This window comes from Stigmatopora nigra, chromosome 14 (genome assembly GCF_051989575.1).
Source record: "Stigmatopora nigra isolate UIUO_SnigA chromosome 14, RoL_Snig_1.1, whole genome shotgun sequence".
Classification (NCBI taxonomy): domain Eukaryota; kingdom Metazoa; phylum Chordata; class Actinopteri; order Syngnathiformes; family Syngnathidae; genus Stigmatopora; species Stigmatopora nigra.
The window spans coordinates 12,177,049-12,318,188 of NC_135521.1; the positions used below are offsets into that span (position 1 = coordinate 12,177,049).

The 141,140-nt window shown below is 39.8% G+C and overlaps 11 protein-coding genes, 2 long non-coding RNA genes, 1 other non-coding gene and 1 pseudogene across 23 annotated transcripts; 9 read left to right on the top strand and 6 right to left on the bottom strand.

Moving 5' to 3' along the window:
* Window positions 1–393: 393 nt before the first annotated feature.
* gpc4 (glypican 4) lies at window positions 394–21,387 on the top strand. The gene is made up of 9 exons (XM_077732954.1): window positions 394–1,124; window positions 12,355–12,513; window positions 17,140–17,537; window positions 18,407–18,572; window positions 18,683–18,813; window positions 18,892–19,038; window positions 19,118–19,242; window positions 19,666–19,838; window positions 19,909–21,387. Exons 1-9 carry the CDS (start codon window positions 968–970, stop codon window positions 20,118–20,120), a joined length of 1,668 nt encoding a protein of 555 aa, XP_077589080.1. The 5' UTR covers window positions 394–967; the 3' UTR covers window positions 20,121–21,387.
* Window positions 21,388–22,915: 1,528 nt separating this feature from the next.
* brd8b (bromodomain containing 8b) lies at window positions 22,916–31,437 on the top strand. Its single transcript, XM_077732733.1, has 19 exons — window positions 22,916–23,066; window positions 23,725–23,821; window positions 23,903–23,972; window positions 24,048–24,097; window positions 24,191–24,313; window positions 24,392–24,472; window positions 24,563–24,627; window positions 24,823–24,986; window positions 25,111–25,302; window positions 25,600–25,696; window positions 25,816–25,958; window positions 26,427–26,865; window positions 26,942–26,979; window positions 27,048–27,247; window positions 27,323–27,415; window positions 27,516–27,584; window positions 28,066–28,351; window positions 29,126–29,170; window positions 30,212–31,437. Exons 1-19 carry the CDS (start codon window positions 23,048–23,050, stop codon window positions 30,269–30,271), a joined length of 2,331 nt encoding a protein of 776 aa, XP_077588859.1. The 5' UTR covers window positions 22,916–23,047; the 3' UTR covers window positions 30,272–31,437.
* Window positions 31,438–32,062: 625 nt separating this feature from the next.
* Window positions 32,063–33,912, bottom strand: LOC144207326 (DNA damage-inducible transcript 4-like protein). Of its 2 annotated transcripts, none has more exons than XM_077732731.1 (2): window positions 33,632–33,912; window positions 32,063–32,941 (listed from the first exon to the last, which is right to left on the bottom strand). In XM_077732731.1, the coding sequence occupies exons 1-2, from the start codon at window positions 33,807–33,809 to the stop codon at window positions 32,496–32,498; spliced, it is 624 nt and encodes a 207-aa protein (XP_077588857.1). In that variant the 5' UTR covers window positions 33,810–33,912; the 3' UTR covers window positions 32,063–32,495. The 2 variants fall into 2 exon arrangements, with proteins under 2 accessions (XP_077588857.1, XP_077588858.1); XM_077732732.1 differs by lacking the exon at window positions 33,632–33,912 and adding an exon at window positions 33,431–33,608.
* Window positions 33,872–37,236, top strand: LOC144207327 (uncharacterized). 3 transcript variants are annotated; one of them, XR_013328632.1, is made up of 4 exons: window positions 33,872–34,025; window positions 35,988–36,073; window positions 36,964–37,034; window positions 37,113–37,236. It is a non-coding gene; the product is annotated as an uncharacterized LOC144207327 (long non-coding RNA). The 3 variants fall into 3 exon arrangements; XR_013328634.1 differs by lacking the exon at window positions 35,988–36,073; XR_013328633.1 differs by lacking the exons at window positions 33,872–34,025; window positions 35,988–36,073 and adding an exon at window positions 36,146–36,236.
* Window positions 37,237–37,929: 693 nt separating this feature from the next.
* LOC144206989 (uncharacterized) lies at window positions 37,930–40,179 on the bottom strand. Of its 2 annotated transcripts, none has more exons than XR_013328535.1 (6): window positions 39,848–40,179; window positions 39,642–39,728; window positions 38,470–38,541; window positions 38,326–38,410; window positions 38,172–38,259; window positions 37,930–38,108 (listed from the first exon to the last, which is right to left on the bottom strand). It is a non-coding gene; the product is annotated as an uncharacterized LOC144206989 (long non-coding RNA). The 2 variants fall into 2 exon arrangements; XR_013328534.1 differs by having other exon boundaries at window positions 39,941–40,029.
* Window positions 40,180–42,104: 1,925 nt separating this feature from the next.
* Window positions 42,105–64,816, bottom strand: LOC144206990 (protein phosphatase 3 catalytic subunit alpha-like). 3 transcript variants are annotated; one of them, XM_077732148.1, is made up of 14 exons: window positions 64,415–64,815; window positions 56,033–56,233; window positions 53,927–54,051; window positions 53,106–53,217; window positions 51,364–51,509; window positions 50,821–50,960; window positions 49,372–49,449; window positions 48,721–48,815; window positions 48,525–48,650; window positions 47,704–47,781; window positions 47,409–47,493; window positions 46,753–46,850; window positions 45,453–45,500; window positions 42,105–42,788 (listed from the first exon to the last, which is right to left on the bottom strand). In XM_077732148.1, exons 1-14 carry the CDS (start codon window positions 64,455–64,457, stop codon window positions 42,610–42,612), a joined length of 1,554 nt encoding a protein of 517 aa, XP_077588274.1. In that variant the 5' UTR covers window positions 64,458–64,815; the 3' UTR covers window positions 42,105–42,609. The 3 variants fall into 3 exon arrangements, with proteins under 3 accessions (XP_077588274.1, XP_077588275.1, XP_077588276.1); XM_077732149.1 differs by lacking the exon at window positions 64,415–64,815 and adding an exon at window positions 63,870–64,132; XM_077732150.1 differs by lacking the exon at window positions 45,453–45,500 and having other exon boundaries at window positions 64,415–64,816.
* A 513-nt stretch (window positions 64,817–65,329) lies between these two features.
* ube2d2 (ubiquitin-conjugating enzyme E2D 2 (UBC4/5 homolog, yeast)) lies at window positions 65,330–70,475 on the top strand. Its single transcript, XM_077732151.1, has 7 exons — window positions 65,330–65,618; window positions 67,513–67,576; window positions 68,509–68,540; window positions 68,671–68,748; window positions 68,873–68,978; window positions 69,258–69,351; window positions 69,438–70,475. The coding sequence occupies exons 1-7, from the start codon at window positions 65,595–65,597 to the stop codon at window positions 69,481–69,483; spliced, it is 444 nt and encodes a 147-aa protein (XP_077588277.1). The 5' UTR covers window positions 65,330–65,594; the 3' UTR covers window positions 69,484–70,475.
* An 838-nt stretch (window positions 70,476–71,313) lies between these two features.
* Window positions 71,314–73,690, top strand: LOC144207898 (CDGSH iron-sulfur domain-containing protein 1). Its single transcript, XM_077733566.1, has 3 exons — window positions 71,314–71,528; window positions 72,431–72,633; window positions 73,083–73,690. The coding sequence occupies exons 1-3, from the start codon at window positions 71,471–71,473 to the stop codon at window positions 73,170–73,172; spliced, it is 351 nt and encodes a 116-aa protein (XP_077589692.1). The 5' UTR covers window positions 71,314–71,470; the 3' UTR covers window positions 73,173–73,690.
* A 1,591-nt stretch (window positions 73,691–75,281) lies between these two features.
* Window positions 75,282–78,201, top strand: LOC144207767 (uncharacterized). 2 transcript variants are annotated; one of them, XM_077733408.1, is made up of 2 exons: window positions 75,282–76,349; window positions 76,474–78,201. In XM_077733408.1, exon 2 carries the CDS (start codon window positions 76,707–76,709, stop codon window positions 77,601–77,603), a length of 897 nt encoding a protein of 298 aa, XP_077589534.1. In that variant the 5' UTR covers window positions 75,282–76,349; window positions 76,474–76,706; the 3' UTR covers window positions 77,604–78,201. The 2 variants fall into 2 exon arrangements, with proteins under 2 accessions (XP_077589534.1, XP_077589533.1); XM_077733407.1 differs by having other exon boundaries at window positions 75,282–75,593.
* A 7,756-nt stretch (window positions 78,202–85,957) lies between these two features.
* On the bottom strand, window positions 85,958–91,069 carry LOC144207063 (uncharacterized; annotated as a pseudogene). Its single transcript, XR_013328551.1, has 7 exons — window positions 91,001–91,069; window positions 89,013–89,396; window positions 88,180–88,289; window positions 87,600–87,726; window positions 87,270–87,315; window positions 86,887–87,119; window positions 85,958–86,375 (listed from the first exon to the last, which is right to left on the bottom strand). The product of XR_013328551.1 is annotated as an uncharacterized LOC144207063 (transcript).
* trnam-cau (transfer RNA methionine (anticodon CAU)) lies at window positions 88,796–88,867 on the bottom strand. Its single transcript has one exon. It is a non-coding gene; the product is annotated as a tRNA-Met (tRNA).
* Window positions 91,070–92,802: 1,733 nt separating the features above from the next.
* Window positions 92,803–101,153, top strand: LOC144206979 (uncharacterized). The gene is made up of 5 exons (XM_077732131.1): window positions 92,803–92,934; window positions 93,825–94,312; window positions 96,979–97,100; window positions 97,170–97,225; window positions 99,776–101,153. Exons 2-5 carry the CDS (start codon window positions 93,833–93,835, stop codon window positions 100,096–100,098), a joined length of 981 nt encoding a protein of 326 aa, XP_077588257.1. The 5' UTR covers window positions 92,803–92,934; window positions 93,825–93,832; the 3' UTR covers window positions 100,099–101,153.
* A 760-nt stretch (window positions 101,154–101,913) lies between these two features.
* On the top strand, window positions 101,914–118,405 carry atl3 (atlastin 3). Of its 2 annotated transcripts, none has more exons than XM_077733433.1 (14): window positions 101,914–102,104; window positions 105,025–105,236; window positions 108,934–109,068; window positions 109,975–110,079; window positions 110,174–110,224; window positions 110,292–110,348; window positions 110,408–110,500; window positions 110,563–110,701; window positions 112,876–113,003; window positions 113,071–113,127; window positions 113,203–113,274; window positions 115,537–115,728; window positions 115,815–116,054; window positions 117,785–118,405. In XM_077733433.1, the coding sequence occupies exons 2-14, from the start codon at window positions 105,033–105,035 to the stop codon at window positions 117,845–117,847; spliced, it is 1,536 nt and encodes a 511-aa protein (XP_077589559.1). In that variant the 5' UTR covers window positions 101,914–102,104; window positions 105,025–105,032; the 3' UTR covers window positions 117,848–118,405. The 2 variants fall into 2 exon arrangements, with proteins under 2 accessions (XP_077589559.1, XP_077589560.1); XM_077733434.1 differs by lacking the exon at window positions 101,914–102,104 and adding an exon at window positions 102,553–103,009.
* A 4,548-nt stretch (window positions 118,406–122,953) lies between these two features.
* Window positions 122,954–132,214, top strand: LOC144207798 (cofilin-2-like). The gene is made up of 4 exons (XM_077733435.1): window positions 122,954–123,118; window positions 128,560–128,870; window positions 128,948–129,024; window positions 130,709–132,214. The coding sequence occupies exons 1-4, from the start codon at window positions 123,116–123,118 to the stop codon at window positions 130,819–130,821; spliced, it is 504 nt and encodes a 167-aa protein (XP_077589561.1). The 5' UTR covers window positions 122,954–123,115; the 3' UTR covers window positions 130,822–132,214.
* Window positions 132,215–133,734: 1,520 nt separating this feature from the next.
* Window positions 133,735–138,394, bottom strand: prss23 (serine protease 23). Its single transcript, XM_077733436.1, has 2 exons — window positions 138,179–138,394; window positions 133,735–135,042 (listed from the first exon to the last, which is right to left on the bottom strand). Exon 2 carries the CDS (start codon window positions 135,010–135,012, stop codon window positions 133,930–133,932), a length of 1,083 nt encoding a protein of 360 aa, XP_077589562.1. The 5' UTR covers window positions 135,013–135,042; window positions 138,179–138,394; the 3' UTR covers window positions 133,735–133,929.
* Between the last annotated feature and the right edge of the window lie 2,746 nt (window positions 138,395–141,140).

The window sequence follows — 141,140 nt, forward strand, 5'->3', positions numbered from 1 at the left end:
TCAAATGCATGATAGATGTCTTTCAACAAAAAACACTGAGAACAATAAATACCCCAAAAAAATCCTGTACTTGAAAAGAGGAGATTCTGAGTCAGAAAAGTCCCTGAAGAAATGATCAGAAAAGAACCACATCTGCCCTGATCTGATCTAGGAAAACCCCTGGTTTATTGTATGTATTTCTAACAGTCATCCATCTGGAACAATAGATATGGAAATCAAAAAGGTCTTCAGTGATGTATGATTTAAGACTTTTGGAGTTGTAAACGGTTTCTTAGTGATAAGTGAAGTGTTTTGTAATGCTGGCGACCAGGATCTTGATTCAAGTCCACCCAAGAAAAATCCAGGCACTCCTGCTCCCAAAATCCATCCCTGGTGTTCCTCCTCTCCACCCTCTTTGTCCCCGGAACTTCTCCACTCTCTCCTGGGTGCCTACCAGCGCCTTCACCCTGCATCTGGATCGCAGTAGGGCGATTTTATACTCCACTGAGCCGATCATCAGAAACTGCGGTAAAAAAACAACAGAAAACAAACAAATTATCAAGACTTTTTTGTCGTCGTCAACTCCCCGATTGTGGTTACTATTGTCGTCGAAGATCAGGACCTAGATTTTTGGGATACTTATCCGAAATCCCCCAAAAAGTTTTAAAACTTCTCAAACGTCATCGTGTTTTTATTTTATAGAGTCGAGTTTTGGAATTTGACAGTTTTATTAAACACGTTGTGTTCCAGGGAATAATTTAGGCTGCGATTTTTCTGTGATTTTTTTTCTTTTCTTTTTTTTGCTCCCTGACTTTTTTGGAGTGAATGAAGTGCCTGTTTTTTTTGCCGAAGGAAAAAGCAACGCGTCTCCATGAGGAACATTGGCTTCACTTCCATTTAGATTGCATTTGTGGACGCTTTTTTACGTTTTGCACTCAGCGAATTGATCACTTGATTTAGTTTTTTTTCAGTTTGAAGTAGATACAAAATGAAGACGCTGCTGTTGCTGTGTGTGTTTAACACGCTGGTCGTGTTTTGTATGTCGGCCACGGCGGAGCAAAAGTCGAAAAACTGCAACGATGTTCGAGCTGCTTACAGTTCCAAAGGCTTCAACGTCAACGATGTTCCCAACAAAGGAGTGAACGGTAAATTTGAAGTGTTTCACTTTCCTGAGCAATGATCTATACATGTTAATTTAGAGAGGGGGTTGTAAACATAGGGCGCGAGGCCCGGTATTGGCCCCCAGAGATCTTCTGGTGGGCCAGTGGGTAAATTATAATGAGCAAAGATAAATGAACAAGGTAAAATCTTCTGTATTTCTTTCAGGTGACAAAAATGATTTTATTCTGGTGCATATACGTAAGACTTCATCATTCATTTAAAAAAATCAACATTTTATAATCCTTCATAGAGCCAGTGATTGATGGTAATAAAAAAAAGCTCAATCCACGAAGACCTTTTGTCCACTTATGTAAATCACATGTTGGGTAACTATTAGGTACTAGCTAATTATTATTATTAACACTAAATATGTACAACAGTACATACACACAGGCCACAATATTAACTTGGAAATGACCCAAAATTTATGTCAACATACTATGTGTTTGCCAGTCAATTATAAATATTTGTCTGTGTATATATATATATATGTACGTATGTATAAATATATAAACATTGTGTCTTTAAATGTCATGTTTATACATTTTCTAATGAATACATTTGTTAAAGAAAATGTATAAAATTAAAATGAATTAAAACAGAAATACAATGATTATGGCCCCCATTAACACTTTAAACTTAATTAATTGATTTTAGATAACGCTTTTCCTCACAAGGATCACAGGGGGGCTGGCCTGCACAGCCTGAATTTGTTGCCAGCCAGTCTCAGACCCTCCGGTACCCAGGGAAAACCCACAGAAAACATAGGCCAATTTTGAGACATTTTGTCCAGGTTGGCAGGTGGCAACACTTTATTGCCGCAAACCAGTAATAGACCATTCATTTAGGAAATACTTGAAAGTTATTCATAACAATGGAAAGGTATAATCAAGTCACACGCTGTGCTCCTCACTGAAAAAATCCAGTCTGTGTTTATTTTCAAGCTTCCTTGTAAAACTCCCAAGTCGGCAGGTAGTGAGGAAAGGTTTTCCGGACTGTCAGTCTTGGTTAAAGAGTGTTTTCAAAGTATAGTATGACGTCTTGGTGTATATTATCTACAAAGCAATGCTGATCAATAATACATTGATAAAGTGAAAAGCCTTGTGCAAAGTTTGATAAACAGCCTTTCCCTTTACTTGTCAAATTTGACAACAGACATTGCTTCTCAGGAACTTCAGATAGCTTTTTTTATCACGTTAGACAAACAATTTAAGCCTGGTAAGAACAAATCCCCTTGGCATAGGTAATTGTGAGTTAAACCATAGTAATGGAAACAAATGGGGGTGACTTTTACAGTGAGGTCTGGGGTGGGGGAGCAAAGTTGGGGTTTGAAATTCCACTGTGCCCCGCATACTTCAAATCCCTCCCTTCTCTCATTTCCTTTTTATGGTCGTTAACTGAATATGCACACATACCCAGACTTGATTTTGTTTCAGTTCAATTTGATTTCCAGTTTTGCAAATTCCTTACTTAGAAAGTTTGTCAACTAAAGAATAGCAGTGTCATTCTGGTGTCAACAATTGATTTGCTAGTGTTTTTCATTAACTGTATCATCTCTTCTTGGCCCTGAACAAAGGGCATCAACATTTACTGTACTTTGCACAATCCCTACGAACAGTGTTATAAACAAATTCCAAAGCAACTGGCAATTTACTTTATTACAAATGAGATCATTATGAAGGGTAAGTACTGTAGATTTTAGTCATTAGGATTAAAATTGGGTGGAATTGTCAAATAAGTGATTGCTGAATTCCATGACATTTCTCAGTGTTGGTCACTTTTAATTTTGTTTCATGCTATTGGAAACAAAAATCCTTACAAAGCCAGATTTATTGGACAGGTTTGTGAGCCATACCCGTGTTTTTCCCTTACAATAGATTTTTGTTGTGTGTACGTCTGGGCCAACAGTCTCAATGAGTTCCCTTTGTCATAGATGGTGACTGAGATAATTCATACATTCATGTCTCAAGGTTCTTAGACGTTAGAGCGAGTTGGGAGTGGCTGCAAACTTCTTCAAAAGAACTACTCTTAAAATCTCTAATATAGTTAAACCTGGGGGCGAAGATCGTCCATGTTTGACATTTGTCCAATCACATTTGCTAAAGGTCACAGTTAACAGTGCAGTATGTTAAGATCCCAACCCAAGTTTAAACCGTTATTCTTGAATAACAGCTTGTATTTATTTGGATAGACTACATGTTTGCCAGGTGCTTGATAAGTACTTCTTGAAATATTTACTGGCACTCCTACACTGATTGTAAATCAAACTGCTGGAATATGACTCTTAAAACAGACACAGAATTCAGAAACCTGCTTGTTACAACTATGGACATCTTGTGTTATTGTTGGCACGACACACCAGTGGGGATGTTTGTTACTGTTAATGTTACTTTAGGGGCTTTGTTGAGTCCCGACGAGGTACAATAAAGATGTTGTAATGCAGTAAAAGTGAAATGGAAACCCCGATTGCTTCAGTGGAGAGCAAATTAAGTGATGGACAGTAACAGCAGGCTGGAATTTTGAATTCCTTGTCGATCACATTGAATCAGTGTCATTCCTCTTTCTCCATCCAAAGCCTAATTTCTTACTAACTACAGAATGTGGTGATTTATTTAAGCCACTTCTCTTAAATTCAAAGTGTGTAAGACTCCTGTCATAAATTTGAAGCCTGTCAGGTTACTCATTAAAAGTGACAAAAGGTCATTACCTTTTCATTTGCCTTGTTTCTTTGAAGTATAAATTGTGGACGACCATGAAACTGTAACTCATGGTACTAATGTGAGGACCCTTTGCTATGTCATGAACAGTTTAGTTTCCTTAAAGCAGTTTTTCTAGTTTGAGCAATATGCTGATATTTTTTTTCTTTGGAATCAACTATAAAGAAAGAAGGAAAACATTATGTTGCCCCAAGGCTTGATGTAATGTTTAAGTTACGCGGCAACAACAGAGGGAGAATCAGTCCTTACTGTTAATCAGTACATTGCATAATGTCTGAAGTTTCTGTACATGGGCTTCAATGTCAAAACCTTGTAATGCAGTGCCTCTAAATACCTGTGAAGGAACTTAGTGTACACAAAGCCTCCCACGACTTTTATTATCTAAAGGTCAGTATATAACTGGCCCACCTCTGAAGGACTGTGGCCTAGTATTTTAACTCCAGTGATAATTAACTATTAAACAACCAGATAAATGTTTTGTATGTGCTCAAGGTCAATCCCATTAAATCCAAACGGCCTTCTGTGTTTTAAGTTGAACCACACTTCATGTTTATTCATGAGTTGTAGGTGCCACACTTGGTTTTGCATTCATATCTAATGCCTTTTCTTATTTATATAGTTTGTTTAGGTCATGTCATTTACATATTTTAAGTGTTGAGCGACCAAATTAACCTTTTTCGCCCATTTATTTTGATTTTAAAGGTTGCACATTCCAAAGAGTGGCTAAAAAAAAGTTGACCTTTTGAGATTTTTCTATAGGGTGTGACTCAAACTGTGACAAAGCACCCCAATAATGAATTTAGAATCTTCATATCCTCCAGGTAACAGTGTCCTAAAAAGGTGTTGACAGACACATCATTAAAAAGATTGTGGTTACTTGCTTGAAGGGCCCCCTCTGGACTGGTCTCCTATTCGCTGGCAGTCATCATGGGATGAATCCTGTCGCGTTTGGCCCTTGAAATTTGACATCTCCCCTGTTACTACTTGCTGAGCCCTAAGGATAATAACTAAGTTTAGATATCATGAGGCCAAGGTCTCACGAACCTAAGGTGCAAAGGGGGGAACCTGGCTTTGACTTCGGCCATCTAAAAGGAGGGTGGGAGTCCTACTACACGTGCCTGTCAGCTCCACTCTGTCTCTCCCCTCTTATCAGCTTCCTGTGAACACAGCAGGGCAGCTCAGACATCAGTGGTTCTCCGGATGCTAGCAAGTACTTATCACTAACCCAGAACAATACAGCAAATCAGTATCCAGGAAAAGTCTTCCCTTGAATTTGTTTGAAAATGCCAACATTTATGTGTCATTGTTATTCCTGGTTTTGAAAAAGTCATCATTTAAGTTTCCCTTCTCAAACTCATTTATTATTCTCTGTGTGGAGTCTCGGTTCAAGAGTAGTTTATCCACTAAAGGCCTGCTATTCCATCCCTGCATCTTTTTGCTTTAGCCAATACCTCTACAAATGGCCAAGTGAGCAAGAGATCAGTGGGGGGTCGATACTGCGTGTGGGAACAATTGAGCACCCCCTTATATTCTAGTCTGCCTACCCCCCACCCCAACACATTCCACACCGGACCACCAAGACCCACACTCTGGGAACCCCAGAGCTGGGAGCACTCGATAACAAAGCGTTCCGGAGGAATTGACCAAGGCATGTGGAGAAAAAGAGTGGGGTATTTGACTGACAGGAAAAAGTTTGGACCAAGGGAAGTTGATCTTAGTGTCCTTGAGACTCGGGAATATAGGCAGCAGACAAAAAGCACATATGCACATACCATATTGTCCCCAGTGTAATATGCACTTGTGTATGTATTAATTGTTGTGGTAGTTTTAGGGGCTGATGTGTCATATTTTTAAACCAGTAAAATGCAAACTGTAATGTAACCAGTAATTGGTAAGTTACTTTGTTTGTATTAAAATGAAGAAGACTTTGTATATGACAGCACACAATCATCTGTTACTGTCATTAGTTGCACCATGGTACAGAAAAAACATGCAACTGCTGGATCGGATCCGACCTTGTGACCAAAAACAATACTCCAAAAATATTCATATCATAACTAATTGTTGACTAATTTAGTTTATAACTTTTTTTTAATATAACATACTTTAATCAATTAAAACGATTATTCGTTGTTTAGCTGAAGTTTTTACAGCGCTTTGTTCTGCTATTAGGCCTACTGTGTACTTTTTTTTACAACTTGCTCAAGCTTTTAATATCAGTTGTTTAGTTGAGAGAATGTAATACCAAGCTGTAATATTATTCAGGTCAGAGTGAGTTGCAGATACGGTGTCCTTGGGGTTTTGTTTTCTCCCGTACTTTACGAATTGCTGGGAAATTAATCTCCAAACCTCATTGCCAGGACTTTAAGATGGCGCTCCTTGCAGTTCCAAAAACCTCTCTTGCACCCCCGTTTGTTGTTGTGAACCCCGCCCCCCATTTCAGACTGTCTCAAAGTCTAAATTTGATCCATGATATTCAAGTGTTTCTTAAAGACTATTGGGCGTTAACCATCTATTTGACTTGTTGTTCTTGAAGCCCTTTTCCCAAATAAAATGCTTGGAATAGAAATAGATCTTGTCTATTGGTGGTTTATGAGCATATCCCTTGTGTAGATCCTTTCACTAGTAGTGATGTTCTGCCAATACTCTATGGTCGGATATGAAATTGTGGGCTAGAGTGAGAACATATTGGTTAGACAATTCCCCTCACGTTTGTCATGTCATTGGTGTAAACTGTATGAGAAGGAACAGATGATAAAAAGTTAAATCTGTTTTAATCAAAGCAGCTCTTGCATTGTTAGGGATTTGTGCATTTGGTCGAGGTCCATAGAAATTGAAAGAAAAGGAGAGTGGAGCCAAGTTCTTGCTTGGGTGTTTGGGTTGAAATCTACTGCTGGTTCGGAGCCAGACAAGCTGTAATCCTTGCTAATTACTCCAAAGTCCTACAAAAAAAATCACTCTCTGATGAGACCGTTGCTTATGTTTGATAACTGAAATTTAAGTCGGTTTCCATGTATTCTCCTCATTCTTCTGTGTAGATGAATTTAAATATACAATTCTAACATTTAAGGAAAGAACAGGAGGTTTTCATTCATTTTAAATTGTCCAAAAAGCAACCGCCCCAAAAAAAAAAAAAAACCTGAGGCGGGTTCTTGGCTGCTTAACATTTTGTGAATTTGACTCATGATGTGATGCCATGTTTAGAGCAAAACTGAAAAGTAAAACATGATGGAAACAATGGCAGGCTTCCTGCTGGCTTCAGGCAAAAGAAGCGCACACATGAAAGATTTTTGTGTTTAACGATGGCTCTGAGGTTGCAAATCATTCGGTCAGTGCATTTTTGGTGTGATATGTGTTGGCAGACAAATGTGTTTAGTGGGAGCTCTAGTTGTCCCGCCAGGACTTGAATTATTATCAACAAGCTTAGATGCAAATAGACAAAATGGACAAAATTCCGAAAATGCTGTACAATTCTTGACTAAAGTCCATAACACCCAATGTATTGTTTAGGGTTAGACTTTCTACTTTCTTTGACTGTCACTTCAACTGGTGTCCAATGTCGTAAAACCCAACAGGTATATTAGAATCTTTGTTGCCTCTTTGTGTTACCCAGCGTACAGAAACCTAATCTTTTACCTGACCCCCTTTTGCCTGGAGCATTTTGCTTGGCCATGTACTACTTTAACATCTGGTAGATAGCACCTTGTTTAGGATATTGTAAATATATTCCACGCATGAGATTTGAAGTATTTTGTATTACGCCTTGTCTAAAAGTTCTTACAATTTAGAAGATTCTGACTCTATATTACATGCCCTTTGGGCACATTGTTCTTGCATGGCCTAAATAGAGTGATAGTGATGTCACCTTGATTTTCTTGATTGCAAAATACCAAGCTGAATCTTTATCTAACAAGGGTTCCATTGTACAGAATCCTGACTCATGCAAACACTTTTTTGTTGTTGCATACATGCCATAAGCATGCTGATAGCCCGAAGGTGATATTGTAGAACAAACATGAAAGACCTCCAAACATACAAACTTATGGCTTAATCAATTTTTAAAAAAAATACATGCACCAGCACCTGCATTAATCATTCATATTTTTGCAAAGCCTGTGTATACAAGTCTCAGATGTGGTACTTATTGCCCAAAGGACAGAAAGTACAGTTTGTTAGGCAATGTTGTCTTATGCATGGAACTCATTGATTCTTTTTTTCAGTGTGGGAGGCATTTATCATGTAACCAGTATAAGGGATGACCTGTAAATCTTTATCTTTTACTAATCATTAACGCATTTGTTTGTTTAGCACTGTCTGTTCAAAAAAAATCAGTTTGAAACCTAGGAATCATATCTACCATATCCATTCATATATAGTATGAGTAAGAATAACATGGAAATGTCAAAGCTTTCAAGTTATAGACAATTCTACACTGAGGAGTTACATTTGTCTCATGCTGTTTGCACATAGAGGTCAGACATCTTCTAAAGAATATTTCAATGGTCAACTGTGGGGCGTTTTTGAGAGTGGCAACACAGAACAGTGGTAGACCTTTTTTTCTTACTGATTTGTAAATGCTCTCAGGCAAATGTGGGAGCAAGTTGAAACCCTGACAAAGCAGTGACCTGGGAAGTGGTGCAGGCAGGGAGCTTTTGTCTCCAGAGACAAAGCTGGAGATGCCGGCTCAGGACAGGAGAGGGAAATGGAATGAGAGGCTGCTGTGATGTTGTGGAATCTCCCCAGGCGCTTCTGGGTAAATGTTCATGGATGACAGCATTTTGGAACACTCACAAGTGGAGAATTTTAATTGGCCAGAGGCCCCAACTGGTTTAGTAATCGGTAATGGACTCTGGTAACAACTTAAGAATGTCTATTTATTTGGGTGAAAGGAAAAATGTCAATAAATAAAAATTGATATTTTCACAGAATGTTTTAGTGGAAGGATTCACAGATGGAATCATTAAAAAAATTGGCACTTGAATGTTTTCAAGGCAGTTGTTAAAAAGTGGTAATCCTCAATTTATATTGTCGCCTCCACAAACCATGTCTTTGGCTTCAATTTTAAATCTATTCTATCCAGACATGTCTACTTAAAGTGAATGCACAACTTCCTGCTTTTTTTTAGTTCATGTAATATGTTTCTTTACAGAGCTTTTCCATCAACACTTATTTCTATTTGGAGTCAAACTATGTCAAAATATCTAAGCCAGTGTCTCTCAAACACTTTTAATTTAATTGTCAATGATCCACTGTGTGAGAGGACAGAGATAAAGTTGTTTACATTTAAGCATGAAATTTAAAGGTTCCCACTTTGCTTGATTGTTGATACGCTTTAACTAATAATGAATAAAGTCATGGGACAGCTGGAAGGGCAAAAGCCACATCTTTGGAATTTCTTGCTCATACAAGTCATCCAGATGATTTAATGTCAGATAAAATATTTTATACCTTAAAATTAAATAAACTACTGTGAGCCAACTATTACAATAGCAGATCGTCAGTATATATTAGTCAGTCCCATAAAATATGGGACAAACATTGACCAGAAAAACTAATTAAGATAGATTGTGGGGCACAGTTCCAACATAGTCTTGTGCTTCTGGACCTCTTCAGGGAGTTGGACTGAAACTCATTATTGGTTTTGACATTTGGCTCTAAAACTTTTCATCACATTATCTTTTTAAGTGGATCATGTGTTGACATTGTAGGTGGATACATTGCCTTGCTCTCATTATCTTCATATGCTCACTGCTGTGTCTAATAAAGCTTATAAAATGTAATCTCCTTTTTGGTGATTCACCCTCGATTCTTATTATACCCATTTAGGAATTAGTATATGGAGGGTGTAAGATAAAAGCCATCTAGGTAAGGGTGTTGCCTGCTTTAGAGCTCAGATGACCACAGTCCGTGAATGTCATCACTGTGGCAGTTGTAACATTTGTTTTTTTAACAATGTTCTGAAAACTCATTTGTGTATATGACACTACTGCAGAAGTGAGTGAGTATAGGTGCACTAATGTGAAAATTCAATGATGTCCACGGAAGTCTGGGACATCTGAAAACCGAGGCTCCACTGTATAAATATGTCACTAGTTGGACCTAGATGTCTGTATATGTGGTGCTAGTGGATATTTTAATAATTAAAATTGAGATCTGGAATGTTTATATCAAGGCTTTGATACGAAGAATCTTGCAGACCTTCACTTCAATATCTGGGGATTATTTACTAAGCAGTCAAGTGTAAACAAGAAAGGAATGTTACGTCTGTAAGGCGTGCAAATTTACAACAATGCGGATACAGTCTGATCTGTTCTTTGCATGTTAAGTGAAGCAGGGTCTTATGTTTGTCTTTGTTTTGCATGTCATGAGAGTGTTTGGTGCTGCCTTTCATTAGTCCTTTTGTAGACGGAGAAAATGAAAATGAATAACGGCACGCTGTAGCATGCCTTAATGGTTTTACATTGCAAAATAGTAGTCATCTGAAGTTTAATCAGTATGTACATAATCTCTGGCCAAAGTTCAGTTCATTATTTACAAATGTTGTCGACTGTGTGGAAGCCCTGACAACCGCAGGGTTCCAATTACAATAGAAGCAAGCAAACAGTCGTGCAATGTGCACTTATCCCATGGTTTCCTTTACAGCTCTGCTAATAGATTTGAGCAATGTCTTGAGTTCAAGAAAGTACAGAAATAATCCCCATGGGTCTTTCATGACTTCAGATAGAGAGAATTGACCACTTGGCCTTTCTATTTATACTTTTTTTGCTTGTGTCTGCGACTTTTACGACTCTTAATTGCCAGTATGTCTGGGTGGATGTGTGTTAGTGGCATTATTATTGGATGACTGAGGTTTAGGCTCTATGTTACTATGTGTGGTGGATGTACCGGCTGGTAGACAAGGGGGTGGTCAGAGGACAGGACCTCTCTCAGAGGAGTGGCTGTTAACCCTTGACCTCGCTGGTTAAGCCTAGAGGGTGATGGTGGCCAAAGGCGTAGGGCATGCAAGCGTTGGGTGGGGGGCTGCATCCTGATGTCTGTCTGGTTCGGGAGCACATGATGGCAGGCAAGGAGGGCGGCAAGGTGTCTAATCTGTTTTTTGTCCGTGAGGCGTTTTCACCTCCCCCGCCATCATTCTTCTGGGGAAAAAGCATTTGGGGCAGAACAATGTCAAAGGGAAGTGTCTTATTTTATGAGCCATTTAAAGGGAATGGTGGTTACCCTACAAAAGGAAGCCAGAAAAGTGGTGGAGTGCTGATGAATGCCATGGCGCGCAGTCACGATTGTTTACAAGGTGCTGTTCTCTTGTTTTGAGCACCATAAATGGCTATTTTCCTCTTCAGAATGACATCCCAACAAGGTTTAGCCTCTGTGTCTTGTTTCATCTTTGAGAGGCCCCTTAAAGGAAGATTCAGTCCACCCAACATGCACACAAAGACTATTCATGTCAAGGAATGTGCAGGAAAATGATTGGCAAAGCTCGCTGGTAAATAAGTAACTCTGATAGTCCAGCCTGTTGTTGACTTTTCTACTGGTACTCAGTGTCTTGTACCTCAATCTTATTTTTTTTGGTGTTTTTAAGACAAGAAAGATACTTTCATAATATGCCCGAACTAAGAACCTTGAGTTTTTTTAAAGATGTGAATCTGTGAGTTAACAATGCAACACTTGTACAGACATTCCTGTGAAATATCGACCATCTCACTTTATTTGTGTACTTTGGTAACTAGGGCTATTTTCCATGTGGATATAGCCCTTCTGAGTGCTGTGCGGTGTGGCTCCTGCTGAAGGGTGGGGGGTGGCCAATTGGATGTCTGTTAGACCTAAAAGTTGAGAGTGTGTGTAGCCCTTGGTCCCAGTGCCTCCAATCATGCTTGTACAAAGAGCCATGTGTTGAGCAGTGATGTGATGTGTTAATATATTTAAGCTGAGGCTGCTCACATGCACGTGTACATGAGCAGGGCCTAGTTGGATGGTCAACGGTTGGAGTACTAGAGACTTGTACTGTATAGACAGAGAAAAGCAGGTCATGGTGCCAGAGTGTATCATTCTGTTCTAAACATTTGATTTATTTATGACTGTGAATAATCTCAAAGTGTTTTTAACCAATTTGGATGGTGCCCCTAGTGTTTAGACTGAGAACTTGGCTGTATGACCTTAGAAAAAAGTTTGCATGCACCTCGACTTAGGGGAAAACTAAACACACCACCATACAAGGCCTGAAAGGATCCATGTTTATTGAAAAGGAAACATTAACCCAGTTGCAAACACAAAATACAGTGGTACCTCTACTTACAAAAATCGAGTGATTCCAGAAGTGAGAGATTTGACAACTATTAGCCCTATTTCGTTCCAATACTACCAATAAAACTCTTTAAAAATCATATATTTACCAAGTATACCAATTTTGTATGAGAAACACACACAAAACCTGAAATGTAACTCCTTTTTTTTCTCACTTAACATCCAACATTTACATTTTCTGTTTTCTCTTTTCCAGGAGCATCACTGAAAGTATGTCCGCAAGGTTTCTCCTGCTGCACTGTAGAAATGGAAGAGAAGCTGAGTCAGCAAAGTCGTTACGATATCAAAGCCCCTGTCTCCAGACTCAGCACCAATCTGCAGTCCACCTTTCGACAGAGGCATGAGCACTTTGACAGTAAGCAAACCAACTAACACAAACACCATCTATTTGGTCATAAAGTTTCGTCACACTATTTGGCACACACCATTTTTGACAGACACTCCCACCTGCCATTACATTACCCCCCTAAGCGGAGACAGTCGGTCTATATCCACTAGCCGGTCAGTCCACCTGTCTCTCAACATCTCAGTGCCCTCTCTCGCCCCCTCTACTGGCTTTCTTTCTCTAGAAAGACCACACACATCTCCAGATTTGTGCTTCCTTTTCCTCAGTGCATGCTCACATGTGTGTACGCCAGTAAATAGTGGGATCAGATTTCACTTATATATTGCGGAAGCACATGGGAACAGGCAATGGAGCGGAATCACAGAGGAAGTGGCATAACTTTTAACTCCTCTGACCTATCATATACTGCCGTTTTCATGGATTTATTCCTGGTAAAAAGATAAGAGAAGGTCATTGGGTTTGTTTGTGCATGTGGGACACCATTCTTGTACGTGCGGGCCTGTGCATATGGAAGTCGCAGACCTTTCTTTACATGTTTTGGGTCTACAAAAGAGAGTCAAGGATTGTCAGTAACAGGGTGAGTGTGTATTGCAGCCAGATGTGAACTGGAATGTGACGTGTCGGAATGTAGTGGCAGCTCACACTATCCCGCCCCTCGCTTTCTCCTTTTTCCTGCCCCTTTGTCCCATCTCATGCCTCTCATGACATTCCCTGTCATCCCACTCAGACCTTTCTTTTCTCTCTACGTATTTGTATTTTTCATTTTTTCTTGACTTTTCAGTGTGTTTTTTTTACTTACACATGTCATTAGATATTCTCTAATCATTCTATAGTACAGGTGTCAAACTCAAGGTTTTAACATCAAATTAAATATGTTGGAATAATAAAATAAACATTCCCATTCTCAAACAAAAATGCTCTGACGGAAAATGTACTAACATATAAAGTACATGCTACTGCAAATGTTTTTAGCAGTCGTGTTAAACACTAAAATCCCATGATTCAAATATGTCTATATATGGTAATCATTACATCATTGTGGAATCCTGCAAGTTATATGATCCGTTTTTCAAGTCATGTAGTTATCTTGGAGGGGTCAGCGCCAGCTCAGAGCTGAGAGTGAAATTGTAACCTGCTTTTCATTCACCTTTTGTGCCCCCTATGACTGCAGGAAGCTTGCGGGCGGCTCAATTCAAACTGTTAGATGTGGGATCTCTTTACAAAGGCCTGCTGTTTTTTTTTCCACTTGCTCCATTTGACACCTCTAACTGCTTATGTTGACATGTTCATGTTGCTGTCCCATTATTTACTTGTTACACACCACGACACTCAGGAGCTGACTAATAAAGTGCTTCTTCTAGTATTAGATCTTTGTCAAAAAGATTAACTCATTGGCTGCCATTTTCAACAGTATTAGTCTAATACATTTTGACCAGGACAAGCTGGCAGTCAATCTTTACCGCCATCCCTCTTACTCAAAATGGGATAGACATTGATAGGTTCATTAATAATGATTACTAGCGCTGTCCATGGTAGACAATGAGTTAGTTGGCCAAAGTGTTCTATTGGAAAATGTGGCAAATTAATGACCTAAACCCTGTTACAGCCTGGTGAGTTTCTAAAAGAGTAATACAGTGGTACCTCTGATTTTGATGAATTGGAATTTTTGTCAGTCATTGAACAGCTCCAGCACCCCAGCGACCCTCGTGGCATCATGAATGAATGAAAATAGAGTACCATTAGAGGGCATCCATGTTCTCCACTTGAAACAAACACCACTGGATTAAACATACATCTTTTGTATTGTAGTCAATGAGTAGTAACTGCTTTGCATAAATGCATAAACACCGTTCAGCCATAAATAATGATTTTAAAAAAAAAAAACACACATGACTACATGCATTTCCAGACTTCCAAACTCAGGAAGTGGAGTATGTGATTAGACACGCTCTCACCCTAGGCCTGGAGCAAGAAGTCACGGCCAATTAGGAGGCAGAAATAGTTCTAGCCGCTTTGCCACGATCTCGGGCCTGTCTGTCTGTCTTAATACGCTGACCCTGTCCAGCAGTGCAGGCTTACATGTGGAATTCAAAAACGTGGATTAAGGCTTCTCATCAGAGACACCCGTCCCTAGAAATCTAGCAGCAGGAGTGGACAAATCGCATCCCATGAGAAAAGAGTGAGGAGCAAGAACTAATTGGCACAAATAGGGGTGCAATTACGACTTGGGTTGGGATTGGGAGGAGCGGTCTTTAAAGTAAAATAGGTGGGGGTGGACTTGGGAGGAAGTTGGAGGGTGGAGTGGGAGGAATTCTGCTTCCTTCATGCTGTAACCAATTCAAATCATGACTTAGAATTTAGGGCTATAAAAACCATGTGTATTGGAATTGTCAAAATAGGCTCGATTTGGACATTTGCTTTCTACATTTTTCAACATTGCTACTTCAAGGCTATGAATTGCAATATGAAATAGTGGAATAAATAAAATATAGAGAATGATAAAAAATATATAGAAGTGAAACTTGAAAAGAAAATCTTTATATAAACAAGACTAAAGTATAATGAAAAATATCTATGTCTCATTATCATTGTGCCTGTTATTTGTTTGTGGTCTTTGGCAAGAACAGCCGCTTGCTTGTCTTTCTCCCTTTTCACATCCATCAATTCTTTTTTGACTGACTTGAAACTTGTTGGTACTATAACATTCCACGGTTGGGGGGTCAATCTTTATTAATGAAGAGTAGCACTTGGTTTCTTGCCGTCTACTATGTGTGCGTGTGATTTGGGGGCTGCGGTGTTTCCGGTATCCTTGGCAACACAGCAGGGATTTGGAGTTAAAAAAGCCCTCAACTTAACCCACCCCATGCTGCCCTCACTCACCCCCCATCCCCATTTTTTTTCTTTTTAGTGTGTCAGTCTGGAGTGGAAGTGACAGCATTACGAGGGGACCTCGTGTGTGTGATTGTGTGTATATGTGTGTGTGCATGTGGCTGTTTGTGTGATTGTGTGTGTGTGTGTGTGTGTGATTGTGTGTGTGTGTGATTGTGTGTGTGGTTGTGTTTGTGTGTGTGTGTGTTTGCTTGTGTTTGTGTCATTGTGTGTGTGTTTGGTTGTGTTTGCGTGATTGTGTGTATATGTGTGTGTGGTTGTGTTTGTGGGATTGTGTGTTTGGTTGTTATTGTGTGATTGTGTGTGTGCTTGGTTGTGTTTGTGGGATTGTGTGTGTGATTGTGTTTGTGAGATTGTGTTTGGTTGTGTTTGTGTGATTGTGTGTGTGCTTGGTTGTGTTTGTGGGATTGTGTGTGTGATCGTGTTTGTGGGATTGTGTGTGTGTGTGTGTGTGTGTGGGGGGGGGGGGTGATTCAATGATTGTGTGTGTGCGTGCGTTGGTACGTGCGCATGCTTGCCGGTGGCAGGGGACGTTTAGTGTCTCCTCCTGTGAGAGCATGGGAATTTTACATTTCAAAGGCAGGCATGGGACACCCAGAGAAACTGCAGTGGGACAGAAGTTTTGTCTGCACGCGGCTAGAGTGATAGAAAAGAGATGAGTGAAAGGGGGCTGAACGCGTACGCCTGCATGCATGCACGACTGAAGGCGACGCATTTTTCAGTGACTCTGGAATTCTCATTTTGTTCAGATTAAGAGAGTCGGGGGTAAGGGGGACTGGATTATTGGGGGGGGGGGGGTGACGGACATTCCTTAGGATGAAGTAGGTCATTGTTCCTTGTCTACTGAAGGGAGATCTCTGAAGAAACTGATGAAGTGAAAGCAGTGCGGCGAGGGAGATTTTGGGATGGGTGAAGGCGCACAGGTCCATATATGGGAGGGGAAACAGTTCTCATTATTCAGTAATCCTATTGAAAAAAATGCCTCTGAAGGACAGTCTAAGAGAAACTAGGAGAAAGAAAATCAGTGGAATGTGACAACAGAGAAAATGCCATTGATGGTCAGTTTGATGTGAGATGTCCCACCCAGTTGACTGGCTTGTGTGCATTACTTGGCAAAACATTTTACAATACTGTGCATTTGACAAACAAGTTTTTGATCCTTTGTGTTAAGGCCAGCAACATTCTTTTACTTTCTCTCCTTTGCTTGTTTGAAAAACTTGGAGTGGACTCACAAAAAATGCACCTATTACACGTACCTGGCTTTTTGTGTAGCACTATAAGGAACAACATTAACCAAGAAGGCTGGGTTAAATGGTTATACACTTAAAAGTTGTTCCTAAACATTTAAAAACAAACAGTTCTTAAACATTAAGTTTGAATCTTTTGTATTTTTAGATGAATAGAGCTGAATTTGATTAAATTCACTCTAAAATGATTTAGAACAATTTATTCAGCCAATCTTTTGCTTACCACTAGAGGGACTCAGTGTATTACATTATGGGAATGTGTTTGCTTTTCGGACAATTTGGTTGATGAAACATTTCAGAATTGTTACTACTGACTCTGTAAAAAAAAAACATCATATCTTAAAGATGTAGAACTCTCTTTTTGTCTTTGGAAGAATTCAATTTCTAGTATCTGCTTAAGATAAAGATATTTTATCAGAATGTCTGTTTCTCCATATTTTTAATGACATAACCTGAAAGTTATTTCATCAATATGCCTCTCTTTCTTTTTCTTCCACAGAGTTTTTCCGGGAACTTTTGAAGAATGCAGAAGTCTCGCTACATAGCATGTTTGTGCGAACCTACGGGATGATGTATGTGGAAAATGCCGAGCTCTTCAAGAACTTCTTCGAGTCCCTGACACGGTACTACGTGTCAGGCAGCGCGGCGGTCAACTTGGAGTCCATGTTGTCAGACTTTTGGGCTGACCTCTTGGAGAGGATGTTCCGGCTTGTCAACGTGCAGTATGAATTCAGTGATGCCTACATGGAGTGCGTGAGCCGTCACACAGAACAGCTGCAGCCATTCGGTGACGTGCCTCGCAAGCTGCGCATCCAGTTGACGCGCGCTTTTGTCGCGGCGCGTACATTTGTGCGTGGCTTAAACCTCATGCCCGAGGTGGTCAACAAAGTCTCTACGGTAAGAGTCCACGCAATGCACCTTTGACAGCAAAAAAAAACATGCGCCTCAAAACCAACAATCAAAAATATGTTTACGGGTGCTCAGACTTTTGGTCGCCGGTCTAAGTACTTTTTAATATCTAAGTACTGTTTAATATCTAAGTACTGTTTAATATCTAAGTACTGTTTAATATCTAAGTACTGTTTAATATCTAAGTACTGTTTAATATCTAAGTACTGTTTAATATCTAAGTACTGTTTAATATCTAAGTACTGTTTAATATCTAAGTACTGTTTAATATCTAAGTACTGTTTAATATCTAAGTACTGTTTAATATCTAAGTACTGTTTAATATCTAAGTACTGTTTAATATCTAAGTACTGTTTAATATCTAAGTACTGTTTAATATCTAAGTACTGTTTAATATCTAAGCACTGTTCAATATTTAAGTACTGTTCAATATCTAAGTACTGTTTAATATCTAAGTACTGTTTAATATCTAAGTACTGTTTAATATTTAAGTACTGTTTAATATCCAAGTACTGTTTAATATCTAAGGACTGTTTAATATCTAAGTACTGTTTATCTAAGTACTGTTTATGATCTAAGTACTGTTGAAAACAGTAGATATTTAGATGATAAACTCTCATGAATATAATTTTGAGAGCTGGTTTCAACAGTACTTAGATATTAAAGTACACTTTTTCACAGTCCGTGCTTAGTGGCAAACATTTATAAATACAGACGTAGGCAAAAACATACACACTATACGAATCACAGTACTTGATTAGTAGATGTCACGGTTCTGTCAAAAAAAAGGTTGTGTAAAAGAGTGTGAAAGTACAGTACATTATTCATTGAATGTTTGTCTTCTAACTGAACTGCAGGTCAGCGCGTCTCCCAACTGTGTGCGGGCGGCCATGAAAATGTTGTACTGTCCCTACTGCTCGGGCCAAGTAGCGCTGAAACCCTGCCAAAATTACTGTCTTAATGTGATGCGAGGATGTTTGGCCAACCAGGCAGACCTTGACGCTGAATGGAACAACTTTCTTGGTAAGTCTGTGATTTTGACCTTGCTTCCCCCTATTGGAAATTATTTGTATAACCAATTATTGCAGTTTTTTTTTCCTGACTTGGAAATTTACCCTTTTTGTCTATTTTAGATGCCATGCTTGGTTTGGCTGAGAGACTCGAGGGTCCTTTTAATTTTGAGTCTGTCATGGATCCCATTGATGTGAAGATTTCTGAGGCCATTATGAACATGCAAGAAAACAGCATGCAAGTCTCGCAGAAAGTCAGTATTTGCCCATGTTTTTGACACACACAAGAAATACAGATTCCTCCGTAATGAACATTTTTCTTTCGCCGACAGGTATTTCACGGATGCGGACAGCCTAAACCAAGCATGGCATTCCGTTCTAAACGTTCCGCCAAGGAGACAGCCTTCACTGGACGTTTCCGCCCTTACAGCCCTGATGCAAGACCTACCACTGCTGCTGGAACAAGCTTAGATAGACTGGTAAGTTGTGAGTGGATAGAAGGAGAACTTGATGTAGTTTTGTGAGGCTGTCCTTGATTTGTTTACTTTTTTTTAATAGACCAACGATGTAAAGAAGAAGTTGAAACATGCTAAGAAGTTCTGGTCAACTTTGCCAGACACTGTTTGTGCTGGGGAGAGAATTGCACCTGGGGATGATTGCTGGAATGGAACAGCAAAAAGCAGGTACAGGATTTCATTAAAATGGGCCCAATGGTTCAGGAAATGTGCATATTTAGGGCATTGGCATATTGGTCCTTGCTAAAATGGAAAACTGACTGATTTAAAGTTGTAACAGTTTGTGTTTTAAACCTGCCTATACCAAATATTTCAAAAAACAATCCTAAAGAGTTTCTGCCTACAATTCAGCCATGTTTTCAACTCTAGTTTTTTAAAACAAATTTCATGTACTTTCTTGTACATTTTAACAAATTTTATTACATTTCACTCTAAAACAATACATTTCAAAGTTTCAAATATTTGAATGGATACCATTATTTTTTTTTAAATAAAATGACGTGAATAAAAGATCACGTTAGGCGTTGTAATTCTGATAAATATAACATTATGCCCTTACTACTTACTAATGTCATTGACTTTATCCCTTAGGTATGAGGCTGTTGTCATTGGCAACGGCTTGGCTAATCAGGGGTCCAACCCAGATGTGGATGTGGACATTACAAAGCCAGACACTGTGATTCGAAGCCAGATTGCAGTTTTGAAGGAAATGACAAGTTGGCTCAAAGCTGCATATAGCGGCAATGATATTTCCATTGAGAACGGTGAGAATTTTAAAAACTCTTACGATGGCCACTGGCAAATATTTGATTTCATTTGTCTTTGTGTTCGTAGACGAGGAAGCCAGCGGAGGTGAGGAAAGCGGAAGCGGCTGCGATTCTCCATCCTGCGAAACGGATCGAGACATCTACTTTTCCACTCCACCCATTCCGGTGGATCCTCGGGTTAATCTGGTCCATGGAGAAGCATCGGCCGGCGTCACTTTGCGGGGAAGCGCCGCATTATTGTTCTGCGGGCTGGCCCTGCTTGCTGCCCACTTGAGATAAAAGTATTTGGGCCGTGAGACGACGAGAATGACTGAGAATGACGGAGCGAAGGGGGAAAACTGTCAGAAAGACTTTTTGAAACAAGGCTTCCTTCAGGACCTCGGACAGTTCTAAATTTGGGGGAAGAGGGGGAGGTCTCTTTTAACATTACAGTGATTTCACTTTTAATTATTTGCATGTTTTGAGGGCAAATGTGTCCTTCAATCGGATTATCATCCCATGAAAGTCACCTTGACTTTGTTATGGCTACGCTAAGGTTCTGTCTGCAACTTCAGGAAAAATATTTTGTCTTATTTCGGCTTATTTCAAATTTCATACTTCGATGTGTGCCTTCTTCAATGTAAAAAAAAAAATAACACATGGTACCTATTGGTGTCCTTCCATTATACAGAGATCAGAGAGTAATATAGATTTTAGTAGTTGTATTTCAACAGTGAAATTGAGTGTTCATTTATGAACATCAATTACCTCTCTGTGTGCAAACTGTGAATCTCTTTTATGCTTTTTTATTCCCCCCTCCCTACAACAGCCAGTATAAAATTCTGGGAATGGAGAGTTTTTTCACATGTATGCACTCTCTTTTTGGTTTTCCTTGGAAAGATAGAATATCTTGTTAGTACTGCAGCATTACTTCATAAACACAAAAAGAAAAGTTACCATATTACAGCCTAACTAAGGTCATAATACCTCATTTCACGCTATTTTAGTGCAATCTAGTTATAATGGAGTTGAAAGTGTTTGTTGGAGCAGAACCCTCCCAGTGTTACCCTTTAAAAAGGCAAAGCAAGTACCCCCCTTATCAAACCTCCCCCCGATTTTTGTACTGTAAGCTTAGTATACGACTGAAGATCTGACTTTGAAAAAGATCACATTCAACTTAGAAAACCAAAAGAGAGTGCTTCAGTCAAAGGAAATCAAGGACAGGTTGTTTTACTACAGGGTTTTTAAATAATGTTGAAGAGGTGCTGTATTTGTATAGCTATTTTTGGTATGAAGATATATATTAGGTACTACAATGGGGTTTCAATGCTAGTTTTAGGCAGTTGAACATATGGCCTTTTTCAGTATAATTGGAATCCTTGTCAACTTTTCAAATCTACTGTTCATGTTTGTTTGGTCACATCATTTCAAATTGTGGTTAAAATGATGACATTTTGTCACAAGTTCAACTCAATTGATGCAATTTATGGCATGGCTTTTTTGATCATTTTCATACATAATTGGAAATTTGTCAAGAAAGAATGTATTGATTTAATTGAATTCTGTTGTGGAAATTTAATCAACGCTGTTGTTATCTAAAAAAGAGGATTAGATATTTTTGAATTTTCTATTTCATCTCCAAGATTGTGGTCAAATAGCCTTTGTACATCAAATAATTCATTACTGGCAAATTTTCAGTTTTCTTTGTCACGTAAAAGTCAGTGTTTGATTCACACTTTTAGGGTTTACGTATGCAATCCTACCATTTTCAAGTGGCTTTCCCCATATATCTTAATGGACCTTCAACATCTGGCAACAAAAAAATGTGCTGTACATCACCATTTTGTCTGTTTTTTGGCTCTAAAATTGACAGGTTGATTGTAAGTTCACATGAAAATGTCTTCAAAACAAGTCTACAGTCCTGTCAATAAGTCACTGAGACATTTCTGTTGAAAATCACACATGGAAGGAATCCCTATGCAATCCGTTTCAAAAACCATGAAGCCTTAATTAAAAATAATGCGTTGCAACTGGATTTGGCAATACTGTACTTCAATATGGCTGACATATGAACATAGTAGTATATCTCTTAACATTTTTCCAAGTTCTTATGGAAGTCTTCATGACTTGCAGAATGGTTGCATTGAGCGAAGAATCCCCCCATCCCCCAAAAAGAAAAAAAAACTTTCAGAGTAAATGTTTTTTTGGGAAATGGTGTATGTCTGTGCTTGCGGGCCGGAGCAGCATTTTTCCAGATGGCAGGAGTCGGTCCCACTGCAGTATGTTGTGTTTTTTTTAACCACAGATCAACTTCAGTCTAGTGACTAAGTTGAGTTGGACAGGTGTTGGTAGTCTTTAGAATGTCTATGGTCCACAAGGAAACTGAATGGACTCAATCATCTCTGAGGAGGGACTGTGTGGATGACTGAAAAGAATAAGAGAAGTGTAAATAAAGAGCAGCCGTTTTAGATGTCTCTAAAAGAGGCCGTAACAGTACAACAGATTTTTACATGTCAGAGTATCTCCTAAATGTTATGGAAACAAGATGACGATAGATGTTGAATTGTAAGAAAAATGTATTTTAAACTACATTTCTTAGTCTTGTTGAAATAAAGCCAATATTTAAATGATTATGTGTCTTCTTTCTCATTGTTAAAATAAAACACTAATTGCATCAAATGTCATTGCTAAAATACAGTTAGGTCTAGCCTGCTGACTGTAATGTATAGTCAGATATTTAATAGGGAGTCTTCGTTGACACATTCTAATGTATGTACAATTTTGCGCAATGAGCGCGTTGCATGTTTTATTTATATACGATGCGCGCACAATAGACAAAATATATATGTGACTAGATATTTGGAGCGCTCGGTGAGCCGACGGAGATATGAGCCCTTTTGCGTCGGGGTCTTTTGAGAGGATTCTCTACTTTGTAATATAAATGAATTGCTCAAGTGTTTTATATTTTATAAATCTCAGAGATCCAGCAAATGTACTGTTAACAGTCTTAATCATTGGCAAGTTAAGATGATGTATAATAAGCCCAATTGTTTGTAAATCAGTTAAGTTTGCAGCGATATGAAAGTATTTTGTTTGAGAAAGTCACTTACGCCGATGACTCCACCTTTATATATCTAGACCCGTAAATAAGATATTGACTATAACTTGTGTACCACTCTAAACCATCCGGCAGAAATTGGGCCCTCGGCCTTGTTGTCACAAAAGGAATGGCGAGCGGCATAGGCAGTGAGTATTATTTTATTTGTTTGGGAGGTTTTTCTAATTACTTTAGAGAACAAAAATGTATCGAATTAATTACAAACCTCTACGACTACCTTGATTTAGTCCAGAATGTGTAATTCGTCATCTTAAATAAACGCTATATCGCCTAGATGGTTGTGTCTCACCATTGTCTTCCCCCGTAATAACAAAGCTAAGCTAACGCAAAATGAATTTTAAACATATCTTCGTTGTGTTATCATCCTAAAATATTGTTCCTTTTTCTGTTTATTGTTTCCAATAATTTCATTCATCTACTGTTGTTATAAATGATTTCAAGATCGGCAATATATAGATATGTATAAATTTGGCGCTTGAAATCATCATGGTAGCAACATAATGCAATCGGGACGAGTATGTATTTCATTAACTCTCCTTATTGGGTTATTATAAATAGTGATTTTTTTTTCAAATGAGAGAATTGCATGCTGAACACTTGAGATTCAAGTGTGCGTTGCTTTTTTTTAACTTGCACAGTAATTTAAGTATAAAATGCCCAAAACCAACAGTTACAACTCAAAATATTGTAAACATATCCTATATTATTGTATCCCTGTGTCAGTTAAATAAACGAATGGGTTTCAAACCTTTTGTCCAATTTAATTGTCCTTCTACATTTTCCCAGAACATAAGATTTTGAATGTGGGACCGACAGAGCCATGGTCAGTCAGAGAGAAACTGTGCCTGGCCTCTTCTGTTATGAGGAGTGGTGACCAAAACTGGTAAATATATATCTCTGTGTTCTTAAAGTATAACATCCCTAACTTTCCTAATTCCAAGTCATTTTAATTCTGATATTGAAGGGTATCTGTAAGTAGAGCCATCAAACCTTTTTCCGAGCCAGGTCGACCGCCTGATTGGTTCTCACAGAAGGTAAAAGTTCCCAATTGCTTATATAATAATATAATTGCGTATCAGGAATAATTTCTTCATATGTGTACATTACAGCACTGTGCCTCACAATACTCTGAGCTACTGGAAGCAACAGAAGCCCCTAAGTCAGTACCAGAAAATACAAATACCCAGTCCAAAATTACAGCCTAACTTTTGGTTTGTAATCCAGATTTATATTCCGTATGTTATTGTTCCAGGCGTAAGCGTGGTGAAAAGGGCGAAGTGGTTGAGACCATTGAAGATGTAATTGTTCGGAGGCTAACTACTGAAAGGATAGAAGAACTGAAAAAACTATTGCGAGACACACAAGAACAATACAGGTAATTATGACTTCTTTAGGATGCTGTCAGATTTTTTAAAACTTTTTAATGTGACATGTACGCATCTCATCTCTGTAGGAAATTGAAAAAAGATGCCGATATGATACAGACCGGTCACATGGACCCCCAGCTAAAAGAAGTGTGGGCAGAGATTACACTGTAAGAACTTTATAGTGTTTTCCTTTATTAAAGTATCTACTTCTTAAAAATGCCCAAATTGCTTAAATATTTGTCATATTTCCATTATAGAAAGAAAACACAGGATGAGGAAGAGGCAGATAAGAAAAAAAGAGCAACAGAAATGGCATATCAAGGTGAGAAATTTACAAAACATTTGGAATTTAGGTTGGAGAAACTATTTTACTGCTCGGCTGCCATTGATGCAGAGAACTGGGACAGGCTGACAGTGTATATGATTGATAAGGCGTTATGATTTATTCTGTTTCATTTCTAAAAACAGGTTTGTTATTTGAATTTATATTTCTGTTTTGACTCTTTCTGTCTTTCAGCTCGTCAGGCTATTAAGAACACGCCCAAGCGTTTCCCCGGTGTCACCGTTCGATCCCCATTGGGAGCCAGTCCCACCAGTGTGGACTCCCAGCCAGACTCCTCTGCCCCCACACCACCTTCGGAACCTGCAGGCATCGCCTCAGATGACACCAGCACACACACCGTAAGAACTTGCTTACAATTTAATTTCTTAAAGTACGAGTTCATTTTCAGGAATGTCCCAACTTGCATTACAGTTGTTCTAATTCTCTGAGCAATGTTGGCTGCTCACTTTTCTTTTTCTGCAGGTCCAAGGTGTCAGTTTTTTACTTCCAGTGTCAGAGGGGCAAGGCTCAGGCATTAAAGATGGAAGCCACGCTGCTCTTGTGGAGGATTCTCCACAGAAGAGACTCCTAGCTCAGAAAACTACGCCTCCACCGTCTCCGCTATTGTCGGAACTGCTGAAAAAAGGCAACCACATCTCGGCCAGCCCCCGCCTTGTGAGAACCAGCATAGCCTGAATTTTGCAACAACAACAAAACATGTTCAAATTCTATTTATTAATATCATATATAGAATTATTGACAGGGTATTTTCCTTTCAAAATATATTTTTTGGGAGTATTCGGTCTTAAAAGAAAATTAGGACAAAATGTCAATGCTTTCAGCTAGTTTAAGTAAATAAGACACAAATACAACATATATAGTATTTATTAAAGGTCCTGATCTTTGACTCATAGTATATAAACTATATTTTTAGTATAATCTGTGTTTCATTTTATACATTTGCTTTTCCAGGTAACTGAAGGAGACTCCGCTGGCAGTCTGAGCAATGGAATACAGACTGCTCCTGTTGTTGCCGCCCCATTGCCGTCTGCGCATGGAGTCATGACAGGTCAATGTGCTCAATTTTATGCAATGCAACTCTTTTGGTTGTCTTAATTTAATTTCACCTGTCTTTGGTGAGTAAGATAGCCATGTTTGTTATTCAATTGGGTTAATTTTTGTTAGTAGAAGGAGAAGTGGAAGCAGCAGTGAAGGCAGAGCTGAGTGAAGAAACGGAGCTAGTAGAAGAAGACCTTGTCGCTGTCTCTTATATGGGGGATGAACTCGATCTGGAGACTGTAGGGGACATCATTGCCATCATTGAGGAGAAGGTCATTTTCTTTTGTATCAACATATACTGCTTTTTATCTCTTGTGTTCGCCCAAAAACTATGGGTTTTGTAGATGTCCACCTGCCTTTTTTATGTTTTCTTTCTTTTGCAGTTTTACATGCATTCTATAAACATTTTGTATGTAATTGACATCTCAAAATGTGATTAGGGATAGGGATCAATTATGTGGGCCTCGGTCGGTGAGATAAATTAATTAGTATGGATTAAAAAAGTGACAATATGCCAAGTCCTCACTAGCCTAGACAATGAAAGATGGAAATTTTAACTTGATTCCCAGAATTTTAAAACAGTGGTTCTTGTTCATTTTTTTTCAATTCTACTTCAAGTTTAGTGCACACTTCTATTTAGGAATGGACAAGTTTGAGGAACCATCAATATTGATTAATGACAATTGTTATTATAGAATTGGAACTTCAATTAGACACCACTTGCTTGCTCTCTTTGCCAGGTGGACGATTCAGTGGAGGCATTAGATGCAGCAGCAGTGGAAGCAGCGCTATCTCTATGTGAAGAAGCTGTCTCTGAAGGACACACCTTACCAGGCCCCTGGGAGACTCAGGAACTAAAAGAATCGGACACAACATCACCCGTCGAAGAGAATGAACACATAGAAGAACCATGTAACAATGCGGCGGTGTCTATCCCAACCTCTGTCGAGCTAGATGACAAAAATCAACCGGAAAATACAAGCACCTCCGAACATGTCAAAGAAAACTGTGAGGCAGCCACGAGTGAAGGCGACATTGCTTTGTGTGAATCTTCGGACGATGTGGCAGCTGAAGGTGATGTCGCAGAACAGGAGAACAACGAGAAGACCGACACAAATGCAGAAGTGAAGACCGAAGTCGAGGAGTGGAATCAGCCTGAGGCAAACCCGCCATGCCTCGGTGAACAAACCAGATACAATGAAAGTATGTGAATACCAATTCCTCCATCATAATAATACATTATTTATGCCCACAGATTCCGAGGACAGTTCTGTATCTGGCAGAGAATCTAAGGTAATAGTGAACATTATTGTCATTTTTTTGGAGACGTCTATAAAATATTGCTATGTTTTTCAACTCAGGAGGTGAAAGAGGAAGAAGCGGGGAGTGAATGTGACCCAGAAGAAGGAATGGAGTTGAAAGAAGAATGCGGTGAAGGCGAGGGTCCGTATTTATCCGAAGTGGAGCGGGCAGCTAGTGAAAGTGAAGACGGTTATGGGCCGCCCTCGCAACGCTATACTGCCGATTCATTGGCCAGCAGCCCTGCTTCTTCTTCCCAGCTGTGAGAATCCTCAAAAGATGCAATTCAGACATATTAAGATATGGATGCATTTAGCCATTCTTTTGTTTATATTAGCTCCACATGTGGTGAAGATCAAGAGGCAGTACAAGCCCAGAAAATCTGGAAGAAAGCCATTATGCTGGTGTGGAGAGCTGCTGCTAACCACAGGTGATGCTTCCTTCACAGTTTAACCTAAAACCGGGAAATTGAGGGCTTCTCTAAAACTCAACTGGCCTTTTTTATTTTTCTTTCTACATTCTTCTCTAAGGTATGCAAGCGTCTTCTTGCAACCAGTGTCAGATGACATCGCCCCTGGTTACCACAGCATTGTCCACAGGTATGAGCATTGTGTCACATGACACCTTGACCAAGGTTTTAGTCATTTGGGATTATTCCATATCATTTTGTTATGTTGAGTTCAATGATTATTTTTCCCTTTAATTCCCCAAATTGCTTTAACAGTTTTAAATCAAATTTGCTAGTTTCTCATTAGTTTTAGTACTATTTTTTTTCTAGAATTAATTGTGATGCAGGATAAAAAAAACTACCCAATAAAAGAAAATAAATGACCTGCTAACAGGAAAATCTTAGCTAAAGCATAGGTTGTTTACTGCAATTCTGTTTGTCTATATACTCGTGTTCAAGAACTCAAGAACAAATAAGGGGATTGTTAAAACATTTGCTTATGTTTGCAAAATGAAAATTTCCTTGGAAGTTATTTCCCCCAGTTTTTTAAAATTATTTCATTGATAAGATACGTTCTTACATACAAACATACATAAGAAACTATCCTCTCTAATGCCTCTTCCCTTTTTCAGACCAATGGACCTCTCCGCAATAAAGAAGAACATCGAATCGGGTGTAATCCGTACCACAGCGGAATTCCAGCGTGACATCATGCTGATGTTTCAGAACGCTGTCATGTACAACTCGTCCGACCACGACGTCTATCACATGGCCCTGGAGATGCAGCGAGATGTACTCGAGCATGTCCAGCAGTTCCTGGCCACGCAGCTCATTATGCAGACCTCGGAGAGCGCCATCTCTGCGAAGAGCCTCCGTGGAAGGGAAGGAAGTCGCAAACCTGGCGAACCAGCTGAGAAGGTGTGTTAAACAACTTAAAATGGCAGAAAAAGGGCTTACTCAAATGTGTGTCAGCATTTGTCTTTTTTTTGCAGTTTTTTTTTAGGTGTGCTAAAAATCCAGACAAATTTAAACAAAACTAAAATGGCAACCACATTGGGCACGCATGTATTTTTTAGTTTCACAGTTTATATTGAGATTTTTCTATGAGTTGGGATTATAAAAGTGGCATATGACTGTCAATCATCTCTCAAAATATGTATAGCAGTGAATGGAGTATTCTCCTTCACCAGCTATGGCACATTACCACAATCAATGGTATGTATAGATGGAAAAAAATATTGATTACATTCCACAATAAGTAATGAAATTTGGTTGTTTTTCTTTTTATCTTGTCTAGTCCATTTAACATTATTTTTTTTAGCTAGACAGACACACCTTGGGATGCACGGAACACTGAAACCTGGTCTTTATTTGCCTGACTGTCTACTTTCTGCTCACCTTTTTAAATGCTTTACTTTTAGTTGCACGCTAACTATACTTCCCTAACTTCTCCGTATGTATGTAAATATTCATGTCTGCTTCAAAGACTCCAATTAATTACAAAAAACAACATTTTGTGATATTACACCTTTGGAGAATGACTTGGTCAAGAAGTTAGTTTGCGTTTTGGTGCTTGTCTTTCCATTGGCTTAGCCAGTTAACGGACTGACACGTACGTAGATGACATTTTCTCACACGATGTCTGTGTGTGTGTGTTCTTTCCTTATCAATCCAATGTGTGTCCGTCTGTAGGACATGGTCCCAATGGCCTCTCCTGCTTTCCTTCTCTCTCTTTTTGTAAGTATGCAGGCTATTGATCTGATTTTTTTTTTTTCCCTCAGAAGCAGGTCATGTTTCCGCGCACGCTTTTGTCATTGCAACCGCTTCATCAGTTCACCCGTCTTCTCTTTTCACTTTGACATTTGTGGCATGAGAAAAGTGGATTGGGTCACAGATCATCATCGCAAACTGTCAATAAGACATTTCTAAATCATTCAAATAAGTAGGTTGCTTTTTTTTGATAGTCCTGAAAGTGGTCGATTTATCTAAATTGTTATTCAAAATAGACTTTTAGATTCAAAGAGAGAGGTAATTGTCCAAAAAACATACTTTTAGGGGACCTTTTAAGGGAATCACAGCAGATTTTAAAGGATATCTATAGACACTTTTGTGCTTGTTGCAACTTAACTTGCCTCACTCATTAACTATTTGATTTGTAGGGTCTATTCTATCTTTATCTATAGTTAGGTTTGTTAAATCTATTGAACTTTCGTTTACAGATTTGTGAACAAATTAAGACAAATAATTTAATCATCTGTGAGGTGTTTCAACACATTGTTGTGTTGTTGACTTAACTATGTTGAAACACTGTCACTTATCAACTAATGTCGCACAAAGAGTGAAACTATCAGTCTGTATACTTAACAGTCTCGTGTACACTCTTAACTAGTTGTTGGGTTGTTTAAAACTGTAAAAAAAATGTAATTCTCTCTTAGCCTGGATTTAATGCAGGCGGATGCACTCAAGTACTGTTTAGTAATGGAAAAATACAATTCAGATATTAAAAGCCCAGTAAATACCAGACACCATCAGGACATTGACCCATAGCTCTTTTTGTTTCTTCTCTGTCTGCATGATATGATTTCTTTTCTTGGATTTATTGTCTTGATCATTTTATTTTCTGTTTTCCATTTGAGTAGGAAGCCCCCCACTCCCATCCCACACAGAGGTGGGCCTTCTGTGTATTATGTGTATGGACAGACTCTCTGTCCAGTTAATCTTTGTCCTTCTCGATTTTAAATTGTCTTTCATTCCTCCTCAACGCTTTCTCTTCTACAGGATGGCGGCACCAGGGGTCGCCGTAGTGCAATGGAAGCTGACCTGAAAATGAAGAAATAGACTTGAGCAAGATGCCTGAAGACCAAAAAGATGGGAAAAGAATAGGTTTGGTCCAGTGGTTCAATAGAAAGAGCTGTTCAGTCTGTGGGCCTAGTGTGTTAGCACACTTCTGCTAGTACATTTGTTCTTTCCTAGAGACGAGCATACGGTACGTGCGGATGGATATGTTGATGTGTTTTTGGTAGAGCTGCATCGATTTTTTTCTCTTTCGTACGTAGTTACCAGCTAGGAGCATGTTCATCTTGTTTGGTGGTGCATTCATGGACATTGGAGATTGCAAAATGGGGTGGAAAAATATACCTGTGTTTCAATTTAAGTTTGAACAAAAATAGTTCATGATTTTTTAGTGTATTGGGTTAAGAAAACATTGACTAGTTTGTGTTTTTGAAGCGTTTACAGGAAAGCACACCTATCTTTGTGATAACAAATATTGGAACTTTATTAACTGTAATTCTTTCACAGTGTTAATCAACTGAAAAAGCTTGAGAACAAATGTAGGATGTGAGGGACTCCCTATTTCTTCATTGAGTGGAGAATAACTATTAAGAAGATAACCATAGTGGTAAGTGCATGCAATTCTTTATTTGCAAAAAAAAAAAAAGTGAAATTTGAAGTAAATGTAAACCTAGAGAACTATCTTCTTTATTTTAATTTAGTCCAAAGTATATTTTGAGTTGCACATTGGAATTTTCTGTTGTGTAATCATTTAGTAATTTTATGTGTTAACTCCCTTTTCTCTATTAATGTCAATGAATGCTCCACCTTAACAATTTTCAGCTGGACAAAAAAAGAAAGAAATATTTTAGTTTCAAAGCAATTAATGAGTCATTTGCAATGATTCCTGCCATTACTTTTTCCCCCCAGTTGCACAAAAGAAATTGAATTGAACCCAGTGATACTTTTCTTAACAACATTGATAAAGAGTGATAGAAAGCCGGTCAAAACTACCATTGATGTATGCCTTAGTTCTAACATATTAGCGTGTTGCCAGGGTGTGTGGCGTGGTCAAGAAGACAGCTTATGTAATGTGTCCTAGATGAAAGTAAGAAAAAAAAAACATGTTTTGTGCTCATGTGATGGACCATTTAGAGTTTGTGTCTGGGTAGCTAATAAATGGATCATAAGTTTTGTTGTACATTTGTTAAATAAAAGATGTTTTAAACTAGCTACTTGGATGTTTTGGAAACAGTTTTTTTGCATGAAAGTTTCTTCAAATTGTTAAAGTTTTATGCTCGGAGTTTATAGAATGGAAATGGAACTTGGTTAAGCAAGTGTTTCAGGATTAGGACATAGTGACCTAATTTGTTTTGCTTATATGAGACGTTGGTGCACTTTGAGAGGGTTCAGTTCAGTATGTTACTGATTACTACAATACTAGGCTAACAAATATCTGGTTTTGTACTTAGTAAGAATCTCTTCTCATTCTTTGGGCCGCTTTATCTTCATTAGGGTCACAGGGGTTAAAGTTTTCATCTTCCAGCTGTTTGAATATACAATATATTTATATATTTGAAGAGAATCCAACACTAAATTAAATTAAAGTTTAAATACTTCACCTTTTTAATGCCATCACAATATGTGCACATTGCATTAATAATTTAATTTCAGAGGTCCCAAAATTATGTAGTTTGCAGTACCGGTTATATATGAATGTAGAAAATACATATTTGGAAAAAAATAAATACAAAAAAATTAGATTTCATTATTGTTTCTAATAAAATTTATTTGGTATTACATAGTTCCCCTCATGGCAAAGTGTCCATAGTTCACCAAATAAAAAAGCAAAAAAAATTGTGACCAAAATGTTTAATCAAAAATAAAAATACAGAATAATACAGTTAGAATGAAACCTGCCCCTTCCAGAGGGGACTTAAACAGTGTATACTCAGAACAATATGTGCAAATTTAACACCACCGACAAGCAGGGTTTTACCATGTGCTCTCACAATCAAAACATTCAACTTCTTATGCCCACAAAACTAGAATATTCACCACAATGCCACATTTGGTTGAGAGTCTATATATTGGTTAAAAACATGAGCTTCATATATATGGAACTCCAGTTGTGTGACTTATATTGCACCATGTTCATCTCAGGATACTCTTCCGCCATCTTGTAATACTTTAGTATGATATATCCAATGGTGTCAATTTAGCCAAACATGCTATCCATTTCTGTCCATTTCACACACCTTGATAAGGAATACTCTTCTGATCATTGGCTTTAGTTGAACTCATGAATGACTGGACTGGCAGAGGAGTATAGCTTCCTTTTGATCAACTTGTACTCTGGCTTCAACTTCAATACGTTATTGCCATCGAATATGCTCTTGAGTGATGGCCAGCAATCGCTCTTGTCTGATTTAAATACGACGGAGAGTTCAAATGTCGGGATGACATTGGAAATGGGGAAAATTTCCCCTAAAGACTTGAGTCCTTCGTCGGTCTCCACGAAGACCCCGATGGAGGCGCCCCGTAGCCCGCAAGGCTCGTCTGAGGACGAGCGAAGGATATCCCGGCTGACTTTGGCGGTCATTTGGCAGGGGAGGAGTAACACTTTGCACTGAAGGACTGATGCCTTGGCCTCACTTAGGCATCTTTCAATGTGGTCCTTCAGATCTTGTTGAAGGATTTTGGCTTCGTCCTCCAAACAAACCTCCATGTTGGGATCTGTAAAGACAAAGACATTAATTAATACAAATACAACCATAGAAGTTTCAAAACTGATCAACCTGGCCCAACACAAATTATTAAAACTATGAATATAGTCCACGCAAGAAGCTTAAATCCAGCATACATTTTCAAATTTATCACTAAGTGGAGCTAGTTAATTAAGAGCTTCAATTAGTGGTATGGGCAAAACCTGTTGAAATCAGTGTAAGTGACAATACATTTAGAATTTTGCTTAACAATTTTCATCTAAAAAGGACTACATTTAACAAATTAAAGTGCAAGTTGGCCTTGGATTTTTGTAACAAAAAGACATTCTGGCTTTTACTATTATATAGTCAGACCTTTGACAATCCTAGTGTAGGATTGTATTGGTAGTTTTCAACTATAGATCCAGAACAAAGTATACACATTTTTTCCCATTAACTATCTATTCAAAATAGTTGACAAAACATAAATGCAGAGAACTATGAGAACAAAAGACATTACATTTAGAAGCCAGGTCAACTGAACAGCTCAGCACGACATCAGCTGATTCTACTGCCGCATTACTTACATCAGAATGAGTTCGCATGGTAAGCTTCCGCTACATAAATTAGTTCAACCAAACCACAGGTGAATCTCGTGATCGCGTTACTTTGCGTAGCCGTTCTGAGTCTAAACTATTCATCCCATTCTGGATATACTTACATTGTAAAGTGCAGTTGGTGTCGTCAAAGCTGTCGACGCTTCCCCGTCGGATCGAACTGTCCTCTTGAGGCAGGGACGCGAGCCTAAAAAAGTAAGTTCCTATCATGTCCGTGACGCTTTCTTCCTCTCCAAATACTGGGAGTTTATTTCCAAATAGAAGAGCCGCGGTATATACCATTTTGATTTGTATTTATAGAACTCCGGTGTCGCGTCCGGGTGTTTAGTTTGTATCTTCTCCATGTACTGCAGGAACTGCGAATGGAAGTAAGGAGATAAACAGATGAGAGCTTTTATAGCGGAGGAGTTTTGTTGCATCAGCTGAGTTTGCTGTCATGTGGGCGGGGCTTCGACGGAAGAAAGTGTCTCACGCAATTTGGCAGAGTATTGCAGACAGGTAACAAAAAACACGCACACAAAAACAGCCTATAATGCGATAAAAGATGCATTTAACTCATTTCTAAGAACAGCTGGACAGCTATTCAAAGATGACTACTCGGTCGTTTAACCCTTTCATGCAGGAATTATTACTTTCTCCTATTTAAAAGAATTGGACGTCCGTCGCCGCCAATGGCACGGAATGATCAGTAGGCACGCCTGGTACTTCGTTTAAATAAATTTGACGTCTAGCACCGTCAATGACATGCAATGAGTTAGATAGTATAGCGAAATAATGGCAATTTCTCAACTACAGCTTGATAACTCCCTATTTTTTAACTTTGTGTTATTCTGCTGAGTTTGAAGTAAATAACAAGCCTTTTTGAGCAAAAGTAGAAAGTGTGCCCCTTTGTTTTGAGTGGTAAATTGATTAGTAATGTGTTATTGTAAAGAACAACAAGATAAAACGTTTCCTTAATTTATCTTTTGTAGAAATTTGTTATAAATGTTCAAATAGAAATAACAACAATTCAATATCTTGTAGATGTATAATGATGCAATCAGGTTTTTCCTTGCATAATAACTAGTAGTATATAGTTTACGATACGCACTCGTGTTATATGATAATCTAACTGTAGTCTTACAAAAGCTGTTGACGTTATTTTTTATGTAACAACTCAGTGGAAAATTGTTGCCTCCCTACTTCGCCTTGTGCTTCCACACAAGATGGTGGCAAGATTGCAATTGTGTGACCCTGGCAGGTCCGGGCTTGTGACGTGAGCTTTGCCTTACTCATGATTGAGTAACACCTGTCTGAAACAAAACCTTACTCATAAATACTACGTATACCTTATGGTGTGGTCCACCAATACTGCAATTTTTGAAAACGTCATCCTATTCTACTGTATTTAAACCCACCCTTTTAATACCACGTCACATTTGAATCATGTCATTGCTTTAAAAAAAACACACAATGAGGAAATCATGGCCTAAAACATTTTTACCCATTCATTCATTCATTCATTGAGTCTTAAGTGGAAAACTTTTGGAACAATATATAAACCACATGTCTGTTGAGTCACAATGACTGTGAACATTTTTCTCCTTCGAGATCAGCAGTCTTCACAATAATGCAGAAAAACTTGTTTGTTTTTCCCTAGGAATTCTAACAAAAAAAGCAATACATGCAAAATATTTAACCAAGATTGTCACAACGTCTGTTAACAACAATAAATATAACATTTGACGTATATTTCTCTTTATTTATTGGTTATATGTTACACTTTTCAGACAAATATTTGGAGAAAAAAAGTGCTTTTCACAATGAATTCACTCTCGCCCACTGATAAAATGATTTATGCAGAAAATGTTTGGAATGAAACAACAAGAACAAGCCGAGACTGCCAGGGGAAACAATGCCATGCGTCATGTTCATCATGAATGTATAGAAGTGACTAAAATGCTTAATCCCTCTTAAAACAATCAAATGAATAGAAAAAAATAGAATACACAATTGGTAAAATATACAATAGTAGTGTATACTTGCCAACATAGTTAACAAAGTAACCTCTGTTGTTCATTGTAACTCGCAAGAACACAACAAAAAACATTATAGACCTCCATGACATTAACTTTAAAAAATATCGAATCTGATTCATATAATATGATTCCACAGCATATCAGAAATGTTTGTAAAACCCCTGAGCAGCATCCAACTCTCAAAGCTCCAACCATCCTATATTGCAAAGAGAATTATAAAACTGTCTTGTTTAGTACAGGCCAGAACACTGCGCCTTATTGTTACAATTGAGTCAACATGTCAGATGATGTCAGCTGCTTACAATCAATGTTCCCTCTCAACTGCGCGCGTGCGCAATTGCGCACAAAATAAAATCCAAACTTTTATTATTAATTATTATTTTTACCCCTTTTCCCCATGATGGCACCGTTTACTGTCTGTGTAATACGTACTGTTTCACAGCATCAGGACCACAGAACTCACGACTATTCTACGTCATCTTCAAAACATAGACAAGTTTTGGAGGACAAACCACCAGTTGGAGCGAGGTAAACAATACCCCCCCAACTTTGCCACTTTCAATGCGACGGAACAATATGGGCGTGGTTGCGCCTAGTGTTGACGTAGGAGAGTTTATTAAGCGCATGCGCAATGACACTTTCTTTTGGAAAGCCATTCCCATGCTGACGCTTCGACGAGCACGCCAACGAGGTAGGGGTTTTTACCTCGTTTTTATCACGCGATCGGGAGATTTTTTTAGCAATCAATTGAGCCCAAAACGCCAACAAATCTCTTAGTTTAATGCCAGGTTTAACACACCGTCGACATTTGAAGTTTGGGCTTCTTTTCCCCACCGGCTCTGTGCTGCATGTTACTATTTAGCATTAGCGTTAGCGTCACGATTTGACTTCGAAAGTATTTTATTTGTTTTCTCTCCATTATGGAGTCGTGTAGCAAGACTTTAAATTTAATCAAACAACGCCGAGATCTCAACTGACAGTTTGCTGGGTAAATGCTAACTCTAGAATTACATCCAGAGGCACGACTTAGTCTGGAATCCTGTTGTTTTGTTTGTGATGCTAGTTTTCATTGGGACTGCTAAACACTCGTTTCCGATTTGTAATGGTTCTATTTTTACAACAACAACAAAAAATCTTATACCAAACTGTTAGGCCAACTTTCTCCTAGCTGTCTGGAAAAGGGAAAATAGCACTTATCACTCTAGCTTATTTTCATTCTTTATCTTGATCGTTTATTAAATTTCTTGTAAGATTTCTATATCCTGTAATTGTTTGGCAACCCCAAATACCTTGGTTAAATACAGTTTTCCCTGTTTAGAATCAAAATAACTCCCCCAAACATAATCATATCTGTTGAATCTCCAGTCTCTATAAATGCTAACTTGTGCTTTTTTTGTGTGCAATTTTTCCCTGTTTAGCACCAAGATGCAGCTCTTGTGTGCCTAGAACACTCTTGAGGTTACAAAAGAGGAGACTGGGCCAGATCAAGGTAAAAGTTGAATCTCCGGTCTCTCTCTCTATATATATATATTCAAACTTTTGCTATTTTTTTTTTTGCACGCAACAGGCCTGAGAGATCTTCCTTGCAGGTTGCCCACTTGAAGATGTCTCTTGCATCATATTGTGGCTATGTACTTCTGAAAATCCAAATTAAATAAAAGCCTACATCATCAATGTGACGTTTCACTGGCCATTCATTTCCACAGCTCTTTCATTAGATCATTTAATGTTGGAGCAGGAATTTCAAGTGAATTTTTTCTCATTTTATTTTCTAGATTAATGCACCCAGGTTTTTTTCTAAGTGTCCACCTGTTTTATTTTCTGTGTACCCCCAATTTTATTTTCCAAGTATTTATTCTCCCAGTTTCTTCAAATTTTATTTTTTAAAGTTATTCCCCCAGATTTTTATAATTCTCAAATCCCCTTTACTCCATTTTAAAAATGGACCTCCATTTCATCCACTGTTTTTTCTAAATTTTCATTCACCTAGCTGCCCCTAATTTTTTGTAATTGTATTCCTCCTTCCAATATTCTATTTATCTATTCCTACATGTGTATTTTTATTTATCAAGTACTTTTTGTTATTTACTAGAAGGTTATTCCCCCTTCTCATGTAATAATAAGTCCATCTTTTCCCAGTATATATTTCCTATGTATTTATTCACTAATTTATCCTAATTTTATTTTCTGTTTGTACACCATTTCTTTATTTTTATTATCTAAGTGTTTATCCCCCTGCATTTTTTAGATTTTATTTTCTAAGTGTTAAGCTGTTTTTTGTTTAACTAAAAATGTTCTAAGTAAGTTGATGTTCAAATGTTTACTTGTAAATAAAAATTTAAATTTTGATTGTGACAATTTTTTGTTAGATAAAGACTAACATGTACATTTCAAAGCTTTTATTTTGAAAAACTTGAATAAGATGAAGTAATTCCTCTTGTCACCAGGTGGAAATCTGGAAACACAGGATATCAGCTTTTATTTTGAAAAAGTTCATAGACTGGTTCCCGTTGGTGCTCCAGCATCGTAAAAAATGGAATCTCCTCCACCCCCTGGTGGAATTCTGGAAAACAAAAAAAAGGGGGTCAGTACAGAGTTAAATAAAAAAGAAATGAGAAGAGCTCACCTTTTATTTTGAAAAACTTCATAGGCTGGTTCCCGTTGGTGCTCCAGCATCGTAAAAAATGGAATCTCCTCCACCCCCTGGTGGAATTCTGGAAAACAAAAAAAAAGGGGGTCAGTACACAGAGTTAAATAAAAAACCAATGGGAAGGGCTCACCCTTTATTTTGAAAAGATGTAGTTCCTCTTGTCACCAGCAGGTAATCCAGAAAATAAAAGCTCCAGCATCATAAAAAGTGGAAATCTGGAAAACAAAAAAAAGGGTCAGTACACAGTTAATTAAAAAACAATGGAAAGTCTTACCTTTTATTTTGAAAAATTAAGGTGTCTGAGCCTATCTGTTCATAGGCAGAAACCAGGTCCCCTTGTGGAATTCTGGAAGACAAAAAAAAGAGTTAAGGCAGTTTGTTTAAAAACATTTGCACATGCTTACCTTTTATTTTGAAAAATGTCATGGGTAGAATTAAGTAAAATAAAAAACATTCACAAGTAGGGTTTTACCTGGATCACAGAAATATTTGAGGGCTTTTATTTTGAAAACATAAAACACAGGCCTACCTCTGCATCAAGTTTTTCAGTCAATCATTTCAAATCTATCCATTCTTGAAAAAAAATATGTTTAAATAAGTCAAAAATGACCTCTGCACTATAGTTTTGTACAAGCCCTGAGGTTAGGCTCTTTTATTTTGAAAACAAAACACTTGGGCCTACTTCTGCATCAAGTTTTACAGTCAATTGTTTCAAATCTATTAGTTCTTAAAAATGCTATTTTACCAGGTTTAAATGAATCAAAAATGACCCCTGCACTGTAGTTGAATAAATACTTATATTTTGTCAAAACCACATTTAAAACAAAAAAGGTCCAAAGGTCTTTAAGAAAGTTAAGGGGTTAGGGTTTTTTATTTGGAAAACAAAACTTGGGGCCTCAAGTTTTTCAGTCAATCATTTCAAATCTATTAGTTTTTATCTTATGTTTAAATGAGTCAAAAATGACTCCTGCACTATGGCTGAATAAATTTCTCTTATATTTTGTTAAAACTAAAAGGTCCAAGCCCTGAGGTCTTTAATCCATCAACCTTCATGGTTTCACTACATGGCAGATTATAATTTTTTTTAAATTCAGAAAAATGTAAAAAGCCACATTGAAACTCAAGTGGAAACTACTCCACTTACCACTATTTTTCTTAAAAATAAAATTAGACTAATTGATTTACTTTGTGGTTTTTCATTTAAAACGGTCTACATTAACCGCGATAATCGAGGGATTACTGTTAATTCGTTACACAGCATCTAAAGGCATTTGTGTGGGTGATTTATCCACAGGTTTTAGTTATTAAAAACAAAGTTAGTGTTTTCATTCAAAATTTGAATGTATGACGAAAAATGAGCCAATTTAGCAAAGCCTTGAATACTGAACGCTGACGGTGAAATATTACACAGAATAAGTAAATCCAAACCATTTCAAAATGACTTACTTTGTTGTGGCGTCGACAAGTTGCTCCTTTTTGGTCGTTTTGGGCCACATTCATGATGTTTCCCAGCAGTCAGTGCTTGTTGATTGACTGAAACACACAATGGAATGATTACTTTTTAAACAAAGAGCGATCGGTAATGCAATGTAGCCAATTTGTTTGCAAACATTTTGCAGTCATGGCTATATCACATCAACGGATCATGCTACCGTCAAACGTCTTTAAATGAGAACTGGGGCTTCGAAATCCCCAAACGACAACATACTGAATGTGTTGCAGCGTCCAGTGAGAAGTTTGTCAACCTTTCTTCGGCAAATCGTCAATTCTCAGCAGCTCTGCAGTGCACTCCCGTGCAGTCTCATCGGCCATTTTGGGGTATGACGTCGGCTTTTTGAACTCTGACCTCGGCCACGCCCATTAAACATAGACAAACACATAATAGAAATCGTTTTCATAACAACATGCATTAGTCAATGTGTGTGTATGTGGGAGGGCTGTAAATGCTTTTTGGGACTTTAATACTTTTAAAAAAACAAAAAACATTGTTTTCATAATAACATGCATTAGTCAGTGGGTGTGGCGGGGGCGTGGCTGTAAATACGTGTCGATTGGGCTCTCAGACTTAAAAAAAAATACATTGTTTTCACTATAACGTGCATTAGTTAGTGGGGGAGCTGTAAAAAGTGGCGTATAGGTTCACTCACCTGACTGTCATGTGGGAGGCTGGGGTTCAAATCCCAGTTGGAAAACATTTTCTATTAGTTGTTTCTATATATTTGGAGTCAAGACCTTCCAATAATGACATAGAAAATTGTGGCCAGTTTGTGGCCTAGAGGTTTACTCACCTGACTGTCATGTGGGAGACTGGAGTTCAAATCTTGGTTAGTGGAGTTCAGTAAATGGGTAATTTTTTTTCTTCATTAAAATAAAGACTTTTTTTTAGCAAAACAGAGGAGAAGCAATGAATTTCTTTTCCAGTTTCTGTTGGGTTTGACTGCGATGAGGCTATAGATATTTCTCCAGGAAACAAAGGCTCAGTATCGATACCAAAGGTTCATGCATATTTTATTCAAGAGTAAAAAAGTGGATCGTCCCATGGGGCATGCTTACAGTGTTAGTGAATGGGAAGTTGAAAGCAAAAGAGCGAGCAAGAGAGATAGAGAATGAGATAGAGGTAGAGAAAGAGATGGAGATAGAGAAAGAATGAGAAAGAATGAGAGAGACTTGGAATGAGAAACGGAATGAATGTGAAAATGAGAAAGAGAATGAGAGAATGAGAAAGAGAATATATGTGAGAGAGAAAAGATTAGAGAGAGAGAGAAAGAGAGAGAGAAAGAGAGAGAGAAAACCGTGGCAACATCGCTATGGCACGGGATTTTCAGGACTTAGTGGTTTCGTCTCTCCAAAAGAATGACAGCAAGATCAACCAAGGGGCAACGCAACATGAAGAGCAACTAGCAGAAACAGAGCCAGAGCTTAAATACTAACAATAATCTTCATAGTAAATATAATAATCATCAAACCATAAATATATATTTCAAAAAAAAATATTTATGAGCGTACACTTCGCTTTGTATTTGTTTTACGGCAATATTATTCAGTTCAAATGTCTCAGTGTTGCTTCAAAATACGCAATTTCTTCTTTTTTTTCCCATGCAATCATGCTTTTGCCTGCCGAATTAACTTGGACTTGGCTCTTTTGTTTCCGCCTGTACTGTAATTTTATGCAGCGCAAAAAAAGAAATGTTCGCAGGTGATAAAAAGAAACCGGGAATTAAAGTCGACATAATAAAACACAAAAGTGAATACAAAAAAGCAAATGAACATTATGTACAAAATAAATTATTTCTTATTCCTCACTTCATTTTCCCAGAAAAAAACTGAAAATAAAAATCTTACTATTATAGTGAAACACAGAGCACAAATATAATTCACATTATTATCAAATAACTTAACTTTGCATGCACCGATGCGTTAATATAAATGCTTTACAAAGACGTTTTCCCTCTGTTTTATTCTGGTCTTGGCAGCTGTAAGATATAAGTTCCTACTTTCTAGCCCAGAGATTATTGGCTATCACTGCCATTTTGGTAGCAATAGGGATTTAATATAGTATAACTTCACATTTTAACTCCCATCCCCCCACGCGTATATATAACGCATTCTACTTCTGCTAAACTGCATTCTGCATCAAGTGTGCAATACAAATGTTCAAAGTTTTCTATTCCCACAGCAAAACTCATGAAACATTTGCTTTCCATCACATCCGACTTCCAAACCTTTTTAATCCCCGAGAGCTATTTAGCCTGAGACCAAAAGGGGCGATTGGTTTAGCTCGCCACTTTTAAATAGATAGGCATTGTGCTACAAAAGCAAATAATTCATCTCATCCCAATAATAACAAACATGGCCTCACCAAAGCCACCATCAATTTTTCTTCCCCCCCCCCCCCCCCACCCCATATTACTGCAATGGACATTTTTTAAAGCGTATTCGCACTCCCATAAAAACTAACTATTGTAAGTTTGGTTCCACTTCTGCAAAACAGGAACAAGATGTCCCCCGGTGGCCACTGCTCGTCAAAACACGACACATTCCGCCAAGAAATTCGCACCACGCTGACTGACACTGTCCACCCATCGGGGTTTCTCCGACATGCACAGTGAATAGTATCTCCTCTTGTTCTGCTCATTCAGTAGTTTTTTTCCCTCTATCGTGCAGGTACAAGGGAGTTGTAGTTCTCTAAATAGAGAAGCCGTTGTCAAATCCGGCCAAAGACTGTTGCCTTTACATACAGCAAAGAGAAGGAGTAGATTATCATGTGAGTGTGTCTTTGTTTGAAAGACTGCATTGCCATGTGATGCCTTTGCGTATATGGAGTATGTCTATGTACACAAATCAGTAAGGATGGTGCTATTAAGGGTGTGGTAACCGCGGTAACTGTGACTGGCCCTGTGACAGTACGCATCCATCACTGTATATTGCTGTTGCTGTCGGTCCCGTTGGGTTCACCCATATTCATGCGACCCATTGACAGGCCCACACTGTTGATGGCGTCACGTCGCGGCGGCATTCTCTCGTTGATGCGGTCTAGACCTTTGGCCTCCTCGAAACTGCTGATCCGGTGCTGCGGGGAGAAGCCTCGGATAGCTGCGTGGACAAGCAGTCGGATACAAATATGCAGACGTAGTTATTATATGGCATTTGATGGAATGGCCTGCATGAAAAACTCTTGAAAGAAAACTACTTTACTGACTAGCTGTCTATCTTAAGAGGCCGTGTTCACGACTACGGCTGGAAATTTGGAAAACTCTTCCAGATTGGAAATCTTGATAGCACTCCACCCTCCAAGACGTCCAAACTATTCCACAAAGAGCTAACTTTGTTCCAACTAATCAATGCAATACATAAAAATAAGGTTTCTACACCTGACTGCAGTCAACTGATAATACTTGTAGTACATTGAATTGGTGAAAAGGACTACAAACCTGTAACCCTTTGTGGAATAATTGCCCATCCGTGGTTTAAATAGCACATTATAAATTTGTGAGTGAAGGGGTGATTATACTGATGACTTAAATGAGTTAAATTTCCTATGCTAGATCGATTGGAACAAAAACTAAGACCCTCAGATACCCTCGAAGACTGGTTTATTATTCTCCATAAACTAACTGCGGTCAATGCTATACACGAGTCCAATCATCTATTGACTATGCTCATTTCAGAAAGACTTTTACGTGCATAAGAGAACAATTTAGTGCATCCATTAAAATGCAGCAAAAGAAGACTGTAGTACTATTGGAATTTTCATACAGTAATGTTTTTCCCAAACGTTCTACAACGTGGGGAATTAAAATAGCAGTTACACAGCACTTTTTTGCTTAGGTCTTCTAAATGTGGCCCAAGTGTCATCTTAATCGAATTCAACTTTTTAGGAGTTTTCTTTCAATACTTGGCAGGACAAACCGAACATTTGGTCCATTCTTTTCCCCTAAAGCTTTGGACTCAGATAAACACAATTTGGTGGCTTTGCATACGTTCTTGTAGTAGTATCGACAGACATCAGGCAGCGTTTATCTGTTGTTATCAATGCACAGCCCGGCCGGATTAGTTGAAGTAGACCAACAAAGCCCTAAAGAGGGAATAGTACTAGATGGAAACAAAGCATTTGCCAAACTCAAGTGGCCATTCATTGTGTCTCTTAAAATGTGTATAGTACTTATTTTATTGTACTTCCACTCTGTACCTTCTTCAATGAAGCTTTTGTTTCCGTTACTTTGAGAACTAAAAATTCATTAAACTTGGCTTGAAACTGACGGAGATCCAAACTAAAACTTAGAAATGAAATATATATATATATATATATATATATATATATATATATATATATATATATATATATATATATATATATATATATATATATATATATATATATATATATATATATATATATATATATATATATATATATATATATATATATATATATATATATATATATATATATATATATATATATATATATATATATATATATATATACATACTATAAATTCATTTTAATATTTTGTGGTTGATCTTTCACAGAAAAACACAATACAAGCAATACCCATAATTCATTTTCCTGAATAAATTATGGACTGTATTTCACATAAGCCACAGACAAGACTACATATACAAATCCAAAGTCCAAAAAGACAATGTGAGCAAGAATTTTCTTGTGTATAATTTCAAAGTATACGTGGGAATAAAGATTTTGATGATTATTGATATGCAAACATTGCTTTCCACCGTGATTTTGGAGCAAGGCTTTGCACAAACTGAACTATTACAGTCAATTAAAGCGTGCACTTAATCACCAAACGTCTGCACACAAAATACTGACACATTGAGTACCATGAAATCAATCTGTTTGGTAGTTTTGGTTTATTTTGAAAGGTCTGCATTCCGACGATAAAATATAACTGATCAGAATGCATTTTATTCCAATCACTGATTTTGCTTACTAATTATTTCCATCCTATTTTGACCTCAACAATGTGAATTTAATTTGCAAATAGTATCAGGGCAACACTATTCATTCACTCATTTTCCATTCCACTTATAATCACAAGGGTCGCGGGGGTGCTGTCGCCTATCCCAGCCAATTTTAGACTGTCGTCAGGTGACGCCCTGAATTTTCTGCCAGCCAATCGAAGTAATACTACACTAATCAAAGCAAAGTTATGTCCATTTATTTTTGTTTTACTAGGCTGTAAATCAATTCCCCCTTCCACTCCGGGATATGCAAACAGGATCAATAACTTATGCTCAATTGTACAAACATTGTCATAAATCAGCCTCATAAATCAGGAAAATGTCATTGAAATGAAGCTATGTGTAGAAGCCTTTTAAAATATGTTTCATTTTATGCTAGAATTAAAACTTTACAGGCTAAGCATGGTATCAAAGCATAAATCCACAGTTAACCGATAGAGGAAACAGATTGATTGCATAGTGACCCTTTTACAGCACCTATAACATATTTAATAACAAGAAAACAGACAATAAAGGGTCAGATTAATTTATCAATGTTCACCCCCGCCTTTCTGGTGTTTCAAAATGTTTGCGTGAGAATGTCGACAATGTGAATGCGTTGAATGTAGTGGTGTTAGCGAGCTGTGATTTTTATTGTGAGAGGTAATGCAGGTTAAAAAAGCGTCTATGATATGTTGAGCATGATGGCAAAGAACGCAGCCATGTTGCTGGCAACTAACCCCGCCCACCCCACTACCGACCCACGCCAAGCACAGTGAAATGAGTGGATTTTACCTTCAGCATCCTTAACTGTCTCGATGGCTTCTATGGCCTCAATGGTAGCTGAATGATGGTCAGATAGATAAAGGAGAGAAAATAGGGGAGAGGAAGAAAGACGACAGGGCCCGAGAGAGCATAGGAATGAGACGAAGGAGCAGGAGAAGAAAAAAAAACATGCTTCTGTGCAGATACACCTGGATATGATAGTGTTTGTGAGTCATGGGCGTTTATGGAAAATAAAGGGCCTCTCTTGCAACAACATAGGTGAAACAATTCTTGACTGGAAAGGAATGTTTCAAGCTCAATTCATGCGAGGCCTGTTGCCAAGGCAGGTTAGAGGAGTGTTTCCCAACCGTTTTTGAGATGCTCATTTCAAACTATGTCATCTATATTAACATTGTAAAGTTGTTCTCATCATAAGTTTTATGAACAGGAATTAAATAACCTCCCAAAAAAATTCCCAAATCGATCTTTTTCCATCCAATCTAACGTCATCAAAGTTGATGACCCAAAATAGCTTTCAGTTCAACTGATTTTGTAATCATTAATCCCCCGTTTTGTCAGTTTTTGACTTTTTCTTAAACATAAAGTAATATGCTCAACAGAGACTTTACATTACAAAAAGTTTCTGCCCCTGAAACCAAACAACTTTCAGTTCCTGTACCTTAAAAACATGAAAATGATTTTAATCTCACAATATTACAAATTATGAGATTAAATTATACCCCCCCCCCAAAAAGCCCAGAAAACCAAAGAGCTTCCAGTTTCCTTTACACAAAACTAAGCAACAAAAATACTTTAATCGCATAATATTCCAATTTGAATGTTATTATCATACAATCCCTGATTCCATATTATTATTCAACCTGGTAATAGTTCGATTTGAATCTCCTAATATTGTCTTTCTTGAATTATTACGATATATGTAATTTCCCGCGGCACACCTGAGCATCGCTCATGGCACAACGGTTGGGAAACACTGTGTTAGAGGGCCCTCCCCCGGGGTTAGCAATGGCATCCTCTCACTCGCACACTATCCCTTTCTCTCTTGTCTCACACCCCCACACGTACAACCAGCAGGCTGTTAGTATCCTCAGCACCAGCGCAGTGAAGTGAGGAGAGGCAATGAGTCCGCAGGGCAAAAAAAGGATGACAGGAGATACTAGTACTAAGTGCAAGAGGGGAAAAACAGGTATCCCTCACTGTGCTCCATAACGTATGCTTAACTTGTATTTGGGGTGTGTATTTTTCCACTAGAGTTGAGCTCCGGTTTAGACAATCAGGTGTGTTGGTGATTGTGCAAAAAAAAACTCACCACTCTGCAGAGTCTGTTTGCCTCCTGAAAGCACTCCACTTGGCAGCATACCTGTGGGGGTCAGGCCTTTCAGGGTCAATACGTTCTCACTTTCTTCCCTGAGAGTCAGTGAGAGAGAGAAAAAGAGCAGAAGAAAGGCTAAGAATAGAAGCACACACCTGCCCAGACTGTTTATGGGTTAAACAGATACAAAAGGTTCAGAAACACGTTCAGAGTGAAGGTCCTTGGAGACCATTTCCAGCAGCGGTGTTAAAAGTAAAACCTGTGGGCCTGAAGTGGGAGCTTAAAATGTTGCAAAACCAACAGTGAATAACCTAAAAGTGCTCCCCAAAAATAGCGGCAATTAATAAACAGGAACCAACCCGCAAATGAGCCCAAAATCAATAGGACATGAGACAAAATTTAATTTAAAAGGACCATAAAATGACAAAAAAGTGATTCAAAAATAACTCATTGCCTGATATTGACAATGATAGATGTCCAATTGAATTAAACTGGCTGTGGATGCTCATCTTTCAGTGCCATTGACGTTACTAGACGTCCAATGCATTTTGACTATGAAGGCTGAATGACTGGATAGCCTTTGTCATCTTTGATTTCAAATACTTCTTATTCACTGTATTACACTATACTACTACATTGTCAAGCCAACTTACCGTAGAACTGAAAACATTTTAGCCATCTTCCCAATGGCACGGATTTTGTTCTTAATCACTTCCTTCCTGGCTGCAGCTGCACTTGCTATAAAAAAGACAGACAGCATGTTATTATTTGTTATAAGAAACACTTATGTACTACTACCACTAATGCAATACTTCTTATGGGTAGTCATCTGTTTGTGGAAATTAGTGAATAGGTAAATTCTCTCTTGATGCATTTTAAAATTAATGGTGCATAGCTGGATCAAGACTGGGACGGTAAATCACAGTAGGTATGTTGATTATTCCTTACCATCGAAGATCTCATCGCCATCATTCATGAGTTCGTCATCAGAGCAGATACTTAGGACATTCACCAGCATCTCTGTCACTATAAAAAAGAAAAGAAAAATCACATTAGGCTCACAAAAGGAGGACTTCACTATGACATTTTGTCTTAAATTAAGCATAAAACATGTCATATTCCATCCTATATTTTGTATAACATTGGAAAAATAGTCAAACCTTTTGGAATAAAATATTTTCTGGCATGTGTAGAGCTTTCAACCCTTTTACATTGCATATCCGTATTTTACCCATCAATAATTTATGGATAGTCCGATCAATCGTGAATATATCCGCTGAACAATAACACAAAATCGCTGAAGAGCCTTTGTGATTTTTCTATAGAACTCTTTTGCATATGCAAGATTGATCAAATCATTATTCTTTAAATCTACTTCAACTAAATATTCACTTTTATTACCTTCCATTTAGTGAAAGCCTTTAAATTCGCTTTGTCTCATCCTCCTGTTTTTTTGTTATCGTTTGTTTCAGCCTGAAATAATTCCCATTTTCCATTATTATTCCAGACTTTTAAACCCATCCTCAAACACTTCAAACAAAGAATATGCAACTATAACCAGTTATACTAGCAAATCCCCCCCCCCCCTAAACCCCATGCACACCCACCACTCTTTAATCCTTTAAGTCCAGGCTAGCCACTTTTTAAGCAGAGATAATAGTGTTGTCTTATGAAGTGACATCCCAAATATATAACAGGATAAATTTTCACTTTTTAGGTTTGTATGTATTAAACTACTGAATCATGAGAAAGATATTTTGATACTTTACCCTTTTCCCCCACAAAAGGTAGAGACCATGTGAAGACGTCCATAAAGTTGGGCAGCCAATACGGGTGAGGAGAGCAATTGAACTGCCGGATGTTCATGACATTGTTCTCATATTTCAACACCGCAGCTAGAAAAACACAAAAAAACAAGTACTTTATCTCATTTGAATTGATTCCCACCAAAAAACAATTATTTACCTTTGTTATTATAGACATCCAGGTAGTTTGGAGCAGAGAAAATAGTGATGAGGGAAGGAAATCCTGTTGTCTGACTCTTTCTGTACATGCGGTATCTAAAAAGAGATTTTTTTTAGACAAAGAGCTCTTTTTCTAGTGAATTTTGAAGGTTAATGTTTGACGTAATGTTACTAATGGTTTCACCAAAGTGAATGAAGCGCAACAGCAACAGTGCATGGAAAAGGGCAACCTTAATTGCTGCATTACATTGAGAGGATTTTCCTCCCATAACAGATGCCAGGGTTGATTTATCGGTCACACAATGATTTGACCTGAAACTATTTTCTTGACAAAGGGTAGAAAACTCATATAGTTATGGATAATTGCACTATATTTTATGGAAAATCAAATTTTGTTTCAAATCTTGGTGGTAAAATATACCAATGGGACTTACAAATTGCTCCAAGCAAACATGCTTTAGTTACTATTTATGGAATTGCGGCAAGTTGAAATTGTGGAAATATATGCTATTATTTTTGAAAAACTGTTTGTACAATGTAATGGCATTTTCAAAATGACAGAAGCAAATATTTCTTGTCAGAATTCTCAAATGAAAAATGAACATATACTTAATACAGTGATTAAATGATCAATGGAAAGAATTCTTCTCACCCAGCATCCTGTGCTTCATGTGCTCTGATGATGGAAAGCAAGTTGTTGGTCTGTAAAAACTCACACACTGCTGGGTAACTGGAAAAGAAAAGGGGCGGAGATAAATAAATTGTAATATTTTAAAGCATGGACTGAACTTGGAGTAGGTGAGTCGAGTACACAGTTCATTATTTTATCCCTTCTTTAACTCATTGTTTCCTAATAAGTTAATATGAAATATTACATACAGTGTACATTTTGTTTCAGGGTACAAAAGAATTTCAAGTTACAAACTGCAAAAAATAAAACATCCTGTATCTTGTATTTTATTTTAAAATTGACATGATAGATGGCTTAATAGAATTACTATGAATCATTTTCTTATCTAAGTCCTCCTATTTGTGTGTTTCTCACATAATTCATACACACACTTGGTCTACTTTTATTCATTTAGCTAGTCGTGTTTTGGAGCTTAGAACGGATTAGAGCCTTGACATTTAAAATATGTCCCTACTTATTAAAATTTAAATTTTTGGAACCACTTCTATAAGCAATTATTTTCCTAAACAAGACGTATTACTCTACTACTTTTGAATTCCTTTTTACACAAAATTACCCACAAGATAAGTAACTGTTGCCCCAACTAAAGTTCTCAAAAAAAAATGACTGTCTTTTCTCATGTACAAGATGTTGGATCAATAACATCGGACCCCCACAATGCATACACAGGGTGTCCTGTCTCTTCAAAAATGTCTCACGGCTAACAGTTGTACGTGCATCTTTTATCTTCTCACCCTCGTCAAGCTCTTTTTCCCATGTTGCTCTCCCTCTTCTCTCACTATATCTTAATATCACTCTGTATCTGGCAGGGGTAACCGGTCGTCATAGCAACAGAACCGTGCAGCTTCCCTGGGGATTGTGGGATATCGTTTCATGCCGAAACAGAAATGCGTGCATGTGTTTGCGAACGTGCTGTGTTGATGTGTTTCATCTCAGAACCGTGTACACATGTACGTGTGTGTAAACAAGATAGAATTCTGTGTCTCTAGGACTAATCCTAGTGATGCTTATTAGTTCTTAGATCATTGGAAGAATTGCTCTCTTCTCAAATGCCACTATGATGTCTTATAAAACTATGTTTAGTCTGATTTTCGTTATGCACAATTATGTTTGTCTGGTTTGTTTGTTTGTATTTTGGTGTTGAAGAAAGGATAAATGTCTTATTTAACTTGCCAATTATTTTTGTATAGTATGAAACAGAAGAGCGGAATAAAAATGGGTTTAAGGATGGTAAAGGTCAGAAAGGTTTGTTTTTTTCTGTATGTTTGTGTACGGAAAACCTTGAGGTCAGTAGTAATCTGGTCTCAAGACAAAACAATGCAATTATATAGGCATATTTTTGTAGATTATTAAAAATGCTATAGACGAGACAACTTAATAACAACACATGTCAAGCGCCATTCATTTTACCTATAGAAATAGGAGCAACCCCTAACTGTGTTATGTCCAAAGTACTCTTGTGTCTTTTCATTTCCAAAATCTTCAAGTGGGTCTGCCCACAACAAGTCACACATGGGCCCAAACGCCGGCGGCTCCTTAAATCGGTCCAACTAGGACACATAGAGGAAAGAAAAAAAAAATGTAAGTCTCATACACACCAAGCTTATGCAGAATAACCTCATTTTCTTTCATAGAAACAAACACACCATCATCACATGTCATGTAAATCACCACAAAAGAAAAGCAAACACATAGACATATAACACTACAGATCATCTCCGTGGCAACCCCCTCCACACAGGATAGGGAGGATGTCACACTCGCAGATTCACCATGGTAACGCTGCCATTAGAGGAGGAAGTGTGTGTTCTCTCCATGTCTGCGCCTTCATTATGAGGAAATAGTCTATGTGTAATTCTTTGGTTGCCATTGATGGCAATAGACATTCAATCTATTGTGATAACTCTCAGTTATTACAGACTTCAATGGAAGTGAAACATGATCATTGTTTACCTTTTTGATGTCGTCCAGTGTATGGATCTCTGGCGAAAGACCCCCATGTACACACAGAAACTGCTGGTTCATGAGGGCTGCAAGGGGGAGGCAATCAAATGCCTCCATGCAGGAGTCGTAAACCTGCTCCGAATATTTGATCTTACCTGCGGGACATTTGGGGACACAAGTTAAGTTAAGAGAAGCTGGAAATGACTTTTTTTTTTTTAAATTATGACTTGCGCTTTGAACCACCAGTTTGTCACGTTAGCTTTTTTTTCTTATTGGATTCAAAGAAAAGTACAAAGGATGTTGGGAGGATCAAAGCTAGGACTGAAAGGCATTTGACGACTTTTTGTTAGTGTTCATTAATTAATGCGAGGATGAAAACAAATACAGCATATTGGATGAAGTGACTGTGATGGGAATTTAAAAGGAGAACAAAACAGCATATAAAAGAATATAATAATAATAATAAATGCATTTCATGGAAATTGTGGTTGCTTCAAGTCATGCAAATGGTGGATTTCTTCACATCTGATAGTTATGTTATTTTATTTATGTTTTTCTCCACTATTACCTTTCAGAAAAGTGGAAGTCAGTATTCTTTCCGGTAATTTCCACTAGAATGCACATGATCATGGAGTTGTCATTCCCTTTAAGACTTTGCTTGAGATTTTATGTAGAAAAATCTGACCCAAATATGAGCATGAAGCAGTAGAGAGACCCTGTGAGGCAGATTGTTTTGTTCCCCCTTCTCTGATTTGGCTGCTATATCACTTGTGACATCCAACAGGATGCATCTTGAAAGTACATTTCACACATTATGGCCAACAGAAAAACAGTGTTATGGATTAAAATGGTGAAAAGGTGGAAAACAAAAAGATAAATGAGGGGAAACAAATAGGAGGATGGACAATGGCTGATTGGATGAAGTGAGAAAGGGAAGGGGAGGAAAATGATGGGCTGATATTTGTGGAGAATATCAATGAAAAGGGTGCGGTTGAGCCTGAGAAATGGTCTAAATGTGTGTTGCGTGTGTCATTGTCAATCTTTTCTGCTCTTGGTGTATAACAAGAGATCATTATTGCCAGATGTTAGCTATTTTCCTCTTTATCTTCTTCTTTTCTTCCTCTTTTTCTCTTTGTTTCTCACGCACACATACAGCAGATGGAAATAGAGGGCGACCACTATTTGGCAAGTGTGCCAGGGGAAATTAGCGTCCTCGTCCCCTGGCCAATCAGACACCGAGGAGGAAGTCCCTGAGCCAATCATTGAGGTCCAAATTAAGGGCTGCTAATCACCTGCTCTCAAACAGGACTCGCAGGCAAAAGGAGGTTCCCGGACTATTCGGAAATGCAATAAAATACTTAATTCCAACTCATCTTTGTCATAATAGTTGTGAATACCTTAGGAAGGAATATAAATAATTATGTTTTGGGCCAAAATCTGATCCTCAAGCCACAGATTGGACACCGGATTAAATGAAAGAATGGTAGAATAGAATCCAATGCAAAAGGCTTGACTTGCTTTGCTGTTTTACTGAGCCTTTCCATAACATTTTAACAAACTAAAAAAGTGAGGATAAAATATAGGATTTATAGAAGATTTTTATCACTTCCACCTCTACCAAATGGTACTTTAGTACTGTATTGCTCGCATGAAAAAATGAAAGACACAATTGGAGAAATGTTTTGCACTCTGCATAAACGATGACACAAAAGCTCAAGTGACATTTAAAAAGGAACAAATGCATTACTCACATTCTTGTTTGAAGGTGAAATATTCTGTCAGATGTCTACATTCATGATTTCCCCGTAGAAGAAAGAGTGTCTTTGGGTAGAGGATTTTCAATGACCACAAGTACAACACGCACTAAATGGGAAGAGGAAATTAAAAGAAGCAAAACAATGTTATTTTTCTATATTCTTTCAAATTAGAGCCTGAATATAGAAGTTTTGGACCTCAGTGTACAAATGCCACCTGGAGTAAAGCAAGCAAAGTGAACTTAAAATGTCAATAAACTAAAGTAAATGCAGAATGAAATCGTTTTTGCTGAGATCCTCAAAGTGATTACTCTACCTGCTCTTGGTTAGTGTACCAAAAACAGACTAAATAATGCTCACCTTTCTAACTGTCAATGACATAACACTCATCCCATCACGGCTCACTTCCGTCACAAAATGTGATCACAGAAATAAATACCTTTATGCACTTGCCTCTATTGTACAGAAAAAAAATGTGTAATCCAATCATTTCCCTTTTTCCCCCAATCGCACAAATATCAATATACAGCATATTGGGGATTTTAACCTGTCACCCTTCTCGGTTAAAATAGATTGGCTGTCTAGTGTCGTCAATGGCAGTGCAAGAGTTAAATGAGTGCCCTGTGAAGGGTTAATTTATTTAATCTCAAAACAGACTAGGTGAAAAATACATTAAGTGACATACATTTTTGTTTTTTAACCAGATAATCTAGTTATTATAATTGTTAATATTATTTTTCAATTCAATACATTAAATAAAAATAATGATTCAGAATTTTACACCCCAAAAATATATATATATACTTATGCATTATTACCTCAATGCTGAAATAGCCCCTGTCGACATAGTCCCCCAGGAAGAGGTAGCGCGTGTTGGCAGGGGAACCTCCCACCTCAAACAACTTCATCAGGTCGAAGAACTGGCCGTGAATGTCTCCACACACTGTGAGAATCATACACAAGCGAGTGTGTGAATTATAGCAGTAACATTCATGATTTGAACTATGAAATTACCTTGTTATTTCAACTTGTTACTTGGAATGCACCAGTGTTTACATTCACAGAACACATGAAAGAACACATCATCCTATATTCTAAGACCTATTATTTTAAGTGAGTATATGTACTCTATATTCTAGTACCTGAAATGACCCTTCTCGTTTGAAGCTGTCCCATTCTGATACGTAGACTTGAGAAACGTGTGATGTGTCGGCACACAAATTCCCATCCGCCTCTCTTGCCATCTGTCTGCTTTCACTTAGTCAAGTTCCTCTCTGCATCTACTTCGCTTTAGATCTTTTGCATCTGTCTGTCTGCCGACTACATTCTGTCCCTCCAATTTTCGATTGGCCTGGGAATTGAGGATTATTCAAAATCAAGATGGCTAAATTAAACCAGTGATTTCATTTTTATAAACTAGCTTTTTACAACTAAGGATGAGTGTGCTCTTTGTTGAAGGCATTATGGGTAAGAAAAGATGATCATTTGTCTGTTAAACCTTGTATGCAAAAAACAGCAAATTTATGGCTGGGCATTCCCAATATTTTTTCCTTCTGGTGAATCCATTCTTTTGTTAATTAGATGAATCCTTTGGACACAGATAGGAGATAAAAATCTGATTCATCTTCTACTTTTTGCAGGCTCTTTATACTGTGCCAAACCCAAATTGGAAATTACTCAGAACTCTCCCTCTCTATCTTAAAACCCGGTTTAGGTTGCAAAGCAATATTCTTAATGTGCCATTTGTTTCTTTACTTCATCAGCTATTTTGAATTCCCAGGCAGATAAAAAAAAATACCTTCTTACTAACATATACAAAGTAAGTGGAAAACACCAATGAATTTACCTCAGCTCACCCTGAAAATTGTTAGTACTTATCACTTTTACCAAAATTCAGGATGATTATGATGTAGCGGAAGTTAGAGTAACAGATCAATATTTCTTTGCCAAAGGGGAAAAGTCCAGAAAAAAGACTCTCAATCCAACTTGTCTTTGGTTGCCCCCCGGGGATCTGTACCTGTGAAAGCCGAATAATGTTCCTACACGGTACAACCCACACAGATTCATCTCAGAACTTGGATTTGCATAAATGCACACACCAGCACATCCACTGTTGTTGATGTTCTGGGATGAGTCCGAGTATGGAGGCCGTCTCCTCTCTGAAATCTATTTTCCATTTCACTCTCCATCGATCTTAATCTATCCTCCGCTTCCAACTTTCATATTCTATTTGCTTCATACCATTTGCCTGTCCGGGGATTGCATGCAGGCGTTGGAGGGGGTATGACAAAGCGATTGCGTCTCGCAGAAAAAAGTGCAAGGGAACAATAGTTTCCATTTGAAAGGGCAGTGAAGACACATGGCAAATGATATCAACAAAAAGGTAGTGTAAGTGCAGGGAATATGGTTTAAACAAAGGGTCTCCAAAGTTTTTCCTTTCAGAAGTCCGTTTATCAGGTTAAAAAAAAAAGCAGAAAGAAAAGGAATTGCTTTTTAAATCCCAAGGACTCATTTGAATTTTGTCCTCTTTTCCAAGCCTGTTAATATAAAATATTTTTGTTTTTATAACCTTTTACTATTTTTTGATTACATATTAATGTACTTAAATAAAAAAGATAAAAGTAGTCATAATTAGAAGAGCAATATATATACATATATATTCTATTTTTTTATTTGTAGAACTTTTAATTGGATTTTTTTAATGTTCCTGTTCCTATTCAAATTTTAAAATATATCTACATGTTAAAAATCATAATCAAAGGGTCTGTGTGTGTGTAAATATTCAGATTACTCTAGTCCATAACATTTTATTGCGAAGTGACATGGACCATTTACAACTTTTGCATACCACCATAATGTGAAGGGCCACATTTGCACCCCGGGACCCCAAGTTTTAGACCCGCTATAAATCCAAAGGCAAATACCTGTTACTGGTGCTTCAATGTCCAACATAGTCCGCTCCTGGCGCAGAATGGCAGCCCCCTCATCGATGATACGCAGGGCCACTGCCTCCTCCAGCCGACCCTCCTTGGTGAGATGAGCTTTGAGCAGGTCCACCCTCGGTCTACCCTCGGCGTCAAACACCTCCTTCATAGTTAGCCGATGGGCCAGAGGGAAGGGGACGGCTGTGGAGATAAATAATAGGAATAAGTGCATGTTAGAACATTGACAATCTGGTTTGCATAGTGAGCGGGGGACCAGGAACATGATGAATTGATGTTTTTGTTTGAGAAGTGGCCTTCAGACATTACTGGGCCTTTGAGCTCTCTATTAGAACGTGGCATGCTCTGACCGTGTGAATGATGGAGGCTAAGGCGTACGGTAATGAAGCAGGGGCTGCCACAGTTATTAGGGTCGCCTTCCTCTATTCCGCAGTAATGTTTCCCGCCTCTGTTCCGCAGTAATATCTTTCTTACATAATGAAGTCCCGGGGGCCGCCGCTGGAGCGCGGGCGGGGGGTTGACTGACGACGGGGGGTGATACGGCGAGAGTGCACAGCTGCACGTGAGGAGACTCACACACAAACACACATATACACACAAACTAGGCACGTTGACAACTGCGCAAACATACACGAAGATGCACAAAGTCGGCGGTATGAGACAAAAGGGAAAGGCGTGGGGGGGCGCATGCGTACATCATGTAAGGAGCCTTGGCATTTACATGCTCGATTGCTTATGTGTGAGAGGGACACATGAAAACACATGAGATGATACGTCATAAAAAGGTATTGTTACACAGAATCCTCTGAGCCTTTTTCAGCCCCACCACTGCTAACACAGATAATGGCCTAGATCACATTCTAAAAGTAGGTAGGCTAAAAGCGTTGAATCCTCCCTTTTTTTTACACTCTCATCTTGACCCCGTGAACAGGAGACAACGTCCGCTTGCACAATTGTCACTTCAAATATTTTTAAGTTTAAGTTGTACTCCAAATACTGTGCAATAGTGGGAAATATAACAACAATGTCTGTATTTGTATATAGAGTTTATACCATATTTTTGCTACAGTATGCTCGCGAATGTTTAGTGGGATGTTGTAAAAAACTGATAAGAAAAGTTCCACTTTGTGGAGTTTGCATGGTCTCTCCCCTGTCTTGCATGGATTTTCTTAGGGTACTTTTGTTTTCCCCCACACTATTTTGATAGTAAGCTAATGTAGATACATACAGCATGGATTGGGTTCATTAGTTAGACCTATATGAAGCTTTTACATCTTTTGCTTCAGACATTTTTTTTTTTGCTTTTTCCGTCCAATATGGCTCTTTCAACGACCCCTGAACTATGGACTTGGAAATTCGGGCATTAGGTAGCACATAACTATCTAATACCTCAATATACATGACATGACATCACCTTAAAAGTGAAAAACCCATCAACACACAAGCGCGCCTTGACACATGCCAGGACAACCAGCAGCTGCCAAACTAGAGTGTCTGCTTTCCATCCATTCACACCAAGTGTACTGAAACCATCTTTGACTTGAGGTTAAAGAAAAAAACAAAAACAAAAAAAAAACGAATTAATAATTTAAAGGTTTGTGCACAACCTGGCAGCGTAAAAGCTATTGACGCGTGTGAGCTGAAAAACAAGAGAACAATAGTCAGTGTGTGACTCAAATACGGTAATGTACTTGTTCCGTGCTTGCCTGGACCGTGCTGTACTGTTTTAGAGCAAATGAGGGGAACACATGCTGGTACTTATACATGATCACCACGTGTTGGTTTGAGGCAAAACTAAATCTTGTGTGTGCGTTTGTGTGAGTCGTAAATGTAGAGCCCACTGTGAAAAATAGGGCAGGTATGAATGTGTCAAGAGCAGAAGAAACACAGCTCTGGGAGAAGAGCTATACTTGGGAAAATTACACTTGGCAGGAGGAAGAATTTAGCATAACACCAGTTTAGATCTACCATAAATGTCCTTTTTTTCCACTGGACAGTTGACCTTTTTGTTGGGATGAAATGCAAGCTAATTTTTATTGCATTTGGGAAAGATGTTTGAGGTTTAGGGTTTTTTTTTTTTAAAGGAGGTTGTAAAAATGAAATATTATGTTTACAGTGTTTTAAGCACTGTGTGAGGACAGTGTGTTTATGACATTAATGCATTTGGGATTTGATACCCTTTATTTTGAGGGGGGAGGATGGGATGTTTTTCTAAGTGATCCCAGGCCAGTGGAGTTTGCATGTTCTCCCCCGGGCTTTGTGGGTTTTCTCTGGGTACTCTAGTTTCATCCCACATTCCAAAAAAAAACTGTTGTTCTCCAGTAGTTTTAATTTTTGGCCAAAAACTCATTTCTAATGTTGCAATGTTAAAAGATGCTAGCAGTCTATATTGTTTTTCAACCAGCCTGTAGTCGTTTTCTGTTTTGATGTGCATACCATTGTGTGGAGAAATACCAGTTTGTCTGAGGCGCCCTTGAGCAAGACAGACTATGTATACTTCAGATGTTAAATCAATATTTAATGCTAGACATGATCCCTATAGCACCTGACTGTCTTCAGGGTGTTGCAACAGATGGTGTTGGGGAAAGTTGTACAAACTCTGTGAAAGGCTGCAAATAAAATACGTGAGAGAAATATTATATATCAGTCCAGAAAACAGATATTTTTCAGAGGACCAAACCATCTAAACATTATTTCTTAAAATATTGGTAGACACTCATGACCATTGTTTACTATGACCATTCATCAACAGTGGATAGTCATAATATGAGCACATCACCTTACAGATTTTTCACAATACGAGCATCTTTGTGAGAGAGAACGACTCATTTGACAGAAAAAACAAATATCTGCAGATGCAAACCTTTTTTCCCTTGGGATCCATGGCTTATAACACAGTTTGTTTACAACAACAACCTGATTAGCATCACACCCTGCTAATAGAAACACATGTCGAGGCTATGACGCAAATCTTAGTTGACAGAAATGCTGAACTTTAATATTTTTTTTTCTACATACATATTTACATCATTGGAAAATGTTAACAATGTTCCCCCATTTCCAAACATTTTGTAAAAAGCTCCAGGGAGCCAATAGGGGAGCGGTCAAGAGCCGCATGCGGCTCCACAACTTGTGGTTGCAGACCCCTGCAGTAGTGAATGGAATTTTCAAGTCTATTGACCAGAACATTTAACCTTTGAAGAAACTTTTTGAGGAAGAAACTAAAAAAAAAATCCTTTAAAATTGAGGCAATCATCTCTTAACTCTTGCACAATGACAGATTAAATCACTTGGAGATACCTCCTACCGTTTATATCCTTTGGCCCACTCCACACAGCTGAACTACCAAGTGTGGAATTTATTAAGCGACAAAGCTGCCAGCTCAGCCAAAAAAATCTCAAGAGCACGAACCAACAAGAGCAAGCTCATGACATGGCTTTCAACCAAAGCCCCTAAATTTGTTTGGGCTGGTCAAATACTCTAAGTGGTGCAGAATTTGATCAGAAACCACCCTTCCATTATTTCTAATGGCGAAAATCAATTAAAGGGATATTTCATTAGGTTTAGCATCAGGGGACGAGGCTGCTGCAGGAGGAAGTTGCGGCAATCGTCTGGCCTAATTTGTCTGTTCAACAAAACAGAAAATGGCTATAAAAGCAAGTAGATTTGTCATATAGTTGGAATTTTTGGAGCTAAGGCTTATTCAATGATATATACAGTAGACAATTGAGAATCCTTTATTCCTGGCAGGAAAAAAAATGCCTCTTGTTTTCATCCCTGCAGAATAAAATGTAGAGTAGTGCATGAAGTAAGACATTAGATGTAAAACACCTACCAAGACCCTTCAATCTGTTGCTCAGCATGAATAAATAAGGCAGGAAAAAGTGCGGGGATGAAACCATTATAAGAATGGGAGTGCAAAAAAAGAATGGGGTGCATGTAAATCTAGAAAGGTACTTTGAGGTTCTTAAGCATAGTGTGTAAATGTGCATATGTGTGTGTTTATCAACTGTCTTTGACCCAGATTAGCTGACTGGGTGTTAAAGAAACAAGCAAAGATACATTTGAAGTCACACACTTGAAGACCCATCTGTGTACACACATTCACATGCACGCACACAAACAGAAACAACAGCTCATCCCCTAACAGCTTGCCCTCATTAGACAACTCTCTCTCTCTCTTTCTCTCCATCTCTCTCTCTCTCTTAATTCCCTATAAATAGACATAGTATCCTACCACCCTACCCACTGGGGCAGACACAGACCTGTCAAGGTGGGACCCCCTAACTCATGAGACAACACGCAACTTTTAACACACTTATCCTAAATGCAGTTCTCGCAAGGCCTTGGGCCAAGCATGAGGGAATGGGACAGCATGTTGCACTAAAAGGAAATATGCCCAGAGTGCCTCTGGCCATGCCAGAAGTGCTTTGTTTGTGCATGCATGAATAGTTGCATTCATGTGTGCAACTGTGCACATTAGATACAGTATAATGAACTGATATATTCATACTTGTTTTGTACTGCAAGGTTAATTGGACAAACAATTCTTGATTATGTATTGTAGTGTATCTGTGTGGAGATATTCATCATTTTCTATGTGTGGTTGGGTACATCAGGTCAGAATATCAGATGATTTGTTTTTATTTTTACTAAGATTTAGGCCAGACAAATCTCGCATTGAACCTTTTTCTGAAGATTGCAGAGGAAGCAATCTGAGTAGGGAAACCCATACTTTACTATCCCCACCACAGCTGTGAGATCCCAGGACATTCCCAGAACAGATTAGAGGCATATTCCTGCCAGTGGATTCTGGGTCGTCCCTGGCGCCTAACGCCTCGCCTCGCCTCCTTCTTTACAATGACACTTCTTCAGGCTTTACGCCAAATCTCCTGCCAATCTCCCATTTCATTTTTTCCCAGCACTTGAACAAGATCCCAAGATACTTTAACTCCTCCACTTCAAGTAGAAACTCTTGACCTGGAGAAGACATTCCACTTCTGCCATCTTCTCTGTAAAACTCAATTAAGAAATTTGCATCTTTGCGAGCAATCCATATGAACCTGCCCCATACGTCAACAACAGGCAAAGACAGTCAGTTTTTCTTGTAAAACCATCAGATTTGAATTATAAATGATGCATACATGCATGGAAAATATTTCTTGTTACCACATTTGATGCTATCAAGTTAGGAAAATACCTTTGTGAGCATGAAATCCTCAAAAATTCCACAGCATGATGACGTACAACATTTGTGGGCAAACTAGTCCTCGAGAACAGCTGTGGGTGCACATTTTGAAAAAACAAGAAGCACCTGACAGCAATCCCCTGATTGCACTTGTAGTCACATTGGTTCCTGCTAACAAAAAATCTGAATTGACCAACAAGCCACTCAGTAGCCAAAGTTTTGAAGTATTTTACGCAGGTTACGTGCCCGTTTCCAATATGTAAGTTACAACTAAAACTCAATCGTGCCACTCAGGTTTGCTGAGCCAGTTCCTCATTTCAGTCAGGCAATATAGTCACATCACCACAGCACTCTTGTACAGCAAAATGAAATGCGGCCATGAATCACACTGCCGACCACAGTTGTGCTTACAAACCAAAACGTGCACTGTAGCAAAAGGTCTCTTGGAGGGCATTACTGTGAAACATAGCTTAGCCACAGACAATAAATGACCTCATGGAGACATAAAACATTTCCATTTGTTTTGCTCACCTATCTTCACGGCTTCTTATCTGTCTTATGGGCACTGCATCAAGCAAGCCCGCCATGATTACTTATTTTAATGTGATGCTATAAAGGAGCTTGTTTGTATTGGGTTTTCTGTTTACACTGATAAGAAATGGATACAATACAGATGGTCACTGCATTTATCAAGTGGGCACAATTGAGTGATAAAGACGGCTCAGGTTTTGTCTTTGTTCCTGCTTTTCCAGACTATTATTATAAATTAGCATGAAATATTTACTAATAAAGTATAATATAGTATAGTACTGTACATTCTATCCAAAATCAACATTAAAACAACCTTCACTACTCTTGTTCCACAATTAGATTTGATTAAATAGATGTTCCATTCATTCAAACTAGAAGTGGATGCTCATGTTTGAATGCCAATGTTTATTTACATCTCTCATTCAAAGTTAATTCAATGTCTAGTGCCATCAATGCCATCCATTGAGTTGAGACAGACAATATACTAGTGAAAAAAACTTGTAAACAACCTGTTGCTTTTTTTTAATGAACAGTGACATATTTTTAGAATGATATATTGATTTTTGGCAGGCGCATATGGCTAACCCATTTAAATACAAAGTATCACGTTATATTGCTTACTACTATATTGTCACACTGGAAGTACACGATGACATTGATTTATGATGATGAAATAATACAAAAAGGGTTGATCATGTTTTCTTATATTACTCATACCCTCCCTATTGAATCGGTATGATGATACATTTTGTTTATATTTTTAAGAGACTCATTCAAAGGCGGTGGTAGTTCAAACATGTAAGACCATGCTTAGTGGATTCTGCAAAACCATGTCTTTGCACTGACTATTTCCGGGCTGCATTTGGCAGCATCTGGGAAAAACATATAACGATAGTTGTGTGTTACAAGCGAATCCAATGAATACATGCACAATTCTGAAATGTATGAAGAGGAGGCGTTTGTAAGTGACGTGCCCCTCCATCCCCCCTTCAACTGCGCCCCTGCCAAAACCTCTCTTTCTCTGAAACACCCACTCATCTCATCAAGCAGGGGAAACCTAGTATTCCTATCCTTCTATATAATCAACTCTTCCAGGAAATCCATCCCAGTGCAAGCACAAAAACCTATAGGACACCACCTATGATATGCATATAGTGCAAAAGGTCTACGTGCAAAAATAAAAAACCTGCAAGCCCCCTCCCATCCCGTCCAAACCCCCTACCCACCCACCCACGCCACACGCACGGAATACCGGGGCATGCCCCGGCGACGCGTCCAGCTGTCAGCTCCGCTTCTTCCGGCAGAGAGAGCTCGGAACTTTATTTACACGACAGTCGACCAAGTGTCGTCGCGTGTGATCTTGCGTGTGCGTGAAACATGTCACCCTCGTAGTAATGGCTTCACAAGCACGACAATCAGTGCCCCGCAAAGCCCCCTTTTTTTCTTCCTTATAGCCCGACCACGCGTAAAGAACCAACACGCCCTCATCATCAACACATGATATAGTGAGTCCATAATCCAATGATGCAATGACAACACGGCACGAATCGCCGTCGTCATCGCGGATCTGCAGCCCTGCACATCCCCTCACTCCATTTTGTCTCTCATTTGACCGTCAGGGAAACATGAAGGGAAGCCAAGGAGGTTTGGAGGAACGGTAACAAACGCAACCTCTCTCCAGCACGCAGACCTTGAGGAAAAGACGACCGTGGGGGGATTTAAAGGGCCACGATGGGGGATGTCGACACCAAAGATACAAATTTAAAAAAAATACGCAAGCATGCTACACACTCGAAAAGTTTCCCCCCAACCCTGACGTTTAAAAGCAATCGATCACCTGACCGGCTCTAAAAATAAAACTAGACCACCAATGTAGGCCAGCGTTTGGAAGAAGCAGACACGCGCACACGCATAAACATGACGTGCACATTAAAAATTCAGCATATGATAGGCAGAAACGTTGTAAAATGCCCCCTCGTAGCAGCATCCTTTTCCTCCCCCTCTCTCACCGCAACATCATTCCCATGACCACGTTCACGCCACGCAGCTACAACAACAAAAAAACCATCAAAACAAAACAAGAAAGCTCCATTTCTTTACCTTTATGTCTGCCTTTCGCTGTCATCGTCACACTGTTCGCCGTTTCATTGGAACAAGATGCTCATCTCTCCCACTCGCTGGCTTGTGCCTCCCTCTACCACTCCGTGGGTGACTCTGGAGGGTATTATTCAGTAGCAGCCAACCACCGCTAGGTGTAGCCCGCGAGCACGGAGGAAGCCCGTGCACGTATTGCAATAGCGCCACTCACCCATCCTCCTCCTTCCAAAAATGGGGTATTGCCTTGCTGAGGAGTGAATTCTAATAAAGAGGGGAAGACCCTGATTGTGTCGTACAGCGGCGGATACCCCCCACCCCCTCCCTCCATCCCTCACCCACCTACAGCTTCTCTCTCCCTCCCCTCCCCGAAAAGCTTGAGAGGCAGGCACATGCACGGTGACTTTATTGAGTGATAAGTGCTACAGTAACAAAAGGGGACGAACACGAGACAGCGTGCTATATGGGGGAGGAAATTGGGAGGATCATAGCAGAATCATGTGTGCATATAATGTACAGTTGCTGGGCGTGCATCATTCGCCAATGCCTACATTTGATGAGCCGATCCGAGGGGCTTGCGTTGCAGTCGGACATCCTGGGGGTGGGTGCGTGTGAGGGGTCTGAGGGGCTGTTGTTGGGTCTTCTGTCAAACACGGTGGCGTTGGCGGGTCCTCTCGGTTGCAGGCATCACTCGGTGGCGTCGCCGTCTTGTCACGGGTGGGGATAACCAGCTGTGGTCGTTGAGATTGGGGGGCTGGGGAGGCAGAGGTTTCCCCCCTGTTGAGGCGGCATGTTTGAATCCTGGATTTGATTTGGTGGAGATTGCTGGAATTTGCGGGAAATGAGTGGGAAAGGGTTTGGAGCTCGAGCTCGCCAAGACAACCCTTGCAAAGTGAAGAAAAGATGCGCAGCTGGATGGCAACACCTCGGAATGGCGAGAGAAAGAAGAACTCCCACGCATATTCAAGCGGGCAGATATGAACGCATCCGGACTTTTACTGCCATCCTGTGGAGGTTTACACTGTTAAAGGCCTGCAGGGTTTATTTTTCCACACAGCTGCTTCCCATTTTGCATTTCGACATTGTTGTCTCCCAGTGTCTTAAGAAATGCATCATTGTCTGTCTTATCTCAAAGAAAACGAGAATATGAATTATTCTCATCTTGTTATGGAGGATATGCATATTGTGCATACTTTTCCCATCTGCCTTTCACACTGATGCCACTGGAAGTACAAATTCCTGACTATACTTTTCTGAATTTCTCAATTGTGGTTAAAACAACACAAAATAAGAAAAAACACCCATATTAACTTAAATTTGAACACCTAAATGGGGTAAATATTGTGTTGTATCATCAGTTCTTGCGACATCTGATGGGCCAAGCAGAAAGTAGCACCCACAGACGCGAAAAAACTTCACTTTTGCTGCAGTTGTCGATTTATTATTGTGAAAAGACCCAACAGGATGTTCTGTTCTTGTTCCGGTCGTGTGAGCACAGGCCCGCTGTGATTTGGTAGCCGCTGCAGTAGGAGGAAGGACCGCGGGTCTACCCCTTCCATCGTTTACTTTCGACTCGAAAATCTCAAGATTGCCCTTTGTAATAGCGAATAGCGATCGTTTGAGTGTGCTCTAGTCGTGTTCTATGATAATTACGTCGCTCTGTTCTCCACGGACTGACATCAATCGCCATTTTAACCGCACGTTTTCCCTGACAGAAGCGCTAGCACAACAATGGCTCTGAAAAGAATCCACAAGGTAAGGAAGTCAGCGGCGAGGCCCCGCATTCGCACTTAGATCGGGGATTTGGGGCCGACCTCGTCCGTCTTCTGGTCGACACTTTGTTTTGGTTACGATCCGAAGATCGAAATGATATTGACAAAAAAAGACTTACGGTTCCCGGGCAGCCAGCGACGATAGTCCGAGCGATCCGCCGCCTTTCTGTCTTCTAACGGGCCACCTCAACTGACACTAAAGCCTTCTCTGTCCGTGGATCGAATTCTCATCCTACCCCGAACTCGTCGAACCACCATATGTTACGGCGTTTAAAATTCTCGTGGCGATTCTACGTGAACAAAGTCGAATGTTGCTACGTCCCGGTGTTCGGCTAACGAGAAGCTAAATATTTCCGCTATTTCAGCTAAGCTAACACATTCACACTAAGGTGAAACTTGAGTGGACTCGATCATATTCGTTTTGTGTAATGTAAGACTTTTAAAAAAAAATGTACTGCTAAGATACATTATCAGCAGTTACGCGATTTTACATAATTAAAAAAGCGGCTTCTGTGTTGTGAAAGCAAGAACGGTTATCAGCTAACGTAGTTGATGCTGTGTTGTCATCACGTCGCCTGAACAATGCGCCACCTTGAATGCTATTTTTACGCGTTTGTTTTGCTCATAATTTGTTACTGAGTGTAAATGTGTATGTGTTTTTACCATCGGCCGTAAAATACGACCGTGAGATTGCTAGTAGTCATAAGAGCAGGCCCCACGCGTCCTTCGGCCGATGTCGTGCTAGTGACAGCGGGCCAGCCGCAGGACGCCGTCACGCCGCTTCTTGGCTGCTTGTTGACGTCTTTTGCCATAAATATTATTACATATATTAGACGCAGCTGTTTTTTTTTTACGGTAGGAGTTGCGCTTATGAATTGAGACAAGTTGAGGTTTGCCCATATGAACCGACTTCTGACAGTTAAGCAGTTGTACCGCGAACATTCCCTCTTGGAAGCTATGGTTGTCGTCACTCACTTCAAATTGTCTCAATGTTGACTTCCTTAGTTGTTAGCACGGTGTGCCATACCTGAAATAGTTCTGTTGCATGAAGAGGTTGACAATTTAATCAACTAGTTTTAGAAATGTCCACAGATTGTGGTAGAACTGTGCAATGCAGCCTTAATTTGTCATGTCACAACATCCTTTTCCGAATGTTATTGCAAGAAAATGTGTAAAACAACAAATTGATTGCAATGGACATTATGACTAGTCTTTAATATATTGATTGATGAACATCTAATTTGAGTTGCAGGACATATTAATCTTCAGAACTGCAATTGTACTCGCAATTATATGCTTCAATTCTGCTGAGTATATGTGACCCGCCAGGTGTGGGATATACAGATGGGGGTTCTCAGCATCGCAGTTCTCCTTTTGAGACTCTGAGCAGTTTACAAACCACACGTCAGCCTGTGTAGTGTGTAATCAGCCGGTGGTCTCGATTTGGATCACATTAAACACTGGAGGAAAAACTACACCAAGAAATTGAACTGTTATGTAGCTCACGTCGTAACCGTAATGGTGCAATCACGGTCATTTTGACTTTCGCCTGGCAGGAATTGGCCCCACTTCCAGGATAGCAGGTTCGCCAAATGGCTGCCCAAGGAGGCTGCACCTGCCTCAGTAACTTTTAAAGGACACATTTTTGGTGGTTTTGTGCTAATTTTGTGTTGATGATTTTGTAATAATCCAAAAATACAAAATAATAACAACTCAAACCTGAAGAACTCAATAACTTGGCTTTAAAACGGTTATTGGTGAAGCAAACCGTCCATACTTCCTTCCCTTGTCTGTTGAAATGCACATAAAAATGAAACAAAAACAAACCCACATCTGACGGTTTGGCTTTTCTTGTTTTTTTTTTTCGTTTGTGATAGGAATTGAATGACTTTGCACGGGATCCCCCAGCCCAGTGTTCCGCTGGACCAGTAGGAGATGACAGTAAGTTTACCACACCACTATATTAAGGACCAATGTCAACAAAAGTTGGCTGATTATAGATTATTACTATTATAAATGATGACTCAATAGCAGTTTTCCAAGTTGAAATGGATTTGATGTCTATTACTGTCAATTGAAGTAAATAAGTTAATAGTTACAGGCATCAAATACTATAGTATATAAATATGTATATGTATATATAATCTGCACTAATTACCAAAGAATCAGTCCATCAGTGTGAATGGGCTATGCAGGGGAGGTAAGTGGAGCTGTGCATTGGGGAAAAGGGGCAATAGTTCACAAACTGACAGCATTTAGGAGAGACTGAGTACGACTACAGCATACCAATTAATCTATGCCTAATCGGCTGAATTCAGCTTTTAACACACTAGCTCTAAATTGTGTTCCTTATATACAGGCTTAGAGGGTGCCTCTTTAATAGTTTGCATTTAGTTTTTCTGTTTGGTCTTGAGCTTTACACAATGTGAGAACAGATAGAAGAAGAAAAAAAAGCGCTATCACTGACATGCCATAAAGAACGCTAATAGGGCCGCTCTAAAATGTTGGTTACCTTGTTTGACAGGACAAGTGGCCCATTTGTAGTCGTACATAGAAATGCCATATTAGAACAAAGGTTAAAGGGGACATGGTAAACAGTCATATTGGGCACAGAAGCCTATTTAAACACACTCTGCGCATTTGAGGACAGCCAGTAATTATTTTGTTGACATCAAGTAGTTTCCCCATTTAATTAAAATGTTATGAAAACAACAGAAATCTAAAAACTGTTAACTTGGTTTAAAATGGTTTAAGTTCATCCATTTACAAAGTACAGTAACATTGTTAATTCAAATTGGAGTAATGAAAGTAATTGACCTATTCACAAAAGTTTGAATACTAATGTGCCCTCATCATTGTTTTCTGTGTCACAGGTTTTCATTGGCAGGCCACAATAATGGGACCTGTAAGTATTCCGAGGTTGCTCTCATATTGTCATGGCCACTCGAAAAATGGCTATATCTTGTTTTACTTATATATTCCAGCTTCTTTTGTCTATCCATTGCTTACAATTGTTCTGCCTCTTCCCTCCTTAGAATGACAGTCCTTACCAAGGCGGGGTTTTCTTCTTGACCATCCACTTCCCCACAGACTACCCCTTCAAACCACCAAAGGTTTGTAAGACAGGAATACATTAAATATTAGAGCAGTGAAGTTGTACAACACATTGCTGAAGCCAATCCTAGTTTTTCTATGTCAATGGTGCCTTGCATTAATTACACACGGGTCTGTCTTCAGGTTTCATTTACAACAAGAATCTACCATCCAAATATTAACAGCAACGGCAGCATTTGTCTTGACATCCTGCGATCACAATGGTCTCCGGCTCTCACCATCTCCAAAGGTAGGCAGTTTTATGCTGGCCTTTGCACTAAAAGCGGGTGTATACCTACCCTAGCTGTTCTCACTACATAAGAATTCATAGAAGCAAGCAAAGCTGGTTTTCCTCGCCCGGGGGTTGTTTTACTCTGATTGCCAAGATGCACAGGTGGTGGTCATGTTCATTATTAAAAGAAGAAAGAAAATTTTGTGGCATATTGTTACCATTGGGCCTTGCACAAATAATTTAAATTGACAAAAAATTGTGATCTAATTTGATGAACCTCTGACATGTCCTTCCCAGTTCTCCTGTCCATCTGCTCTCTGCTGTGTGACCCAAACCCAGATGACCCCTTAGTACCCGAGATCGCCCGTATCTACAAGACGGACAGGGAAAAGTATGTTTTCCTCATTCTATATTTTGGTGAATCTCACATTGTAAAATGACAGAAAATAACTTCACCTTTTTTTGGTCTGTTTACAGGTATAACAAAATAGCCCGGGAATGGACACAAAAGTATGCAATGTAGTGTTGGCGAAGCAGAATCATGTCCAACCAGCTCTAAGGCAAAACGTTTGGGGAGCTTGAGATGTAAAGAGAAAACAAAACAAAACAAAAAAAATACATACAAACAAAAGAAAAGTTTTAAAATAAGATCTTGTTGGTTTCCATTGGAGTGCTTTCATTGAGCCACGCCTCCCCATCACCAGAGTACCTCTGCCCCCCCATTTGTGTTGTCTCCCCTACCCCACTCAGCCTGTCTCCATCTTTCTGTCTTGCCTGCCCTCCCTCTCACAAACTAACAGCCAACTTGCAATTGTAATAAACGCCTCTTCCGTAGTGCCCCACCTTTTTATTTCCCCTGTCTGTATTCCGTTTTATTTACTGGGCTTCCCCTACCACCTTTCTTGAGCCCCCATAATTAGTATCCCGCTACAGGTTGTTAAACACTTTAAGCATTCCTTTAAACATCTAATTTGAAGGGACCTGTTTCTTTTTCCCTTTCTTGGGGGGTTGGAGAGACACAAAATTGGGGGCATTTTTTCAGTCTGAAATCAGTTTTTCCCCATTTATTATTTTTTTATTATCATGTTGAGAAAGCAGACTGACTGTGTTGAAGGGCACTCTATTAACTATAAGGCTACAACACACATGAAGCATTTTAAATCTATGTCACCCCTATAATGGCCACCATCTTTTCTTTATCCATCAAGTGAAGGCTTTGGACCGGGTATTTAAAAAATGAATTTTTCCTAGTTGAACCCGTTTTTTTTTTTTTAATCCCCCCACATATCCATCTCCCCATAACTCTTTAGGCTGCTTATTTTCTTTTTGTTACTTGCTTTTTTTGTTGTTAAATCTAGAGGCTAACATCTTAAATGGCTCTGGGACTGGCTTGGGCTCTTGAGTGCGAGGAGAACCCACTCTTCTTGCACAAAACCTCTGTATATTGAATTACCTGAGAGGCTCGTTGAGCTTTGTGTGTTGATTAAACTGTGTAATAAAAACCCTTGACTCCTATGTTGGGTCATTTTAACACCCTTTGGGGACGACACGGGAGGATGAAAGGGTTATTTTTAAAGTGAGGTCTTGCGTGGGATCCCTTTTTAAACTTACAAATTCACTACCTTGTTACTATTATCTTTCCTACTCCTAAAGGAAACGTTCCAAATCCTTTGGCTAATAATTTTCTCAAAGCATGCAATACCAGGGTAGATCTCAGTTTTGACATTTTGATGTGCATTCAAGGTGTAGTGAATAAATGTTTCCATTCAAATAATAAGATACAAACTAATGTATTTAGAATGTATAATGATTAAAAACAAGTCAATTGAGTAACACCTTCAATACTGAATCCTGAAATGTATTTATTGCAGAGATAAATAAATTAAAATGGGTGTTTTGTCGCCCCCTTCTAGTCGCCATACAAAGTTACATGTAACAACATTTGGATTGAGTCATCACGATGGTTGTGTACTACATTTAGCCTACTATTGCATAAGGATGGTCAATTAAAATAATGTAAGCTTTATTTACAAGTACAAAAACTATCAGGCTGAATATAGTTTTTTTTAAACATCTATCTCCTATGTAGTATCTATGAGTCAGGATCGGGGGTACTGACGTCACTAAACAAAGATGATACTTATCAAGCGAGTTCCTCTCACCGATTATGAACAATGAGGCTGGTACTATCTTTGTCCTCAAACGTTCAGTTGTTAATTTATTTTGTGTTATTTAATGTGACTATGGCTATGCGTAAACACCAAAATAACATCTGAGAGGGAAATTTGGAGATTCGAGCAACGTTCATAATAGCACTAAAGCGAAAACAGAAGTTGTTAGGAGGGAACTGATTGAAGCTTCTTGTAACTTCTCTGTCTTACGTATGCCTGTTGTTAGTTGACGTACGCAGGACGAGACCAACGCTAGCAGAAAGAGGACGGAGTCCACCTAACACTTAGCCGTGACTGACCTTGTTGCTGCAGCCAAATAAACCAGCTTCCACAGAAATCATGGCCACCCCATCCCTCCCTACGTTGTCATCAAGCTCAGGAATGAGGTTGTCAAAAGGTAAAGTGTTCTATTATAGCGCTTAGCATGCGGCGATGGGCCTTGTTCTAACTTATTTCATTTTAGCGACCCCCCCCCCCCTCAACTCAACATCGGTGCCACCTGACTTATTTTTTTGACAGTTTGTTTTGTTTGTACAACGCATCCGGAAGTCACTACAAGTTGATTATTGACGTGAAGAGCACTGCAAGGGCACGATCTGCTTTTATTGCAGGCTAACACGCACCTAACATTTAATAGTCCGAAGAGTCATATTTAGTTTCTAAGCAGCGGTCGTTTTGAAGGCGATCACTTTCTCACCGTGTCTTGGCCTTGTGCCCCCCGAGTAAAGACTCATCACGGGACCTGCTAAGCCTGACAGGCGGCTTGTCCCTGTTTCCACTCTGCAGGCATCTGCTTACTTATGGCCTCATAAAAGAAAAAAATCGCTTTAAATTCATGTGATATCTTGATTGCAGATAGTGTGTAACAAATTAGACTAGGCAATCTAAATCTCCCAACATCATGTTACAAATGGGTACTTTGGATGAAAAAGAAAATTAGAAATACTTTCTTGCTAGCAGATTTGACACATTTGAAATCTATACGTTATATTGCATCAAGTTTAACAGGTCCAGCCATGTATGTTTGTCTTAGCTGTCCTTACTGCTGCTTTTTGGCAAGAAGGGTGGGAGTGGTACCTTGCTCAAAGGCACCACCGCAATGAGTAACATCTCTTCAACCACTGTTTGCACACATGCAACAACATGCACTCCCAAACTGGACACGAAAAGCTCCAAAAGTTGCGGTGATGACAAATCGCGAAACGAAAATACAGAAAAAATGTCAAAGAGCTTGATTCTAATGACATGTTTGCAATTGGCAATTTAACATTGGTGTGCCTTCTACTTTGTTTTCTGCAGAGCATTTTCTGGTTGCATTGCCCGTAGCGGTTGTCGCAGCCGCCGGAGGCTTCCTGGTCAGCCGTTACCTGAGTGGGCGGAGCTGCAAAAAGGGCCTGGTCAACACTTGCATCAACAAAGATAGTCCCAAAGTGGTACATAGCTTTGACATGGAGGACATTGGCTCCAAAGCTGTCTACTGTCGCTGCTGGAAATCACAGAAGGTCAGTTTTTGTGTCTTGCTGTTTCAGTTCTGTAACTCTTATGACCGTTTGTTGAAGTCATTTATTGCTAGTGTTCCAAAAGAGACCGTGCAAACTACTTGGGCTGCCATAGTTATTGTTTATATAATTATTTTGATAATAATTTGTTGTCTATCACTACAGCTTTCCATGTGGGAAATAATATTGCAGGGTCAAGCTGGGTCGCATTAAAACATTTTATTTGAGATATGCTTCAGGCAATAGCTAATTTGTGCTCATGTCCAAAATGATTCAAATCCTTATTACAAAGAAACAATACACTTTTACCTTCTTAATACACAATTAAACCCCGTTTTGACACATAACTCTCCAAATGATGCAAAAGAAAGAGAAAAAAAAATCAGCCGATACATAAGAATCACACCCATTCATATACAGACTGTGTAAATTGTGATTTTTCTGCTTTTCAGTTCCCTTACTGCGATGGCGCCCACAGCAAACATAACGAGGAAACCGGTGACAACGTAGGGCCGCTCATTATCAAGAAGAAAGACGCATAAAACCAACCCAACTTTGGCGTCGCTCCGGTGTTTTTGTTTTTCTTTTTGTGAACGGCGTCGCAACAGCCATTACGGTATTACATTGACACGACAAATCACACAGGCATCAGTAGAATTTGATATCCCACCAAGTTATACAAAAGTAGTATGCATATAAAAACATTTGCAAGGATATGATGAACGCCAAAATCAGGTGGTTTCAGCCTCCATCCACTTTACAATGGTTGGTGTATTCATTCATAGACCTGATATCCTAAAGCTTAAGGCCTTAAATCGATGAATTCCAAGACGCACTACAAAGCTGAATGTTCCATGTGATTGTTTTGCTAAGCTAAGAGCTCGATGTTTGTCTTAAATTATTCTCTCTAATGCTCGCAAGTGTTGATCAGCCAAAATCATTGAAGGGAGGGACTCTTCTTCCGAAAAGGTTAATATTTCTACTGTCACTTGTGTCTCTGATTTGACGATTTCCCCTTCTGCATCGTGTGAATAAAAGTTCCTTTGAGGGGAGGATAGTGGCTCAGCACGCTTCTTATTTTGTTTCACTCAACTCATCTCATTTTATCAACTGCTTTATCCTCACTAGGGTTTTGGGGGATGCTGGAGCCTATCCTGGGCCAGTAGCCGGACACACCCTGAAGTGAAGGCCAGCCAATCACAGGGCACAAGGAGACAAACAACCATTCACGCTCACACTTATACCTAAGGGCAATTTTGAGTGTCCATTTAGCCTACCATGTATGTCTTTGGAATGTGGGAGGAAACCGGAGTACCCGGAGAAAACCCCCCCAGGCCTGGGGAGGACATGCAAACTCCACACAGGTGGACCAACCTAGATTTGAACCCAGATCCCCCACTGTGAAGCTGACGCGCTGACCACTCCTGTCCTGGTTTGTTTATTTGTTTCTTTAATTGAAAAAGTCTTTACCACCAAAGTACTAAAAGTGTTTATTTGTTTAGATAAACTACTGCATCAAGAACGGACTCACGCGAACCTGGTAGTGGAGGGGGGGGATGGATGAAAATGGTAGTGTGGGGGGGTTCTGCAGTGTCCACCACGAGCACGAGTGGCCATTTTAAGACGCGTCAGTATGTGTGGTCACCACTAGAAGACGCTGTGTTTACACGAGCAGTCGTGTCCAGAGCGTGTTCACGAGTGTTGGTGGGGGCCCCTGCTGCTATAGTGACACGCGCGCACGCACACACGCACGGGCGCGTGCACGGGCTTATGTGGCTGCGTGCCAGATGCAAGCAGGACTCTCGCAAGAGGTGGAGTGGACTTTGCGTCTCGTGAGGAGTCACCTGCGAAAGCGACACGACACGAGTCCCCGCTCCGGCCATTTTTATTGTCTCCGAATAAAAGGGCAGCTGAGGGGAACTGGAGCAAAAAAAAAAAGATGGAGAAAAAACAGCCTAATGCTATTTAAATTGGCTGGGATTTTAATAGAATGTAAAACGTCTCTAGAGGAGACAGGGATTTTTATTTTGGCAGATTCATGACTTCCTCTAATGCATACTTAAAATATAAACCTAAATCATCAGAGTAGTATAGTGCTTTGGGTTACACGCACCTAATACGCTGACAAAAATAATATTTTATTTTGTAACAGACGATTAATAGATACATTTACTAACAGTTTGGCTGTCACGGACGGCAATAGACGTCAAAGGCATTGAAAGTTGAGCATTAAGAGCAAGTTATCCCAGTTAAAATGTTGGATGACCCTTGATGTCAATGAATTCGAAAACATTAGAAAAAGTGACAAATATACTTCGTTTCGCAAAAAAATGGAAAATGAGCCATTTATTGACCATACAAAAGTCATTCAATAAAAAAAGAATGTTCTTATACTTGTTATACTTTGACATCGGGATAGTACATTTCCCTTTTTAACGATTGACAAGTATAGTACACATTTGAGAAAAAAAAACTGAAATTGTCTGAAGACTATTAATATTTGGGTGTTACATAACATTTTTCTTCCCAATTGACTCATGAAAAAAAACTTTTACAAGAGTCAACTCATTATCCCCGTCAAGAGTAAAAGTATAAGGAGCAACTTGTATAGTTTAATAGCACATGTGCTTTTGTTTTCCTTCCACTCGGCGTGTTAAAAGTATCAACTTCCGTCAGCGGCTCGCCAGCTTTCCAGTGCAATTTCGGCGTGGGTCGTCGTGACCGCGACGACCACCGCGTCACGGCCGCGTCGCGCCGCCGCCGCCGAGAGTCCACTTCGCATTTTGAGCGACGCCCCCAAATTCCGTGCCGAGTGTTTGCAGACCCTCCGGGACGGAGAGGTGGAGGAGGAATCGGCAGCTCGGCCGTCTGTGTACGCTCCAAGCAGCGCCAACGCCATTAGTTCATGACTTCGTCGAAGGCTTTTTCGGTGACAGCGGCGTTCGTAGTGGCGATTTTGGAAGGTAAGCGGACACATTCGGCATGACTTGCTGCTTCCTCGGTACGGATCTGCTTTTGTGTCGTCGCCTTCCCTCCCCGAGCGTGTCGCAGCGACCACTCGGACTGTGGTCAACGCGCCGTGGCGTCGGCCGAGCGTCGTCTTAGGTAACCGTCCACTCGGCCGAAAGCAGCCGACGGACTCCGCCATTGTGCGCTAACCCCGAATGAGTCGCCGAGTTCCCCGGGCGAGAGCTAGCCGTGTCGAATCGCTGTGCGATGGGTGAATTTGTCCAGCGACGTGTCCGCGGATTCTCGGCCGCTTGCTTTTTTCCCCCCTCGATCCGCCGCCACCGCATCGTTGCGCACCTCGCTGCTGGTCGTCGTCGATAGCAGACAAAAGACAGCCTTGTTTTCGGACGCTTGTGCGTTTGCTCTTTCCCCGGAAAGCCACATAAGCGTGGCTGGCACACATAAGAGCAGTCGTCAAAATGTATTTGAAAAGCGCGCTCCACATTTGACCTGCGCATATGCGCATATCTTTGCATATTGTTGTCGCTCTGTTATTGATTGCATTGATATACCGTGAAATCCTTAAAGGGATACTAACCTCCTGGATGCGGAAATAAGTGGCAACACATGCGCTCGTAGGGGCCGCTTAGCTTCCCTCGGGGGGCTTTCTTTTCAAACAATTGTCACGATGTCGATGACCGCCGCGTTGTTGTTATGCGTTTGCCACCCTTCTTATGCATTTGTCACATTGTGAGCAGCGCCGGAGCTAGGTTAGCCCGCTGTGTTTACTCTTGGCTTCTTTTTTTTTTCTTTCTTTTTTTTTCTCCTCTCCTCCCCCGATTATTTCTATTCTTAACCCTCCTCCCTTCGCCCTGTTCATGTGTTGCTCCCCAGGACTCCACGGCTGCTGCAGAGAATGGGAATAGGGACACAGGCCAAGGCTTGCCATTTTGGCTGAAGGAACAGGACAGTTGTCAAGCCCGCGCGCCGGCGTCAATCCCTCTCTCTCTCTCTCTCTCTCTGTTTCTCTCTTTCTGTCTCTCCCTCTTCCTCCCTCCCTCCCTCACCTCTCCTCCCCCCCTCCGGCGCACACACAAGGACACAAACCGCCGCCCACATTCACGGCTATGTCCACAGCAGTAGACATTGCTGGCCCTTCCTCGCCAGTCCAAGGCAACAGCAGTGCTAAGATCCCCAACGAGCCACTGAGACCCAGCCTCAAGCGCTCCAGCCACCCGTACGGCCTGTCCCATTACATCGCCAACCCGGCCCAGGGCATGGACGTCAAAGGCCTCATGCAGCCCTCCCAAGCCCAGCAGCAGGCCGCTCCGCCCGGCCCCACCAAACCTCGCCGGGCGCCCTCCTGGCCCGACATGTGGGAGTCGCCCAGCGGGCTCCACCTGGCGCACGCCGCCGAGTTGCTGATGCGGGCCGGGCTGCTGGCGCTCACCCCCGCCGCCGCCGAGCAGGCCGTCCCCAGCGCGCCCAACCCCGGCCAGCCCGCCAAAAGGGAGGTGGCCGAGGCCAAGGGCGGAAGGGGAGCCGTCGAGGGCGGAGCCTCCGGACCCGAGGAGGAGGAAGAGGACTCGCCCGGATGCAGGACGGACATCCAACCCTACCTGGGCGCCTGGTTTCCCTTCAGCCCCACCCTCTTGCCCCTCGCCGGCTTCCAGATGGGAGGAGGCCACTGGAGGAGCGCGGCGGTGGCCGCCGACGGCATGGAGGGCCTGGTGGCCGAGGGTCACTCGCCCGGCTCACTGGGCGGGGGCGGCGGAGGCCGGCGGAAGAGGAAGCGCTGCGGCGAGTGCGTGCCCTGTCGGCGTCAGACGAACTGCGAACAGTGCAGCAGCTGCCGCAATCGTAAGAGGGGACACCAGATCTGTAAATACAGGAAGTGCGAGGAGCTGAAGAGGAAGCCGGGCGGTCCCGGGTTCGAGGGTCGAGTGTCCGCGTTTGACCTCAGAGGCTCCGACTTTTCTTTGGGCCTGGCGCAGGAGAGGAGCAGCGGCGCCTTGGACGGATAGTAACTTGTGCCACAGGATCCCGCTCAGATGATTGTCCAGGACAGGAGCCCAAAAGTGTAAAACACGCACGCACACACGCAAACACACACTGGACACCGTGTTGGTCGAAAAGACATGAACATGATGCTTAGTACAGAGCTGTACCTCTGTTCAAGAATGTTCTCACTCGTTCCCATCCTTTCTTTTGACAATCAGTGAATCGGAGAGGGTGAGAGAGAGAGGGTGAGAGAGAGAGGGGGGGGGGGAGAGAGAGAGTGAGAGTGAGAGAAGGACACCCGTGTGTCAACCGTGTCGGCAAACGAGAAGAAAACAAAAAAACAAAAAGAAGTTGTAAATATACTGTAAATATCGGGGGGGAAAAAACATTGTCTTTTTTATATCCCTTTCCAGTTTGGATGTATTGTGTTGCAGCCGCTTAAGAGAAAGACGGAGAAAAAAAAAAGAGCCAAATGATTTGTTTGGAACGGGGACTCTCGATTCTGTTGTCAACGCATCATCAGTAAGCGAGTCGTCTAAATTATTTCATGTGCAACTTGTACTGTATAGATCTGTTTGCCCTTTTGAAATAAAAGAAATTGGCCACGCGCGCTTGTCTACACGCTTGTACTCCTATATTTAATTGGGAATATGTGTTTGCCGGCCACCGTGCCGTTTCCGCTGATACGTGTGCGTGCGCGTATGTGGGGCTTATGAGTCACCTAATGGCGTGGCGGAAAGCCTTATCACCACCCCGCAGACGCACATACGCTCACGCACGCACACCTACTCGCCGCTTGGCGCGCACACCTAAGCTGACACACATCACAAACAATCTCTCTTGCTCCCGTGACGCAACGTGCTTTTTTTTGTTGTTTTTTTGTTTTGTTTGCAACTTGGCCTAAGAAAGGACATCTCGGAGCGAAGCGGGCCGTGCGGGTTTTTTTCGCTTGTTGCCGTAACGATGGCTGATGTGATAAGACCTTCTTCCTCGGCGCCACACTCCAGGGGACCTCAGGGAAGACGTAACCATGGCAACGGTCGGCCTGAGGTGTCACGCTATAATTGGGCCACGGCTGCACTTCCTGTGCGCCTTCAGTCAGGGGGGATCGCAGAGGGACCGCGTGAGTGCGTGTGTGTGTGTGAGTGTGTGTGTGTGTGTGTGTGTATCAGGGGGTGGGGGGTTGTGTGTGTGTTTGTCAGGCAGGCGAGAGAGAAAGAGAGAGAGAGAGAGGCGCAGCACGCCAACCAACGCAGGACACTGCCAACTCATGGAGAACAGCGGCGAGCTCCAACATCATGCAATTACGACACTCGCTCTGAATGACAAACACAAAATCTCCCGCTGAAGTCGGCGCGCTGGTCTTTCTTGGGCTCTCGCGCCGGAGCGACATTCTTGGATCTGCGGCTTTTCTTTCCCCTCTTTCTAGTGATTCCGAGCCTAATCCCCCCTCCCCTTTTTTTCCCTGGCTAGTGCACGCACGCACACACCCACACCGGAAATCTGTGTCACCCGCTGCCCAGCAGGTCCAGTGACTCCCTGAACGCCTGCAGTCTGGCTCCACTGGCCTGCAAGATGGCAGGAAAGAAAGGGGGGAGGAAAAAAGGGATTGAACAGGGGACAGGGAAGGGGGGTTTTGGGGGTGGGGGGACGGGGGGAGAGGAGGGCCGGGGGTGGGGGTCGAAAGCGGATCCAGGGAGAGGGAGAGAAGGTGGAGGGTGAATGAGGGTGCGTAGGGGGGCTTGAAAGAGACTTGGTGAAGGGCAGAGAGGGAGGGAGGGAGGGAGGTTGGCGGGTGGGGGGTGTACGGGAGAGGGGTGGATGAAAAGAAGGCCGCAGGAGGGGAAAAAAAGAGAAAGAGTGACATGCGGGGAGACGGACAGCAGGGGATGGAGATAACGTTGCCCAAACAAAGAAAGTGAAAAGATGACTGAGAGTTCCACGCACAATAAAGTGATGAAGGTGATGATAGAAATGCGCCGAGAGAGAGAGAGACGCTAAGGTGGTGCGTCAGCCAATGGCGATGCCGTGGCTCGCTCGGTGCGTGCCATCCAGCGACCCCGTGGCGCCTACGTATGTTGGCAGCAACTCCTCTCGCACTGCAGTGGAGGAACACTCTGCCAGGCTGCTCCTTGGAAGCGGGGCGGACCCCCGCCCGCTCGCCGGACGGACGGACCTGGCGTCAGCTCGCAGACGCTGCGTCTCGGGGTGTTGGAAAAGGTGTGACGGCGTCGCTACGTTTTGAATAGCGACACGCCGTTCCTTTTGCAGAACACGCGTGTGTCCTCAGTTGGGTCGCTATGCCGCAGGGTGGGGCCCGGGATTCGAACTCGGAATCTCAGAGCTGTGAGGCCTAACCACTAGGCCTCTGGTGTGGTAATCACCCGCCCCCCTTCCTTCCAAAACACAAATGTCTCCACTTCCTGGAAAAAATCCGGCTCATCTGCCCCTGCGCTTGTATTTTTGTGACACTTGGGGTCAAAGTGGATTCTTCACCTTTGACCTTTTAAGCTATAAAGATGGATCGAGGAAAGGCCGCAGCTATATGTGGCTTCGCTGACTCAATTCCCAAGAGAAATCACCAACATCAATAAAGGCATCAACACACAGTTGCAATGCGTTCAATTTTGTACGAAAAAAAATAACCATTTATTGGCACAAAAGTTACCAAGACAAAATATCTGTTGTCAATGTTTACTGCTTCTTTGTAAAGCCACTTTGAATATTTTAGGGGAAGAAGCACTAGCTTGTGTTGTTGCTATTTTAAAGTCTTCTGTCCAATTCCAGTTTCCCATGCACATTTGTCAATCACCGTGAGGTTAAATATCTCAATCATAGCCATTGGACGAACCATTTTGACCGGGAGTGGTTAAAATATTTCGACTGGTGTCAAAGTGGCGGCCCGGGGGCCAAAACTGGCCCTTCGCATCATTTTGTGTGGCCCGGGAAAGTAAATGATGAGTGCCGACTTTCTGTTTTAGGATCAAATTAAAATGAATAGTATTGATGTATATTCAATTTCCTGATTTTCCAGCTTTTAAATCAGTGATTTTCAAACTTTTTTTGGCCACCGCCCCCTTCACCGCCGGGCCAAAATGCCAACGCCCCCCTCTTTACCCCTTTCCAACGAACGAAGCTTAAATAAATAGAAGACAGGCGCCTCAGATATTATTCGCTAATTTCGTTTCTTTTAATAGACCAATGCGCAGTTCACCTCGAATCATAAAAATTGATAGCTGATGCATTAAGCCGGTCGCTGTGCGCATACGTCTGTGGTTAAGCGTTGCCGGCGCGCTATTGTGTGCTCCTCTGCGGCTGACTGGATGGTGGTGGTTTCCCCAGTCGCCTGCATCGACGATAAACTCGCGACAATTAGTGATATACGGTATATGCGCGCTGCTCGTGAGCGCTCGAGCAGACAACGTTTCTTGTTTCAATAAAGCTTGTTTTTTGTCGACTTTTTATTACAGACAATCAATTTTTCCGGTCTTTCTACAAACACCAACGTCACATTTTACTGTAATTGCTCCATCGCCCCCTTCACTATTTCAACGCCCCCCATTCGCCTGTTTATTCGTCAGCGCCCCCCTGAAAGTTCACACCGCCCCCTGGGGGGCGGTACCGCCCACTTTGAAAACCACTGTTTTAAATCAATAATTGTCATTTTTCAATCAATTTTCAGTGTTTTTGTTCAAAAATCATTGTGTAAAATCTAAAAATCTATTTTTAAAAAAGCTAAAATAAACATTGTTTTAGATCTATAAAAAATGAATATTCAGGACTTTTAATCCAGTTCTTTTAATCCATTTATTGAAAAAAAATCTAAATATTATATCTATATATTATACATGTTTTTCTTCCTCACTTATCAAATAAAAGATGCTTGCTTACCAGTCCAATTCCGCAAAACCAGTACCCCGCATTAACCCAACATTCAGCTCAATTACTCACAAGTGATAGTGCCATTATATTTAACAGGCTAATTTTAGTACACTAAGATAAAAAAAGGACATAAAGTTCATCCCAATTCTTGCTGCTTGGCTTGTAATACATATAGTATCCCAGTTTGCCCCCTCTAAGCATTGAAAGCCATTTCACACATTTGGCTGCCATTTTAGGCAAGGTCAGATGGCGTTCTCTCTTAGCGGTAATGTGTGCACGAAATTCTGTTAATCTTTAGCCTGCTGCTGGTCGCAGAGGGGGAAAAAAAAGCCACGGTGGCTCCAGGAAGTTAAGCAAAGCACGCTGATAAAGTCTGCCTGCCTGCAGGGATAGTTCATCACGGCCTCTTGTCACGCCATCTCATGATGCGGAATCGATTGCTACCACCGAGGATTCAGCTCCAAGCGGCCTTCGCTCCTCCATTTGCATCACTCTCAAAAGCCTTTCCTTTTTTAACCCAGTGATAAATCATGAACGCAGCTGAAATTTTGCCTGATTTTCAAATAAATATACTATTCCAAAAAGGGGATGAACTAACATTTTCATTGCAGTTTTATAAAGTGATTTGTGGTGATCCCAAAGGGAAACACAATTTAAATCTTCCTACTTTGTTCTTTACGTCATGAAAATAAGAGCTTTGGGAAATGAAGGTTCAGATGTTACATTTTAGCAGAAATGCACTCTTGATAATAACAACATTCAAGATGGAAAAAACTTGATATTTTAAACCACTGTTGGGAAATTCTCACATTGATGCGTCAAAGTGGATTAAAAGGTTTCTACTCACCTCCAAACTCCTTTTAGTGACCTTCTGATCAGTACTTGGTCAATTCTATATTTAAAGAAAGATAAAAAATAGAAAAGAAAACTGATAAATTAATATGGCAGCTGGTTTGACTTTAACTTTGAGATTTGTAGGTGCCATGACAGTTTATTTTGCCATCATACATCCCATTGTTTCTGCCTATATTAACTCTATTCCATCCTAAAATCATGTAAATTCACTCATATAATACACACATATACACAGAAAATGAAACAAATAAACCTGCCATTGAATAAAATAGTATAAATGATAACTAGTTGATATCAATAACAGCTATTAGTGAATTACTTTGGTGTAATAACTGTGAAATTTGAGTGTGTTTCATCCAAATGGTATTACAGTATTTCTTTGATTTAATTTCTAAAGACTAAAAGATCAATCCTGTTTACTTTACCACAAAGCTAGAGCAGTTATAATAATGTGTCATGAGTTTTCAGCCGTGTGAGAGTCATCATCTCTCTTCAAGCGCGGTTTGAACAAATATTCATGTTTTTAAATAGTGGATAAGAAAATGGAAGGTTCAAATGGACGTGGAGTTTTCTTGTTTTTGTTTTGTTGGGGTTAGATCATACTTGTTGTGAATGGACATATTGTAATTGAAATATTTTTGGGGTTTGTGATTTGCCAAAGTAATATAGCAAGAAAATCGGTGAGGAACAAAAAAGATCAATAGCACGTTGCAGAGTGCCGACAAAAAACATGTACTGACATGACCTTTGAAATGCACATGCTTAAGCATGATCTAAAGGACTTTTGTTGGACAAACAAAAGAAGCCTCTCAAGTCTCAAGTAGAAGAAACCCCCAAAAAAACAATATACTCTTCAACATACCCCAAAAAAAATTTAACTATTCGCCACTGCTCAATCAGGCTGAAAATCCAGCACCCCCCGTAACCCTTATAAGGATGTGCGATTCCGAAAATGAATAAATACATATTCATCAACTTTCAGGTTAGCATTGTCTAATGAATGCACCCAATAAAACAATTACTTTTAGACTTTTTTATTAAAAACAGACTCATTTATATGGATATTAAGTGGAGCAAATTTGAACTTTTATTGCAGTAAAGGAATAAGATGTTTTTTTTTACAAAGTGTAGTCACTATACAAAGGCTAAGCAATTAGTCCACAAAGGGCCGCAGTGGGTGCAAATTTAAGTCCAACTGGAGAATACTACGACGTCTTTTCACCAATCCAATGTCTTACAAGTATAACCAGTTGATTGCAGTCAGGTGGTGCTCGCTTCAGCAGAAACCTCATCTGTTGGAACAAAGACCAATGTGACCCTTTGTGGAATAAATGCCATACACAGCACTATTTCATTCATTCATTCATTCATTCATTCAACTTACATACCGCCCATCCTCAAAAGGGTTGCGGGGGTTGCTGGTGCCTAACCCAGCTGTTGTCAAGCAAAAGGCAGACTACACCCTAGACTGGTCGCCATAGAGTACACAGAGAGACAAAAACAACCAGGTGAGAGAACTTCTACACCACGAGGCAACCTGCACTATGTGTTAGTACAAAATTAGTCACAAAAAAACTGTCATATTTTACATTTACGGGGTGTCCCCCCCCCCCCCCATCCAATACTGTTATGACAAAAATATGTCCTTCACCTGTAAATCTGACTTTAATGTTAAGGTTTGATATGAATTAGCACCTCCTTTAAAACCGGAATTGAAAAAAAAAGTGTAATATCTCATTAGCTGAGAGCTGTAGCTTAACATTCTGATCTCCTGTTTCTCCACAATGACTTCGTTGTAGGAGGAAATGGTCTCAGGTGTCCAGCATGTGATCTTGGACAGGTGCTTTGTCACCACACATGAGAAGTGGCCTGATTTCTCCTTCTGGACCAGAGAGACATAAAAAAAGAGCACCTTGTGCACTCTTGCTTCTCACCCTTAATATGATGTGCAGTTTCTTGTGCGACAAAGTTGACCGAGCGCTCTCTCCACAATGCCTGGCTAGGAAACCCTACACTGGCCTGCTAAATATAGTGGGCCTTTTCGCACTGCGTGTTGCGTGCGTCTAGTCACATGATCCAAGATATGGGCTGGACGTGCGCACACACACACACACACACACACACACACACACACACACACACACACACACATACACACACATGGTCTCAGGCGCACATACACAGACGCCAAATCCCGAGGCTGAGGGTGTGGAGGCGGTGAGGGAATGCTGAGAGGAGCTTTAATGAGTCGGCTGTGACGTGTTGCTTCCCCGTGACCCAACTCGCATTTGCTCCGTCTCCCCGAGCGTCTCGCCCTCTGTCTCTGCGTCTTAACCACATGCTAATCAGCTTTATGTGCTCTCTGTTTGATCTCTGGTGGGCTGTGTTCTTGCTGAATAGATAATCATTGTGCGAGTCACTATCAACAACCTCCTTGTCTAAACCTAACAGAAAATAGTAACCCCTCTCCCACACACACACATGGAATGTCATCTATAGATACTACACGCAACTTCAGTCAAATAGGTTTTTTGGGGGGAAAAGTGTAACTTAACTCTCTCAACGCCATTGACGGCAATATAGGTCCAATTTATTGGACGGCAGCAAAGTATGGTGGAGTACCACAAGTGGTGACCAGGCTCCCTCTAGTGGTAAGAAAACGAGAAGCCCAATTCAGTTGTATTTAACTTGATTTCAATGTATGTTTGTATTTGATACTTTTATTTTGGTATTTTCTGTTTTTGGACTGTGCAATGATTTTGAATTTCAGATGTTAAAGATGTTGCATCAAGCATTTTTGCTTTTTTTCCCTATATATATTGATTGTGATATTATGAATGAGAGATGTTTTAGGTCATTTTCACCCTAAATTTACTTATAAGACCCAACTTTGTTTCTTTCTTTTTGAGTTGCAGCGGGATAGTTTTGGAAAGCAACAAGTAGTAAGCGTCCTTTGCACATTCAACAACTGATAACAAAACAAGGCCAGCTTCATACATTGACTTGATCCGTCTTATCACCTCCACGCACCAAAAATCTGAATTCCTGGAATTTCAACTGAACTTAAACATGTTCTCATGGTGTCAAGTCTTTTGTTGAATCACTTCACAGTGGTCATTTATTTTCTCATATAGAAAATTACACAGAATAGGTCTGTAATCTTTGTATGCTTATTAATTTTGATTGGACTCCAGCCTGACTGCATTCAATACAAGCTGGGATATTCCCCTTTGATTGGACTGATGTCGTTTACCAAGTGTGTTGAAATTTGTTAGTAAATAAAGCAGGTAGCAATGCCCATGACACATGATATATCCTCATGAATTCTCACCCTTGCCAGAACAAATAGCCTTAATATGAATTCCCACATAGATAATTAGATGTAATGTTTTGAATGAAAAGGAGCACCCGAGGGCTTCGACAGTGACATAAGTGAAACATTCATTTATGAATAGCATGGATTATTCTTTTTTTTTACCCATGTGTGTACACTTGATGTTGTAAAACATAAAACAGCTTCTACTTATTTTGTAGGAAAAGAACATTATTTATAATGAGGTACTTCAAGATAATTTGACATATACAAAAATAAGATGGATTTCCAATGATAAATACTTCAACAGGATAAAATATGTACATGTATGAACCTGTATTTTGAGATCCACAAATATGTATAATGTAGTAATCTAAGTGCTTCATGGAATAGTCAATTATGACATTTTATTTCAAGGAGACTGAGCAATACCTCTGTATTTCTCTGTACTCAGTTTACCATTAGGATTCAAAATAAGTGTCTTATTCTGGACCACAGACATCTTGAGTTTGATGTTACTCTGGAAAAGCTGTTGATTTGTCTTTTTTGAGTTCACAGCATGATTTCAAAGCTGGTCCAATGGAAGGCTAATGGATCAACGGCATGTGCCTGGTCAGTAGAGGAGCAGTTTTGGCAGGTAATGGAGGCTTGCTGAAGCTGTTTGAAGGAGCACATCCAAATGCTTTTCTGAGCTGGGCCACTCTTCCACCATATTCACATTTGTTTTCTTGAACCTGCCAGGCATCTGATAGAGAAATAATGGTTAATATTAATCAAAAAAAATGTCATGAAAATTACACATAGTGTGGCATAGGTTTAAATGTTTATCCATAACAAGATAAGAGATAGGAAGATAAAATATGATAATAGTTTCTTGTAATAAATAAACATGTTTACACGCTCAAACAAATATATTATTAGTACTTTGAATCGCAGTTAAATTGCTCTGAAGTATTGCTTCTAAGTACTTCATTGAGTTAATCCATCAAGCATTAATAATGCATTAATCTATCCTTGATTTTTGTGTTTTCTAATTTATGACACTGGCAGCACATTAACAGTATTTTGTTGCAAAAGCACAATGACGCATTACCACCAAAAACTAATTCCCGATTGAATTTAACAATGAAGCTAAAGTACCATTGTTATTGTTCAATTGGTTATTCGATTTGCTTACGTCTAATCAATGGTTACACTTCTCCTCTTAAGGAAATGAAAATTAGCAATTCATTTCCATCATTCTCTCATTTTCTCACCTCTGGCCTGTGGGCTGACCATCTCTGCATGGAACAGCTGGCTTTTGAGTGCAGGTTTGTTGCCATGGCGACTAAGACGGGGCCCGCAGAGAGGAGCCCAGTCGCCGAGGTTGTCCGAGCTGCTGCCTGATTCACTGTCGCTGCCCTCGCCGGGGTCCTTCGGGGTCATCATCCGCACAGTCGGAGTCCATCTCGTCCTTAGAGGAGTGGCTATTTGGTGAGTCACAACCATTCTGTGCAAAAAAGAGTGTATAATGTCACAATCAGTGAACAGTTATCGTATTATCCTTACCCAAACAGCAAAGCAACTTACTGTGGTGTCCTCAGTAAAAGCTAGTTGGCTTCCTTGTTTAAAACCAAGCTGCAGGGCCTTTTTTTCCTGCCTGCACATCTGCTGTCTGGATGCCATTCATATTATCACAGCACAGCCTACGGGAAAATCGCCATTGGAGAGTAGTCAGCAGATAGACTTGCCAATGAATCACTCATCCATTTACTCATTTAGCCAATAAATTCAATGATCCAATAAGGGAGACTTGAACCTTGAGCTCCCTTGAAATGTCATGTTGAGCAAATTTTGTGCACTTTTTCTTAAAACCACCATGTTTTGCATTCTTTGCTCAACATTTGAGCATGTTAAGGCCTCTGAAAAGACCCTAATAATGGTAGTCCATGTGTCAGTCATGTTCTTTTTGTTTTTTGTGTGCACTAACCTGTCATTGAAAAGGTTGTGGAGAAGTTTGAATGAACTGAGTTCATCTACTTGTCCAATCACACGAACGCACACGTCTCCGTCACGACCCAGGAGCCAGCTCACGTGCTTACGGGTGGCTGCAAACAACAACACACAGAGACAAGTTATTTGAGCATGTCACCCACAAGGGTTGTCATTACAACTTGTGTCCACAAGGTGGTACTGTTGTACAGAGTCTGATGAACTATCCTAGCAGATTATTTCCGAATTTTTGGCCCTTTGTTCAAAGATTTAACTCACTCATTCTTTGTATAGCAGCGAACCACAACATTGCTTTTTACTTAAAACACACCTGCCATTAAGCCCGAAATAATGAATATTATAAACCAACGCATATATTTTATTAAAGGGAATCATAATTTCCTGTTATTTTTTTTTAATGATGTATAAATGCTTGCCAGCAACACGAATGAAAGAAAAGTGCGTGTTGTGAAACACAAAGAGACCTGGTTGCCTCTCGGGTGACATGACAGAGATTGGATAAACAAAGACTGTAATTTAATATATGGTTGAAACCACAGGGGGTTAGTCAATCTTACTCAACTGCAAGCCCGTAAAGCGATTCGACTCATGCTGATAGAGTCTGTCAGTCACACGCGTGTACACAATGAGTTGCTGAAGAAAGGTGAGGCTCTCTGCTAGAGTACAACTAAACAAAGATGGATCAGAATGATTGCTTAATGACAGGAAAGAAGACTGCCCCTGTTTCTTTTCTCCTTCTACACACTGATGTCACATCCTGAACCAACACCTGTGCCAAATGGAGAATTCATGAAAGTAATTCACTGCTGACTAAATACAATGATATAATCACAAATTCAATGTCTTATAGCAGAGGATGGTTTCGATCCATCGACATCTGGGTTATGGGCCCAGCACGCTTCCGCTGCGCCACTCTGCTGCTCTAACACAATTGTTTACAATGTTTTGTCTACTGCAACTATTGTTTCATTACTGTAGACACAGAAATGGGTGGACAAAAATGGCCCTTATGGCAGAGGATCGTCTCAATCCATCGACCTCTGGGTTATGAGCCCAGCACGCTTCCGCTGCAGCACTCTGCTGCTTGTGGACAAAGGTTTACAATGTTTTATCCACTATAACCATATTTTCATCACTGTAGACACAAAAAAGGGTGGAAAAATTAAATTCATGTAGCAGAGGATGGTTTCGATCCATCGACCTCTGGGTTATGGGCCCAGCACGCTTCCGCTGCGCCACTCTGCTGCTCAGCCTCAAACATCCCTAACCCTTATCCCATTTTTAACAGCAGAAAAATTCCCATTCCTAAAAACAAATGTATGAATATATGTTTGACAATATAGGGTTAGGCAAAAGATAAGATATGCATCTTGACTCATTTTCTTAGTGCATGTTACCTTTCTTGGGTCTGCTTGTGGTGATGTCCTCCTCCTCCTGTTCCTGTTCCGGTTCCTCTCTTTCCCTCCAGCGGCGTACCTGCTCTTCTCTCATCTTCAAGAAGAGGATCCTCTTCTGCTCCTCGCTCAGAGCCTCCAGCACCTCCGGCTCCACCCACATCTGCTCCAGGATTTTAGCCAGCATCCCGACACCAGTTGTCAGCTGGGCAGCTGTCGAGAGGTTCTGGTTTCAGTCTTGCCTTATGATGTCTCACTCTTTCTTGCTCTATGAATGAGTTTGAATAAAACCCTGCTATCCTCTTGCCAGAGTCTTCTCCCTCACACTGCTCTCCTGAGAATGATGCAGCCTGTCTGGATCAACTGAGTAAAGGCTGGTGCTGTGAGTTGAAAAGAAAAAAAGAGAGAGAGACAGATGATTGACCACTCACATACACGATAGACCTTCAAATACATGCCCCTTCTTTACTGTGGATACAGTGAGAAGGGAATACCAACGTCACCGTGCTTGGAAATACTGCAATACAAACAAGGCACGCATTGACACTTGACTATCTACAAATACATAATGATGAATCCGAGTCTAAACCCACAAAGAGTCTTTTTATTGCTTACCGGCATACAACACGGTTAGTTGTTGAGATCCTGGTTAATTGTTACTGGGAAAGTACTAAAAAAAAAAAAAAGGACATAACCGCCGGAAAATAACCGCCGTCTTTCGCTTTTAAAGTACATATGTGAACAAAGATTCAAATGAGCCAATAAAATGGATGTAGACTGAACATTTGAATGATGCACTGAATCATAAAGCATTTTTAAAAAGAAAAAGAAAATAAAAGGCTATAGCAAATGTATATTTATTCTAGTTCTCTACTCACTCTATTTTATACTACACTTTGTGATTAGATTAAGATACTTATGATTATTTATTTCTCAACTTTTCTTTACTTATTTACGCAGATGAGTATCTTCTTGATCAGCAGTAACAAAAAGTTAGCTTTTACCCAATATTAGTAACATACTTGGATTATACTCAATATTGTAAACTCAAAATTAAACGTTTTAACTTTTCAAGCCAGAGTCAAAAGCCTTTATACAACAACAATGGGAGACAAAGTTGGAAACCTTCACGTGGTGTCTCCTGAGAGGCCGCTCGCTGCGGCCTGCGAATTCCAACAAATACCACTCAGAGCTGCCAACAAGGACCGTGGCACCCTACGTTTTTCATCCAGCCGGAGACATTTGACTGCCCCTCACCTCCGACTACCCCCCGGATGAAATAATCTGCGTTCCAGTGGCAGCTCTAGCGCTATCTGAGGGCAATCCTCAGGCGCTTGTAGTGCAAAAACAAAACAAACAAAACAAAACAACAACAATTATAACAAAATTAGTGGTGCTACTCCAGAAAGTGTGTTTTCCTTTAAAAACATAAATAAGTAATTTAAAAAGTTGTAAAAAAATGTGAAATATTGCACTATATCTAAGATATTACACATTTTTATTGCACAATTTCAAAGCTAATCAATCATTTTATAGCCGATATTATGAATTTTCATATTCCAAGAATGATCATAACCAAAATTTACCTATCAAAGTTCCCAGGAGAGGTCCTAAAAGAGAGTATCAACATTCACACACTTAACTTTATTGTTGCCATGCAAAAAAAAAACAAAGATTTTCCACTATGGCTATGCTCCAGCATGCAAATAAGCCCAAACTTCAATTGTGCCTCCACTCACCCGCAGAGAAAACAAAGTGTGTGTATGTGTGTGGGAGAAAGGTGTGTGTGCAAGGCATCCTGAGAGAAGAGTTTGGAAAAAGTCTCCCTCATTTGAGAAAACAGCGGCTGTTTTTCACAGTGACAGAACCGAGTGTAGGAGATGAATGAAATGAGACATGTTCTAGAATGGCAAGCAAAAACAAAGACACAAGCCGATAAAGAGAGAAAGAGAGAGAGAGAGAGAGAGAGTGAGAGTGGACTTACTGAGTGGCTACTGCCAGCCGCCGCCAGCATCCCCTTACACTCTTCTGAGCTTCCTCCAGAGAGTGCTGTGATGAGAGTGTGACGTGGGCGCCTGAAACCGTGCGTATATTCTGTGTGTGAGTGTGTGCTGTGTGTGTGTGTGTGTGTGTGTGTGTGAGAGAGTGTGTGTGTGTTTGTGTGTGTGTGTTGTGTGTGTGTGTGTGTGTGTGTGTGTGTGTGTGTGTGTGTGTGTGTGTGTGTGTGTGTGTGAGGTCAGGCTTCAGGGTGGTGGAATTGGATTGGATTGGATAGTAGATGGTGCAGTCCTGGGCATATTACAGTGAAGGAGCAATTTTGCACTCGAGATATCGAGCTAGTAGCTGTTAGCATCAGGCCGTTTTACATCCCCCTGGAAGTGCTCGCACGTCATCATAATAACTGTGTATATACCTCCTTCGGCCGATGCGGCAGTGGCTGGTGAGCTGCTCCACACTACTCTGTCCCGGCTACAGACGTCACACCCCCAGTCTCTCCTTCTTATCTCTGGTGATTTTAACCATGCTCCCTTGACTTCGACTCTCCCCACCTTCACTCAGTATGTGAAGTGCTGCACCAGGGAACAAAAAACTCTGGACCTGCTGTATGCCAACACAAAGGACGCATACAGCTCAGTCCCCCTTCCCCCACTGGGCCGCTTAGACCACAACCTGGTCCATCTGATCACCACCTACATCCCTATGGTGAGGAAAATAAAACCTACCACGAGGATCATACAAAGATGGACCGAGGAGATCAGCATGGTACTGAGGGACTGTTTCGAGACAACTGACTGGGAGGTGCTGTGCAAATCACATGGGGAAGACATCGACAGCTTGACCCACTGCAACACAGATTACATTAACTTCTGTGTGGAGAACATCGTACCCTCCAAGAAGGCCCGTTGTTACTCCAACAATAAGCCCTGGGTCACCCGGGATCTAAGGGCCCTCCTGGACAAGAAGAAGAGGGCTTTTAGGTCTGGGGAGAAGGAGAGTCTCAAAACGGTCCAGAAGGGGCTGAAGAGAGAGATAAGGAGGGGAAAGACCAGCTACAGGAGGAGGCTAGAGAAGCAACTCCAAAGAGGCAACACCAAAGAGGTCTGGAGGAGCTTGAGGACCATCTCGGGCCATGGAGGCAACAGTGGGACAGGCCCGGAGTCCGGAGACGGGGAGTGGGCCAATGAACTGAATCAGTTCTTTAACAGATTCAGCCCTGCCCCTGCTCCCCTGACCCCCCCAGACCAGTAGCAACTCTCCCCCTGCTTTTATATATATATGTATGCGTATGAAATATGTATATATATATATATATATATATATATATATATATATATATATATATATATATATATATATATATATATATATATATATATATATATATATATATATATATATATATATATATATATATATATATATATATATATATATATATATATATATATATATATATATATATATATATATATATATATATATATATATATATATATATATATATATATATATATATATCAGCAACACGGTTACTTATTTATATATTTATTGATGTATTTATTTATTGACTTACTATTCACTACCTATTTGTGTAAAATGCCTTTCCTATTTCTGCATCCTCACCCTCTTCCTACTGCAACAAAGAAATTTCCAGAATACGGGATGAATAAAGTTATCCAATCCAATAGTAGGACTGAAACGTGATCATTCACTTGTTTAGGTCATCGCCGCCGCGCATGCGCGCTTTCTCGAGAAGCGAAGCGTCTTTTTCCGTTCACATGGCAACCGGGAGCGCCAGTCTACTCGCACACGCAGCGATGAGCGACTGAAAAAGACGCGTCTCGGATTAAAACAAAAAAAAAAAGCAAAGAGTTCTGGGCGTCAAAGTGCAACTCCGACGAAAACCACACGTGACGGGTGAGTTTTAATAATAATACTTATTAGAAAGTGGAGAGGAGGGGGAGAGAACAAGTAAAAGTGCGCGGGTTTAGTCCCAGAAAAGGCGACTGAAACTTTAGATCGTCCCGCCATTCCGATCGCTTTGTAGAAGTTGAAGGCGGACAATTATGTACAAAATTCTTAAAACGTCATAATGGTGGAGGTGGAACTGCATAGCTTGGTCTGTCCAGACTGCAAGATTTAGACTTTGAACGTTTTGGGTGGATGCACAACAGAGCAAGGAAACACAACGGCCAACTTGTTTGATCGTATCAAAAGCACACTTTTCTGCATCAAAATATTAAAGATAATCACATTTCAGATTGTAGTTGTCTATGGAACAAACGTAACACCAAAAAATACAAAGTGAAAAAAGAGTTCTTAACGATGATTAAATATTTAAATGTACTAATGTATATGAAAAAATGTTTGTGTGTACATATATACACACACAAAACAGTAATATATTTAATCAATGAAATATTCCAAATAAAAATTTAGAAAAAGTGGTATCATCAAAATTTAAATGTAATCACATACGCAAAATAGAAATTAGAATTCATTTTCATCAATGTTTCTCCTAGTCTGGGTCGTGGGGTGCTGGAGCCCATCCCAGATGACTTTGTGTAAAAGGTGGACTATTAATCACACATATCAGTGCAAAGCAAGGGGTGTGTGACCGGGCCTGAGCCTCGAGGAACCCAATTTTGAGGGTGAATAGGTTATGCAGAGCTATAATAAAATTTACAATATCTGGCCCGTTTGCGTCTAAATTTGAGCAATTTCCATCAGTATTGGTTTAAAATGGCTAAAGTGGAGTTAGTCTATAGTGTCTGTCATTCAACTCTTGATGTTGTCTTTCCTTTAAGGGCAAGAGATGGAGAACCTTTGTCAGAGCCTGTCCCCTTGTTCCTTCTCCCACCTGAGCTCCTTCCCCCTGTCGCCCGTCATCTTTCCCCCGTCCCCGGGTGAGTCGCTTCCTTTGTCCTCCCTCTCGCCGTCAACTCGCCAATGCACCGGGGCCTCACGGGACCAGGACGACCTGACCTGTTTGAACTGGCTGCACCAACGGGGGGACCTCCTGCCGCTGCGACCGCTCCCCAAAGCGCCATTGTCGGCATTTCCACGGGCCACGGCCGAGCCCAGCTCGGCCAAGCCACCCTACTCATTCAGCAGCTTAATCTTCATGGCCATCGAGGACTCGTCGGATAAGAGGTTGCCGGTAAAGGACATCTACGGATGGATTGTGAACAAGTTCCCCTACTACCGGACGGCGAGTACTGGCTGGAGGAACTCAGTCAGGCACAATCTTTCATTGAGCAAGAGCTTCCGCCGCATGGAAAGAGGCAAAAGTCAGGTGCTTCCGGGGGAATGGTTTTAATAATGCAATAGTACAGTATTTTTTTATACATATATAGCGTATTTACTCGCATAAAAGCTTCCCTCGTATAAGCCGCAACCTTATAATTGCTCTAAAATAGCTCAATTTCACAATTTTTTGCGTATAATCCATCACCTGATTCACAATTTTCACCTCCATATTCATGGTTTTAATAGGGACTACAACTGTGTTATTTTGAAAGGAAAATCTTAAGAAAAACCATCGCACATGGTATTTCGGAGAAACTGTATGAATTTAAAGAACATTATTAGGATCAATATCATAAGGAATGGTTGTTTTCTTAATGCAAAACAGAAAATAACCAACAAATAGTAAATGTTACTTTTGCCGACATCTACTGGTGGAAAAGAGTAGAGCAAGTTTTGTGCGCATATAAGCCCTACCCTTGATTCAGTCGTCATTTTTTTAGTCACAAATACAACTTATACACGAGAAAATACATAGCAATGTCTCTACTTACGAAAATAATTGGTTGCAGAAGTTATTTCCGTACTTAAATATTTTGTAAGTAGAGACATATTGCACTGAATTAGAATAATTAGTTCCAAGATCTCTCTGTCTCTTTCGCTTTCTCTCGCCCTCTCACTCTCGCCACTCACGTTAGTGCCATGTGGCCACATGATTCTCTTTGTAGTGCAATCCTATCTGTAAAATGGGCTATCGAGCATGGGTGTTTCTGAGAGAAGAAAGTATGGCTTGCATAATGGCTTTAGAAAGTGTTGCAGCATTTCATTGTTGTATTTAGATGCTTTAGCGCTTTTGGTTTTTCGTAACTTCAAAAAATTATCGTATCTTGGACCATAATTTACATTGATCACAAGCATTTTGTAACTTGAAAAATGTGTATGTTGAAGCATTCTTAAGTAGAGGTACCACTGTATATTGATTAATTCATCTGCAATTCTGCCTTTCTTCACACGTGGGTGTGGGTGCTGAACCTAACCCAGGCATTGATGGGCAGAAGGCAGGGTACAGACAACGGTTGCCAGACAATCGCATAATAAGAATTAGGGAGGTCCCGATGGCATATTTTTGCCTGTGACGATCTTTAACCCCGAAGCATTTTAAGGATGATAAAATAGCACACCCAAATGTCTTTTCCCCCCACTTTGAACAAACCTAGTCAACATTAAAGCCATAAAAGAGCCAAAGCATTTTTTAATCAGTTATGCCGCACACAATAAGGTTGCAAGTGAAGCCAGAGTCACTTGATTTTGTGGATCTTCCGATACCGAGCCGCAATCTGTAACCCCGTAAAAAAAAATTGCGGAGGAAAAACTAGTACACCCAAATGTCTTTATCCACCACCTACTTTGAGCAAACCTATCCAACATTAAAGGAACAAAGGAGTCGTATGTAAGCAAACACTTTTTTAAAAATCATTTGTGCTGCAAAGAATCAGGTTGCTAACAAATATCATTTGCATTTTGGATTTTCAGAAATAAAAATAGACCAATGTGAGCTCATTTGATTGTCATTTTCTGACTGTCATGCTCTTTTTTTCTGCTAAGTTTGGTGTAAATATACATTCATTAATTCATTTTCTGAACCGCTTATCCTCAGAAGGGTCGCAGAGGGTGTTGGAGCCTATCCCAGCTGACTCCAGGCCAGAGGTGGGGGACACCCTCAATTGGTAGCCAGCCAATCACAGGGCACGAGGAAACAGACATCCATTCACGCTCACACTCATACGAATGGGTAATTTAAAATCTGCAACTCAAGTTCGCAGAACTGTGAGGTTAACGCACGCACCACTCACCCGCCGAGCCGACCGTACATTTAATATATATTATAAAATGTAGTGTATACGTAGTATGTATTTTTTCGCAATTTATATAAGAAATTTTACAATATGATTGTGATTTTCGGGACTTTTGTCATGCGCTCTTTCTTCTGCAAAGATTGTTTCACTAGTGTAAATATCAGTATAAAGATACAGTGTTCCCTCGCTTCTCGCGGTTAATGGGGACCGGGACCACCCGCGATAAGTGCATTTCCGCAAAGTAGGGATTCCCCTTCTAAAATGCTTAATTTGAATTTAATTCCAAAATATATATATATTTTTACCCCCCTGTATACAGTACACCATAGAGAATCCAAAAAAAATCCGCGAAGCTCTGAGTCCGCGATAGCTGAACCGCGAAGTAGCGGGGGAACACTGTATTGTATGAAGTGGTGGCCTGGTGTAGGGTTCAAATCCAAATTACGTCCATCTGTGTGGAGTTTGCATGTTCTCCCCGGGCCTGCGTTGGTTTCCTCCAGGTACTCCGGTTTCCTCCCACATTCCAAAGTCTGATTGCCCCTATTTAAGGGTTTGAGTGTGGATGGTTGTCTGTCTCCTTATACCCTGTGATTCCCCCCTGCCTCTGGCCCAGAGTCAGCTGGGATAAGCTCCAGCTCCCCCTGCATCCCTAAATGAGGATAAATTGATTCAGAAAATGAGAGGAAATTGTATAAAGTGTACTTTATTTGTAGTTTTTGGAATATACCTCACTATTATTTTGCATTGAGTGATCATGTCAATGACAGCCTGTGTTATTATTTCAAAACAATTAAGTCAACTGAGTTTTTGATGACCAAAATTAGTACCTTGTTGGTTAAAACTGCGACTTTTTTTGCAGTCGGTGGGCAAAGGATCCTTGTGGTGTGTCAGTCCGGAACATCGAACATCTCTTTTGGAAGTTCTACGCAAGACCCACGCCTATCATAGCACCAGCAGCAGCCTGATTAACAAGCCCGCCTTGTATGTACAGTTTCCTTGCCATTGACGATAGTGGACGTCCAATCTGATTCACGTTGATTTTTCTTCCAGGTTGGAGGGCGTTGACTACAATGGGTCGGTAGTGTGCGACTCCATGGAAATGGCAGGTGAGTTCTGCCTTTTTTTGTGGAATAAGGAAGTATTGTTGTGTCTGTTTTTTGGGATACATTAATCGAGTAAAACAACTAAGAAAGTTGTGCTGTGTGAAATCCATTAGAAGATGAAAAAATGGTGATGTCTATGAGTGAAGCTTTATAAGTAGTCTGTAATTCATAGGCTATTATTGATGATGTCAAAATGGATTGGACGCCAGGGACTCAATGGGTGTAGACCCAGTTTACGTGAATTTCTTATTGATCACTGACAATGGCAGCGAATGAGTCATTTAGAAGGCGTGGGAGTGCTGGAGCTGATCCCAGCCAATGATGATCAGTCGGCAAGGGACACTTTGATTTGGTAGCCAGCCAATCGCAGTCTTGTATTTTGGATTTTTACATTTATTCAAAACAAAATCATCAAAAAGGATTCTAATCTTTTTATTTCAAAGGGAAAAACAGTTAAAAAAAATACATTTTAGAATTGTTCATTGGCATTCAAATATAAGACTTTAAAAAATAATAATATTTAGGATTTTAAATTTTTTTGGGAGAATTCAATAGCGGGGAGGACGTCTTAAATATTTTTTGTTGTTTTTTTCGTAACGGATACGCTGCCAGCCTCACACTTCAAATGGACTAGATGTCTACTAGTAATAAAATAAATAATTATTTATTTTAAAAAAATGTTGTTGATGTCTAATCCCATTCAAGTGGGAGGGATGAGGGCAGATGAATGGATGTCAATTTGCTGCCAGCCTCCCACTTAAAAAGGATCTGGCGTCTACTGGTGATGATGTAATGTATTAATTATTTATCGTATACGTATTTCATTGTCCAATCCATTTGAAGTGGAAGGCCAGTTCAATATCAAAAGCTTTTAATGTCATCATACACAAATGAATTGGACATCTTCTAATGACAAGTTCATATAAATTCACAGCAGAAGGATAATTTGATGCCACATTATTGGAAGTTTATTATATTGTCCACAGCAGCCAACAGGTTCAATAATTACCGACTTATTCTTGCCTGTAGGTTTCGAGTTAGCCTGTAGAGGGCTTCTGCTCCCTGGACTGATGTTTGGTGCGTCCGGTGATCATAGTTCAATTTGAACTTGTTGTAAATAAGAAAATAAGAAAATACTACTTCAATGAATTACTGGCTGTACCTAAAATTCTAAAACGTGGCTTTTTTGAGGCCTTGTTGGGCATGACCGCCCACCACTGGTAATGAGTTAACTGAACCCTTTCTGAAGTTAAGCCTATAGGCTATTTTATTAGAGGGGTAACAGCACTCGCCGTCACTTTTATTGCCGCCACCTTTTCAGCCTCTCGGCATGCCACATTGTTCCCGTGTTTGCCTTCTGTCACCACGGCGACAACCTTCTATTTCCTTGGTAACGCAGCAACGGCCTCTTTAATGCGTCCCAATGTCGACGTTTCAGTAGGTGGTCACAGTTCCACTTTTCAGCTTGATGAGATTCTCGCTGATTAAGACGATTGGGATGGGATTCGGTCATTTATTCATTTCTCATATCGCTTATCATTACTGTATAAGGGTCAAAGGGGCTTCTTGATACGAAACACGCCACCTATGGATTGCAGGCAAGGGACACCCTGAATTGGTTGCCAGCCAATCGCAAACTATTGTTAAGAACCCTGACAGATTTGAAAGGCAAAGATGTACATGAAATGGAGCTTTTTTATTGGTTTTCCAAGTCAGTTCTAATATTCAGTAGGCATGTCCGTGCCCATCTTTTTGTGAAGTCCATAAAAATAAAATAGTTTGTCGACTTCATGTTTCATGCTAGAATTAAAATGGAGATTATAGAGAATATTTCCTCCACCCTTTTTTTGAAATTTTTAAAATTAAAAAATAGTAATACAAGATATATTTGTCAAAACACTCCATTTTCTTTTATGAATAAAAAACAAATGAAAAAAAATGCTATAAACAGGGCAGCCCGGCCACTGAGTAGTTAGCGCGTCAGCCTCAGAATGGGGATGTGGGTTCAAATCCTGGTCGGTCCACCTGTGTGGATTTTGCATATTCTCCTCGGGCCTGCGTGGGTTTTCTCCGGGTTCTCCGGTTGTCTTCCACATTCCAAAGACATGCAGAGTAGGCTGATTGGACACTCTAAATTGACCCTAGGTATAAGTGTGAGTGTGAATGGTTGTTTTTCTATTTGTGCCCTGCAATGATTGGCTGGCCACCAATTTAGGGTGTCCCTCACCTGCAGCACTCCCCGCGACCCTAGTGAGAATAAAGAGGTTCAGAAAATGAGATGATATAAATTTAATGGAATGCTTTTATTGAAATTATACATGTATCATGAGAAGCGTTCATTACATAGTGCACAAATAACAACAACAAACAGACAAATTAATAATCAATATTCAGTGATCAGTATCAGTAATCAATTGAGTCATAATATAAAATTGATGTGTGAAAATATACATGTGCATATACGTATTACGGAACATTTAAATGTGAGGAAATAACACATTCATCGCTGTCATTTAAACTGAAACATGAGCATTCACAACTTCTTTCAACCAGATTGTCTTCCTCACACCCTAATGCTCTCGAGCCCCTCGCCGCCCACCCCGGACAACCCGACTTATGCTGACCACCCGGATTTCCCGCTGACACCAGACCAAGAGGATCTGGCGTCAACAAATCCGGCGGGCGAGCTGAAGGAAGACCCGCTTGCTGACAGCGGCTACATCGAGCTGCACTACTACCAGTCGCCCGAGTACCAATACCTAGTTCTGCCCGATGATGCCGAGCTGGACCTGGAAACGGTGGAAATCCTGCAACTGGACGCCGAAGCGCAGGAGGCAGCTGGATCGCTGTTGGACTTGGCTGGAAGTGGATATTAATTTGATGTCTACTTGTGATAAACTAGTTATACACTCATTTAAATTAACAGCAGAAAAATGAAAAGAGCCACATGGACGTTTTTTATCATCAATGGGGTCGGAAAGGTTCGTTTGACCACTTGGATAATTATGAACAAATTTCCATTTGCTGCCAGGGTCTTTGTTCAAATTGATTGGACATGTATTAGTGACAAATTCATTTCACAGCAGAAGTATGATTGGACACCACACAATTGGATGTTGGTCATCATTATTGGCAATGAAAGAGTTAACCCTTGATGCCTGAATTTATAATAAATGCATATAGCAAGTCATCTAATAATAATTAAAATGTTTTTATATTGTTAAAGAGAAAATACATTAATTAATGGGAAGTCTTTAACCATTTAAAAAATAATAATAATTTCCAAAAATTGAGGAGTATAGAAAGCTAATTAAAATAAATAGAAAAAGATTTTTTTATCGATAAGGATCAATGTTTGATATTTCTAATTGAAAATCCCAATGTGTTTTTAATTCTTCAACAATTAGATATTTATACTTTTGTTTCTTATTAGTTGAAAAGATTTAGGATATTCTCATTTCTAGCAGAATTTTTTTGATTTTATGAATTTACTAGTTTCTTATTCTAATGTGCTTACTACATGTAGTCCTGCAATGCTTTGTGTACATCTGGTAAATACAATTTCAGGCATCAATGGGTTAAAATTCTGAACTCGTCAACTGCCAATAACCTGTATTTCCGCCATGTCAAAGAAAACATTCACTGCCAGTCATTAGTGACAAAATAAAAAAATAAAATAAAAATCACTAGTAAATCAGCCTTTAACTTAGCATGCTCACTAGTGGACGTTTTAGCAAACTAATATATAGGAGAATTTGCTCGTGGAAATATAATCCACATATATCAAATAAGACCCCTTATTTGAATTTTGTTTTTGTGTTAATTGTCATTTAAAACGGGCCACAAAAACTGCATTCATGGACATTATTGAAATTCTACTTTTGATTACTTTTTAAAAGCTAACACTTTGATTAAACACATCATTATGTTATTGTGTCTATTGTCTTGAAGCAGTCACGTTCATTTTTAGATACACTTCATTAGTTCTTTATATACCTCTTGATGCCTGAATTTACATTTAATAAACATGCATGAACCATTTCATGTACACATAAGAACATACAGTATTGTGTTATTGTGTTATTAGTGTTAAAATCCTAAAATTTGTAGTTTGATGTACCGATGTACTCCTCCAAAGCGTTTTATATACATATATGTCAAATAGAAAAAGGATTTTAGTTGATTGCTGATAATTACAAAGGAAAATGCAATTAACTGAATGGTTTTTAATACTTCAATTTTTAATTAACTGAATGATCTTTAAAATTTCAATTAGATTTTGGATTATTGTTGATATTTATAAATGAAAATGTAATTAACTGAATGATTGTTAAAACTTCAATTCGATATCAAGCCCACCTTTATGAAAAATGCTTTTTAAACAGTGTTCCATATAAAAAGTTTTGTTTCCACACTTGTTTCATTAAAGAAGGAATTTGGACACTTTAAGAATACAATATGGAATGTGAGAAATAGATGTATATATCTTTTTGGGACTAAATACTCTTTACGTAAACCCAAACACATGACTGATTTTCACGTAAACAAAGTGGTCACTACAGGTTGGAAAACGACATTTTCCATGGAAACGCCTGAAAGAGTGGCATGATGGACGTTGTAGTTTTTACACAGGTTGAATGAAGCGCGCACTAGCGCGTCAAAAACTTCGTTTCCCAGAAGGTTGGCTACGAGCATACCCGGAAGTGAGTAAGATTAGCGCTTGGAATAAGTTGTCAAGTTGACATGGTTGCGTTCATGCCAGAGTCGGAGAAAAAAGTTACATTTTTTGCGACCTCTGCTTTAACAAGTTCGCTTTGAAGCACTTTGGAGACCTTCAAGACGTTTTATAGATTTGTCAACTTGGGGGAAAATCACTGCTAAGGTAAAGTTTCCTGGTCAAATGAACTGCCACGAGTTTTGCAAAAATCGTTTAAGGATTTACAGTCGACGAATAATGTTTGCTTACTTTTCTTCGACTGTTTACTGTGAGAAATCGTAAACATCAACACAACTTCAGACGTCAACTGTGTTTTTCACTACGGATCTGAAGGCACATTTAGTGTTTTATTGACGGAAAGTCCCGGAAAATACCACAAAGTACATATAATAACACATCGTTTTTGTGTATTGAATGTCTTTGTTGAACGTCATGATTCGCGCAATTTTTGTATTTTCCACATAGCATCAAAACAGTACATGCGTATGTTGGCATGCTACGTCTGTGAACCACACCCTTTGATGCCTTCATATTTTAAGCAGATGGACAAGTTTTTTTTTCTACAAGTACATTCCTCGTCCTCAATTTAGGCCAGCATTGCGACTTTTCACCTTAATATAGCTATTCTGAAATAATGTCTACCGTTTTTGTCTTATTCGGGGTCATTTCTTACAGGTTTTCATACTTGTCGGTACTATAGTTGTCTAAAGTATTGATGTTGAAATATAATATTTGATGAAAAAAATATCGATATAATTCCATTCAAATTGATTGGATGTCTTCTTGTGATAAACTCGTCAAACTCATCTCCATGAGCATTAGTAGCTTCGTCCACCCAAATAATAGCGTCTAAGTCAGTGGTTCTTACCCTGGTGAGATTGATGACAATATAGTCAGGGTCATTGAATTAAGCAATTGTCTTGACGGTGTCATGTCCTTCTTTGTACAAAAGCAAATTTGTACACAAAAAGCAACAGTGGTCAAAACTCTTCATTTTCATCACCTTTATCATACTGTTCAGGTCTCTAATTGTTTTGGCTGGGATTTAAAACAAGCCACGCATTTTCATTGTGAGTACAGTACTTGACAGTATTTTTTACTCATTTATTACATATAGATTATATTTAGATATTAATACAGTACAGTCTTTCCATATGCATATACATTTTAATAAATACATTTATTGATAATTGTATATTTTTTGTAGAGACACCAAAACATGTATGGTAGAAATAAATGGGGTGATCCTATTTTGGTTTTTCGATTATTGCGGCCAAGTTGGGTCTACTTATCAGCAAAATTCGAGGGAATACTGGAGAATCATTTGTATTTTTTAAAAATAAATATGTATTTTTTTTTATAAAAAAATGTATTTTTTTTAATTGAAAATGTTTTAGATTTTTTTTAATTAAAAAAATAAAAAGCAAAGGTTTTATTGAGCAACAAAATGACTTTAATCTCAGAATATTACGCTTTGGATCTTGTTATAGTACAATCTATGAATTCATATTTCAATGTTCAATAGTTCAATTTTAATCTCTTAATATTGAGATTTCTCTTTTGGATTATTACCATGTATGACTTCTTGGAATTTTCCGCGGCACACCTGAGCATTGCTCACGGCACACTGGTTGAGAAATCCTGCACTAAGTAATACCACAGTAATTGTATGATTAATATAATGTAGATTATTGGACTCATTTCAAAAACATTTGGTAATTATTGACTCAAATAATTTGATGTGATTAAGGTTGCTCGACTAACTTAAAAGAGTAGGAAAAGAGTTTAGTACATAGAGCTGAAAGTACATAGCATGATTGTATTGAACATGGAAGATGGTTTTCCCAATGAAAAGAAAAGTGCCGGTTGTGTTGCTGATGGTGGGAGTGGACGTGTTCCTCCACAGAAGAATTGACAACAAAGGAGCTTGTTGAAAGCTGTCCAACCAGCAGAGCACTGATTAGCTGGAAGCCAGAAAGTGTGACGCCCGTGAACATTTACAAATTGGCACACAGCACCACATTGTAAGCGTAAAATGCAGACATAATTTGGTCTTGAAGCTTCTTGATGTCCTCCTTTTTTAATTGAGTCTAACACCAAGTGAGAAAATACTGTAATTTCCCCACCAAGTGAGAAAGAAGATACTGTAATTTCCACACCAAATGCAACTACTGTACTCTTTTTTTCTCCTCTTATTTGTTCGTACCATGTGGCTATCACAAGGAATGAGTTGTTTCTTGTGGTAGTGTTTTTTTTTCCTGATTAAAATAAAATGATCACCGGGCGCCCCGGCAGATGAGTGGTTAACAGTTGGCTCGGTTCAAATCCAGGTGGGCCCTCTGTTTGGAGTTTGCATGTTCTCCCTGGGCCTACCTGGGTTTTCTCCGGGTACTCCGGTTTATACATTCCAAAAACTGCATGGCTGTTTGGAGACTCTAAATTGCAATGTGGCTCCCGGGCCGAAAAGTTTGCCCATCTCTGGCCTAGGGTGTAGTCTGCCTTTTGCCAGAGGTTGGGTTGAAAAGGTGACAGCAATTAACAAGCTGTAGACTTGGTGATGGAAAAGTGTTCTGAGCGGCCCCGAGGGTTTAAGCCGAAAGTTCACCACCAATAAGTCACAAGCTTCCACACTCTTACTTCAATCTTACTTCAAATGAATTGGTTCTTTATCAATGTTAATGGCTGCCAATGAGTTAAATGTAGTGGGTTTTTTTTAGGTTTGGACTGCTTTTGAGAAAACCAGTGAGTATTGCATATGAATGACTTTTGTGACCAGATGTGTATAAAACAGATATTTCTGTGTACATTTCTCTTTGTAAAAATCGTAAATTAAGATATTGACCTGCGGCTTTTAGTCAGGTGAGGCGGCGTATATGTATGGATTTTTTTTCTTACATTTTGTGAAATCTGGGCGGTGCGGCTAATAGTCCAGTGCGCTCTATAGTCCAAATATGACGTTAGTATGATGGATGAAATGAGAATTTGTGCTTTATATGAGCAGTAGTAACAATTAACAGTGCAGACACCTTGGTTGAATTCAAATTTTTCAAGTTTTGGAAGATTAATCTTTTCATTTTCCATTAAGGACCAACAATGGAGAAAACACCAGGCCCAGTTCAGATTGTGACGGTGTGCAAGGAGGATCACTCGTTCACGTTGGACGAGAAGGCACTGGAGCGTGTTCTGCTGTCACCGGCTGTGCGAGACAAGCACGCCGTGGTTCTTTCGGTGGCTGGCGCCTTCAGGAAGGGCAAGAGCTTCCTTCTTGACTTCATGCTGCGCTACATGTACAGAAAGGTCAGTGATACAATAGAAGACAGTTTGGACATAAATGTAAAAAGAGAGCTGGGAACACTAGTGTTTAGTACTTAAGTAATATGCTTGGTGGTGAAAAAAACAAACAAACTGATACACCTTTACTGTGATCTACTGTGACTTTCGCGGCTACACTACATTAATGTTCCCTCTAAGATGTGCGCAATTGCGCACTACTCTCGTCCCCTCTGTTATTATTATTATTATTATTTTTATTATTATATATTTTTTTACCCCTTTCCCCATGATGGCGCTGTTTACGCGGCAGCCAGTGGCAGTAGCTCTGTCCACTCTTATATTTTTCGTGTTTTACAGCATGTTTGACATGAAAAATTATGGGGAACATTGACTTGCACCTGCTTATGGCAGGTGTGATACAGGTGTGCCCATAGCAAGCAATGATGATGTCGCTCACACTGGTACTCGGTCCGCTCAGTTTTATGAGGATCTGTGTGCTGCGAATAATAAAAAATAAATTGACGTGAAGTACACTATTGTGTTGGAGAGGTCCGAGATGTACCTGGTCTCTGGAGCAATCTTTTTAAAATTTTACCCTCCCCTATAAACTTGCCAAAGGCGATTTGGAGAGAGCTGAGAGTTTTGTAAAATAAAGTAGATTATATTCGCTAAGAAGGGGGATATACAGTTGTGGTCAAAGGTTTACATACACTTGTGAAGAACAATGTCTTGGCTCTCTTGAATTTCCAGTTATTTCTACAAATCTGATTTTTCTCTGATGAATTTATTATGGGTGAACGGAAAAAAAGTGATCAAATCTGCTGGGTCAAAAATATACATACAGCAGCGCTAATATTTGGTAACATGTCACTTGGCCATGTTCACTTCAATTTGGTGCATTTGGTAGCCATCCACAAGCTTCTGGTGAGCTACTGGTTGAATCTTTGACCACTCCTCTTGACAGAATTGGTGCAGTTCAGTTAAATTTGATGGCTTTCTGACATGGACTTGTTTCTTCAGCATTGCTCACAAGTTCTCAATGGGGTTTAGGTCAAGACTTTGGGAAGGCCATTCGAAAACCTTAATTCTAGCCTGATTTAGCGATTCCGTTACCACTTTTGATGTGTGTTTGTGGTCATTGTCGTGTTGGAACACCCAACTGCGCCCAAGACCCAATCTTCGGGCTGACTTTAGGTAGGCATATGGTGTACTTGGGGTTAGAGATCTCACCTTTTCTCCTCCAAACATATTGCTGGGCATTGTGGCCAAACAGCTCGATTTTTATTCCGTCTTAAGATGCCTTAAGATGCCGCTTTTTGAGCAAGGGCTTCCTTCTTGCACGGCAGCCCCAGTCCATGGAGATGCAAAACACGCTTGACTGTGGACACTGACCGATGTTTTCCAGCAGCTTCTAATTCTTGGCAGATCAGCTTTTTGGTAATTTTCGGTTGAATCTTCTCCCTCCTGACCAATTTTCTCTCAGCAGCAGGTGATAGCTACAAACAACTGTTTGCACTGGTGCTCTTGGGACCTGCAGCTGCTTTGAAATGACACCAAGTGACTTTCTTGACTTGTTCAAGTCAAGGATTCGCTTTTTCAGATTCATTTCTCGCTTCTTTGTCTCTTGTTTGCCCCCCCGCCCATTCGAAGGGGTAGGGGGCGAGCGGACAGAGCACACGTCGATCTGGTAGCTGTGCTCTGCCAAATACACATCTGAGAGCGGGCCGCGAGACTTTTATTTAAGATAGGCGGAGACAATCTTTAAGCGGGAACAACAAAGGGATGCGCGATATACAAAGTGATGACAGGCCTTGACGAGTAGGTTTAACTAAAATTCTATTCCAGTTGCTAGAAGGATTAAAGAATACAAGAGAAATGCATTCCATATTCCAGAGAAGGAGCCAATCATTGATGCTTTTTAATAATATTTATTGGTTAGCCAAAACACACTTTAGATGCTTTTTTTGTATACAAGTATTGTTTCTAGACATCCGCGAATGAATGAAGTAGGAAATGAAGAAATGCAGAGGCACAGAAGTCGAGTCTGAGTCACCTGATTTTGTGTATCTGCTGACACCATGTACTGATCCGATACTTTGGAAATAATACTAAATCGTTGTTTTTTTTTCCTCCCCAAAATTTAACCAACCGATTTGAAATCAAGCATGGTTATTAGTGAAAACATTATTTTGCAAATCAATTGTGCAACAAAAAATGAGCTTGTGAACAAATTCACATTAAAGAAAATAGTATTCGTCTTAACAGGGTGGGGTGCGGCTGATTTGCATTGTTTCTGTGGAGCAACTTGCTTAACCACCACTTTCCCGTGGTAAAGAGGAAAAATATGCGACAGCATATTCTCAGGGTAGGGCATTTCATCCGGTCTCGCTCACACTCACACACATTTGCTCGCATGCACGCACGCACAGTGCCCTGCAGATCTGCACCAGAATACGGTCTGACATTGGGCTCAAGGATTTCATCTCAAAACCTCATGGCAGTCAGAGAAGCATTTCCTAGCCAGTAAAGGTCTGTGGGTCCCTTCATGGATATGCCTCCCCAGACCATTACTGACCCACCACCAAATACCTTGACCCACAATGCAGGCAACACAAAGTACTCCTTGTCTTCACCACTACTCTTTCATGTTTATCACAGGTTCTCAGGGTGACCCTGCTCTCCTGTGTTAAAAATACAGGGCACCAGTTGTGGACTTGCAAATTCTGGTGTTCTTGAGCAAATGACGGTGTCGGTCATACTGATGAGTTAGGTACCTGTTTAGTTCTCTGAGAATAACCTCCTGTATCCTGAAATCTCAATCAAATTGTCCTGTTTTCCCCCAAATTAAACAGTGATCCAAGATTGAAGAGGTTATTAGAAACATTTTTTATGTCAGTTGTGTGGCCCAAAATATAGTGGCAAACAAATTACATATGAATTTTTCTCGTAAACCAAGATAAAAAATGTGATAAGTGGAGCTTTAATTGTTTGTGATTTTCTTCACTTTAGTTTTATTCTGCCAAGTTTGAAATGTACTGTATATGTATTTCTTGAAATATACCTCTGAATTATTTTGTCATTTAGAAACCTCTTTCACTGCCATTGAGAGCTATAGACATTGAATCAATTTCAATTGCAAAGGCTGGCATTGAATTCTAACTCTAACAGGCGTTTCTATGGTTTCATTGTGGCAGAGAGAACTTAAAATTAAAAATCACAATCAAAAGCTCAATTGATCAGGTTGGACAATTTTTTTTAGGTAGGTTTAAGAGAACTAATATATAGTGCCCAACTATATGACTTTAATGTTCGATAGTTTGTTTTTTCCAAATTTTCCCCTTAATACATTTCCCAGGTATCGAATTGGGACTTGGTTTAGACCACAGGTGTCAAACTGTTTCCAGAAAGGGCCAAGAGGGTTCAGTTTTTCTTCCCTACTGAAACAGCCTAGACAGTTAGGCCAATGAGGAGGTCTGCTGGAAGAAGCAGCACCTGATGCCAATCGACTGATTACAGTTGTAAGAGAACAGACTGGTGAAGAGGTGTCATCTTGGTGGGTTGGAATGAAAACATGCACCTTTTCCGGAATAAGTTTGACACCTATGGTTTAGACCGATACAAAAAAATCAGGTGACTCTGGTTCGACTCACTAGTTCTTACTGTTCTGGAATATTTATCATTGCATTGTACAGCAATAACTCGTATTACTGCTTCCCTACAGGGCGACGAAAACTGGCTGGGCAGCGACGACGAGCCGCTGACTGGGTTTTCTTGGCGAGGTGGCTCAGAGCCTGAGACCACCGGCATCCAGATCTGGAGTGAGGTCTTCCCCATCCAAAAGAGTGACGGAACTGAGGTGCTTCAATGCAGGGCGCCATTTTAATGTTTTATTTTGCCTCTATCCCAAGTTAAAAAAAAAAAGCGTTTAACATGCCGTTGATTGATATAGTTTCACTTAGATTAACAAAAACTTTTCCACTATAATCTACTTAACTTCATAACCACATTAGGCCCAAAATTACTGTGATCTTTCCCCTACTTTGCAGCTTCAACATTCATGGCTTCAGCACATCGCGTTTTTATCTTAAGTATTGAAAAAACTTCCTATAAATGTCAAAATGCTCACGGAAACCCGCAACAAGCGCAAGGCAGGAGATGAAAAATGGCGGCGAAAATGCCAGAAGTCAGGGCAGCGCATCTTCTTAGAGGCTAGGTGCGTATCCAGAAGAAGAATGATGCGGCGAATAAAGCAAACAGCCGAGACGCAAGTCTTGCCTAAGCTTGGATCATGAAAGCCTTCACAAACTGTTTCATCCCGAACGCGAAGCTGTAACTCGCTGAAAGAGGGCTCCCCTTCAAAGACTCCTATTAACCTGTTTTTTGCATTTTTATCAATTGCCAAGCAACTTTTTTCACTATTAGTACAGTATTTAGAGTACTTACATTTTAATAAACCATATTTATTCGAGTATAATGTGCAAAATTTTCTACTAAAAAACTGAAGCAAATTTCAAGTGTGTTTTGTACACTAATCCCAGCGAAACACTGCCCTTTCCCAGTGAAAAAGTCCCCTCAGCAGGCATTATAACAAACATTCTTATGAACATTTTTTCATATGTAATTTAAAAAACCACGAATGTTTATGCCGCCAAGTGCTGAAGGATCACAGTATAATATCACTGTTACATTATACCAATGTTATACTAATGCCTCTATTTAAATGCCATCATTTTGCACTGTGATGTTGCATGTGGTGCTGTAGGTGGCGGTAGTGCTTATGGACACTCAAGGAGCATTTGATGACCAGTCCACAGTCAAAGATTGCGCAACCATTTTTGCCCTCAGCACTATGACTAGCTCCATTCAGGTGATCACGCATCAAATGTTTAGTTAATTATTTATCTTGAGCCATTTCTGCCCAAGATCAGGTAGCATTTGTCATTCTTGTTTATATTGTGCAGATCTACAATTTGTCTCAGAACATCCAAGAAGATGACTTGCAGCAGTTACAGGTTTGCATTCAGTGTGATTAGGTTGCATTTTTCAGCATGATTTTAAATCTTGTCTTTCCATTCACAGCTGTTCACCGAATATGGCCGCTTGGCTTTGGATGAGATCTTCCTGAAACCCTTCCAGGTAAGTCGGCTAGCACCCAAGTTGTATCATTTGAAATGATTTATTTTTGTTCCGTACAGTCCTTGTTGTTCCTCATCCGCGATTGGAGCTTTCCCTACGAGTATAGCTACGGACTTACAGGAGGCAATGAATTTCTGGAGAAACGGTTACAGGTAACGGAATGAGCTCTGCGTGGTTCCTTTGGGAATTGAACTTTTGTTCTTTGTTGGCAAAGGTGAAGGAAGCCCAGCACGAGGAGCTGCAAACGGTCAGAGAGCACATCCACTCATGCTTCACCAACATTTCCTGCTTCCTGCTGCCACACCCTGGCTTGAAAGTTGCGACCAGTCCTTCCTTTCAGGGACAACTTAATGGTAAGAATTTTCCATTGCCAAACAATAGCTCCCAAATTAAATCATTGAATCTCAATGTCTCAATTTATACAGTGCCTTGAAAAAGTATTTGCCCCCTTCCTGATTTCTTTTTGCATATTTACCACACACAAGTTTCCGACTAGAGATGAGATCTTGAGCCCAAGCTCGACCGGACCCAACCTGAAATGGGTTTGGCTTAAAATGTCAATCATAACTTTGGGTTTGGTTGGGCTTCTCTCTCGCTGAAAAAAATATATACAGTGGTACCTTTACATACGAACAGCTCTACCTACAAGATGCTCGAAATATAAGGAAATTTTTTAGCAAATAATTAGTTCAACATACGAGAAAATTTTCGAGATGCGAAAAAGCCAGGTGGCCATGACATGAGAGGCTGTTTTTCATTGTGGCGCACTGTCTTTTTTGCCGCATCTCTTTCGTATATATCAGATATCTACGAGCACTAAATGGTTTCTTCGCACAAGTTTCTCCTGCGCATGGACCAGAAAACGCACAACGCGCATGAGCGGGCAAAAAGAGGGCTTTTTGGGTAATGAAGTATACTCGTGCATACAACACCGATAGCCAATGGCACCCTTTCTCAGAATAAAACTTCATTACCCACTATCAATACGTGGGTAGGCTGAGCTGTTGCATTTCTGTTTTTCCTTCCTTAGCCTGTTAGCTCCCGCGCTCGCTCATTCAAGACTACTTTTCGTTGGCAAGTGGTCGTGCGTTATCTTATTGTGAGGACATTTGTGTGCATCATTTTCGGAATAATTTGAAGGGATTTTTGTCTACCAGATGGCGGCAAGAGTCCGTTCTACCAGGGCTGAAAGCCGTCCACTTTGTAATACATTTTTGACTTTTACGTGTGCTCTTTGTGTGTATGTTTGTGTGTGAAAATATGTGCCACATTGCATTTGTAGTTTTTAATAGCTTAATAACGGATAAGGAAATGCATTTCACTCATTTGCATATAAAAAAATATCACAACCTGAAACATTCGTACCTAGAGGCATTCGCAAGTAGAGGCTATGATTATACATCCTCCTTTGTATGAAGATATCTATGAGTACTGGGCGGTGCGTTGTTTTTTTTTTTTTTCCCTGTTTGTCAGTGCGGAATAAAGGGAACATCAATGGGTCCAAAACAAGCAGGTGGAATGAACAGTTGTGCAAAGAAAAGGCGTATGATGATAATGGATGTTAATACAAAATAATTTAAAAATATGAGAGTGGTGTACATGTGTCGAAGCTTGCTCGCCAATACCAGAAGAATACTTCCCGGACAAGTTGGCAAGTGACCGTGCGTTATACTATTGTGATCACATTTGTGTGCATCATTTCTGGGAATATTTTGAAGGGAAGTCAGAGGCAAACAACCCTCAGTAGGTTTCTTTTAAAAACTCAGACTGAAAGGAAAAGAGCCTAGGAAAAAACAGCCTAGAAGAAAGATTAAAAAAATAATAATAAATTAGAAATAACATTAGTGTAAAGTTAAATTAAATTAATTTTTGTGTGTCTGTATCGTAATCCAAATTCTTTTTTTTTTTTTAAATGTTATGTTTTGAGGGCGTTGCTTTGCAAAAAGTCTCTCTCCCCATCCCGCACACCACATTGTACTGAATAATGTCTTTTTTTGTATTCAACATTATAACAACTAGATAGTTATTAGTTACTCTTTTAGTAGATAGCGAATTAGAACAAATAAAAATGTTTTTGCACTCCAATATCCTGTTTTTTAGTGTTATATTTCAGAGGGTGGGAACAAATTAATTTGTATTTAGTCCATTTCTACGGGTAAAACAACATATGAGCTCGGTCCCGCAACATATTGGAACTTGTATTTCAAGGTATAACTGTAAATAAAACCTTAAAGCAATCAAAGGAAATAATTGTTAAAGATAAAACATCCAGATTATAATAACTATTAAAGAAGTACAATTTTAAATTTATACCAATATATATTTGCACATGAAAAATCATTTTTTAAATCTCATTATCAGATTTAATTTTGATACACTTGGACCTCAATTGCAAACCAACTAGTTGGAGAATTGTTTTGAGACTGTACACTGAACTCTGAAGAAACACTATTCAAATACTCATTACTACTTTAATACTTCATTATTTTTCCTATAATATCTAAAGTGCTCTTGTTGTTGTTATCAGCGGTGGCACCCGCGTTCAAAGAGCAGCTGATGGTCTTGATCCCTACCCTGCTGCATCCTGACAGCCTGGCCGAGAAGGAGATCAATGGAAACAAAGTCACCTGCAGAGGCTTGCTCGAGTACTTTAAGGTATGTCTTCCCCAATACAACGGAAGGGTTAATTCATGCATTAACCCTTTACATTTTTTCTTGTCAGGCTTACATCAAAATTTACCAGGGAGAGGACCTTCCTGAGCCCAAGAGTATGCTCATGGTGAGACCCTCACGAAAACAAAAGTATTGGCGATCACGCGCGATCTGTTTTCAACGTCCCCCCTCTTCTCGCCAGGCTACAGCAGAGGCCAATAACTTAGCAGCCGTTGCCGGGAGTAAAGATCAGTATTACAAGAACATGGAGAAGGTAGGTTCCTTGCTTTTTATTGACGCAGAATGAGCATGTTTTACTGCCATTGATGGCATTAGATGAACATCAAGAATGAATGAGTTCACATTTAGATTCATATTTTTGGGGTTCGCAACCCATGTTTTGGGTTCACTTTCTGTTGAATTTGGGACATTAAGAAGGTTGTTGATGTCTTCGCTTAGTTTCAGTGTTATAAATTGTCGTAAGGGGACGTTTATGGTGCATTTTTAGAAACGGTACGTTCCCAGTCTTCATAGGCAGAATGAGCATGTTTTCAGAGCTGCCAACCTTCATCAACCTCATTCCCGGGGTATTTCCGGACTGAATGCGATCCATGCAAAATCAATATAAAATCCAAAAACAAATACGCTTAGGACAATTTCAATCAAAACTATTATTACCATGTTTTTACATTAATTGAAATATTGTGTTTTTGTAAGCTATTGAAAAAGTAAAGAATAATGAAAATAGGTTTATCTTTGTGTGTGGGTCCTGCGTGTGTATTACAGTCAATAATTCCAACATGCATGTTCTGCAATGTGCAAATATCAGTCCTTTTGGAGAGGCCGTCAATATGGTATATTTCATCGAATAAGAAGCAAAAAAGTTCTGGGAGTGTCTGGATTTCTTAAAAAATTAATCCAAATTGCAATCCAAATTGCAATCCAAATTGCAATCCAAATTGCAATCCAAATTGCAATCCAAATTGCAATCCAAATTGCAATCCAAATTGCAATCCAAATTGCAATCCAAATTGCAATCCAAATTGCAATCCAAATTGCAATCCAAATTGCAATCCAAATTGCAATCCAAATTGCAATCCAAATTGCAATCCAAATTGCAATCCAAATTGCAATCCAAATTGCAATCCAAATTGCAATCCAAATTGCAATCCAAATTGCAATCCAAATTGCAATCCAAATTGCAATCCAAATTGCAATCCAAATTGCAATCCAAATTGCAATCCAAATTGCAATCCAAATTGCAATCCAAATTGCAATCCAAATTGCAATCCAAATTGCAATCCAAATTGCAATCCAAATTGCAATCCAAATTGCAATCCAAATTGCAATCCAAATTGCAATCCAAATTGCAATCCAAATTGCAATCCAAATTGCAATCCAAATTGCAATCCAAATTGCAATCCAAATTGCAATCCAAATTGCAATCCAAATTGCAATCCAAATTGCAATCCAAATTGCAATCCAAATTGCAATCCAAATTGCAATCCAAATTGCAATCCAAATTGCAATCCAAATTGCAATCCAAATTGCAATCCAAATTGCAATCCAAATTGCGCTTATTCTGAGGAGGCGTATTGATAAGACTTACCGGTGCTGTGTATGCCTACTTCCTTAGACCAACCCGGAAATGATAGGATTAGTTTCAAAACAAAAGACTGGTGGTTTAGTCGGCCTTAATAATACTTATTTCTCTTATGAAAAAAAAGTACATTTTTAACGCAATGGAGCACAGGTGTCAAAGTGGCGGCCCGGGGGCCAAATCTGGCCAAACGCATCATTTTGTGTGTCCCGGGAAAGTAAATCATGAGTACCGACTTTCTGTTTTAGGATCAAATTAAAATGAAGATTATAGATGTAGATTACGTTTCCTGATTTTCCCCCTTTTTAAGCAATAATTGAAATTTTTCAATCCATTTTCTCTTTGTGTTTTTACTTCAAAAATAATTTTGTAAGATCTAAATATATATAAAAAATATGTTTTGTTTTCCTTTTTAATATAGAACATATTGATTAAAAGAGATTTTCCTTTACTAGGAAAAAAATCTCAAACACTTTTTTTAGATCCATAAAAAAATATTCATGCTTTTGATCCAGTTATTTCAATCCATTTATAACAAAAATATCTAAATATATCTAAAATGGTCCGGCCCACATTTTCTGCCACTTTCTGTTGATTTTTATGGGACGTTTTGGCCTGATTTCCTGTTGTTTTAGAATCATTTCTTTTGATTTTAGGTTGCTTCCTCTTAAATTTGGGAAATTTTGGCCGGTTTGGTCTTCCTCTGGTGAATTTATTCTGTGAATTAGTTCAAATTGTCCATAATCAATGACATTTTCTTCTTTTAAGTCAAGCATTTCATGTTTTTAGTCTTTTGTGGAATTAGAATGATACTCTTTTGGGTTTCAGCCAAATCAAAGATTTCTAGACGTTTTTTTTTTTTTTTAATTTTACCTCGATAAACTATTTTTGACATGTAACTGAGCGGACAAATTTGATTCCACCAAAATCTGGCAGATGTGTGGAGGAGACCTTCCTTATGTGTCACCCGAGTCGCTGGAAGAGAAGCATCAGTTTTACTTCAAGGAGGCTCTCTACAGTTTCTCCTCCACTAAAAAGATGGGCGGCCAGGAGTTCTGTGACCGCTACCAAATTCAACTGGAGAAAGAGCTGGAAGAGATGTGGGAGTCATTCATCAAGCACAATGAGGTACGCCAGCGGGTGGAGAAGATCTGACAGATTCTGTTTTCAAATCTATCTGAGTGTTTTTTTTTGTTTTTCTTTTTCTTTGAAAGTCCAAGAATTTGTTTAGCGCCTTCCGAACTCCGGCCGTGCTTTTTGTGCTGGTGTGCCTTCTCTACATTTTGTCGGGAATCCTCCTCTTTGTGGGACTGACCACCTTTGCGCTGGTGTGCGACTGCATCCTGGGCCTGGTCATGATGGCCATCCTTACGTGGGTCTTCATCCGATACTCAGGCCGCTATGGGGGTGTGGGCACAGCCATCGACCAGGCGGCGGGGACCGTCCTGGAACAGGTAAGATGTGGCGTTTGCTTACCTAAATTGTTGGCACGGTTTAAAAAAAAAAAAAAATCAAATTAATTTGAAAAATATAATTAAAAATAGAATCTGCCTATTGTTAATTATTACATCTTTTTTTCTTTCAAATTTCAAACTTCTTTGAAAAAGTAAATAAATTACTTTCCTGATTATTCAATTATTAAAGTAACTACATTACCTTACTATAAAAGAAAAGGGAATATAAAATATGATTTTAAGAAGTAAGACGAAAGAACGAATTAGAGAATTTACATATAAAGTGCACTTCTACTTACGAAATTTTCAAGTTACAAAAGAAGTTCAGGAACTAATTAATTTCGTACTTAGAAGTACGACTGTATAACGCACACCCGAACTTTGCTTCTGGTTTTTGGTACAACATACTTTATTTTAGTTTTAGGGCTCTTGTGACAACTTACTGATTATTTGGAGACATCCCCCCCCCGGTCCCTTCTTGTTCATTCCAGTGCAAATCGAGGAATATATTTTTTTATTTGTCAAAAATAATGATATCTAAGGAGAACCCCTTGAAGAGGTCAGAAAATACATTTTTTTTTAACAAATCTATAATATTTTCAGTGTCAATTTTGATGCTGACCATACTAAATGTGAGAAAGCAAAGTGGCCTTTTCCCACTGTAGAGTTGAAAACAAGTTCAGCCTCGTGACTGACTCAATTGGGTTATAGCAATGTTCATTTTGCTGTTTTGATGTTGGTCACAGAGCCACATTCTGAACTTTGAACAACCACGAGGACCAATGCATCAAAGCATAAGGCCATCAACAAAAATTTGACATGCTCGGTTGTGAGAAACGACCTGAAGATGAAGAAAAAAAATATAGCAATTTGAAACTCGTTTGTCATTAAGACTGTGTCACCATCGCCGATATTAGCTGTGTATCCTTAGTGGTGATATGAATTTTCAGATATTGTAATATGATGACATAAGACATTCAGGAAACATCTGTACAGACATACACGTGCCTGTAACAGTTTTGATGAGTACAGATGACCATAGAAAAAAAATTATGAAAAAAGTTCAAATTAAATTTACAAAGAAAACAACAATTTGATGAATGAGAATGAAAAATAATACAAATAAATCAATCCAAGTAGTAAAAAGAACTAAAATACAATCATAAGAAATTGAAAAATTAAAAATGAATAGAGATTGTTAATTGAATTAAATATCAATCAGAAAATCAAAGATTTGCTCAGAGCTTGAAAAATTTCTGTTGAGGGTCACATGGATCCCAGTCAGTATCAGAAAATACTTATGAGGAAAAAAAAGATCAATTGATGAAAAGTCAATATACACTGTTCAATCTAAAAAAAAGATTCATTTTTTTATTTTAATGTTCATGAATATTTAATACGGCTTCACCTGTGCCCCGAGGTTTAGTACTACTTGGTAAGGTTTTTTTCCACCAAGTTGTGTCATTTCAAGTCATTGCATTATATTTGCGCTATTTACATTTCAGTGTAATTTTGTAAAACACAAGAGAGGCTTAAATATTGTGTGTAATGAAATAGCTCCTAATCCAATGATGAAATTAAGACACTATTTTCCATTGTTTTTATTTCCTTACTATAAAAAAATGTTTTTACTTTTTTTTTTTTGTCGAAATATCGCTGTACATTTTTTAGGCTATATTGGTCATCCCTAACATCAAGTATCCAATCATTTGCTGCATTTTTATTCTCAGGCAACGGTGGCGTTGAACCTGTCAAAAGGGCAGAATGTGGCCAACATTAAGAAATCCAGCTAAAGCTTTGGATCATCTCAAACAACGTGGACCCACTTTCAGCGCTCAAGCCTTATTGTTGACACTTTTACAAAAAGTTCATCAGGAAGATCACAGTTAGGGAATTTTTATTGCTTAATATTTACGGTGAGAAACATCAAAATGAATCCAATTCTATCACTATTAATGGCACTAAAACGTGCCTTAAATGCATTCAATTCTCGAAGAAAATGTAACATTTCCTCAATGTATTGTATCAAAACATTCCAAATTCTCTGCTGGCCATTCCCAGATAGATTTTGATACAGAACAGTCGATATTTTTTAGATATATTATTTAGAGGGAACTGGCTCTTTGATCGATTAAATTCCAATGTTTGTATAGATTGACCAAGAGTTTCTTAATTTCTGTACAGGGAACCACCTAGCCAAAGCTTAGCTTCGCATTTGCTGCCTTTCGGAATGATCCACTTTTGTTTCTTTATAAAGATTATATATATCAAAGTGTATTATTATATAGCAAAAACGGGTAGTTTCAGATTGCACTTTTGTAATCAACAAAATAAATAATTGGATCATTTAACTGTCGTCTCACTTTAAGGACCTAAACATTGAACAAACTGCTACATTAACTGGGCTAAGGTCATTCCAAAAGTTTTTTTTAATTAGCATCTCTTTTGCTAGGCAATGTAATTGCATGGAACAAAATAACACGTTCAGTACCATTGATGATGATAGATGTACAATATGTGATGTCTATTTATCTTTATTCTATGAATTGAGTGTCACTTGCCGACATCTAGGCCATTTGAACTGGTAGGGATGGGAGTGAATGAACTGCAGCTCTGGCAGTGCAAAGGAATTGCACATCTACCACTATTAATGGCACACATTGAGTTATTCATCCATTCATTCAATTACTATACCGCCCTTCCTCGAAAGGGTTGCGAGGGTTGATGGAGTCCAACCCAGCTTCAGCTGTCTTAGGGCAAGGGAAGACTACAGAGAGACAGACAACAACTCACTTTCACAATCACACTTCCACCGAGTGAGAATTGAACCCAGACTGCCCACACCAAAGTCAGGCGGAAGAACCACTTCACCATCGGATAGTCCCAGTGAGTTAAAATTGATTTTTTTGCAGGGATAATAGTTGTTTTTTTTTAAATCAAATTGGACCTTATTGGAATTTTTGAATGTTTTCACAAACTATGAAACTACAGAGTATTGAAATTAAGAATATGTTTTGCAATGAAATTTTTAAGGTTTTTTCTTCGTTTGAAAAAAAATAAGTGATAGAAAAAGTTTTCACATTTTTGAGGGTTTCAAAATGTTTTGTTTCACATTCAAATGTTCTTTTTCAAATAACTTTTTTTTTAGTTGATTTTATGTTTTCAAAAAATTGTAACAAACCTTAAACCTTCATATTACAAAATTATTTTTGCATTCAATACATTTGGCCTTGATTTAGCTCCATAAATATGCTGGTTGACAAAACTGCAATATTTTTGGGAGTATCGGCACTCGTGGACTCTGCTATCTCCTCCGAGGAACTTGAATGGATGTTGGCCTTTGTGCAGAGTTAGCTGACGTAACATTTTTATTACCATTTGGAAACATTTCAAAAGGCTTTCACAAATGTTGTCAGAAGAAGCACATTAGACAAGATTTATAGTATATGCTTGTTTAATTTCACACTTGATTTGTGGCCAAGAACTCCACGTACTCCAACGTGTATTCAAACAATGCATGAATGTAGCTTTATAAATAAAAATTGGATACGCAATTTATTACACCAATGATATACAGAAACAATTGTCCTCAAACGTTTCCTTTATTGTACGCTTACCTGGCGTTATACAACTAAGTATGACATTAAATTGCTTTATTGCAAAACAGTGGATGGTCATAAGATTAAAAGAAGCCTTGTTTTTTTTTTATTCATGCTTTGCCTGATATGCCAAGCTGAGGAAATAGTCAAGAACTTTAGCGCGGCCTAGATTCAATAATTTCAGATTTTGCTGCGGGTCAATAAAAATGGGGCAATAGGCCGCATGGATCATAAACTTCCTTACTGAGAGACCACAATATGTGAGACTTCACGACTGTATGTGTGATGTCGTAGCTTGCAGCATTCTACCCCCTACAATACAGACACCTGCCACCTCCAGAAGTTCACTGACGACACCGCTATTGTTGGACGAGTGATGTACGGGAACGACCGAGAGTACAGGGGAGTCATCACAGCCTTTGTTAACTGGTTTAGGCAAAACCACATCTACATCAACACCAGTAAGACAAAGGAAATGGTCATTAATTTCCGGAGGAATCCTCAACAGACCATTTAGGTGAACATCCAGTGTATAGACATTGAAATCATGGAGAATTTTAAGTACCTGGGTGTTCACCTCAACAACAAACTAGACTGGTCCACAAACATAGATGCCCTGTAAGCCGCCTCTACCTATTGAGGAGTCTACGGTCCTTTGGAGTGTGCAGGACGCTGTGGAGGACCTTCTATGACACTGTGGTGGCATCTACAGTGTTTTATGCAGTGGACTGTTGGGGATGCGGGAGCACGGTGAGGGACAGGAACAGGCTGAATAAGATGGTCTGGAGGGCCAGCTCGGTTCTGGGCTGTCCTTTGGACTCTGTAGAGGAAGTGGGAGAGTGGAGGATGCTGACCAGGATGAGGTCTATCATGGACAGCACCTCTCACCCCTTGCATGAGTCTATGGAGAAATGAAATTAGAGATAATTAAATCATATTGAAACCTTTTTTAATCTCTTCTCATCTCATTTTCTGAACTGCTTTATCCTCATTAGGGTCGCGGGGGGTGCTGGAGCCTATTCTTGCTGATTACAGGCCAGAGGCGGGGGACACCCTGAATCAGTGGCCAGCCGATCGCAGGGCACAAAAAGACAAACAACCATGCATATACACATCCCTAGGGGCAATTTAGAGTGTCAATTCAGCCTACCACAATGCAAAGCCGAGGAGAACTTGCCAACTCCACATAGATGGACATGATCTGGATTTGAACCCAGGACCCCAGAGCTGTGAGGCTGCCACGCTAACCACTTGCGTCACCGGGCTGCCTATCCTTGTTAATCTCTGGTGAAAATTCATGAGCATTGTGTTAAAACCTGCATAAATATGCTTTGTCTGCTTAGTATAGGCCGATTCAGGGTGTTCCTCGCCTCATGCCCGAATTCAGGTACGATAGCCTCCAACACCCCCGTGCCCTTAATGAGGATGAAGCGGTTCAGAAAATCAATGAATGAATGGTTAGTATAGTATATGAAACATTTATACTATTACAAGGGAGTGTGAATTCCACCCAATTTTCAATTAACCATAAAGGGAAAAAAGACCACGTTGGTACAGTCCCTGAAAAACAAACAAAAAAAGCAAATCATGATTATTGGAGTTAATTTGGTCTTTTTGCTTTTACGACCAAACTGACCCCTTGATGTTAGCCTTTAAAAAAAACTAAATACAATGTGTTCAATCATCAGCCCTTTTTCTCATAATAAAAAAAACAAACAAGACACTATATAATGTCGTTCGCCGGCCTCTCCTCGCTCTCTGCATTTGTGTGGGTGTTTCACAAAAGTCTACCATGGATGATTTTGGTGTTCCTTGTTTCCTTATATGGCAATGTGCGTCGCGTGGCCACGCCCCCTTCACGCGGCCGAGCCGGGAGCGTTCACGGAGTAACGTTCTCTTCCTTATTTGGAAGTGAGTTCAACAAAAACCCGCTTGGGGAGGAAACGCGAGGGGCCATACATATAGAGAACCAAAGCGGCCAAAATGTAAAAAGCATGAATATAAATAAAAATGATTATAAATGAGAAAATAAATATGTGATGAACCTGTATATATATAGGCAAAAATAAATACATGATTAGTTACTAGTAAAAAATGAGTATATGAAAACAAAATTAAGTAATAAGGTTAAATAAATTAAATTAATATATAGAAGTAGTTTTTCCTCGTGGTTGTTTTTTTTTTAGCTTTGACAATCTATGAACTGAACAAATCTAATTCATGAGAGGGCTGTCCTATGGATGTAGAACTATACGGCTATTGGTCGATCGGCATGCCAGGGCACAAATCCATGGTAGCGTAGCGCTAGCCGTTAGCATTTACGTTGCCCTAGCGTCTACATAACCAACCAATGGACGAACAGTTCCGACTCAAGGCACGTAAGACCGCCCCTTATTTGAATTAGTCATGTTCAGAAACTTACAATGTAAAATCAAAATAGGAATGGAAAGTGCATATATTAATTGATTGCTATTTAACACATTTATATTAATATATTTAACCCAACACATATATTTTTTATTTCTCATTTTTTCTTAATATTTAAAATTTCAATAACCGTATCTATTTTTTTAATTCACTATAAGTATTTATTTCGTTATTTACTGTTAATCTTAATTTTGTATTTATATTGTTTTTATTTTCACTTATATATTTTTTATTGATTCATTTGGGTCCTTTGGTCTTCACAGTAGGGGAGAAGGAAATTCCTAAATTGAATACAAGCCTCGCACCCCGTCGAAACAACCCCTTGGCGTTCAAGTGTGGTTAAACGACAGCGCCCGACTAGTTAAAGTGAAAAAAAGAGGCAAAAATAACATGTTTCAGGTCGAGTGTTGTCTTCATACGGCGGCCATCTTACTAGGGGCAGGGAGTTTGTGTCCGAAAGCAAAGCTCCACATTTTAGGACGTTTGTCGTTACATTTATGTTAAATTTACCCGTATATTCAGCCTCCATCAAAGCTTAACCCCAATATTTTTGTGTGATTGTCACCATTACCAAAAAGAGTTGCAGTTGTATCACTTTTTAAAAATCTAAGCCAACAAACATGAAAATGATCGATGAATCTATTAAAGGTGAAAATGATTACGATTTTTATTTTTTAAAAGTTGTTTTGTCCCTGAAAATCACATGCATAGGCCACACAAAGCGCCTCACACATTATTTTGTGCACCAAAATATCTGTCATAAAAAAGTATTTTATTTTTACAAGAAAATACTGTGAGCGACAATCAAAATAATATTAAAACAACAACATTAAAAGAATCACTTTTTTTTAATCTGAAATGATCTGAGGACTCAACGCGCTCGTGCCCGTCACGCACGCTTTCGGGCTTGCGCACGTCGGCGCGTTCACGCTGTGTCGCCAGAGCGAGAGGAAGGCTTCATCATCATCATCGTCATCATCCACTAGTGCTGCATTCAATTTCTGGCCGGACGTTGACCAACTCAGAGCTACAACAATGGTACGTTTAACGGCGCATTTCTCTACATTTAACGTCTTTTGCCAGTTTAATAAGTTAAATAAATAATGTCCCCTATCTTCCGTTTATAGTCACCTAAACGATTTGAATACAAAGATAAAATATGTCCTTTTGGGACATCTTACGTAGCTAGTCCCATTAGTGGCTACAGTAGCTGACTAAATACCGAGGCCGTATGACAAATATTCGATTTAATCGTCCGAATCACACATTTGATTCGCGTTTGGCGTGGAAATGGAAGGCTTGATTTTTGGGGCCTTTTTGAAAGGTACACGGCCTGACGCGAGTGGCGCCATTTCGTCCATTTCCGTCATTCGTCCCACATAAAATCCTCTTTTTTTGGGTGGGTGTGCGCACGGAACCCCCTGTCCCATTCGCCTGCGTTTGTGGTAAACGAAGCATCCCATCGGCGGTTGTCATGGCTGTGTTGCCTCTTTGTACTCATTTAGCCGCGGGGCTCGGCGCCGACTAGGTTTCGTGTCGGGCTGGCAGGTGCAGAGTAAGCTAACGGTATTGTTAGCGTGCTAAGCTAGTGCCGTGACACCCATTACGGCTGCGCGAGTTGTGATTTTTTTTGGTTCCCTAATGCTTTATCTCTTATTTGACGCTAACTTACTCGCGAGTCGCGGCCTCGCCATAAAATCAATTTGAATAAAATGCGTGCCGGACGGAAGTGAGACTCTCATTCTGTCTGTAAATGGACGCTGCCTTTCTTTTTGTGTCGGGAACTCGCGTCCTCTGGTCACATGTGCTGCATTCACGGCCCCACCCTGAATTTGGTGCATAGAGCATTCACCCTGTATTGCTTTGTCAACAAATAACCATTTAACTCCACAAGTCAATTTAAATTGGAATAATTTTCGTTTTGTCCCGGTGAACGTCGGGGCCGACATTTCAAAGCGAATCATGAAGTTATATAAGGTGGCATGTGGCAACGGAAGCTAACGGGCCGCAGCGTCCGGATTCTCATTGCGCATCTTCCCTTTTTCCCCTAACACCGCCCAGTTTGAACGTCACGCCATTTGAGGCGACGACAAAAAGTAGAAAAAGCAACTTGAAGATTTACATTACAGCCGCAGCCACAAGTTGTGCTTTTTGTTCCCACTTATACATATCATTTAGTGCTCTGTAATATGAATAGAACAATTAGTTCCAATATCGACATGCCACGACCTCTATATAATACAGGGGTACGGAACCTATGGCCATATGTGGCTCTTTTCATGGGTGAATATGATTCGGAAGCCAAATGTGGCTCTTTTCACGGGTGCATGTGGCTCGAGAGCCGTATGTGGCTCTTCTCACGGGTGAATATAGCCCGGGAGCCATATGTGGCTCTTTTCACAGCTGCATATTGCTGGGGAGCCATACGTGGCTCTTTTCACGGGTGCATATGGCTCGGGAGCCATTTTTGGCTCTTCACAGGTGCATATGGCTCGGGAGCCATATGTGGCTCTTTTCACGGCTGCACATGGCTCGGGAGCCATATGTGGCTCTTTTCACGGGTGTTATATGGCTCTCCACTAACCTGTGAGGTAAGATATGGATATCACTGGTGAGAGAGCTGAGTCCCGAACGCACCAATTAGGAGCGTAATTGTGCAGTTTTTTAATTTCCTCTGTGTGCATGCGTATTATTGATACTGATATATTAGCAACAGCATATCAATGTTGTCAAAATAATTCAGACTTTTTTTTAACTTTAAAAGTGGTGGTAGGACTTTTTTTTTTTACTTTTCAATTCTAAGAATGACTTGAGAAATAACGTCAGAGAATATACATTTTTTATGGCTTTGTCAAAAAGGTTCCTGACCCCATACTTAACAGTAAATTCTATGATGACTACCCTATAGATCTGAATATAAGACGATGCTTTTTGCATTGAAATAAGGCTGAAAAAGTGTCGGTCGCCCTAAAATCGAGGTTTTAACATTGTACCCATTCACACCACTTGATGGGACCAGATACCTTCAAAGCAAATTCTGAAGATTAATGGATTGTCATTACAAAAGAATAATTAGATTTAAAGCTTTACCATGAATTGTACACAATCAATAAATAAGTAGTCAACATGGTCAAGTAGTTAACAACATGGTCAAGTAGTCGGGTATGAAAGGTGACTAAAGTGGTTAGCAACCTATGGAGTTTTAATGCAAGTACAAGATAAGCACAAAATAAGGTTGGATATAAATTACATTTAAATAAGTTGCTATTGATAATAAACTTGTATAAGAACAAGTTCAATTTAATAAATGGACCTCTCTTTTTTGATGATTGTGATTTTCCTGACTTTTCTGCTCTCTGTTGTGCAACATTTGTTTCACTTGTCTAAATCTACACTAGGAAATGTATTGTCTTTTTCATTCTTTGGATTATTTTAAATGTTATGATTAATGCTATATGTTGGAATTGATCTTGAATGTCTAGGTGTTTTTTTTTCTCTTGTCGCTGGGCACTTCTGCAGTTTTTTTCCTTATGTAAATAAAAATGCAATAGCACCTCTACTTACTTATCCCTATATTTACAAAATTATCCAGTTATGAACAGCCTTGATGGGAAATTTCCAACATATTCCAAATTGTGTTACATCAAACGTTCCACGAAACGTAAATACACATCCTATATCAGTTTTCTGTTTTGTTTAATTGTCGTGGTAGAGGTGTGTTCTCGTTGGCTGTGTCCCGCCCAACACCCCGCTACCTTCCCATTGGCTAGAACCAAGCCTCGTCTCCATGATGTTGGAACCAAGGTTAGAGCGATTTGAGTCAGACGAGTCATGACAGGAGAGTAGTACTTTGCCACTATGATCAGAAACCGGTGGACATCATAGCTGTGTTCCTGATTTTGATCTTCTGAAAATAATGTGACTGGCCCAATTTCTGATCACATGATCGAATCTGAAACATTACTATTTTTGAGTAAAATTCTTCGGATTGGGATTCATGATGAAAATAGATTATTAGTTTGTTTTTGGGTTCTTGCTCAATTGTTGTGCCAATAAAATCATGCTGAGTTAAAAAGTGATTTATGGCTGCCACAAAAAAAAAATGATAGCCAGGGAATTGGCTAATATTACTAGCATAAATAATCTCATCAGATAAATATGAACTCACTTTTTGTATTGTTATGTCTAGGCTCTCCAAACTTTATGTCTGAGGGGAGATCAGCGGAGTGTAGGGAGATTGTCAAGCAGGACACAATGCTACCACTACAATTTCAAAATAAAATCATGGAGACGGGCAATGTATTGGCATTTTGGGGGATTTTGTAACTTGGATCTTGTTTTTGTATATTGGAACAGTAATTTGCATATCAAGGGGCTCCGTAAATTGAAAGTTTCGTTTGTAACAGCATTCATAAATACAGATATCAGTAGACAGTCAGCTATATTAATTTCACTATTTTGCCATGTTTTGACTTTTGACTTGACGTTATGACTATGAGCTGACGGAAAGGTGCTGTTAATGTAACGACCGCTATCTACAGTTAAAACTGTCAAATATGACACCGTGTAGGCCGAATTGTATCTTCTTGTGTGGGCCATATTTATGATATTTTCCAAATTCTCTACGGGACATAAAATACTGGGCAGCGGGCTGTAGTTTGGACACCTCACCGTTATCACAATGTACTTTGCAATCCAAAAATAAGATATGCCACCAAATTTCTACTGGAGTACATCATGCAACAATTTGAAACTTGATTTAAAGTCTAGGCACATCACCAGCAGTGGAACATGATCATTTCCAGTCAATTCAAATACTGACTTTTGAACTGTGCACTGAGGGCGAAACATTCTGGTGTGGTATTGTAAAATGGGAATATTTCAGTTGGACCTTGCTTCTGTCCCATGTCATAAACTGAGATTAGATTAGAGATTACAATTCATTGCAGTTTCTCCCATTGGCCGTTACAAGAATAATATGAAAGCAAGCCGCCGCCTTATTTTGTAAGTTACTAAGTAATTATTAGCAGAAAAAAAATCACAATTGTAGGAAAGATGAGTTCGATTTCACAGGCCACTCCCACACCTTATTACACCTCTTGTTGATTCAAGAGAACATTTAACTATATTGATAATAGCATAGAAACTGTTCATTGTTTCACATTGGGAATTTAAGTGCTCTTGCCCAGAGCACGTAAATTAAAACCTATTCAATCGCATTCATGATTTTGAAATATATTCTTAGTCACACCATCTTCTCAGGTAATAGGCATGTCCCAGAGTTGCCAGATTTTAGAATCTGCCAATATCGAGTCCCGATCTGTTACCCAGGAAATGTATTAAGTAGGAGGAAAAAGTATTATATTCAAATATTATGTCAATCCTATCTGAATAGAGCTATCTCGACATTATAATTCTATTAATGGCTGAATTTTTTTTAACAAAGCAGGAAAAAAATCAAATTTTAGTTGTGCAGCACCAAAATAAGGTTGAAAACGTTCTTTAAACAATGTGTTCTTATGCAGCGAACAAACCTTGTCACCCAATGCAAAAAAAGCTATTTTACTTTTTTTTTTTTTACTCCAAGGCTTTTTTCAATAATGTCAATATAGATATAGGAAGATTATAAATCTTCCTGTACTGGCAATTTTCTTTGGAGGTATGATAATGAAAACAGAAGCTGCTTTATCCACAAAAATGTGACAACAAACGGCGGTCAAAAGTACATGAATCTTGAAACATGGATAGTGGTTTTGTAACACAGCCAATGAGAGCCCAGTACAGTTTATAGCAAGAATCATGTAAATAATCAATGCATCCGCGACAATGTCAAAATAAAATGTGTATGGGAGATGTACAGTCTTCCCTCGATTATTGTGAATTCACTTATTCTTTTTTTTTTTTGTATTAATCATCATTAAGTTCATAATGTGAAAATCCACGCTGAAACTCAAGCGGGAGCCACTCCTGTCTTGCGCTTGCTACTAGGATTCAGCACTGAAGAAAAACAAAGGGTGGTTATAATGGGGGTGATCATACTAAGCAATAATAAATAAAAGTGTCAGGGCCAAGTCTGGTCTACATCAACTGCGAAAGTGTTACTGTATTGACGTTTGGTGGGATTTTGTAACTTGGATCTTGTTTTCCTATCTTGAGGCACTCTTGAATATAAAGCTTTCATAATCTGAAAATTAGTAAGTAGTGGTATGACTAGTTATACAAATTTGAATTAAACGTGTCATTTTGTTACTTATCATCCTGAACATCCATACCCATTAATCATACAAATTTCACATTTTACCTTTACTATTACCAAGTGCCCATAGTGATAGTTAATAGCTAATAACTAATAGTGATTTTCCTTAGGCAAATTCGCCAAATGTTATCACTTGATAATAGGTAAACTAAAAATATATTTGTCCAAATTTGAAAGAATTGTGCTTCTTTTTACATTTAAAAAAAATCTTTGTAATTGGCAGGCCTCGGGTGTGAAAGTGACCGATGAAGTCATTGCAGTGTTCAACGACATGAAGGTGCGCAAAGCGCAGGCCAACGAAGAGGAGAAGCGCCGAAGGAAGAAGGCCATCCTTTTCTGCCTGAGCAAGGACCTGAAGCAGATTGTGCTGGATGAAGGCAAGGAGATCCTTCTCGGCGATCTGGGCGATACCGTGCACGACCCCTACCAGCACTTTGTCAGCATGCTGCCCAGCGATGACTGCCGCTATGCCCTTTACGACGCAACCTATGAGACCAAAGAGACTAAGAAGGAGGACCTGGTCTTCATCTTCTGGTTGGTCGTTCGCTCGCGTGGTCGCCAATCGCTCGCTTGGTGTAATTGGTTTCTAACCGCATCTGTTTTGCAAACAGGGCTCCCGACAGCGCCCCCCTCAAGAGCAAGATGATCTATGCCAGCTCAAAAGATGCCATCAAGAGAAAGTTTGAAGGTTAGCCACCTTTCCGATGTCTATTGTCATCGATGACAGTCAATTAGTTGCATGCAAAAATTGTCCGATTTCTCATTTAATATTGAAAGTGTAGGAAATCACCACTGCATTATTGGATTTTTAAAATGCATTTTTTTGTAGTAACTTACACTTCCCCCTTTGTTTTCTGTTTTCCATTTGAGGGTGTGGTCACTCAATACACATTGCCTTGTGCAAATAGTGTTCAAAAGTATCAATACTGTAGCAAGGTATCCAGATGAGTGCTTGCCAACTATATTTTTCTTCATCAGATTAGGTGCACCAGAAACTTGATTTTACAAGACTGCTAATATTAGAGGGGGATTTTTTTGGAATTTCCTTATTAATTCAGTGGCCATCATTGACTGTGCCAGATTTCAATCTCATAAAATGTATGCCCAACCCCAAAAGACCAAAAAAACATTTTATACTACCATATTTACTCGCATATAGGCCGCTTTTGCCCGACAAAAAATGATGACTGAATTGAGGGTACGGCTTATATGCGCATAAAAACACGACCTGCATGATGCAATGACGTCGTGACGTCTTGACGCAAGCCAATTCACCGATATGGTCATTTATTTCAAAATAGAGAAACTATAAATGGAAAATTCGCTCTACAAAATGTATTTTCACAACTATGAATGAAATTCAAGGAAAAAAAACTTGCGTATCTTGGATAAAACGTTAAAAAAAAAAAAACTCGTTCCCGTTACCGCTCACTCGGTGCACAGCCGTCTTACCTAGTTCCTGGGGTTCCTCGTTTTGTCATATGGCCCAGCTTTACATTATCAGTTTCTCACCCAGGTCTACCTAGGGGTTCTTTTAGTTTTCAACCAGCCTACCTTGCATGTTTTGGGGATGTGGGAGGAAACTGGGGTACCCTGAGAAACATGCAAACTCCACACAGTGAGGGCTAACCTTGGATCGGATCCCGGAAATGTGAGTGTGTCACGCTTACACCAGGCTGCTCAATAACGAACAATCTTTATTTATTTATTTTTTAAATGACTGGTCAAATCAAATCAGAGTAACTGCCTATTTTTGGCTCGGTTAGGTCCACCAACCCCTGTGAGGATAATCAGTAAAAAAAAAAAAAGAGGAATTAAAGTGAGGTAGAACACTTTGGTTTGGGCAGCAAAATGTGATACGGGACTTTAGTTGTGAAACTGCGCCCTCATGCGTCCAAGCATGGTTAATACGTCGGCACATTCCTTACTGCACATTTGAGGGCACAGAAACTTGCTGCCTACAAGTGGACGTGACTGGATATGGAGATACTTATTGGTTATTTCCACAAAAAGGTGTGAAGATCAATTTGGACAGATTTTTTTAATCGATACGAGAATCGTCCAACCCTAATATATAACATGTCGCATAAATCCACTTCTACCATATCATTCTCTACTAATTCACGAAGCTCACAAGAGGAGTTTCAAAATCTGTCCATGGTAGATATAGTGTATACAATTCACTATTGTGACCAAAATCATTGAAACAAAATGTAACACTTTGAAAAAACTTTAAAGAAAGAAAATTACATTAGTCTGCCAATGTAAACAATTGATAGAAGCAGAAGTTTTTTAAAGTGTTGTACTAATGAAATTGCTTGCTTGCTTGATTGATCTATAAATATATATATTTTGTCTCCTATGACCATCAGGTATCAAGCACGAATGGCAGGTCAACGGCTTGGAAGATCTGAAAGATCGGCACACCTTGGCAGAGAAACTGGGCGGTAATTCAGTAATTAGCCTGGAGGGGTCCCCTATATAAATAGTGCCGCTCGAGCTGTTTTCTGCCCCCTCAAACCCCCTCTTTTCTGGCTTCCTGGGAGGCCTTTCAGTATGGAGGACCAATTGAAATGTATAAATACATCTTAAAATACTTAAATGTGTCATGAATTAATTAAAATGGGAATTAAATGAAGTGTCATTAAATGTGTTATAAGCTGACTAAAATATCAATTCATTTATTGTAATAAAAAAAAATCATGGACATGGGATATTACGTTAAAAAAATTATTTATGGGAACGGCCTTGTCATATGTAAACTGCTCTTAGAATCTCGTTATACGTCTGAAGTACAATTTTGGAAGTTCTTCAAAATCCAAAATCTATTTAAAGTTCATTTGTTTTAAGCATGCATCAACTCTATTTTTTTTATTACTAGAACTACAAAGTTGGCCGTTCAGAATTTATCCAAAGCCAGCAGCTATTGCTGTGTGTAAGAATCAAGACATTGAAAAAGGATTGCAAATTTGAAAAAAGCAAGGTGGCCACAGAAAGCTGGCAGTAAACGTCAATCTGCCACTGAAGCCAGAAAATTGATCAACACCTGCATCGTGTCCATAAAATATGATTTCTTTTTTTACATTGAGCTGGTATTTTAACACATGACCTAATGACATCATTACATTCCCATTTTAAGTAATGACACAATTTAGTATTTTAAGTTATATTTCGTTCTGTCCCATTTGGTCCTCCATATATCAGACGCATTTGTCAGTCAGGTTTAGCTGTTTGTTCCAGTGTGGTTTGGAGAAAAAAGAAAAAAAAATCACAACCAGCAGTTCATGGGCACGTGGGAGCTGAGAATTCCAAAATCCACACCTTCATTCCAGTTTAAAGATGATAAAAATGATCAAAATACACAAAGGTGAAAATGTAAAGAGACGATAGATGATTGATGAAGGTTGGAGTTGTCGGGGGGAGGTGTTTGTTCCATTTTTGTATGGGACGTGCATCAACACGTTATTCCAGCTATTGCTTTTTTTATTTGATTTTTTTGGCAAACATAGTCTAGTTTTGTAAGTCGAGATCATCTTTAATGTAAGCTAATTCACTCTGGATTGCACAAAACGTATCAAACATTCTTGGGGTTTTGTATATCCTCATTCTGCCCATTGCAAAAATTCCAAAACTTCAGTGGTTGTTTTTCCCCAAGTGACAAAGGCATTTGATGTAGTTCACACATTCCTCTTACCGTGTATTTTTTTTTCAAACCAAGATCTTCTCATTGGGAAAGTAAAAGTAAACGTTGACGTTGTGAAGGTCTCGGTGGAGAGCGACGTGTATGTGAAATAGCGGCGTTTTGAATGAATATTGAATGGTGGATGTTTTGTATCGTCTCCTATCTCTAATTAAAAAAAAACGCGCTAAACTACTGACTCAGACTTGGTCTAAATTTTGTATTTTTAGCTTTTCCAAAAAAATGGATTGGATAACTTTATTCATCCCATATTTGGGATATTACATTGTGGCAGTAGCAAAAAGGTGATTAGACAGAACAGCAAAGCAAAAGCACAAAGTAAATGGAATCATCTAATCATTAAGACATAAAAGCAGCAAAAGCACAAAACGAGCTAGAGTGGACGGAGCTATCGCGACTGCCGCTTAAACCGCGCCATTTTGGTTGCGGTAGCTAAAACATACAGACTCAAAAAGACGTGAAGTTGAAAAAAAAACTGGAATCACACACCGCAAGTCTTCCACCAGATGGGGAACTTCTGCAGACTGTGATCGAGGTAGAAAATATGCAGAGTCGCTCTTCCAAGCTTATCCACACAGTTCTTCTGTAGTCAGTAGCTGAAGAAAACAGCAGCAGGGCAGAACTCCTTACTTCTGAAAATGGCAGTCAATGAATTATACCAACTCTTAAAAAAAAAACAGTCACAAATTTGGCAAGAACTATTGGAAAATCAGTCACTGTTAGGGCATTAAAACCAAAAACCTTGATTAAATTTTCTGTAATTTATATATTGGAATTTTTAATTTTCTGTAATTTATTATATATTGGAATTGTTATATACTTTGTTCAGCTGTTGCAATTTAAGTTAACAACAAAAGACTAAAAATAGTAGAATTTCACACGCAGTTAGTAATTTAAAATGATTTTGCAATGTTAGTTCAAAATTCCGGCCACATTCTCACAGATTCTCAAATTGCAGTGTTGTCGTAGAAGTCTCTTTATTAAAATATAAGCATTTGTCCTAAAATTAAATTAACATTTCAGACTCTCAAGCTCTAATCGATATATATTTACATTTTTTCAACCCCCGAACCCCTAACCCAACGTCCATGTTGGGAATCTTTTTGTATCCATAGTTGCAATAATGATGATGTTGAAACAAACATAATAGTAAATTAAGCAGGGGAATAATCAGACTAAATTCACCACCTCCCCAATCTGCCTAGGAAAAAAACAAGGCTCACACCTGTAAATGTTACCCCCTGTTCATATTTAGACGTGGATAAAAGAAAAACCGCAAAGTAGCATCACCTTTATTATAACTACCTTTTTTTTTTGCTGAGTCCTAGTAGCATAAACATTTAAGGTGGTTGAAATGAAACATATTTTGTTCTCGGGTTTAAAATGATATAGCCTAGGTTCCCCCATTACATTAACACACAAAAACTTTTTTATTTCCAAAGATATGTTTTTCCAGGAGGCAAAAATCCAGTATTAAAACCTCAAATGCCACTTTTCTTTCCTGCTTAGTTTATAAACTTACTTTGACCTGTAAGCAAACAATAGACATTCAACTAATATTTTCTGCATAACTAAAAAGTAACATCAGAAATTTGAAATCTAATTTTAGCAGACGCAAACTTTTATCTGTTTTGTGGCACTTTTTCATTCAGTTTAGATCCAAGCAAAGCAGAAAAAATGATTATCCAGAATAACAACAACAACAACAAAACCTTAACATTCCGTCAGGATTTTTACTTCATCCCATCAAAAAGTTCTTGACCAATTATCCCATAGTGTTGAGGTGTTTAAAGCATCTGCCCCCTCCCCAATCTAATGAAAACATTTTAAAACTGTTCAAGGTTTAAAACCTAGGATGCGTATGAACAATCGACTTAAGACAATCATAAAAGTTCAGTGGTACGAGCAATCCAGGCTATTTCCGTGCAGCCAGTAGCAAATCTGCGCCAACTTGACCGGCGTGATGCGCACGGCCACGTTATAGTCGCGGTTCTCGCCATCCACCTCCAGCCACTGGTGCCCGGAAAAGATCCCGATGACTTTCCTCTCCCAGCGCTCCAGGGAGTTGTCCCACACGCGGCCGTACACCCCCGAGCCGCTGGCCCCGGGCCGGGCGTCGCAGTGCTGGTAGATCAGATCGCTGGACTCTTCCTCCACCGGGCAAAAGCGGTAAACCAGTTCCCCGGCCCGATCGCTGTCAAAGCCCGAGAAGTGGACGCGGCGGCCGGCTAGGCCGTCTGGGGAGGGCGCGACGGCCAGCCGCATGTAGGGCCGGCGATGAGGCCGACGCAGCTCCAGGAGGGCGTAGTCAAAGTCCACGCCAAACTCCCGCGGGCCCTGGATCCACCCTTTAGGGATACGAGTGCGGCGCACCCGCGCCCAGCGCACGGTGGGTTTCTTGTCGGATGGGACTTCCGTCCCGGTGCCGTTGGTGGGTGGCGGGACAAGGAAACCCACCTGTAGTTTGCGCGCCCCCTTGACGTAATCCTTGCCGTCGTGGAGGCAATGGGCGGCGGTCAGGACGTGCCGGCGCGACACCAGGACACCGGTGCAGCCCGTGGAGATGCGTACGGCCGCCGAGAAAGGATAGTCCAGCAAGAAGTTGTCCCCCTGGATGTTGAAGCGGCCATCGGCGCCATAGATCTGGCGCCGGACGCGTCGTTGGTGCCGGACAGGCCGGGCCCGAGGCTGGGGGGCGCCCTCCACCTCCACGGTGGTCAGCGTGCGCGAGCCGTCCGAGTAGAGGGTTTCGAAGTCCACGTTGTCGGAGGCGCGCTGATGTAAGCAGCTGGAATTGCAGCGAGTGGTCAGCTCTGGACTGGGGCGGGCGCTGAAGAGGGAGCGCCTGAGGGGCGTCGACCGATGAGGGATCAGGGTGGGGACTTGCCGCATCTCTAGGGAGCGACAGAAGAGGAGGAAAGGCAGGAGCAGGAGAAATGGCACCAAGAGCGGTGGTGCACAAGCAGACTTAGACATGGTGCTGCTGCAGCTGCTCCTGGAACCACACTGACAAAACACAAAACAGGTACATACATTACTAGCAGTCTACTAAAAACACAACCTACACTACCAGAAAACATTGCCTAAATACCTGGTACATACCTTTGGACTTTTTGGGTTCCAAGACTTTTTTATTATTTGATTTAGGTGTGTTGGTGGAGGAGGCATGGAAAATAGACTGGATAGTGGTTCTCGAGGACTGGAGTATAGGTACAATAGCTAATTACTAATTTAATAGTACACACCAGTCACCTATCGCCCAGATACTATCATAGCTCCTTACTATGCATCTACAAACGTAGTACCTACCTAAGTACTTCATTATCCGTGTCTCCATTCCTTGTACTTACCTAACTTCTACCAAAACCTGATACCTATAATAAATTCCTAATGACAATCGTCACCTATCTAGTGCGCTTCCCATTCTACAGAGTACTAATTGCACTCTTTTCACATGGATAAGAAAACCTGGGAAAACTATCAAGTCAGTTCTCTATTGGTGCATACGAACAAATCACTGAATCAACATGAAAGAACTCACAGTCCAAGAAACTGACATTGAATAAAATCGCAACGAAAGAGTTTAAATCCAATCCTGAGGTTTTAGTTACCTGCCTGACTACTCATGATCACAATGACCCACTTGTTCTCTTCTCATAATACGTTTGTCGGAGCAAGATTTGGAGCCAACCAAGCAAACAAGAATTTTTGCTGCAGACAAGACACATACCAAGGCAAGAAAGAGTAAGTGGAGCCCATGCAAAACAAGCCATTTCTTTAAAACAGAAGACCAAAAAGGCCTCTACTGTATCCGGTTGTTTGCATGCACTATTCTCAAAGCAGGGTCTCCCGAACCCCTTGTGTAAACTTGTAGGCGCGATATGGGGAGAAGATCACCAAAGTGGATTCACCTTGAGGCATTGGTACTAGATGAGGTTCAAAGAAGTGAAAGCAGGCAGGTTGTGACAAGCTGGCAAAAAAGAACATTATCTCCTATCTTGTAAAGGGTGTAACCTACTTTCATGCACTTAGGACTTGTAAGTTATACACTTGTAGTGGGAAAAAAGTATTTGTAGTCAACTGTTTTTAAGTAATATTGTGAGGGTAAAATTCTTTTTCAAATCAAGCATAAGCAAACTGTCTGACTCTGGGTTTTCTTTCCGACTACTCTGAATTCTTTCTTTTGTTGGGCGACAAAAAAATGCAAACAACTTGATTTAAGGAGCGGCGGTTTGACACAAAGACATTCAAAATGTGGAAAAAATGTGCTGCTACTATTGAATTTTGCACTAATTTGTCATTTGGGGGATCAATCTTACATTTTGAATTCTATTTTTTATGCACCTGGTGTTGTGTCGACGTGATATAGAAATGTTGACAATTTTAGATTAAAAAAATAAATCTGTCTCTTGGAATTTTTTAGAGATGTTCCTGATCCAATCATATGATCATAAATTGGGCCTGATCAATTTCAGAGGGTCGGATCGGAATCAGTTTTAAAAAAAGGACAGATGTATGAAATGTTCTTATTTATTTTTAAGTACGAACTTTGCGAGTTTAACCGGATTAGACAGCTATTGCCATCAATGGCAGTGAAACATGATTCAACATCAGCCTTTACAAATTAAATGGATTTAGTGTCTATCATCTATTAATGGCAGTGGAAGTGTTTTAACAACATAATAATCCAGAGGTATATTGTGAAAAATATACTACAATATGCTAATTGGAGTACTTGGAGAAAACACACAGAGGCCCCAGGAGAACATACAAACTCCACACGGAGATCGGAATCTGGGATTACAACCCTCCATCTCAGAACTCTGAGTGGGAATCGAACCTAAACTGCCCACACTGAGGTCAGGCACAAGAACCATTGCCCCATCATCTTACAACTTTATTTTTTGTTCAGAACTGCCAACTTCTCTGTAATTTCAGGAGGTTTTTTTTCGGAAATGCAACGCAAACTCCCGGACTCTGAACAATCTCCCTAAACTCCGGAAATGCAGAAAAAAATGTCACTTAAATTTATTTTTAAGCAGCCCTTTCAGAAAAGTGCCAAATTTCCAATTTAAATGCATAGAAATTCACACCATTGCCACAGATTCTGCCATCTTGATTCAACTCCACTGTAATTCTGAATACTGAATTCGGGAACAAGAGTGCATTGTGAATCATCTGAGTTACAAGTTGTGACGAATGTTTCGTCTTGTGCGACTTCAGCGCATATTGATTTTGTGCGAACCGCATTCACTCCGGATTATCTCCGGAAAGGGGACAAGGGTACTACTGAAATGGAGTTGACAGAGCACTGTTTCTTTTACACAAAATAATCCAGAAGTATCTCATCTCATGTTCTCAACCACTTTATCCTCACTAGAGTATTGGGAGGTGCTGGAGCATGTATCCCAGCTGACTTTGGGCCAATTGCAGGGCACAAAGAGACAAACAACCATTCAAGCTCACATTCATAACTAGGGGCCATTTAGAGTGTACAATCAGTTCACCGTGCATGTCTTTGGAATGTGGGAGGAAACCGGAATACCCGGAGAAAACCCAAGCAGGCCCAGGGAGATCATGCAAACTCCACATAGAAAGGTCCAAACCTGGATTTGAACCTAGGTTCCCCCACTGCAACGCAGACGCGCTAACCACTATTCCCCGGGCCACCTAAGAAGTATTTATTACATTAAAAAAATCATATATATTTACACGAGTGAAATAAACATCTGAAAACAAAGGGAGCATAAAAGCTATGAAAATTGCAATCAAAAAACTAAATTTATTCATTTTGATTATTTTTTTTCTTTAAAAAGTTAAGTTTAGATCATTTCGTTTAATTGAAATTTATTTAGCGAAACCAAATATATCTCAACGTGTTTTTTTTGTGCTGCACACCTGATTTACTAAAAAAAATGCTCTAATATGCCTTAAATTGTGGAGAGCTATGTTCAAATGGAGAAAAGACACTGAATGTGGGAGAATGTTAAACGTACTGTGTGGACAATAAAAACGGTTTTAAACCAACTGCAAATAGTTTATCAATCCGTTTCCAATAGATTGGACATCGATCACCGTCAATGGCAGCTAAGAGCGCAGATGAAAACCTGCTACTATAAATCATCTCAACGGGCAAACTTACTTCAAAATAGAGTGAAGTGATTGCGAGGCATTCCCGGAGACTCCCCGGTCGGCCCCCCCGTCGGGCGTCCGATGTTTTCCGGCCTCCGTCGCTCCTGAGTCAGTCCTTTACGCGGAGGCTCCGCTCTCCCGAGTAACGCTTCGGAATGAGTCCCCCCGCGAGAGGCAGAGGGTCCGTGCGTGCGTGTGTGCGGTGTACGGGCCTCGTGTCAGGAACGCCCCTGGGTCCTAACGCTCGCAAATTCATTAGGAGAGCAAGTCAATGGCGGAAAGGAATATCATTTCATTTTTCATTCATTCACTCTTTGTTCCGCAATATTCGAGGGATTACTGCAATCACACCAGGAAAATCCATACTTCGGATTCTTTGGTAAGGGTGTTTTTTTGTTGTTGTTGGGGTTAGTTTTCACTTTGCAATATTTACAAGCAACACAGGATTTGACCACACGTGCAAACATCGTACAGTCACACAGACAAGGTTTGGGCGTGGAAAAATACAGAAGTAAACAATCATGCTCATACTGATAGGCTTATTCCAACTCCAAGCGTTTGCAGGACATTTGGCAAGTCAGAGGGTATTTATTCAATGTTGTTTTTACTTTGGCATCTGCCCTATATCTAGAAGACATTCCATCACCTCATTGCTCCACGTTGAACCCTAATTCATCTTAACCTGCGTACTGTGAACCAAAAAACATTACAATACCCAGAATGCAGGTGGATACATGAACCTGTCATGTGCAAGTGGGTGTGTGATTGGTGTGAAAACATGGTGTGGTCAATTTCACACAAAGTAAATCGCACTGTAACTCGCTTCCTAGTGAAACAAAACAATCTCTGATGCCACGTCTCGGAATGGCTGTTTGATTTGCTGGTTTTGGTTCACACCAGCCCAAAAGGTGCGCACCACTGACTTTTTAGGTTTGCTCCGGACCAAAAAAACATTTTGGCCAGATAACATATAACAAAAACTACAGTCAATTGACACATTTCACCTCATTTTACTTTTTTAGCCTAATGGAGTCAAGTCCTGCTACTTTTATCCGGGAATCATTTTGCTTGGAGAACACTGACTTATTCACTGTCAGATAGACATTTTTCCAGTAAAGTCTGGAACAGATGAATGGAGTTTTCCTTTATTTCAGTGGTGAAGTATTATTTGAGATTGTTTTGAGTTCCAAAGGTTTTCACATCGCATCAATTTTTTCCATCAGCAACTCGTGCCTCAACATGTTTTTTCATCCGGCATTTTTACCTTTTATCATCCATTGGTTCACCATTCAACCCATCCTCGAAAGGCTTGCAGGGGTTGCTGGATCTTAACCTAGCTGTCTTCGGGCTAAAGGCAGACTTCGGGCTAAAGGCAGACTACACCCTAAACTGGTCATCAGTCAGTCGTAGGGCACACAGAGAGACAAACAACGATCCGCACTCCCAATCATACCGCCACCAGCAGGATTTGAGCCCGCGTCTGCCTGCAGCAAAGTCAGGGGAGTAAACTTCTACACCACGAGGCGGCTTCCACCTCCATTCCTCTGTCCACAAATCTGATGTTTACCGCTTTGGCGCACATGGCAGACAAGTGATCGTCTGATTTTGCCGCCGCCGGTTCCCGGTTCCCCTGCGGGGCCTTGAGGGTATTCCGTCTCGAGGCAAGATGATGTCATTCCAGGCAGACTTGGAAGAAGAAAATGGAAAAAAAGACAAGAGACTTAGCAAAAACAGCAGCAAGGAATGCAAAGTCAGAGAGTGGAAATTTATGGGAGAAGCAGGTCAAAGCGACAGAGTGACTGGAGCGCCCGAACCAAAATGTTCTGTCTGGGAACATCGTCTAAATGTTGTCACATGTGAGATTGGTCAAACAAAAAAAAGAATGATTTTCACGGTAAATGCTGCGGTTGTGCTTTTTTGGTGATGAATTCATTTGATCATTTTTCAAACCAATGATTTGCCCGAGAAAACTCCACACAGGTGGACTGGATTTGAACTATGACCCCAGAACTTTGAGGGCGACGTACTAACCACTCATCTGGCGGGCCGTCCAAACTCAATTGATAGCAAAAGCCTGACAGGACACCACTCTGTGACCTAGAACACAATTTTTTACATTTCGGGAAATTAACGGGGTCATCTCATCTCATCTTATTTTCTGAACCGCTTCATCTTCACTAGGGTCGCAGGGATTGGTGGAGCCTATCCCAGCTGACACCCTGAATCGGTGGCCAGCCAATTGCAGGGCACAAGGAGACAAACAACCATTCACGCTCACATTCATAAATAGGGGCAAATAAGAGTGTCCAATCAGCCTACTGTGGATGTTTTTTTTTTGTGGCGGAAAAACCAGAGTACCCAGAGTAAACCCACGCAGGCCCGGGGAGAATATGCAAACTCCATACAGGTTCCCGCCTGGATTTGAACCCAGGTCTCCCAAATTCTGTAAATTTCGAATCAATTACAATTATTTTAGGAAATGTGTTCGATCACTTCCTGTTGATTTCTGTCCACCTATTGAGTTGGTGTTCATTTGATGGTTTTGTGGCATTCCTTTGTTCATAGCCTGTGCAGATCACTTCCTGTTAAATTTGGAGCTGTTCAATGAAATTGATCATCCGTTTTCCTTACAATGGTGGGGGGAGGGCTCTGGAGCATATCCCAGCTAAGTGTGGCCACCATGAATTGGTATTTTTATGTCCAAAGTAATGACGATCCATGGAAAAACACTGACAAATTTAATAAAAGAATAACTTTTTTTTTTTTTTTCATGTCTTATGAATGGTATTAAGTGTTTGTGGAGTTGAGTTGGACAGCAGTACTTGGGGCTACGTTCAAAAGGGCTCACAAAAATGGTAACGCTCCGGCCACTAAGACGGATTGTGGATTTAGTGACTTGTATCACGGCAGCTGGTCACCATGGATGATGCAAAAGCATGATGGACGCAAACAGGCTTAGCAAACAACAGCAA

Coding starts and splice junctions, on each gene's coding strand:
- gpc4 (XM_077732954.1), top strand. CDS start 968: ATGAAGACGCTGCTGTTGCTGTGTGTGTTTAACACGCTGGTCGTGTTT. Junction 12,514..17,139: donor GAGGCATGAGCACTTTGACA/GTAAGCAAACCA, acceptor TTTCTTCCACAG/AGTTTTTCCGGGAACTTTTG. Junction 18,573..18,682: donor TGAATGGAACAACTTTCTTG/GTAAGTCTGTGA, acceptor TGTCTATTTTAG/ATGCCATGCTTGGTTTGGCT.
- brd8b (XM_077732733.1), top strand. Junction 24,987..25,110: donor ATGACACCAGCACACACACC/GTAAGAACTTGC, acceptor CTTTTTCTGCAG/GTCCAAGGTGTCAGTTTTTT. Junction 26,980..27,047: donor TATCTGGCAGAGAATCTAAG/GTAATAGTGAAC, acceptor TTTTCAACTCAG/GAGGTGAAAGAGGAAGAAGC.
- LOC144207326 (XM_077732731.1), bottom strand. CDS start 33,809: ATGGTATATACCGCGGCTCTTCTATTTGGAAATAAACTCCCAGTATTT. Junction 32,942..33,631: donor CACCAACTGCACTTTACAAT/GTAAGTATATCC, acceptor TTGTCTTTACAG/ATCCCAACATGGAGGTTTGT.
- LOC144206990 (XM_077732148.1), bottom strand. CDS start 64,457: ATGTCCGACTGCAACGCAAGCCCCTCGGATCGGCTCATCAAAT. Junction 53,218..53,926: donor GGGGCTATTTCAGCATTGAG/GTAATAATGCAT, acceptor CTTCCCATTTAG/TGCGTGTTGTACTTGTGGTC. Junction 46,851..47,408: donor AAAATGTTTTCAGTTCTACG/GTAAGTTGGCTT, acceptor ACTGACTCTCAG/GGAAGAAAGTGAGAACGTAT.
- ube2d2 (XM_077732151.1), top strand. CDS start 65,595: ATGGCTCTGAAAAGAATCCACAAG. Junction 68,749..68,872: donor ACCCCTTCAAACCACCAAAG/GTTTGTAAGACA, acceptor GTCTGTCTTCAG/GTTTCATTTACAACAAGAAT. Junction 69,352..69,437: donor TACAAGACGGACAGGGAAAA/GTATGTTTTCCT, acceptor GTCTGTTTACAG/GTATAACAAAATAGCCCGGG.
- LOC144207898 (XM_077733566.1), top strand. CDS start 71,471: ATGGCCACCCCATCCCTCCCTACGTTGTCATCAAGCTCAGGAATGAGG. Junction 71,529..72,430: donor AGGAATGAGGTTGTCAAAAG/GTAAAGTGTTCT, acceptor TGTTTTCTGCAG/AGCATTTTCTGGTTGCATTG. Junction 72,634..73,082: donor GCTGCTGGAAATCACAGAAG/GTCAGTTTTTGT, acceptor TCTGCTTTTCAG/TTCCCTTACTGCGATGGCGC.
- LOC144207767 (XM_077733408.1), top strand. CDS start 76,707: ATGTCCACAGCAGTAGACATTGCTGGCCCTTCCTCGCCAGTCCAAGGC.
- LOC144206979 (XM_077732131.1), top strand. CDS start 93,833: ATGGAGAACCTTTGTCAGAGCCTGTCCCCTTGTTCCTTCTCCCACCTG. Junction 97,101..97,169: donor CTGATTAACAAGCCCGCCTT/GTATGTACAGTT, acceptor TTTTTCTTCCAG/GTTGGAGGGCGTTGACTACA. Junction 97,226..99,775: donor CGACTCCATGGAAATGGCAG/GTGAGTTCTGCC, acceptor TCTTTCAACCAG/ATTGTCTTCCTCACACCCTA.
- atl3 (XM_077733433.1), top strand. CDS start 105,033: ATGGAGAAAACACCAGGCCCAGTTCAGATTGTGACGGTGTGCAAGGAG. Junction 105,237..108,933: donor TGCGCTACATGTACAGAAAG/GTCAGTGATACA, acceptor GCTTCCCTACAG/GGCGACGAAAACTGGCTGGG. Junction 110,702..112,875: donor CTTTCAGGGACAACTTAATG/GTAAGAATTTTC, acceptor TGTTGTTATCAG/CGGTGGCACCCGCGTTCAAA.
- LOC144207798 (XM_077733435.1), top strand. Junction 128,871..128,947: donor GACCTGGTCTTCATCTTCTG/GTTGGTCGTTCG, acceptor TTTTGCAAACAG/GGCTCCCGACAGCGCCCCCC. Junction 129,025..130,708: donor CATCAAGAGAAAGTTTGAAG/GTTAGCCACCTT, acceptor TATGACCATCAG/GTATCAAGCACGAATGGCAG.
- prss23 (XM_077733436.1), bottom strand. CDS start 135,012: ATGTCTAAGTCTGCTTGTGCACCACCGCTCTTGGTGCCATTTCTCCTG.